This window comes from Xiphias gladius, chromosome 5 (genome assembly GCF_016859285.1).
Source record: "Xiphias gladius isolate SHS-SW01 ecotype Sanya breed wild chromosome 5, ASM1685928v1, whole genome shotgun sequence".
NCBI lineage: Eukaryota > Metazoa > Chordata > Actinopteri > Istiophoriformes > Xiphiidae > Xiphias > Xiphias gladius.
In genome coordinates this window covers 13,047,548-13,191,726 of record NC_053404.1, presented here as the reverse complement: position 1 = coordinate 13,191,726, position 144,179 = coordinate 13,047,548, and the positions used below count along the sequence as shown (strand labels likewise).

Sequence of the window (144,179 nt, the reverse complement as noted above, 5' to 3'; positions counted from 1 at the left end):
GCCATCAACAACCTCCCTACTTTTCCACTATTTCTCTTATTTCTTTGTGCAGTGATTAAACAAGAATAAGAACAATCAATATTACCCGAATGACAGCTCAATCCCACTCTGTCTGTCAAACCATCAGGACATTAGAAAGCCTTGCAATTTGTGTGAAAGTTCTCTCAGACTAAACCCTGCCGCAACCAGAGGTGGATGTGTCTCACTCCATTCCATTCTGAAATGAATGCGTAAACATTAAATTCCAAGATCCGGGAGTAGTCTGGGCAAATTTGGGATGAGGTTAGGCATCACAAGACATGACTTGTTAGGGATAAGGATAGGTTCAGATCAAGGTAAGGGGAAACACATATTGACAGGGGCACAGGCATCACTTCCCTCACAATCTGCTCCCAAGCTTTTGAATCTAAAATTAACTGAAATGAACAGGAAGCAAATTTCGGTCTCACTGCGCCACTAGAGTCTACAGTCATGCTAGCATTTCTGTGAGGCTATACTTAAACACAGTGGTAGTCTGAGAGTAATGCTAGTGTAAGCATGCTACCATGCTGATTGTAAACATTATACCTGCTTAACATTTTCAGCGTCTTAGTTCACTTTGTTAGCATGCTAACATTTGAGCACAAAACAGTACAGCTGAGTTGATGAAAATGTTATTAGTTTAGCAGGAAAATGTTATTAATTCGGCAGGCAATGATCATAATAAAAACAAATCAAAATTTTTGACTTGATCGTGGTGCTAAATGAAAAGTTGATGGGATGGTCAAAGTTATTTCAATTTGCTACATGCACTAGGCTTTGTGATGTACCTCTGATTCCAAATAATACAGCTTGGTCATTTCTGGTCTATTTGTTTACTTCAATCTAGCTAGCTAGAGAGCTCTTGATAGGTTTAATGTTTAGGTTATTTTACTGTGAGTGTACGCAGGAAAATGTTTAAGATGGGGTAGGGTGTTCAGACCAGGTCAGCGAGGGTTGAATCTTGGTTTGGAGTGGCCAGTGATCCCAGTCCCAGAACACGCATTCAGCACACGCTAATGCGCAGGTACACAAAATGGGCCAGTCCAACTATGGATGAGAACAGAAAAAGGATTCAGCATCAGCAGGAAAGAACGCCAGGGTGCAGCAGAGAAAAATAAACTCCCTTGGCATTATCATTCATGAAACTGCCATTCAAAATTATTTACCTATTAATCGAAGGTGCTGGAATGCTGTTCCAGATCGTTCCAGCCCACTTAAACCCCTGGCTACACTGTTGAAATACAACCACGTAGTGTGTGGGAGATAATAGAGCAGCCCATTGAACCAGGCTCTCCTGAAGAGCCAGAATAGCAGATCGATGTCACAGAGGATCACGGCTACTGCTTAGTCCCTGAACTGTGTGCACTGGACATGACTGCATCAGCTGCAGAAGACCTGAAGAAGCTGAAAGTAGTAAAAGGTTCTGAGAAAGGAAAAATAGGAGTTATATGTCCAGTGAGCATTTGGGTTACAGCAGTTTCCCAGCTCTGACGCTGACATCAGATTTTAAACCAGGTAAACCTAAATTTGAAATATGCCAGCTACATTTGACATTGACCAATGTCAACATAAGTTAAATGATAAAGAATCCTGTCGTCAGCCTTAATTAAAAAAAAAAGTTTATTTGCCAACTCCATGATCAATGTATGTTTCATACAGACACATTGTTGGTAAAAAACAGCTTAATGTTACAGATATAATAAAATACAGCACGAAGTAGCTTCTTAATCAGTCTATCTGAATGTTAAGTAGTATACGAGATGACACATTCGCTTAATTGTAAGTTAACATTATTTTGGTGACAGTGTTTGATTTTATTTACTATGTTAATTTATAATTGATATGATGTGTCTATTATATATTATATATATATTATATTATATTATATTATATATGATGCAGCATAAAATTAAAATCCCTTTGTCTAATTTGCTGGTTGGGGCTTTAGGCGTCCTGCAAATTCAATGAACACTGGTGATGAGCTCTTGTAGACAGTGGGTGTAGAATGTCGTTAGCGTTGGACTGAAGTGATTGTGCAACCAGTCAATTAATCCTTTGGAGACCAAGAATGTGTAGACCAAATTTAAAGGCAATATGTATGCAGTCATTGAGACATTTCACTTAAAAAACAAAAATGTAAACCTCATGGTGGTGCTACGGGGAAAGTTAGAGAATAACCAAATTCATTAGGCTAAATCATCTGGGAAACATGAATGTCTGTACAAATATGCATGGCAGTCCACCTAATACTTGTTGAGATACAGTGTTTCTGTCTGGACCAAAGTGGTGGACAAACAGACAGACCAATATTTCCATACCTTAAAATCATTACAATAAGCATATGTTAAAGAAGTCATATGGTCTCGTGGTTAGAGCTCAATGAGCTCTTCAACTTTATTTACTGTCGAGGACACATGGCGTCATGATGTACCAAGAATGAGAGAGTTGTGTGTTTAACCAAGCTTAAGGCCTGACATCAAACCCAGGTTATGGTGCACAAAAAAAGAGGCTGAAATTACATGGGGGTATGACAATACTGATAGGCTATAAAAACATGTCATGTAATGTACCCCCCTCACCCAACACACACAAACCACCCATCCCTCCCTCCGTGTCACTCTCTGGTCTTCTCAACATTAAGCCAATTCATCACCTCTTCAGAGAAGGCCATGACACAGATCCAGTCCATCAGTCACTCTCTTTAGGATGTGGTTGCTATTCAGATGATCAAGGATTTCTGTCATATTAAACATGGAGGTGAATGATGAGGCCATCTAAACAATGACACTAGAGAGCTGCTCAAAGCAAAACAGTCCTTTATTGAAATTGGAAATTTGAAAAGCCACTGTAATATCAGAAATTAAAATATGAAAACAATGATGTAGCAATAAAGCAAGATTTGGTCTTCCACTTGAAGCCAGTTGTTTGATATGTCACTTTTCTAATGACCTCTCAAGAAAGGACCATGGATTTGCATTTTTGGTCCCTGCTCCTGTAATGAAAAAAGGTAGAGCAGAGCATATTTCACTGGGCCTGTCAAACCCACTCACGCCCCTCTGCAAAGCACTCAGGAACTTCATTCCATCGCTGCCCGTTCTCACGACTGTGCTATGAAATTGACTATGACAAAATTAGCAAACCTAGACTGTTTGGACACATTCCCAATATAGTGGGTTTCTCTTTTTTTCGAAATGCAATCAAGGCCTGGAACATCAAACATAAAGTCTCCTTGAAAGTTGTTCAGTCTCTTTGTCGCGAGTACAACTATAGATTTATGTAATCGCGAGCTTGTTAGGGAGATTTCTCGGGACCGTTGACAGTGATGTGCACTAGGGTTTGGCTGAGGTGACATCTGGGAAGCACAATTCTGCTGCACCACCACGCAAAACCAATTAGAGATCTATATTCCCAGACAGGTCTGGACTTTGTTCTATGGTACAGGGATACATGTGGTTTACTGTCTTTATTAACATGACAAGCATGTCTCATACACCATCTTCAAATGACAATCAAAGGGTCATTGTGGAAAGGGGGGTAGCAATCAGGAAAATCCTCCTCTGCCGCTCAGGACTGTGTTGACAAGTTGGGACATCAAAAAGCATTTTCCAAGTGAACTGTTTTGGGGATAAAAAAAAATGTCAAAGAAGATGTAGTAAAGGCCACAGAGAATTCTTTTAACAAGCACAAAGTAACTGAAATGACACCAGTTATCGCCAGTTACGGCTGCTGTAAAGGTAGCAGAGCAAGATGGTTAATTAGAAATGGCTCAGTTTCAGTTGGACAAGCTCTGCTCAAACACACACCACTTACTCTTCAGCATGAAATGAATCTCACTGGCTAAAGTAATTAGTTCAGTCTATTAATTAATATAATCAGCCATTATCATGTTGGCCTTCATTTTAACATATTTCATGGATATAAAGAGCCTGTAACAATGCTGTTTTCAGGGAATATTCTCTGTTTGAGTGCCAATTATTTTTAATTATAGAATAAGGCTGCTGTTATTCTGTATGTATTACCGTTAACAAATCCTAAAATGAACAATATATTATTCAGTCTTACAATACTTTCAAACTTCTCTACCCTATCTGTGGCACTCAGCACTAAGCCCATTTGTTCCTACTGAAGATGTAAATCTTAAAAAACTGCTCACAAATATATTTTCAAATGTTCCTAAAACAGCTGGGAACTGTAGTTTTCAGCAAAAATTCAAACAGGACTAAATTAATTTTTTGGGAACTATTTTCAGGTGTGGATTAATAGACATTTAGTATTCTAGTGAATATTTACAGAAGACGGACGTTGGTTGTGGGATTGCCTCAAAAGCTACAGGGTCAATGTTCATTGTAATAAATGAATGTCACCCAGCGCGACAGAGTGGCTTATTTATGTCTTTTTGATAATGTTTGGATAACAGAGGAGATCAAATGCACAAAGGACTATCAGGCTTTGGTTAGACAGACAATACTTGTTAGTAGGATCAGTTCATTATTTTAGTGTTTTCCCAGGATTTGTTGATAAGAAAATAACAATAAAAAAGCCTTATCCTTTCAGGAAAAAAATAACAGTCACAAATAAAGTTTACCGAATATGTCCTACATACACTCACAAAGTTTCAGCATTGTCCTTTATAAAACTGTGTAAAAAAATAAGACAGTGGGACACATGACCCAAACGGAGATAAAAAGCAATTATTTTGCCCAATATATGATACAAATCTGCCATAACAACAGTTTGCTTTTTAATCTCAGTTTACAATGCCAACAGTGCCATGGGGTTTGCAGGAGCCTTATACATTGGCCCTCTGCTAGCTATGATGAAATAAGGATGGGGTCTGAGGAGATGAAGGTGGAGTGTGGTAAACAAGGTGGCCCTGCTCCCCAGCTGTGAAGGTGACACAGCGATGCTACACGCAGAACAAACCCTTTTGATTAATCCCAGGATATTTACTAGCTCAGATCTAATCAAGGACCGCAGGATCACAGGCTACATCATACACGGCCCAGGAATTTACACAGCAGAGTTAACCTGTCACCTGCCACTGTCCTCTTCCTTACATCTATAAACACTGTGTGTATAATGTTACACACCACACACAAACGCCCTGAAACAGCTCCAGGGGTGATTGTTTTATTTCCGCTGAAACATTATAACCTGGAGTCAGATACTCAACACATGTCGTTTGATATAAAACCTTATGGCAGAGGGGAAAAAGAGCCATTTATCTCAAGGTGGTCGTGGTAATGGCATACAAAAACGTGAGCAGTTTTCTCACTAAGTAAACTACAGCATTGTGTACAGTAGCCTGTTCTGCCAGCCTGTAGCCGTGCGATAGTTATTTCCTCAGGAGGAGATATAAACCAAAGACTAAACAAGATTACAAGCAAGAAGGGATTAAGCAAGTACAATCTCTGATAGTTTATAATGTGACTTTTATAAGCGATTCAGCACTCAGAGAAATGTTCAGAGAGCACAGCTGGGATTTTAAGAGGGGTACAGTACATGTAATCCAGTTTAAGTGAGGATTTTACTACTATTTCTACTAGAGCTGAAACAAGTAGATGAATAATCAGCTAACTGATCAACAGAAACAACAAAACAAGCAATTTAAAGTTTTATAGGAAAAACAACTAATCTATTAATCAAGAAAATGATCGGCAAATAATGAAAATTATCATTCATTGTGGCCCCAATTTCTAAATACTGAGTGAAACTGACATTTTTGTGTTTCCGTGTGAAGTTTGAAGCAGCACAGTTCAGCTCTGTTTATAGCTATGTGTAACATAGCGATGTTAGCTAAACCTTGGCTTAGCTAACATTGAAAGTGAATTGGACATTTGATACAATCTAATTACTTAGTTAATGTGAAAGTTGCTATTATATATATATAAAAACACATGAATTACAATGTATCCTTGAGTTTACTTATCCACCTATCCTTGTAGAAGTTAAAACGCTACTTTGACCAGAGCTACTACTGATCGGACCATCTAGAAATTGACCTTGGATCAGAGCTGAGACACAAAACAACTGCATGCAGACACATGAAAATGAATTTGTCGCACTAAGATTATATAGGAACAAAAAGTTTTATTATTTAAATGCCAACTGTATCTTTAGTAATGCCTGAGCAGTAGGATTTCTGTTGTGCAATTCCTTGTGGCCAACATATGGCAATAATTGTACATGTTCCATTTGTAAGAAACCTTTGTCTAAATCTGTATGAAATGGATGAAGACATAACCTTTAGTGTTACCTTTGTGCTGTCTTCTGTTGTTAGTACTTCTATAGACGAGACAGAGACAGCGGTGGAAGTGCTGTAGCCCTGCCGTGTTGATGAAGGGGTTGGAATAAAGTGTGGCCTGCACTACTGTGTCGCCTGGAAATGTCACTCCATGGGGAGCAGAGTCGCAGTTCAAACAGGTTTAAAGAAAACACAGAAAACACTGAAACATAAAGGGGAATTCACAGACAGTGTTAATTTCTTAAAAGGACAAAATATATCATGACAACAAGAATCTATTGTATCTTTATTTTACACTTCCCTAAATGTATTAAAAGGCTTTGTCCCTCGTCCATACAAATGTGATGAAGCCCTCAGTGACAGTTTGAGACAGAACAATTTTGTTTGTGTTGAATCATTAGCGATCTGGCGTGTTTAAGCAATAGATCACTTAGCGATACTGGGCCAGATCTCTGCCACATGAGCTTTGGACAAATAGTTAGTCTATTAGATGAGAGCCTTTTTGTCAGTCTCCCCGTCTCCCAGATACTTCTTCAGAGTGACGAGTCACATTAGATGCTAGGAGGAAGAGTAATTTCTGTGTCACATCCCTTTAGCCCAACCTCACTGACAATCGCTAAGCGAGGGCGTTATCACTAAAAATTAATCACATTTGCCTTTTTAATGGCATCCCTCAACCGTCTGCCAAGAATTCACATTCATCTTTCTCCTATTGTGTTGCTCCAGCTGGCCGTGACAAAGTGATTTCAAGGAGTGTATCAATACTTACATCACCCCCTGGCCCTCTCTCTTCAGTGTTGACACTACAGCACTTGGAGCTAGGCCCAACTGGCAGAAGGCCATCCACTTTATAGAAATAGGCAGACAGAGATATGCAGTGGTGGATTTAAAGCTCAAATACATAATGTATTTACACGATGTCTTTGATTTGCTTTTACTAAATAAATTGTTAGAAAATTGTACATTTACCATATTAGGATACCTGTATGGGAAACAAGCAGGTTTGTAAGTATGTACCAGTATGGTTAAGAATGCTATTGCTGGTGGTCGATGACATTTTCACTGTATACCAACAAGAAGAAAAAACAAGGGAAACAACTTTACACATATGATATACTAGTATATATTAGATACTCCGCCATGAAGATAATTGTTAGTTGCAGCCCTTGTACAGTACACTCTCAGTTCAAACTGCAGCAAAGAGGGCAAAGTGGAAAGCCGATTCAGGACTGATATTTGCAACAACTTCATGCCAAATTTAACAAAAGAAGTTTCTGTACACAGAGTTTGGAATGTCAGATTATTAATGGTTATTATTAAAATGCAAATCCAAGACATTATTTCACTTCAATTTTTTTTAAACACAATTGTACTCAGGGCACAAATGACATGATTTATCTGCTGAGGAGACCTTGAACTTTCTCACTGAAGCCTCATTCCCTCAGTAAAAACAGGCTTTTCCTACCATCAAATATTCAGACAGACTTGTAATTCCTTGTGAGTGAGTAACCCTGTAAAGTGACTGGGAAACAAAACACTTGTGGTAAAACAATGTTCTGAAGACATTCTGTCAGATTCTTCCCTATTTTACAGATTTCATCACTGAGCTGCTGTGGCGTAAATGCTTTAAAACACTTTGACATAACATGCTGCGCCCAGAGACCCTCTGCTTCTGAATAATGAATCTACAGTATGTTCTGAACAGCTGTTCTCTTGCAAGAAGTTTTTTCAAGGCTTTTGGTCACATCTCTTAAGTTCTTTTTAAGAAACCTGCATAATGTGAGATAATTCACCTGGTTCTCGTCACAACGACTGACCAATCAGTGGTGCTCAAACAAGCAACAAACCATCGTGATTGGCCAACAAGCAAAGAAAAAGTCATGACCATCCTCCATTCTTGCTGCTCACGCTCTTCATATTTAATTCAGAGGTTGTGTATTTCTTTATGATTGCAACATCTGTTTGCTCCCAGTGCCAGGTCCCTCTGTCAGCCACCCTCTGTTCAATAATTCCTGTCCTGACCCCTAAGAGCCCCTGACATCACAGCACGGCTGCTGCTCAAACTTCACTGGGACCAGACAGGGACTGGCTCACAAACTTGCATCACCTATGTAGATCACTGGTTTTGTTGCTGTTAACATGAGCCAAGCAAACTCTTTCTGTCTTCATCTGGAAAGTGATGGGGATATGGATAGGGACCGACATGTAACAGAAGAATTAATAAGACATTGTATTATCACTTTTAAATGATAACCATGCAACTCGGGCTATTTTTTTGTAAATATATACAACACGTTTGTATTCCATGTACACGGGGTGGACAAAATAATGGTAACACCTCATGGAAATGGACTTTCAATAAAATTCTTAAAACAATCACAATTACAAACTCAACTACAATCAATTCGCAAAATCTGACAGCTAAAAGAGGTCTGGCAATTTGATGTGCAAGATTTCAATAAGACAACAGATATGTCAAGTCATCTGAGGTCAATTTGTAGGGGTATTGTTTAACAAACATTTAATATGTTAAGGAGGAAATATTGACAGAATATGCAGAAATGGTATGTAACTAATATAACTTACCTTTGGAGCAGTATTTGCAGTTGTGATTTATTTACATAGGTCCTTTAAGTCTTGAAGGATAATATTTTGCTTATTGCCAACAAATCCTAAAACCTGTCTCAATACATATGACTTTCCTATCCTGTCTGTGACTTTTTGCCCCAAGCCCACTCATTCCTACTGAGTTCATTAATCCTTAAAAATGGATCACAAATAAATAGTTTCATTTTTTAAAGATTCTATACAAATAAGAAATAAGAAAATATAGAATATCACCATTATTTTTAGTATAATTTTGGCTAAACCCTATTTACATGGTAGGACAAATTTTGTTTACAAGTTTTGTAACAAATCTGTGATTATTAATATTTGTTTAATTTGAGAAAAACAATGGCTACAGGTTCCATACCAAGTGCAGAGATATGGCAGTGCAACATTTACTACATCAGACCTATGGCTTGTCAACATTTATGACTGATCAAAGCATTCTGTCTGGTTTTCTCAGTGTGATCCTCGTTGTCAGAGACACTGAAGGTGGTGGGGTCTATAAACAGATGCTACCCACTGACCTTAGAAAACATGGTGGAGGGGCCAGATGTTCGGATAACCTCACAACCTTGGGACCAGCTGATGTGGCAGTGATGGAGATGGGTACTGGCAGAAGAAACTGATCTAGTGGCATCAAAGGTTCCCGTGTTTTCCCAATTTTTCTGTGTGTTGGTCTTTACCCCTCAAACCGGGCAATCCTGGAAGGCAGGGAAAGATGGAGGGCGGATGAAGAGAAATATATAAACACAAAAGAGAAGAGAGACAGGGAGAGAGAGGGAGCACTGGTCAGTGGTGCTTACGGTTGTCACAGATGTCGAGTTCAGCACAAAACTCTGCCAGAAGCCATCACGTCAAAGCTAAGTTAGCTGAATGAACAAGAACAACTCTAGGCCCTGCCACTTAAAATCTCGCTCAAAATTCAACAGCTGTTTCTTGAACGAATGCAGATGCAAAAATAATGATAATAATGCCTACTTACAGCTTCTGCTTCGAAGTAAACAATCTTTCTTGACTACACCCTGCACAATTAATGTCTCATTAGCTCTGCAATGCTGTAGCTCTTTTGGGGATTTAATTTTATAGGCAACAATGGTTTGGCAGGCATTATCAGAGGAAAAAAAAAAATACTAGTTTGGAAAAAAGGTCTTTTTGTGCTCTAACAGTATTGTCAGAGAGCCAATTATGCAACAACTAATGCTTTTAATCTTCAAGTAATCCATATTTTCTTTTGCTTTTCAAAGCTGCAACACAACCAACCAGTGAGTTTATATAGATGTCAGAAACAAGCAAGTCATCTTCTAATATAAATCTATTCTGTTGCAGTTGCTTCAACATCATTTCTCCTCAAATCAACCTCTGCGCTTGTCTGTTCTGGCATCTGAAATTCTTAACATTTTGACTGGGTGCATCTTGGCTCCAAGCATCTTCTCTCAGCTCAGAGAATGTCTTTGTGCCAAGGCCACAGCCTGTGGCGGTTTTCCTAGTGACAGATGAGCATGTCAGCATGATTGTGTGTGTGCATGTGTGTGTGGTGAAACAAAAGGCCTTGTAAGCTGTGAACTGTGCTATTAAGGGCAAAACTGGCAGGTTATTCCGTAACAAATCCTCCAATATATTAAGAAGAAATAGTAATATGCATACAACTCTGTAAATACTAACACAATATTAAAAACAAATGGACATACGCATGTGGGAACACAAACAAACAGAAGTAGTGTAGTGACTTCTCAAACATTGCTTTTTTTTTACTGTCTTTAGTAAACTGTATTGGCCTCACACAGATGGACTGATAACGCTGACTTGTTGTACTTACCTACTGCAAAAAACCTACTGCAAAAAACATATATATAAACATTTTGACAAAGTATTTATCCCAAGACCATTCAGAAGCAAGATAAGATATCCTTATTTGTCCTAAAAAGAATTCTCAATTAACAGAGCATAAGAAAATAACGGTGAGCTTCACCAAAAGAGAACTGCGACATGTGGATCTAAATCTGTCCATCGTGTCTCCAGGCCTGTTGGCAAAGGGCAGCTCAGCTGTAGCAGGCAAATTGTGTGAACAGTGGACTACGAACATCTCTCCACAGGCCATACCAAGGTGTCTAATCCAGGAAACGCTGTGAACACACACCCTGTGGGCTCCTGCAGTGCACTGCATAGCCTATATCTCAGAACACACTGCAACAAATCTTCCAACTCAACAAGTCAGTTTGTCTATTGTTGAGCTGTAAAAATTCTTAAAATACTTAAACAATTTTCTTATAAGGTAAGATTGTTTCTTATACAAATCAGTTTGTATGAAGACTTTTAAGGCTGAATCTGAGAACAAATGTCTTGTTAACATCGATGAGTTTGCAGTAGAATGGAGAGAAACAACTTCATAAAGAAACTGCTTGAGTGCGTAAGTACCAAAGGGAAATATATTTGAGCCCTTGAGAACGAGGCATGTAGACGTGAAATTTACAGCACAGTGAATTTTAAATGGTCTCCATCCATGCGGATCTCCCCAAAAGGATATAGCATTACTCAGATGACATAAATGTCAAGAATGATTTACTTTGGTATTTAAATAAGACCTGTTAGACGTGCTGAAATTTGGCTCTATAAGTCAACAAATCTGCAAAAGTGAAAGCAAGGGCTTACTAATGATATGATATGTTCCCATTTTTTTAATTCTCAAGGTGATTTCTGGACATCCAGTAGAGAAGTGTATGCTTGTGATATTTCTGTGGAGATTTATAAAAAAAAATAAAAAAAAATCTGCTGTGATAAATTTATAAATAATTCATTTACACTTTACAACACTTACCTTAAGAAATATTGCCAGATCGCCTAGGCATGCGTCTGCTGTCCAGCACCTGTCATTTCTGCTGTGTGTCACCCACGTCACAGGGTGTCATGAAATGACAGCTCCCAATGTCTGCAAAGATGAAGCCTTGGGAGGGAAAAAAAAACAGGACAGATCGAAATATCATACTCCCAAGTATATCAAAGTGACTCCTGTCAGCATTACATCAAAGTGGAGAAACAGGAATTGTTCATTTTTACAGCTGAGAGTTGGACTGTGGGTTTTCTGGGGAAACAGGCTTAGAAGGTGAGCGCCATATATTACGCTGGGTGACTTACAGGAAAAATGATGACAATAAAAGCACCTTGTCAACCATCGGCCATTCGGATTTAAGACAGCAGAGTCAAAATAATGCTGTGACAGGAGGGTGAAGTTGAACGGAGACTTCTGAGACAAAGATGTCTGAGTGATTATCAGAGATCTAGTTTCTTTATGTCAAGGGCAACAACAAACATGTGAACCTCATCTGACACTGAGTCCACTGTCAACAGTGTTGCCTGCATGGTGCAACACTGTGGTAATACCTGTTTCATCTTACATCCTCTGAAGAAATCTAATTCATCATTTGCTTTTTGCTTGTTTTACTGCATTTAGACAAGTAAAAACTGTACATTTGATGGATTAAATTTGAATGTCTGCTGCAAATGTGCACTGCAAATTAAACAAGTATCTTTTTTTTAATAAAATAGGTTTAAACATGGACTGATGACTATTTTTGTGGTGAAGAAAAGAACTACAGTGAGCAAAAACATGATCAGAGCATAACACAAAATAACATCGACAGTTACCATGGGGCAAGCCTTTTTACCTACGTAGTCTGGATAAACAAGTGTGTGTTTTTGCTTGTACAGGCCTACAGTGCTACAAGATAGAGAGATACGACTTGTGCAGCGATGACAAATATGAGGGGCTTAAGGCTAAAAGAATCCAAGGCAACCAAAATCTGTTTTTGTTCCAGGGCCAAAGCCTGTACTGCACTGTGGGCCACTTCTGATTTCAGCACTAGGCTGGTGTAACGCAACCAGCCATGCATTAGCATTGGCCCTCCAGTTAGAGCAGGCTCTTAGGATCCTGTCACCCGAACTTATCATATACTCTCACACACATTAACACACGCCTAGACACACACACACAAACATGAAGAAGGAGCTTGTTTGCTTCAGCAAGTAGGCAAAGACCTTTATCTATCTCATGTTCTTGTTCTCTCTGAAGCACACAAATACACTAATGCTACTCATTCACACAAGAAACATACTTTGACTCTGCTCAGACCACTGAAACCTCTCCAGAATCTTCACTGTTGAAACACACACAAACACACACACGCACACACGTGCGCGTGAGCGGGCGGTAGCTGTTAACACTGGCAGCAGGGACGTCCCTCTGCACAACATAAAAGATTGAATCTCCCTGTTAAAGGAGCCAGCCCATCTCCCTTACCACTTAGAGGGGGACCCGAGCTAGCATGCAAAGTTCAACAACTGTGAAGAAGGAACTATTAAAGAGGACACACAAAGCAGTGACCTTGACTGACAAGTGCTCTTCATTCTGGCCATAAACAGCAGTGGGGCCTGATAAGTGTTCATCGGTGCGGGGAGTAATGACCTATCCGTCAGCAGCGGTTGGGCTGTGTGAGGTAGTATAAATGGAACATACATAATGTACAGCAATAATACCAGCACGCTCACAGCCTAATGTATTATCATTATTCTTGGGGACCAGGGTTTTTTCCCCCTCCCCTAACCCTGTGTAGTGTGCCTCAGCAAGGCGGGTAAATGCCTTCGGGCCACGATAATTTCATTCTAATCTTTGTTCCATATTATAATTTTCATGGACAGAAATACACCACGAGGCAATGCCACATTTCTATCAAGGGCTAAACAGAACACAGGCCATAACTGAAGGTTTTATGTGAATGTATAACCACCCATTCTTAGTGCACCAGTCAATTTATGATAAGAATGGAGAGAGCTGTAAATTAATGTTTGATGGCCCATCTCAAACAACATCATTACGTGCTGAACTAGACCCTGATAGGGCAGTTGTATCCATACTACACACTCAGAACCTGCTCAAAGAGGATATCAAGAAATTCACCATCCAAAACATTAAAATACAAAATCAAATGTTACTCCAAAATTAAATTAAGTTTGGGAGAAAAAAAATACCCAGCATGTGAAAACCTAAGACATATTATTCAAATTAAGTGTAAATTCGAACACAGAATTTACGTTAACGTACTTTAATAAATACTGTATGAATCATTGGATAGTAGCTCACTGTGGTTGAAAGTCAATATTTACATAAAGGGGGGGTGGGAGTTACATAACAGGCAGACAGTCTCCATGCAACAGTATTTGAGTCACTTCTCTCTCCGAGAAAAAATAGCCAGCTTTTTGTTCTACATTCACTGCACTGTTTTTCCTTCACTTCAAGCTAAACTAAATGAATAGTCCAGCAGTTTGGGAAATATGCTTATTTGTTTTCTTGCAGAGAGTTAAATGAGATGATCGATACCTAGCACATATCTGTATAGTAAATAGTCAGTTTGCTTAGTCACGCTATTTTTTTTTTGGGGGGGGGCTAGTGTAGTGGCCACACTAAAATATTGCAGAATGGCTGTAAAGTACTGAATACGTTTTTCTGAGCATCACAAACACCCTGAAATTATTTTGTATAATCACAATTTGATCTATACTGTCCAAAAAAATTTGGAATGTCTAGAAGAGCTGTGAAACAGAATTATTTACTCCAGTCATACGTGCTGCAAGTGAACAGGTAAGTGGGCTCAACGGCAGAACAACTCAGTGTGCCAAAAACGTGGACGTTTTAGCTGTATGAGCCAAATGAGCAACTTTCATAGGAATGAATGAAGCACCAGTGTTCAGTTTTCTTAATACATCCATGCTTTCTAATCTTTATGCTAAGCTAAGATAACCAGATGCTGGCAATAGCTTCATATTTACTGGGCAGACATGAGCGTGGAAATGAGATTGGTTTACTTACTTAAGCTGCATGGAGCTTTTTGTAATCATAAGATAAAATAAGGTAAAAGAGTGCTATGGCGCTAAAAACCGAGTTGGTGGCCCGCCGTGACTTAATGAATGTAAGTGATAGAAGAAAACATAATATTTATTCAGGAAAATGACATCTAAGTTGGATCAGTAATGCCTTCACAATACATTATCCAATTAACATCCGTATCAGCCCTGATACCGATCCAACAGACCAAAGTGTCCCTAATCTTTAGCCTAAGCTAAAAAGCATAAATCTGCTGGTCAGGGTTCAAATTCAAGTGGTAAACTGCCCAAAGAACGTTATGCAACTCCAACAGGTGGCCCAACTTTTGTTGATAACTTACAAACCCTCTGTGTGTACAAAGGCATCATTGGAACAAATAGTGTCACTACACCCTCTGCAGGAAGCAGTACGGTATATTGCTATCAGAATGGTGAGAAAAAGGCAAGTAGCAAAGGAAGACAGACTGGCTGGTCAGGGGTTCATTCTACACTAAGATAATGACCCAAAACTTTAGAGGAAAAGAACAAGACAGGGGCTACAAATGATGGAAGACCAGCACAGTCTCCAGACTTAGAACCCATGGAGCTGGTTCGGGATGAACTGGACATTAGGTGAAAGCAAAGCAACCTGCAAGTGCGACACATTTGTGGGAACTTCAGCAACAGTGTTGGGACAAACCTTCTGAACAATGTTTCATTTCCTTTGTAGAAAGAACATCACAAGTGCGTTCAGCCGCTAAACGAGTCCAAAATTTAGATTAAATTGAGGATTTAAGATTCCATGATTAATTTTTTTTTTTTTTTTTTTTTTTTTTTTAAATCTTTGTTATTTATTTGTTCTATACTTTAGTCTCAGAGTACACTATGTAAATTTCAGTAACAACTGGGAAAATAAAGGTCTTCTAAAACTTTTGAGCGGTAGTGTATTTATAAAATCAGTTTATTTGACACTTTTTAAAGATAAGAAACCATTATCAGAAACTTGCCCCACATCTTACAAACATGAACATAAAAGAGTACACCTACAAAAAATATCACATCCCAAAATACTTCCTAGTGATGGCTAATTCAGTCTGGTCCCCTATACTGGTCGTGCTGAGAATAATCATGTAACACCATTAATTAACAGGCATTTCCGAGGCCTCCCACACAAATACTGCATTGAAGACACAGCCAGTGTCCTTATCAAAAACTCATGCTCTACAAAAACAAGGATACGCTTTGCTACTATACAACCCAACATTCCTATAACACACACTGCATATTTTAGGAATGTATTCTGGGATTTTTTAAATAAAATGCAGTAAGAATACAGAAATAGCACTCCTGCATTTCATGGAGTATTGTTAACATTAATGATTATTAAAACTAAAATTAAACGTATCCCTGCTCACTGTAATGACAGTGTAGTAGTGATAAGATTATTTTAGTGATAAGAATATTTTTGTCTAACGTGAGTGTTTTGAATATTGCGTGCAATCCTGTCTCGTCTCTTCCAGGTATCCCTACAGAGCAGAGGAAAAATGAAGGATGCCTCCAGAGATTGGAGACAGTAATCTCCCCTGTGGAGGTCAAATCTAACATGGCAGGTTAGTGTCTGTGGAAATTGACAGCCTGAAGAAATACTGCTGCCAGGCCCCTACAACGCACAGTGACAGGAAACACCTCCCAGGAAAAAGGCTGGTTACCAGGCCTTATAGAGTGAATGTCAGAGGGCGCCTGTCGTCAGAGTTGCTGCCGACTTCGTACTGACAGACTCTGTCAACCTATCTCTATTATATCGAAACCATCTCAATCATGTGAACATCAAGCTCACCCAGAAAGTATACAGTTCCAACCTGTACGCATCTTCATCAGAACCAACTGCAGTAAATCCTTATTCTTTCCAAGTCAACACCATATGGTTGACCCCAAACAGACAGCCCATAAGTGGATTTCCAAGGGAAATCATAGGAAGTAGAGCTGAAAGGATTAGGCAATGAATCGATTATTCTATTGGCAGAATGTGAATCTGCAACTATTTTTATCAATGATTAATGGATTAAGTAATTCTAAAGCAAAAAAAGTGCATGTGAAAATATTTCCCATGTTTCCTTCATCTTCTATGATAGTTAACTGAATGTCTTTAGGTTTTAGAAGGTTGATGTGACAAAACAAAACATTGTAAGATGTCAACATAGTCACTGGGATCTTGTGATGGGCATATTCTTCTACTTGCTGACATTCTGTAGCCTTAACAATTGATCACCTAAGAAAATAATCTGCAGATTAGTTGATAATGAAAGTAATCATTAGATGCAGCCCTAATGATAAGGTCTGTTTATAAACAATGAAACATTGTTTTGTGAGCATTTCATTTTTATACTGAGGTTTGCATAAATTACATTCAAGATATATATGGTGTATTGTACATTATCTTTGCAGGTCAAGCAGAGCAAACATACATGTCTAAACAAAATGTTATTGTTATGCAGCATTAAAAAATGTATGAATATATACAGCAAAAAAACCCCTACACTTAGACTTTAATCAATGTTGTTTACTGTAGTTGCACAGAAAATGTAATGCAGCACAGCAGACGACTAATTGCATGAAATATGTTATCTTACAGGCTTGTGCTGTCCGCCTTTCATAAACAAAGGCTGACAGATCATGCCCTCAACCAGTGACCCTGCTGTGAGCATATGCACTAATGCAAGGTCACACTGGAGACTGGCCACATGAGGAGAAAACAGACATCCAATTTGCCTTGTAAGCTCAACACAGATACAAACTACTGATGTAGTCATTATGCCCTACAATAAAATGTCAGTATGTTAAATAGGGCCCTTTTTTCATTAGCAGCTCTAATAAATGCCACTTCGTTAAAATAGAGGATTCCCGTCTATGTCCGGGAGAGGAGCAATAATAAAGGGATATCACTGCCAGAATCTGTTGTACACTCAATGTCAAGGAGGCTTTGTTGGCTCCCACAGTGCTGAGATGTGAGTAGAACCATAGCAACCTCTGATTTTCATAATGGCAGGTGGCCATCTTTAAACCAGAGATCTACATACAGTACTAGCCATAAACCACCGTGGCTACCACATTTACCAAGATGACTGACTACATCAGCCTCAAAACATAGCATACTCCCTTCAAATACAAACAAAATTAGTTTAATAGTAAAGAATGAGATGCCAGGGCATATAAATTAAAGCAATATAAATACACTGTATGTTGCTGTATAAAATGCTACAGCTAGGGAAGACGCATTTAGGGTTCTGACTGGTCTAATTATGAGGCTGAGTGTTTATGGCAGAGCACTATGAATGGGGTGATGGAGGTTATGGAGGGGGGAAGACAGACAGACAAACAGACCTAGAGCCTGATGCCGTTACCCCTCATCCTCTGCTTGCCCTTTGTCATGCATCCTCCTCACCTCCAGAGCTGTCACTGGCTTGTCAGAACCAATCACAAGATGCCATGCTGTCTGCCAGCCATGTACCAGTTTGGACAGGATGACATCAAATTTCTCGTGCTACGTGTCAAGGACCATATGAAAACAGATGTACTCATTACTGGGTTGCCCGTGCTTTAGATATACTACGTACTCACCTTTTTACATATCAGGGGATTAAGAGACATAACAAGGTTTAATCTTTGAGTTTAATCTTAGTTTGGAGTAGGCTAGCAATAAAATATGTAAAAATTGATTTTTTTCAAACAACTAATTCCATGTAAGTAAGAAATTTCCACTAAGAAAAACAGTGAACTAAAATCCAGTCAAAGTGTGATAAAATAGTGACATGTCAAAGTCTGGTGTTATGCATATATGAGGCCCTCTGAGATCCAGCATGACAAAAGTAACTTTATTGAATGGGACAGATCGCTGCTTGTCTGACTGACTTAATCTGTTTGATTGAGCAACGGGATGCCTTCGGCTTCACAAGTCCTTCAAAGGCTACAGATTCTGCAAGTGTGAAAAAAGAGGGAGGCAAAAAGGAAAAGAGAAAAATCCCCCCCACACCCTTTCTACTGCAAAAGACACACATACATACATACACACCAGAGAAGCTTTTGGAGCGTTTATTTATTAGCTTTAAACATCTTATTCATTGCCCTGCCACCCAAGCCCTTTCAGGTCATCAGCTGCTAACAAAGACTGCATGCCTGGAAAATCTGTCGACTGTCAGTGCCATTGATTAGGAGCAGAACTCTGGGCGGGTGATGAGGCTTCATTGAAGCCGACCGTTAAAGAGTAATAAAGGGCAGACTTTCAAGAGTTTGTCCCTGACAATAACACCGCTGCTGCAATTTTCCTCTAGACTCAACAGCATGCCGCATTACAGAGCCATACATTCATTTGCTCATGCTTCACGATCTTATTATGGTGATCCAACTTTCCACTCCACCCCCTTCTTTCTCAATGCAGTCCTAACACAAAGCAGACCTCAGCCATCATTGTGCTTGATCTGAATTTTATTTAGAGCTCCATATGCTTCTCCAGCCTATTTTCAAAGCCTGGTGTTGATGCTTGGCCTCTCTTGGCCCGTTAACCATTAAAAGAGGGGCCATTCTGTCACCACACTGCCTATTGTGGGCCTTCGAGGTTAAGAGACAAAAGTGTGAGATCATGAATAAGTGCTTGGCAGTCTATTTGAGGTTTCCATCTACACAAATGAAGCACCTGAAGCAATCCAAGCATCTATTTTGAAAGAGAAAGGGGTTACATTGTTTTTTGGAGTGGCCCCATCAAATAAAAAGGGTTATGTTTCAATATTCAAGGAATTGGCACATTGATTCTCAACATCTCTGAAAGGGAAGAAACCCACCATGGAGGTGCCAAGGACATGTGGGATTAGCATATGTTTTCCTCCTACTGTCTTGCAGACAATGCAACTAAATACCTAACCAGACCTCCTGGCCACTATAGGGCCCAGAGAGACAGTTACCTACACATAATGCCACAGAGGAGGTGGATGAACCCCCAGAGATACTCAACATCTCACAGCAAGAGGCAGAATCCAGAATTATCCCTCTACTATCTCCAGGGGCCTCCTCTGAACATGCATTTCCCTTACACTTTATCCCCTCGAAGTAGCCAAAGCTGTGTCTCTCAGTCTCCTGGTCCCCCCTTAGTGACAATTTGTCCGCATCAGAGAGCCCTCATCCCTAACGAGATCTGACTCGTGACACACAGATGGGGAGGGGCTGGGCACGGGCAGTCCTAGCGCTTGGTGCTTGCCTGCCCCGGGGCTACACAAAAACGCCAAGCTCAGACTGCTGTGTGAGAGAACACAACTGCTTTCTGCTAAACTCTGCTTTACCACCATAAGCTCTACCAGCCCACAGCCCACATTGCTGGGTCATTACAAGGGGATGGGAGGCAATAAGAAAAATAAACAGAATATTGATAATTACAGTTGTATACACAAAAACAACTGAAATGTAACATACAGCTTAATAGTACAGGAATTTCAATGCTATATGATTTTCTTAAATAATATCAGCATACTGTTTGCAAAAAGTGTTACATTTAAAGCACATAAATCAAAAAAGTAATAAACTGCTTTCCATACATCCAGAACATTCCTAACTATCCATCTGCTGTTTACTGAACCAATTATTAACCAATCACAGCAAGAAATGAACTTTCTTAGCAGAGAGACATAAGAAGCCTGTGACTAAACAGCAAATCATGTGAGAAATCTTTGCATTGTGACATAAATAACAGACCCTATCAGCTCCTCGTCCATTCAGCAGTGGTGCATTACAAATCCACACACAAGAAGAGCTGGCCAAAATTTTCTTTAGAGCCTTCAGGCAACTTCTGTCATCAACTCAGTCACTGATAATGGCTGGAAGTTTGGTAGAATATCACAAGTAATGTCTCTAAAATGGCCCATCCAATGTGGATTAATGATTCTGATTGTTTCTATCTTTATGCAAAAAATGTATGCTAATGTTATTATACTGCTGACATACGGTTGGTCTAGTGTTTGGTGATATTAGTCACACACACACTGCACACCATATACGCCCCCTGACGGGTTGAGCCTGTATCCTAAAAAAATCACAGCCTCTCTGTTCCGGTCAAGTGCAGCAGCCACGCAAATGTATGCAATTAGGTCATGCTGTCCGTGTGACCCACACCCTATCAGGGCTCAGGGGCTAAAGTTGTCTGAGGAAATCACCTGATAAACACGACAACAGTTAACTAAAGTAGAGAGAACAGGAATACAAAGTGTGCGTGATAAATATTAAATTATCCTACAAAATGCTGTTCTTACCCTATGCTGGCACTTAATTTGGAAATATAAAGGCATACTGTGGCCAAGAAATTATATTTAAGTGTATAATAACCTGGAGCCCCACTTTGAACACTGGCACACAAAACATTCAACCCATTTATACCCTATAGTGTATTTATTTTTTGGTACAAACTTCATCTGACTCAATAAACCAAAATTACTACAGACTATGTGTCAAAACCATGAAAGAAAAATTAATCTACATTTTTCAACTCCTTTTACCTCCACCAGCCAATGTTTCCTCTCTCTGCACTCATTTTTTTCATGCTTCCACTCTCCTGCAGTACCTCAGCCCTGCTGGCTGTTCTAACATCTCTCTCCTGGCCCTCTGGCCCTCATCCTTGGCTCTGGCTCCTGACAACCTCACCCACTGAGCTACAGATTGGCTGGCATACAATGCCCAGATCCTCATTCACCAACACAATGCACTCACCAGCCGTACACCTTCCCTTCTCTTTAACTCTCTCCCCAAATCCCGTCTGTCCATTTCCTCATTTTTCTTTCCCTCTCATTCATTCTCTTCATTCATTTCGTTTCCTCAAGCTCACTCCAAGTATATCTCTCGCTGCTGTGACTATGCTTTTTCTGGCAACTTGGTGGTGACTGGTGGGCTGACAACAGCAAACCGTCTCCCGTCTTATTCCGGTGCAGGGCAGCATGAGCCGGGATGAACCAGAGCTCACAATGCCACTGCCGAGCGAAACAAAGGTTGTGTGCTCCATCATTCAAACCGGGGCCACTCCGACAGCTGCCTCCGCCACGCTCACCCTGACAAACGGCCAGAAAAACAGATGGTTTGTGCATTCATGACCAGTTTAGTGGAAGCCCAGGAGTCACCCCCATTCAAGGGGAGGGTTTTTGTCAGCTATTCCATAATAAAGCTTTTCAGTCTGGTAGAAAATTAGAAATGCATTTTAAAATTGTCCCTTAATTATTGAGGTCATCCCGGCTCCATGGAGGAGAGAGGAACGAGCTGAAGCTCTGGCTTTGTGACACATGACTGATCTGAAAAGATGGGCTGCCTCACTTCACTTTTTAAATCCTTCCAACACATTATCATACATTTGTCAGTTGTTTCTGAGAAGCAGATGCATTGAATTTTGGAAGCTAACCATCCTCCAAGGAAAGAAGGTTTATCATCTCAACATCTGATCAATATTGGAGTTGAAATTGTATACTTCACTGAAAATTAATCAAATTAAGATACTGTTTCAATATTCTTCATTAATACAATCATTACCAATGCAATTATGTGATTTATCACCAGCATACATTCTGCAACTGGAATGCATTTGTTTATGCATTTACGTGCTGAAGTGTGTGGTTCTGTTGTTAGGACTCTCATATCATGTCAGTCAAAGTGCCACACACATACAGGTACATCTGCACCATAATCGATAGTAGATGAGTGTATCCAACCCTCTGAATCATAACATCTACTCTCTTTTAGACCCATATGGTTAAGCCAGGGCCAAGGGAAAGGGAACACTTGTCTCTGGCTCCTCTGCTCAGGGTGTCTCTGTGCTGAGTATGCAAAGCTCTATTTCTCATTCCTGAACCCCTTTCATTTGAAGTTATAAAATATATACTTGAAACTGCAGGAGATATGCATTTCAGGCCCTAGAGAAGGTCTTTCAAATTCAGACAAAATAAATCAAAAGACAGAAATCTTAAGTATTAAGTATTTTCACAACTTTATTCTTTGTTAATGCATAAATACACAAGAAGTGATTAAACAAGATGTAAACAGGTATTGAGACTAAGTCAACCACAATAATTGTGTATGTCATGTCATTAAAAAGAGCTTAGCGGTTGCTTTGAAGCAGTGAGGCGTGAACCATACTGGGCTTCTGAGCATCATCATCAAGCTCTTGGCAACACACCCCAAAAAGTCATTTCCAATTGTAAGAGAAAGCATTCACCATGTTGCACTATATCATACACAATACTGTTCACACAAATTAGTTGGAGTGCCAGCCAAAGTGGCACTGACTAAACTTAGTTTGTTTGTTCCCCCATATTAAATTAGTTGCACATTTCCCAGTGCCCAGAGACAGGTCCAAACAATGTAGGGAGAACGGCTGAGCAGATATGAATTAAAGATAACACCAAGCCACCGCTCATCTGTCTCTGCTTGGAAACCATCTGGGCGTTCAATATTACATCCTTGTCTACACTTTACACACTGATCAGAATCAGAGTTTTTTGACAGGTTTTCATGATGCATCACACCCAGATGTGGTTGCTGACTGAACACATTTGTTGAGGTCTCACTCTTCTTCTAAGCAGTCATGCAATGGCCTTAAAAAGTTGTCTCAAAGAGAAGTCACAGCTGGAGCTGAGATAAAAGCCACTTACTTCTTACCTTAAATGTCACAGAGACATCATGTCAAGCTCTAATTTCATCAGATGTAAAGTGTGCTACAACATCTAAAAATATCTAAACCAAGATTAGAAACATTGTCTTTCCTAAAGAATCCTAAGGAATTGTCATTTATCTTTTTCAGTATATTTGTAAAATTTAATAACTAAAACATTCCTCTATTTCAAATATAGCCACAATGACATATAAGTCAACATAATTAATAAAATGATAAAATTACATAAAATTTGTATTTCTAATTTTGGCATGTAATTTTTGGTTTTTGGATAATTCATATAAAGACTGCAAGCATATCTTAACCATTATGTAAACTAACATGTTGTGATGCTATTAATAATCATGTAAGGTCAGCATCATTGCACTGGACTGGTAAAGTCCAATTAACATAATCCTTGTCATTATTAGCATAATTTCTGTGCTAGTTTGTCCGTGTTACTTACACAGTGTTACACACTGAGGATAATAGAAAACCACACATTCTTATTGACCTATGAGAGACCCACATGGTTCACAAAATATAAACAAGGATACACACGCCACCTCTGCGCCTGCTGAGACACTCACAGCCTAACAAACACACACATAAGTATGAAGCTGACTCTACCCTTACAGCTTCTGTTTTGTTTCCACTTAAGCACTGCCCTCCTCTGACTGTCCAAGGAAGTGCATACAATCTATATGCAAACACAACTAGTCCTCATTACTGCTCCAAGCCATTACATTCTCCAAAGCAAGGAGAACTTGCTCCCAAGATTAGTTAGTTGCTAACAAGATTAGTTTTATTACTTGTCAACAGTGCACAGTCGGTGGATGATAGGACCCCTCCCCATTCTGCTCCAGCCCCCTATCCAGTGCCATTTGTTGTTGGACTGCACCCCTTTGGCAGTAGATAGGAATCACTTCCTGAGAACATTATGTGGGAGGTGTTCAAAGATAGACACTGACAGAAATCTGCTGCAGTTGCCAAAAGTGCTGGCATTTCTACGGTACATGCAGTGACTGAGTTGGATGTGATTTGATCGAATAAATGTGACAAATGTGTGAATTTGGACAAAAAATAACAATCTCATTAAATAAATATGAGCTAGAGGTAGATATAAACAATTTGGAAAATAAGTCACAATGTGTTGCTATGCTACAAACAAAATTATCTTTCAACAGTAAAAATATATATTGCTGTTGCCAGCATAGCCTTTTGGTTAGATTTTTAGTGGTGTTGTAATTTTAAGCTCAACCAGCTGGTAACTAAATGATACTCAAAGTTGTTTTCTAGCCAAAAGACTATTTTTCCATCTTTTTTAAAGACTGTATAGCTAACTCTGATAAACAAGCTGCTACTGTGAGATTCAAACCACAGACACCAACAGAAAGTAATTAAACTCCCTCTAGACTTTAATCAGCATTCATGAGTGGCATCAGCTCCTACTATGATATACAGTGCACACCCTGTCAAGGTGATTTCTCACTGCTCAACAGCTCTTCCAACAACTCTCACCATGGCCGTCTCTCACACACGCACGCACGCACGCACGCACGCACGCACGCACGCACGCACGCACGCACTTGCCGTGTGATGGTCCCTCCCAAATTAATACCCACAAGTGAAACCGTGACCTGCAGAATGCAGCCCCGACCTGCTGTTCCAGAGCTTCTCATTGGATCCACCCCCCAAGTACGTGGCTCTGTCAGTCTTCCCCTCCTCTCCCACATCCCGGAGACTGAACAAGGACAAGAGCTTAGACAGGATTAATAAGATAATCACTGGCACTGTACCTTAAAGTGTATTTTTTTGTGTGAAAACATCAGTGTTGGGTTTGCTTTACTAAAAAAAAAAATAGGCTGTTCAATTAACTGATGCACATTATGGTATGACAGTAATATAGTAAGGTAACAAATAATCACCAGCTTAGAATATGAATTAATTGTAAAGTCACTGTCAACAAAGCAACACCTTAAAAAAAATCATTTCACACTTATATAATTTATGCTACATTTTGTTTCCTTAAATCATTATTGTTTTCCACTGCACCTTTGTTCTTAATAACAAAAAGCTGTCGTGGTCCGGACTGCCACCGCACCACAGAAAGTGAAGAGACTCAAGGCCAGAGAGACAATAATGGACCTTGTCTGTACAGTCACCAAATGGCTACTGCTTGGTTAGCTGTAAGCTCCATTTTGGGACCTTTGGTTCCCATATTTAATTAAAAACCCATTATCACCTCTCAGCATAGTGAGCAGCACTTCAGTTCATACTAACCAGATCTGCACTCATAATTGGTCTTAAATGGCTAAATGACATTTCGTGCGATCAGTATCCTAGTTCTTTAAAAGGACAATTTAAAGAAAGAACTGGAAGTAGTTTAGAACCTTGTTAAAAAATGATTCTGCCCATCTGCAAAGTATATACTAAAAAGTAATCAGTCTTACAACAAATTATTCTCAAACATTAGTGTGTACACGTAAAACACATGCACTTCACCAGACCTTGTGGCAGACCTTGCAGGCAAACTGTTGTTTAGGGTGATGCATTAATATTCAAAAGGTGATGCTGCCAAAGCACCTTGAGCAGATGCACACTTGCACACATCGATGGCCTGAGTGAGGAGCTGCAGAGAAAAGAGTACAAGAGAGAGGAGGGTTTACACACAAACACACGTAAACACAAGGAGATGATAAAATGAAAAGATTTAGGCAAGGAAAGAAAATGAGAGATACAGATAAAGAAGGAATAGAAGAGAAAAAACAGGAGGGAGAATGAGCTCTTCTTCACATCCCAGTGTTGTTCTCCTTCATTGTTACCTCGACGAGTGTGGCAAGGCCCCAGCTCCCCTGACAGAAACTAAGTGGCTTGCTGGCATATGGTGTAACCTCCATTTGAGTGCTAAAAGCTGGATATTGTTTTTGTGGAGCAGATGTTGGCGGGCACGGCAAAAGGCACAGCTGACTGGGCTGCACAGCTGGGAACTGTGTGTGTGACCCACATACAGGGGGAGCAGTAGTCAACTGAGAGTGACAACCTTAATGGAGACTGGAGAGACATGATATGAAGTTTGTCCCTCTCTAATCTTTACACACATAAAGTCAAAAATTAAGTCTGTTTAGCTCTCTACTTTACCTTGTATTCTACTGCTTTGTCTACTGATATGATTATTCACTAATAGCAGGAATATTATTCAAGTGGCTATATGACCATTGAACTCTCTACCAGTAGTAATTGTTATAATACTGATCTAGTGATGAGGGTATCAGATTTTAACTCTAATGCCTCAAACACAAGCCTGAAACATTAAGTGTAATTAGACTTACAGATTGTTGAGGCTTTACTTCTATGACCGTTTTAATTTGAGGAATTGTATTTGGGCTAATCATGGAAAACAACCTTATCTCTCTGTGTGCCTCTAAAAAACGCACTACCATCATGTTTTAAATTGGAATCAAATGAGCATTCATGCCTGGATTTGAGCTGATGAAAAAGAAACGAGGACACTTAAGAGTCCTGACCGATTTCCCAAACCCAGAAGTGTCCCGATGCCAAAAGTCGACAAATGAAGTTTATGCCGAGATTATAATAAAGGATGCCAAAGCCATTATCCAGTCTACTTTGACAAATGTTGTGCCTTTCTCTGAGCAGATGGGACCTAGAGTTTGGGTGGGGAAACAGGCAGAGTATCCTTCACTCAGTTGGCTAGAAGAGACCAGGATAAGCAGCAAGCAGGGACACTGTCAAGACGCCCCAGTATTGCATGTAATTTTCTCATTTCCATCAAATACATTCATTTTGCTGTCTGATGAAAAGTGAAGTGTTAATACAACAAATAATACGATTAAATTACTCTTGAAATTAATCTACATTTTCTACCATTCCAGGTGTAATCAAAGCTGTTGTTATAAATTTGATGTGTACATTAAAAAGACAATTTATAATGTTTGCAGGACATCAACTGTCCCTCTGCTCATCTGCGCCTATCAGCGCCATCCAATGGCTTCAGATTGGGCAGAGCACTTTGGCTTCAGCTACTTAATTATGAGAGTGTTAAATGCCGTATGTTGTGGGCTAGGGCAAAACAAACCAGAGGCTGCAATAAAGGGTGTTTCCCCTCGTGAAAAAGGATTAGAATGGCCCGTCACTCAGCAGGGTCATGCAGAGCAGAGGCACTACTTAAAAAGTCATTTAGAGAATTAAGGTGCCCCTAGTAGGGCCTGCGATCAGGAAAACAACATTCTAAATAAAACACCAAATAAATAGCCAGCCTAGCCTTGAGGTGACCACTGATGACCACTATTTTGTTTTGAAGTTCTGAATCTGCAAGGCTTGGCGTGTTGAATGCTGACCTCTCATGGAGGTCCCATTAATTAACAAAAGGTTTTCTTGACTGCACACTGATTAAATCCATACCTCAGATGTAAAGGTAAAATGTGGGCAGCCATTGATGTGCACTTTGCTGGTGGGAACCATCATTTCCTATAGCAGGGTTTACCCAAATTTGCTAAGGGGCCACTGCAGATGTTAGAAAAACACCAATCTACCAAAAAAGACAAAACCTCTCTCAATATTTACAATGCAGATGTCCTGATTGACTGGAAAATCATCTGTAGCAATGTGGGATGACAGGGACAGGATTTAAACAAACGTCTCTCAGAGTGATCAAAGGACTCTGCTGTAATTACCACACAATTACCCTTGACTACTGCAGTATTTAGATACTGCTACATTTATTATTGTTTTACCGGGAGCTCTCAAGACAAAAATACCTGAACAAGCTCTGCGAGTAATAGTAAAAATTCATTCAGAAATTGTTACACTTTGTGAGCTATCGCTTATTGCAGCACTCATAATGCCATCAATCCACTGTCTCTACTACCAATATTACACCCTCCCAAGCTCCACCTTTCACAATGAAGCAATCCATAATTCATATGTTAAAAGAATCAGATGAGGGAGGGTCTCATGACCTTTGAGGATGCTTTGACAACGGTAAGGTCAAGCAGTTACGCTCAAATGATACATTTCTGTATCAAACCAGGAAGCTGCATAATCTGAGCAGGTTAGAGAGTTTATATCCAGATAACTGAGCACTGCTGGTGCTCTTCACAGAGGCTGGCAAGACAGACTCGATGGCGCTGCTTTGACAGTAGTTATGAATACAGATCGGACGTCATAAATGACAGGCCTTGCTGATGGACGCTGGGGGACCTGGGGGACTGAGCAGATGATTTGACAGTGAGATATAGAGACCTGGTAATACAGAATAGGTGGAGAGCAGACAGGTGAGCACAAGCTGGTAAGTGTGTGTGTGTGTGTGTGTAGGTGTGTGTGTTAGGGAAGACAGACGTTCCTGTGATGTTATCATGAAAAATTATCATCACAAAAACTAAAAAAAAAAATGTATATACTGAATATCAGTGTATAAAATAAATCACAATGAAATTAGAACTTGTCACAGTTTCAGCTCCTCTTTACCATCCCTTATCTACCAATTTAAAAGGCAAAAATTCATATAATCTTTTACATCATATACTGAAAAATGGAAATACTTAGCGTTGGCATTCACAATCCATGATTCTATCATGTTTCAGAAGAATCTATAATTTCTTTTTCCAGTGCAACAAACGGCCACAAATGGCCACTGGGATAGGCAAAGTTATGTGGGAGTATGCCGTTTAAGCTTTTTTTGATTTCAATGTATTTTTGAACATTCTAAAGTCTTTAAAGTTAAAGTTAAAGTAATTTTTAGATTATATGTGTGTATATGTGCTGATGTTTAGATAACACAAGATTAAAAGATAATTCCCCCGGTTTAGCATTGCATTTCTATAAACACTGAAAGACTCATGTTGGACAGTTTAAAAAAGGATCAAAATCAGTGCAGCAGAACCTGAAATAACACACATTCCTCTTCCTCTCTTTGTCAAAATTTGGCGCCTAAGTTACCCAAAATCCAACTCTACCACTAACTATTTGGTCGGAGACTCAGTTCCTCAAGGACCAGATGTGTGTCTCAGTAAACTGAATTTGAATTGGTGATAACTGAACGTGGAAGTATAAAGAGTTGAATTTTCGGTTAGGATAAAACACAGTTTCAGAGCAAATTAATTCAATTTCATAATACTACATTCAGTTTCAAATATATTGAAATTCAGTTTTTACAATGCAATTAGTCATGTTAAAACAATACAAATTCAAATGGTCTGATTCAAATTCATTTTTTAATGCAATTATTCAAGATGAGCAATTCAAATTCAAATATAAACAATTCAAATTCAGTTTCTAGTGACATTTCTGCTCATTGAAAATTCTTCAAATTACAGAAGATGCTCTTAAAATGCTAGTTTGTGACTTTACATCTATGGCAAAATAGCACATAAAAAATGTATAGACACACCTTCCCTAGAATATGTGCATATAGCAAATCTTTGCAACAATCACTAGATCACTCCAAACACTACATATTTTTCTTTGTTCTAGATCAATACTTTTCCTGCTCATCATCTACTGTTCCATATTGCATCTAAATGTGATCCAGTTGCTTGAAGTTTCTCTCTAGAATCAATGTGTGTTGATGCATTGTGGCAGTATGCTGTGCTGAGAGTGATATGCTAGTTCCTGAGCTTCTGTATGAGTCAGTCCTACCCTTACATCTCTTAAGCAGGCCTCAGACCTCATGCCTCATATCAGCCTGACTTTGATGGACACATGCTCCCTCTGTGCTTGGCAGGACAGTCTTTTGAGGAAACTCAACAAAAACGGCAACAGTGATTGGGTCGACACACTGCAGTGACCCCAGATCACAACTCTCAAAAACCACAGACATGTACATGCTCAAACACACAAGCACAGACCTTGATTTCGCCAAGTGATGTTCTTTATGGTGAACTCTGGAAAAATGTGTGCACTTCAAGTCTCTTCATCTTTACAATTTTGAGAAATCTGTATCATTTATGGATAACGTCTGATGGAGCGAGTAGATAAGGAGAACAGTGAGCATTTGAAATATTTTTTTTCTGGGTTTCTTGGACAATTATGTTTTATGTTAATAGGGCTCCAGATTGTGACCATCGTGGCCCTGAAAAGCCCAGCCCAGACCCAACATCATCCGTGAAGGTAACTGCTCCACCACCTGTCTCCCCTGTCCCTTGTAAGATCAGTGGTGGAAGAAGTATTCAGACTCTTGTTTAAGTAAAAGTACCAATACAGCAATGTAAAAATACTCCATTACAAGTAAAAGTCCTGCATGAATAATCCTACTTAAGTAAAAGTATTTAAGCATTAGCAGCAAAATGTAGTTAAAATATTCTAGTATAAGTACTAGTTTGGTCATTCTGACTGATATATTATTACATATGACATCATTAGAGTTGCTAGATTTGATAAATTAGAATTGAACATTTATTGAAATGAAACCATGTGAGAAGTTTAGCGGGAAAAATCACTATTTGGTAGAGCTGTTAAGAAATCATAGACATCTAAAATGTGACCCCGACTGCACACTGCTCTTCTGAAGACATTGAAAGCCAAAAGGGTTGGAAACCACTGGGTTAATCTTTGACAATGCGTTGATTTTTAAAAGCTTGTTATGTTATCTATTGTGTAAAATCTTAATGTTAAAAGTAACTAGTAACTAAAGCTGTCAAACAAATGTAATGGAGTAGAAAGTACAATATTTTCCTCTGAAATGTAGTGGAGTAGAGGTACAAAGTAGCATACGCAAGTAAAGTACAAATACCTCAAAACTGTTCTGAAGTACGGTACTTGGGTAAAAGTACTTATTTACTAGGTAAGATGACTAATCCTGACCCAACATTTCCGGCGGAGATGGTCTCATCTGAGTCCAAGCCAGAGCCAGAGCCAGAGCCAGAACCTACAACATACAAAAAGGCCAAAATACTGTATATGCCTTTCACAAAGAATGGTTTGTACAATTTCCGTGGCTCAGATATGATAAAATGGCCAAAAAAGGTAGCGCTTAAAATATATTATTGCAGTGCCGAGAGGCACAGTGAAAAATTTTGGGTTCTCCTAAATTATGTGCTGGTGCACATAAAGTTAGGCACACTAGTGCAAACAATGTAAAGTTAGTCTGTAGCAACAACCAGCCAATTGAAAGGAGACAGCCAATGGCAAAAAACACTTAAAGTAATTTATACTTGACTTTACATCATATTAAAAAGTTATATTATAATTGCAATTACTTATAAATCAATGCAATACCTACCACAATAACTGTATGGTTATTAGGTTTAGGTGAACAGCAGAGGAACAATTTGACATCATAGGCCTGAATATTACTTGGATCAATTGTGTGTGTCCAACATAAATGCCAGCACATCACCCATAGTGCTAAAACTCTTAATACCTTTTATTCAGCATGGCGGCACACTTGACTGAAGCAAGGTCTACTCCTCCACCCACAAACAAAGGGAGTCCTGCACTACATCTGTGTCAGTCTGCTCATCCCATTATATCCACTCTGCTGCTCCCAGTCATCAGCTATGATGAGCCTTCACCTGAGTTGACAGGTGACTGTCCTGAGGCAGCGCAGCACCCAACAGGGGAGTCTTAACCTGCCAACTATCTGTCAGTCCCCCAAAACCAGCTCTGTCATGTCATCTCCTCCATGCCAATCACAGTGACACATCAAGTTTGTGTCAGGGAACAGTGTTGGAGATTACAATCTAATACAACATTGCCCTGAGCCAATGTGAAGACCAGGCAATTACTATGAGACAGAGATGATAATGTAAATGTTGGCAGACCACATGCAAATAATTACAAATAGGATATTTCCTCCTAAAGCTTTAACTTTTAGTATAACTGCTTGTGCAATACGAAGGAGGGGGTAAGGACTCAAGAGGATATACTGATGAAAAGATGACAGAGTCTAGAACAAGACCAAAAGGATGACATTAATAAAGTATCATGTAAGGTTATCCATTTATTCCCTTACTGAGAAACAGAACATGGAGATGGTTGAAATTAAAATTATATCCCATGATAATTTTAAGATGCTTTGGTTAGGGGTTCTATCAAGTAATGTGACAGTTGGTGAAACTAAGGCTTCTTACCAATAACAACAATAAACTATCTTAATAACTAACATTTAAATCAAGAAGCCCCAAAAGCTTCTATAATCAAGATTTTCAAATTACTACATATGTGTAGTGATGAATCCATAGAATTATCACCTGATTCTATTGTGTTTCAGCTCATTGTCTTGTTTTACAGACCACAACTTCACTGCGTGTGTTCACTGCTCTCATAGCCTCATTTTTGGCTGCAGCAGGCAGTTATTTTAACTGACAAGTCTCTAAAAAATCCCACCGAACAGTACCTGCTCAACAACAAACAGCAGATAAGGTTAGTGACTAGCTGTTGAAAGTAGTGGAGCATTTAGCAGCTAAAGACCGAAATATTTCCATTCAGGAATTGGAGGAAACCAAAATCACAGCTAAAAGTAGAGGGAATATTGGACTCAAATTCACATTGTGACCTGAAACTCAACTACAAGTGGATACTACTATTGCTCCATATCTACTGGATATGTAGTGTAAATAGGTAACTGTTTGCTAACATGTTTGCTGTATGAACAAGGTGATAACATGCCGGTGTTGTTTAATGATTGTTTCCACCACCCCCAAGTTGCCAAAAACAAAAAGAATCAGTTATTACAGGTTTAAAGTACTCAAAAAACGGACATTTGAACATCTTTGCTTAACTCATAACATCTGAGCACACCCCATCTGCAGATGAAGAACATGGAAGCTCCAGAAAAGAAATTACTGTTTCTAAAAGGTCCAGAATTATTTGAACATCAAATTTAAAGCAACTATTGATGAGAAGTCCTTAAACCACAGAAAAAATTCTCAGAAAAATAAAAAATGAAATTTATACATCCACAGTTCCATGACAATTGAGCGAACTCAAGAAATGATTGAAAGCTCCAGAACAGCTACTAAATGGATGTTAAAGTGACATTTTTTTATCAGCTCATTTTCCCATGTTTTGGTTGTGAATGTGTCAGGTCATGAGCAGTTTTTTAAACTACTTTCAGCAACCTATTTTTATTTAGGTTTTCTTTAACATCACAAAAATACCAAAATTCTGTCCTCTCCGTCTTAAAACTCATCAGGACACAGAGTCTGAGTTGTGTTTATACCCTCTATTGTTTAATTGTGAATGCAACTTAAGTAATACAAGTACATTTCTCTGGTGTCCTTCACGTCTGATTAGACTGAGATTAATTTTTGCATTGGTAAAGGTTGCACTGACCTAAGCCTGTCATCGCACGTTTTTGAATGTTAGGGAGGGGGGAAGCAGTCTGTGCCATATGGCTAATGATCACAATAATAAATCAATTTCAGGAACCCCGTCATGATTTATCTGAAAAATTATGAATTTTTCCAATCAGTTGTTTCCAGGTAGTTGTCATGGCATTCCAGGACCTCATTTAAAAAGTAGCAACGAGGCAAGCAGGCAAAGTTTTACCAACTGCTGGGATTTTATATGGGACTAATCATGAAGCATTGATTGATTGAAGCTCTGTTATCAGTGGGCGCTTTTCCCCCCTATATGTAAATGAGTAACCTTTAGGAGGGCTCCGAGTGGCAGCAGTGGCAGATGGGCAGTAACTGTAATGGGGTGGAGGTTGGCTTGAATAAATATCCCACGGTCTGGAATTTACCTAGTCTCTACAGTGTCCAACTAGGCTCCATAACAGTCCACAATAACAGAAATGTTAAGACTCCACAACTTAAAGTCATTGAGAGCAGAGCTGAAAAAAAAATTGATCGCTCAAGCCACAAAAAATAATCAACAATTTTTGATGAACTATTAAATGTTTAAGTGATGTTTTAATAAAAATGCCAAACATTAATTTGTCTGACCTTCTAAAATGTGAATATTTGCTGTTTTTTTAGTCTTCAATTGTAGTAAGCTAATTATATTTGGGTTTTGGTCTGTTGGTAGGACAAAACAATCTAGTTAAATTTGTCAACTAAGGGCCTGGGAAATGGTGATGGGCATTTTATAGACAAATAATAATTTTAGAAAATAATTATCTGTACATTAGTCTGGCACATAATCCATTTTAAAAAGGCAAATTGTCATTTTTACAGTTTTTGAACAAGATTGTGTTAATTAGTGGTCAGCTTTACCTACCAGCACCTCAATGGTAGGTGGACGTTGTTACTTTTAAAGAGAGCCAGGCTAGCAGTTTCCTCCTGTTTCCAGTCTTTGTGCTAAGCTAAGCGTTCCGGCTGCTGGCTACAGCTTAATATGTAACAGACTGACATGAGAGGGGTATCAAGTTTCTCATCTAAGTGTTAGCTAAAAGCATATTTCTCAAAATGTTTAACTTCTGTTTAAAACTACTCAAAGGCAACAGTGATCATTTAAGCCAATCTCCTGTGGTTTCATGTGAGGAAGTTGCCTTTGATTACAAATTTATATTTAATACATTTAGACAAAACCATAAACAAAGGATTTTGGAAGTCTGTGGATCTGAGTGTGCCATTCATTTCAATTCCAGATACTTCACAGAGAAACGCTGCACCAATGATGCCCTTTTCACTCCAGCCCAATTAAAGGGAATACACACAGACAAGGCATCAGTGGCATCTAACTGAAATCCTTCAGAGAGTGACGAGGTAGAGGAGAAGAGAGATTCAATGGGAGAGGAAAATCAACACAAACAGACAGAGAAGTTAGGGCAGAGTGTAAAGTAAGGAAAAACTGTAGAAAACAGTTTGGTCACCCTGCTCTTGATCTGGGAAAGTGAGAGCACACAGAGAAAATGAAAATAGCCCAGCACATACTCAGACCCTACTGTGAGGCAAACATGGAAATGTCCATTTTCCCCTGCAGCCTTAAATTAATGTGACAGCTAGTAGCTTCTTGCTACCGCAAAAGTGAGTGATTAGTATTATCATTTAAATTGTAATTTGGCAGTTAATTAAAGTGACCTTGGTTTCTATTGCTGCATCTGTAAAACGGGCAGCCAGAGTGCCGTTTCGTCTCTTAGCCGTCTGTGAGGCCGCTGTCACTGGGGCCCGTTACAGGATTAAGTCACCATGGTGACACAGCCAAATTAAGCAGCTGTCATCGCCTACCTGCAGCTCGGAGCTTAAAATGATCAACTCATGACCAGTTGGGAACCAGAGCCCTTTCTCCCTCTGCCTCTTCCCATTATCATTTTGTAATTTATGATTAGTTTTCATGCTTTTTTTCAGAGGGTCACTAAAAGCGAGATGTTAAGAGTGACTGCATGAAATCAGTGGTGCCCCGCATTAATGTTTGATGAAGTCTGCGGCAACATCTTTGAAACCCAGTGGAGTGTGTTTAACAATTAGTTGTTTAGTTCTGAGAGTGGAAAATTGTTCGCTGCATTTTCTGACTCACATAAAAACGTGCAAAATGAATAATTTACCAGAAATGCTAATGTTTGAGATTCCTGTGCATAGCATTTTCTAAACATTCTAATCCTGAGGGAGAAACGGGATGTGACGGGGTAAACTGAGGTAACATTCATAATCACCAGAAAGGGACTCTGCTCAGGCAACACCACGATGCTATGATAAATATTTCATACTGTGATACGGCATATAAAGTAAAAATAAACATAAACTGCATATGAGTTATACAGACAATCCTATCATCCAAAGACAAACGCTGCTAACAATGTTTGATTTGCTATAATTCTGCATGCTAAATTACTTGACTTTAAACAACCTATAGCATGTGAAAGTTTTACACTTTTACAACAATGAACAGTGGGTCGTCAAAGCTCATCAGTTTAAAAGGAAAAAACCACAAATGAAGCCTAGAAATTTACATCTTTGGTGTACTCATGCCCTCTCAATCTGCCTTGTGTACTTCACCTTATGATTTCTTACATCTCCCAAAATTTCATTTAACAACCCCATGAGAATATGTCTTGACTTGTTGCATTCAGCAGGTGTACATGTTGGTCAAGCCCCTCACTAAAAGCCATACATGTAATGTGACTCCATGGCATTTTGGGCTACAGTGCATTCAGAAAATATTTGAACACATTTGTTGTTGTGTTGTTACTGTGAAAAGATGATAACTCTGAGTTCCGAAACTTAGATTAATCCATCATATTTAATATATGGATACAAATATTAGTACATAGCCATCAAAAAACACTTTCCTATGACCAGCGAAGATACCTGTCTGCTCCCCCAGGCCATCTACACTTCTTGCTCATTCTGTAGGCTTTTGTCCTTCAGTGGAACACATTGATCAACTGGATTGAGGTCAGTAACTTTACCCAGGCAACTAATCCCACTCACCTGCCAACATGCTTTTTCAACACCCCATACAGCAGTGATGTATCATCAACTGTAGTATCAAGCTAGATTACAGCTGGGTGTGGTCACGAGTACAAAAGACCACATCAACTACAGTGTTGGGTGTGGTCAGAGGTGCAACGAATTTATACGTTATGTACTATTAGTGCGGCTATTTTTTCCTCCTGCGAAAATCTAGTGTTGACTTACTCTTTAAGTTAATTGTCCTGCATTATTCTAAAATTAGAAGACTAGCGTATAGGGCTGCAACTAACAATTATTTTCATGATCAATTAATCTGCTTTTTATTTTCTCGATTAATTATTAAATTGGTTTGTCCATAAATTGTGGGAAAATAGAAAAAAAGCCTGTTATAATTTCCCACAGCCCAAGGTGATATCCTCAAATGTCTTGTTTTTGTCCAACTAACACTCGAAACCCCAAATATATTCAGTAAACTATCACGTATGATAAAGAATAGCATTAAATCCTCACATATGGGAGGCTGGAACCACCAATTTTTTGGCATTTTTGCCAAAAAAAATGCTTAAAACAATAATTTGTTAGATTAAAACAGTTGACAAATAATTTTCCGTTCATCTACCAATTGATTAATTAACGTTGCAGCTCTAGAGGACTATTTATAAAAAGGACTACATGGCCAACACTATTGACCAAATACGGATGTCAACATCCTTAAACACTTTTAAAGCTTAAAGTTTTAGAAAGATGGACAAATATAGACATTTGATTATGACGGGCTCTGTCTATAGAATGACAACGCACTAAAAAGAACTGACTTCAGACTAATTTCACCACAAACCCTAAAAGGCAATTTGTAAATCTAACCAATGGTCACAAGCACACATTGGAGTGGGGGAGGGGGCATCACAACAAGCACTCATAATAAAAACAGACCCATATAGACTGACAGCAAATAAATTATATGTCAGCAAGGTCTGAATTTCAATTATTGTATATTTTCAATAGGCACCGATGGAAAGCCTCCCTGATTCTTTGCCTGCAAACAGACTTATTCAGTGCTAACTGTTTTTGATTAAAACATCAATAAGGCTATGGGCCCCTTTCATCTCTTGGGCCCCAAGCTGTCTGTCTCCTCACCCCCACTTACCCCCCCCCCACGAGTGGGGTCCGGCTCGTGACATGGATGGCCATTTATCTACTCCGAGGATCATGTCATGTAATAAGCCCTGTCTCCAGAGAGCATTTAGCCTGATAGGAAAAGCTGATTGGGACAAAAGGCCTCTGAATGTCATTCTGGCTCCTGCAGTGGCAGGTGACTGCCAAGGTAAACAAAGTTATTCGGGGATGAAGAGAAAGGCACAAGGAGGAGACAGAAAAAAAGACAGACAACAGAATCAAGTGAGTGTGTGTTGTGCTCCACTGTAGAATAAACAACTGCCGAGGAGCACCTTTTATCACCATCATTACCAGACGATATGCTAGTGGTAACATTAATGTGCCACACTAACGTACATACGTAGGTGCTGTGGTTCACTGTTTCAGGTTTTCTAAACATAAAAACAAACTCATAAAACAGAAGAGACTTTCCACCGTAGCACATCATGAGAGGTAGACGGATATGGCTTTCATCTGGTCACCAGAAAAAAAGACATGAACTGGTGTCATAAACAACTGAGTCTGTAGATTATAACACTTACCCAAAACAGGAACATGAGGCTGCTGTCTTGTTTGGCTTTGTTTTTTTGAGCCCGAGAGAAACAGAGAGGAGAAGGCAGGATGGTCATAGCATGTGGCAGCTGTATCCACAGATGCTCATGTAAAAACATCCTTATTCACATGTTCCAATCCACTTGTTTTTTTCCTGGTAATTTAGCCCTTCAGCACAAAAAAAAGAACAACTGCTTTGTTTTCATACTAACAAGGCAATTAGTAATCATTACACATTTCTACTCTGGTTTGCCTACAGGCAGATATTGGTAATGATCTGACCAACTGATAGCTGATCTCTAATTCGTTTGTGTGTGTTTGTGTGTGTGTGTGTTTGTGTGATCACATGTGCATCTGTATGTTTGTTTAAAATAGAGCACAACTCAGATGAAAGATTAAAACCCTGGGCTACCAGTGTGTTTTTTCTGCCAACGTTTATTCTGACCCATTTCCCCCTCTGTATAATAGTTTATAATAGATGTGCACATTCTGAGTAGGGATAAATGCAGGGCAAGTGCGGGAGGTACAGCAGTGAGGTGGATATTGGAGCAGACAGGAGGCACTGACACTAAAGAGCTGTAAATGGTTCTCCTGGCTCCTAAAGGATGGTCTGTCACGCTGTGATCACCAGTAACACCGCCAGGAGAGCGAGACCAGTGGGAGGGGAAGAGGAAGGAAGAGCGAGGCGGTCCACAAAAAAAAAAGAAAAAAAGAAGCTAACATAATGACACCTAAAATAGCATTGGGTGCAAGATCCAAGGCCGAACTCCAAAAAAAGGCAGGCCACCCTGCACTGCAATTGTGGGAATAGTGTGGACATGGCATTACGGTGCAGTCAAACCAAAATTTATGTGCTTGGTGTGGCAAAAAGCAGGAGAGGACAGGAAATACAGCAAACATAAACTACCGTTGCTAGCATGGATAACAGGTGAGAACAGCAGTCCACAAAGTTGTTAATTATAAAGCTTCAAACACTTCACAGGCATTAACCTCTGTCACTGACCTTGCAATCACTGCAGCCAGGCAGCATCTTCTCACTTCTTCTATTATTTTGCCATGCAGTTAAAAAGCAACATAATCAACATATACAACATTTCCTAACTGAGAGGTCAGTCCCACCCCCTTTCTCAAACTGGCTGGACATTTGAGACCCTTGCAAGTTCGCATGTAAAGTTCAGTCTGACTGAACTCTGCGCAAAGCGAAAGAAGCATGTCAGTTCAGGATGAGATTTAACTGGACCAAATGCATCTCGTCTCGTTCCATATGTAAATGAATGGGGGATAAGAGCTGGTCTGACTGCACCGTTAGAGCTTAGTGATAAACTGAAAATTTCTGGAAAGCAACAATAGGATTCATCAACGAGCTAACCTTTATAAATAAGCATGGGTGGAGTTGCAGGTTCACGCTACAGGTTCCATGTGAAAGTATTCTTTTAAGGTTAAACTCGATATTCATTCAGACTGTGTGTTGTACCCACTTTTACTTTAACCACTGATTTTGCAAGTAAACAACGGATGGATTTTATCTTTTATCTATCTTTTTTACATTACATTGCTGACCTTTTTACAAACTAGAAAGTACTTCTGAGTGCAAACCACTGCTACGGCCGCAAAATGTTCTCAGTTATTATCTGTTACCTAAGAAAACCTTTACAAATTTTTCAACTGTATCCAGACATGCAGACATACTTACTACAATTTGCAGACTGTTCCTATTCAACTAAAATCAGTAATTTAGAGGCAAAAGTGTTAAACTGTTTAAATATACCCTATCTTACAATGTTAGGAAAACCTTTAAAATAGTTCCTTGATTTTCATTTCTTGGTCAAACTTGAAACCAAATTTCAACATGATTGAACAAGAGAATTCTGCTAATTAACAAAAAAAACTGGACAAAAACATAATTTTTTATGTTGATTATGATGATCCATCCTCTCCTGGTAAAGCATCCACACCTGATTGCAGGTTTAGGAAAATCAAACAGTTGCCCCTTTTTATTTTGTGGGTGCAGACAGATGGACATACAGACGTTACGATCAGACCCTCCTGATCAGACTCTCCTGTGCTAGCATAATCACATTGCATTGTAGTGTGAATCCTAAAATTAATCATCTTGAGTTACTATGCTAAAAACAATTAATTGTGACACCAAAATCCACCCATTCCAAAAAGTATTTTCTAATTACCATACCATGGGTGTATAGCCTCTAGTTTCCTTCATGTTCATGGTCCCCAGCTCTCTGTGCTCTGTGGCCTCAATTCATATGCAGGTTAATCTGGCTCAAGATAGTGTGGCCCTAACTGCAGAGTGGCCCGGCAGAGTCCCCAGGGCCAGGCCCTCTGTTCAAGGTCCCCAGGGGCCACCCCCCTACCCTGCTTACCTGCTTCAGTTCATATGAGCAGCTATGGCCGCCATATGTGAAGCCTTTAGGAAAGCAGATGCTGTTTTTTCATTTGTGAAATTAAGTTTTTGGAAAGCACTCAGCATTTTGATGGCCAGAGTCAAGTCAGTCAGTGACTGTAAAGAGGAGAGGGCAGTGAGGAGGCAGCAGGCTTAGTTGTGCTGTGTTGTATGCTCATGCTGCAAGGTCTGGATAAGAGTCTGATCATCACTGTGAGGATATGCTGAGCTCACAAAGCGGCGTCATGGAATTACTTTACGCAGTAACACTTGCATAAGCCATTCAAGTACATACAGTGCAGAGATACACACACTTACTGTAGTCCTGATGTGGACCTGTCTGTAGCTGAGCAGTTCCTTTGTCAGTCATCTGCTGATGCTGATAAACAATACGGGGTGAGGATGCATGTCAGAGAAGGAAAAGCCTGAATGAGATGGCAGACTTTCTCGTCGACCATATTCTCCACCACCTCTGTCTCTCCCTGTCCCTGCAAATTGCACCCACAGCAGCCTGGGAAGCCATGACAAGCCTCACACCTGTCAGTCATACAGTCACAGAAAGGATGGAGAGGACAGCAGCATACACAGCTGCACATGTTACTGCACAACAGCCCTGAACTCACTTTTCCACTCAGCCACACACACAGCAGATACTGTAGTGCTGCTATATGGTGACACTGCTGACGTGACCCATGTGAAACAAATTATTTTTCATCCGTGTTTGTGTAACATTTACAGCAACAGAGGAGACAATATTAACAATAATCAAATAAAACTCTGGCAGTTTTATAATTTCTAATAGTTTATGAACAGTCTGAAAGCAATAATCCATAAAGAAACACCATACATTGTGTTTTGATGTGTGGAATAATAATATTACAATTAAAGTAGTGCTGACTTGAAGTTTGAAAGGTTAGATTTCACACAATTATGTGTCATGGCACTGAATGACCGCAGCCACCGACTCCCTCCTGGCGACAAATTTCATTAACAAACCTGATGTATACAGCACACGCAGCCACAGTTCAAATGGAGGACATAAATTTAAGCCTGTGGGGTACTGCGGTCACATTACAACTAATCAACCGCTGTCCTTATACCCTTCTGGAAAAATCTTCTTCTGTTCAGATGGGGGGGGGGGGGGATAAAGGAAAATATGATGCTTTATTTCTAATCAGCATAAATTACCAGCATCCATCAGGTGAGGCTCAAATTAAAATCCTCATGTGACAAAGCAATGGGGACTGTGTGAGCTCATTCATGAATCAGAATTATTTAATCACATCATATATGACCCCAAAGACAAAATTTCCACTCAGGATCAATCCAATTGCCCTTCTTCACATTTCCTTCATAAAGTCTTAAAAGGAACACTTGGTTCTGAGGTTCAGCCAGTTTCAAACCGACTATGACATTTTTTCCTCTTCAAAACAGAGAGAAATCTTAAAAAGACCAAAGAAATCAAATGAAATATACATTACATCATGTCATCCTACCCAAACATCCGATCTTGTCTTTATCACTCACATTTTTCAATTATAAAATATCAATCTAATATAACAATTATCACTTATTTGCTCTAAAAAAAAATCCTCATATTTTATCATACAAAATGCTATGCAATTCAGTAAATCCAACTATTAACTGCATACACTAACTGCATTGTACTGCAAAAGTCTGCACAGATTGTTGCAGGGGTGACAGTTAACATTTTTTGGTCCTAGCATGCAATGCTTCAAGGAGGAAATAACTGAAAAGTTACATGCCCCTGGAGCCCCTACAGAACACACCCATGGTATTATTTTATTATTCTGTAGAAAGTGTGTCTGTGACTCCCATTCTCCCTGCCGGGTAAATGTACAGTGCCATCATCAGGCTATAAGGCTGCAAAATGAAACTCTACCTAAACAGTCTGATCAAATAATTGAAATTTACTGAAAACAAAGAGATGAGTGGGTTTTGCTCTGTATAAACCACAAAATGATCTCCATCATTGCTCATCTAAATATAAAAAGTATTAACATTGGAGCTGAAACAATTAGTCAATTAATAAACTAATAAATCCACAAAAAATTATCATGCAACTATTTTGATTAAATGTTTGTTTTGCTGCTATTTTATTTAATTGCAAATTCATGTTTTTTGACTGTTGGTTTGACAAAACAAGTGATTCAAAAATGTGACCATGGGCTCTTGGGAAATGTGGTGATCATTTTCCAGGATATTCTCATGTTTTATGACCACAATGATTAATCAAGAAATCAGATCAACAGATAACAAAATAATAATAATGATAATAATTAGTAGATGCTGCTCTGGCTAATATACTGGAAATGTAAGTCCCCAGCTTATCTATTCCATTCGCATCTGTCTATGATGTCATCATCAACGATGTCCCTGCTCCGAGGTCCAGTGAATGTACTACAATATTACTTAAAATGTGGCCGGGAAGTGAGAAGCCAAGAGCGCAGCCGGTTCACTGGTAAGGATGACTGTAGGCTAACCTTCTCTACGGCACGTATGCTAATTGTTAAAACCTGACGCTTTCTCTTACCAGATTGTTCAAGGCTGCAATTGCATGTCATACAGTTGGCTTTTATCAATTTTAGTGCTATGAAGCATAAAGCGTGTGGTTTCTGGATGAAATTACTGAGAACGGGAGGTAAAGCGTTTGGCAATTGGTTGCCGGAAGCTTACCTGAGGTTGGCTAAAGGCTAATGTTTGTTAACATGAGCAGAGCTCCATCAGGCAAGGTCCATCTGAGAGTGCTCCTTCATGTTAGAAATCGGTCGGTAAAAACCAAGTTGAACAGTTCTCCACCACTGACAGGCAGACAGCCAGGATACAGTTTGTCAAATTCAGTTCAAAAACATCCTCCAACATTGCTAGGCTTTAGCATACCACGTATAGGTTAATTGACAAGCCCCGCCCACCACCAGCTACTCAAGACTATTATGGAAGAAGAAATCCATCCTTTGTGATGACCAATTAACCCAGCAGTACAGAAAATTATATTTTTGAATCTAATCTAACATCTGTGAATTTAATCTTAGTTCTTTGCAGCTCACTCCATGGCCAGATTACACTACTAGAGGGCCCCTGGGCAATAATGAGCTGCTGGACCCCTATTCTTCCTGCTCCTAGTGACTGAATAGTGTATTCATAGGCTGGAATACTACCTGGGACCAGGTTTGCTGTTTGGGGATTTTATCTAACACAATAATTTGTGAATACACACCATACAAACTCAGTACTAGCTGAAGTAATGACAGCTTTAACTCTATATTTTGACTCAGTTGCTGTTTTCATGTCAAGGTTTCATGATTGGGTGATAAAGTGCAACCCACCAAAGTATCACATCATTTGATAATTTGTTTTAGTATTGCATATTCCCAAACAAGGTCAACCAGTTTATCAAATTAAGACAAAACAAATGCACCACAGTGAACCTGGGGCCTCTGGGAATGCAGGGCTTTGACGGATCCAGTGGATGCTTGACAGGATTTGTTCTCTTTATGACTAGGACATTTTCATCAAAAAAAAAAAAAAAAAGAATTAAATTTGTTTAATGCTTGGTCTGATACTGAGCCATAAGACACTGAGTCAGCTATGGCAGTTACAGTATGTGAGAGCAATATCTGAGTCACAATGTTATGTCTTAGTAGGTCATTTTTTCCTATGATTTGTGCTTCAAACATGTTATATGTTAAGTGTTATATACTGGATCCCAAACATTAGGTACTGACATTTAACACTTAAAGACAACAGTGACATAGGCATCAAGTTCAGGTGCCTTTTTAAATACATTTATTTGAAAAATAATCCATCACGACCCTACCACAACTGCTTGATTCAATTTGTATATTTGATGAAAAAAATACACATCAATTGTATCCTTAATTTGAGTACAAATAACAAAAATAAAATAACTTAATCTGCTATATTCACAAATCCATAGACCACCATTGTGGTTGATCTAAGAAGCTCTAATGTACAGCATGTATGAATATGAAGTAGTATATGAAAATCCTAACTAATGGTTAAAAAAGTTCTTATAAGAATCAGTTCTAGTGAAGTCATCTCTGGCCTTTTAGCTAAAATATTGCCCAAATAAAACCAATTCAATGTGGGTGCATTTTTAAGTATTATTATTTTAACTTTAAGTGGGATCACCAGAGCCCTGATGTCCGTGCAGTACATTCAGACAGCCACTGGTCACAGATTTAAGACTGGAGTCACAAAGACAGCACACTATAGATATGAAACCTAAAAGCCACCTTACTGTTTTCAATTCAACTTATAATACTAATTAGTGTAATTGATCTAATTATTAGTAAAAGTGCACATATTTAACATTTGTAAAAATGTTTAAAAGTGGATGATTAAGAGTACTCCAGGACACCTCTATAAAACATGGGAGGTAAAGAGACACTACAATGGAACTTGTACAATTAATCAAATAAGTGTGGCAATTAACTAAGTGAGTGCTTAAGCGCTACAGCGGAAGAGTGGACAATTGATTTTCTCCTAAAGTACTTACAGCCTCTTATTTCATTAGAACTAAAGAGTGAAGATGGTCGAGAGGGTGAATCCAGATATAAAATGTACAATAAAAGTGCCTGCAACTGAATTAATTAATAACATAGAGGAACTATAGACATATAGGAATTTTAAATAGGATCAAAAAGTATAGGACATTTAAAATCTAAATATTTACAACTTGTGGAAAGACTTTGATTGTTTTTGCCCAGCATCAATATAAATGTGTCATCTTTTGCAAATGACAGTATCCTGGGTTGATTCTGAACTTTGCAGCAGAGAGTTCAAAGACAAGAAACACATCCAATCAGGACAGCCTTGGAATCAGCTCTCTCTGCCTAGATTAGTTTTATGGAACAGATGGTGTTTCATTTTGAACTTTTGCACTGGTGTAAAAAAAAAAATAAGCTTGGAGAGTCAGGCTGTTTTTCTCACATCACTGACAGAAGCTGTGCATCAGATGAAGGGGATGTGTGAAATGGCATTCCCAAGCATTTCTGTCTCCATGCTCAGGACATGGACACTCAGATACAGACACGGTGCGGAGGCCGGACAATGCTGCTCCATCAGATGTTAAAACAAAAAATTATCAGAGGCAAGGAATTCAGTATGAGCTTTCCAGTGAATGTAAAACTATGTTAAGGTTATGAGTTGTCTTAATGTATAATGATGCTGGGTTTTGTGTGGTTGCTTGTAAGTGTGTGTAAATGTGTAATTTAATAAGAAAAAGGGAGATGAGTTATGGGGGTCCTGTCATATCAAAAATAGAATACCAGTTGGTTATTTAATGTCTCAACCACGATCCGCTCCTATTGCCCCACATTAGCAGCATCTTGTTTTCCCCCAGTAGCATTGCTAGTCCTGGCAGCCAGCTCACCGACGCCGGCACGAGTCGAGAGGACAACTGGAGAAAGATCACAGTTCAGGCTCAGTCACACGGAAAATATGGAAATCAGGCGGTGGATGGACGGACCGCTGTGTGTTCCCCCTGTTTCAGCAAGCTGCCACAGTTTGACTGACAAACTGACTTTTTGAGGGGCCTGTGCCCATTCCAGTCAGAGTTTATTGAAGGTGATTTTGATCTCCTTCATGAGGCCACAGCAGTGGTGGTGCCATCTGTCACCTTGATTGCATGGCGGCCTCTCTAGGGGGAGCGCCATGGCTCCTGATCGTTTACAGATTGTGCTGCTTTCGCCTCCATAAGGGCCACATGCACAGGGCCAGATGGTGAGCATACACGCTTATTATGAGTCTTTATCTCTGTGCAGGAAGGAGTGGAACCATTAGGCCTCCCTCAGGATCTCTGCAGCCATGCTGTTCCTCCACAAATACAGTCCTCTTCCTCAGCTGTCACTGGCCAACGACAATACACAAACACACACGCACAGACACACACAAACACATAACACACAGGACCACTTGTCAAAAAAACAAACACAGATCTACTCAGGGCATGTGATGGTTGTGTTAATACATCTGCATACACGCACGCACACACACACACACACACACTAACACCTGTTTCTAACCCTGAATAATGGGAAAATATGGCATGTGGCAAAAATGTTAGGTGGGCATGGGCCTTTGTGAAATCCATAACAAATGGTAACACACGCTGCCATGTGATTTTGATTTGATGTGTGACATCAAGGATTACTGACATGTGCTGTCAATGTCCACATCTTTACATAACATTGTGTTCTGCAGGATCATGGCAAAGGCTGTGTGACCACATGGACCAATTGATCAACACTAATAAGTGCTTCTAAAGAGGTGTCAGTGTGTGTGCCTGGAAATTGTCATGATAAAATGATCCGAGCACTATGCTGTGCAATACAGACTGTGAGCACAAAAGTCCAGTCATGCATGAGACTGATTCAAACAGATTCAGCCTGGTATGAGACATTGGCAGGATGCTGTTGTCCCTATCCCTGACATATGTACTGCATGACCAGGAGGGTGAAGAGTATGTTCAGGATTAAAAACTGACATGCGTAACGTCACCGCACATTTTTCATGCTCCTTTAGAATCTTAAAGTTCATCCACTTTAATGCTGTTCACTGTTTGGTTAACTGTCTGATTTTATAGGGAGGCGAAATGGAATTCATAATTGTTCAGGCATTTATGGTGTAATGCCTTAATGAGCATTTACTAAGCTCTTCATGAGAGGTAATATCCCACTTGATCAGAGATTAACAAAGAGCATTTCAGTGCACGCTTTAATGCAAAAGGCTTAACTGCTTGAAGCATGGCTTCATTTCTCTCAATTACATCTAATCTAATGTTTGGATTCCCTCAGCAAAGATGCACTATTCAAGCACATAGCTGACCTAATGAGTGAAGAAACACTCTCTTGCATAAATAATGTCTCAAAATCTTCACTGTAGCATATCCACTGAAATACATTAGCATAATTCATTTGTGTGAGTACTAGAAACCCATTAATTCACTTTTTTTTGTTAAAAGAGTTGTAGAACATTCAGTATGCATTCTATTGTCCTTTGCTGTCCCTGATTTTCTGTCCTGGGGCGATACAGCAATGTGCCACACTTTTAGGACAACAGCCGGCTATCTGCGAGGGTGAACCCCCTCGTCAGTCTCCAGCACGGTGCACAAACTGACATACTGTACGCCAGCCTGTGGTCACATTTCAGCTCAGGGCAAGGCAGAAATGCTTTGTGGCCATAGACTACAGCATCACGTTGGTTAAACACTGCCAAGGCAACCTGAATAACCACTGTAAATACATCTTGATAACTAAATAATTTAGAAAAGCAAATGCGTTTAACCTAAAAATGTGCTCCTCATTCAAGAGCATTTGTCTGTAGAACCAAACTATTACACCTCAATCTATCTCAATTATGATCTGTTGCAATTACATGAATTAGCGTGATATAAACAGCTACCATTACCTGTCATAAGTCCATCAAAGAGACGGAGGGTCGGACAAGCGAAATGATCACAAGGCACCGTAATGTCACCACACTAAACATGAAAATAATTGCTCATGAAGAAGGTCAACAGGGCCTTCAGGGGGTGTACTGTACTGGGCCTGTCACAGACTGAAGGTGTCACCCAGAAAACAGCAGTTAAATTAACCTTGGTGGGGTCCAACCAAACACAGCCTGCAGCATGCCAACATAGTCCAACCGAGCCCTTTTCATTCTCTGCCTGGTCCACTGGAGCGTTGGTGAAACAATGTTGGAATGATATTACTACAATGAGGTGAGAATAATAAAAAATAACTCAGGAAATATCTTAGTTGACCCCATTGCTTTGCTTTGGAAGTCTTTCCTGCAGCCAAATGCATTTAAAGAAGGCTGTATACTATTGATATTTATTTGGTCATGCTTATGGTCTCTCTCATTTCCCTGAGACAAATGTATGGAAAAAGCATTGCTGAACTAGGTTCAGTATTAGTCAGTGTAAGCTTGCAGGCTCTGCTGCAGAGGTCAGCTTCTAAGTATGGGGAAATATTTCTAGCCTCCAGGCCCTGCTGAGGATAAAATTCTGACATAAAACATCCAATAAATGCCAGTTTCAGGTGAATGATTTCCAGTCAGTCCGGAAATGATCATATTCACATTCCTTGCAATGCATCAACTATCTGTTCTAGAGGGGATTTGGTGGCCAAACTTCCATATAATTGAAGAGGCTATGCTAGACCCCACTGGAGACATACCATCAGAGCACACCAGAGCTGAGTTACTTAGAAGAAGCTCCCTCTTGTTTGCCTTGGAATTAGCTCCCGAGAACACATACACACCCATTTCAGCACACACATACACTCACTCTCAGCCTTTTTCACCCTTCTGCATCAATCTGTTCCCAAGCTGTTCCCACATTTTGGTGAATTTCCCAGGCTTATTTCTTGGCACAAGTGGATACTGGGGCTGATTACTTTAGCGTGAACCCATCAAGTCTGCCCAGTGTCTGCAAAGCGTGAATGCTCAAAAACCGGATAACATTCTTTTCTTGCAATGAGCCTCTTAAAGAAATTAAAAATTTTGTGTGTTAAAAGATTTAAGATAAACATTAACATTAGTGAACATTTACATAAACTGCAAACATAAGCAATAGCAGTCTCTTGCCAGATTCAACAAGGCACCACAGCATCCTCATCGATCTTTAATAAGGAACAACCACCAGCAGCAAATCCAAATCTCATTAAAGAATATAAATTCAAAATCAATTCTGGCTCTCAGTCCCATGCAGATTTTCTCCCTCTTTCTGTCTCATAAATTACAGTACTGGTGCACTGTGCAAATATTACCAAGCTGTAAGACAGCTGTGCCCCATTAAAATGTGTTATGGTTGCTGATTTCCTACAGCACATGGTCATCTTGCCAAATCTACAGCCAGTAATTAGTGGAGATGAAATGTTTAATTGTGCCTTGATTTTGATAAAATTTATCTGTCATCCATCCTACAATCGGGCGTTATGCTCACAAATCAATGTCAGCAGATTCAAGCACGGAGACTTCCACTAACCTGACAGACATGTCTAGATGTCACTGCCCTGGTGTAACGGCTTACAGCCCAGGATACAGGATGGTATGTTTCCAGTGAATAGTGAAGGAGAGTAAGATGGAGGGTTTGATATCACTAGCACAGATAATACTGAGTGCATGCTACTACTGCTCAGATTACAGATTATACAGTTTTATTATATATGTGTTCATGCAAATGAGAATGCTGATATTCAGTTTACTAACTAGTGTAAGAAACAATGGCTGTGTGTGCATCTTGTCTCCCTGTGAACAGACAACAAGATGGGACCATGTGGGTGATCTTGTCAGAATCACAGGACAGCAGGAAGAAAAACTTATCTGACAGATGGATGACAGGAGTGGGAGAAGGTCAAGATGGGAGAGACATAAAGCCTTCTACACTGACTGGGAGAGAGTGTACGATTTCTCAGGGTGCTAAACCCCATAGTCCTGCCAAAGCACGGCCCAGGCAGATGAGAGGGGCTGCTTGTGGCTCTCCCGGGGGATACTGAGACTCAAGATGAGGCAGTGGAGAGGACCACTTATTAGCTCTGACAGCAAGAGGATGACTGAGGCTGAGAGCGATGGGTAATGGTGATTTACTAATTCATCAACAACTGGATTATCTGTTAAATGTTACACTGCTCATCCAAGTAAGCATTCTTATTATGCTTGAGCTTTGATTAGACTTGTGCATCCTTGTGTAAGATTCTCTGATTTGCAGTGATGCAAAAATTGTAAAATTGAAGATTCTCATCTGGTATCAAATTTATCAACTTCTGTAAATGGCTATAGTTTTTGAAATCAAATATTTTTAAATATACAGTTCGACCAACCTTGAACAGAAACAAAGCGTGGTTGTGAAATAGCACGCAGTAAGAACAGCAGCCGTTTTGCATATTTATGACTAATGTTGTCCCTGAGAGAGGCCACCCCCCTCCCTAGGGGCATTATAGGTGATTATTGTCATCTCAGTGCAGCCAGTTATTCACCAACATGCACAGCATAAAACACATCATTACAAAGGGCCGCCACAGGAAATGAGATGTGGGGCAGGGCTCCAGGAGCAGCCCTTTCTAATCACAATGGCCAACTGTCACCCTCTGCATCCGCTCGTCTGCCACAGCTTTAAGCAGGAGTGTGGAAGGATTTTACCTTAAACTTCTGAGTGGATCTGCAGTGGTAGGACATCCTGCATAACATGTGGCACCCATGATAATTATGGCAGAATTAACACTGGCGGGTTTATGGCCCTTCTGCCACGAGGAGATGGCTGCCAGATAGACACAGGCCTCGTGTTTGAGCAGCATACTTAGGTCCAGACGCCCACCCGTCTCTAACACTTCTCAGTACAACAACTGTTCTGGAGGAGAAGACCACTTTCAGCAGGGCTGCCTGTCACAAACCCTCTCATCCTCACAGCAGAGTCTAAATAACATGAGGACAGTTCTAGGAAACTGGCAAATTACAAACACAGAGTAGCCAAATGATTATGGTTAGTGCTAGACCTATAGTCTACATTTCAACTCAATATTAAAACATAAAAACAGTGAGGGTGCAGTCCTATTTAGTGTTTTGTCACAACGCCAAAGCATATCACGAGCTATGATTTTTAAAAACATGGAAATTAGAAAAAAAAATTTTTTACAAATTACATTTTAGATTAATTTTGAATTAATTTTGAATTCACTGAAGATACATCCTGAGATTTAACTTGGAAAGAAACTCAGGACTCTGTGCTCTGTGAACAGAGGGATTTCTTTTACAGATGAAAGAATACAAGATATGAGTTTCATCTATATCTGGTGACTGAAGTTGATAACCAGGCCCATCAAAGCGTTTGTTTCCTGCCATACAGAAACTCCATCTCTGAAGCGCCACTACAAGGGAGGGGACATCAGTAAAGGAGAGCCAGTCACCCTCTTGTCCTTGATTTCTTGTTTTTTTGTTCTTGGATTAAAGAAGAACGTTTGCGATTTGCATTTTAAAACATCATGATCAAAAACAATTACCCTCCTCCTGCTGTATTTTTCTCACAACAAATGAATCAGATTACAGGCCTTGGTGAGCACTGGCTTCTCATGGCCTTGTTGCACTGACAATATTTGAAGTTTCCTGCAGTAACTTCATTAGGCATATTTTGTCCAGAATTAGTGGAGCGTGCTGAAAATTGCTAATGACAGATGTTTCCTCACACTGTCACACTCCTTGTATCATTTGATTTGGAAAGCAACATATGGTGTTCTGCTCCATCAGTATGTCACAGACTGTCTGCAAACAGCTGGTCATAACTCAGTTCAGTGAAAACCATTACTTTCCAATGAAGTGCTGGACACTTTCCAAATTGAGTTTTGGCATGGCCTCAGCTGCACCCATGATGCAGTGCAGCCCAGTGTTGCAGGTACACATGGAGGAAAGGAGGAGGGGTGAAGGGAGCAGGTGAAGAGGTTTTTCGTGAGCCCTCTGTCTCTCTGCTCTCCAGCCGTGCAGATGGATCTTGGTATCTACCGGTGGATGAATACTGGTAGAGAGGGTACATTGCCATAACAAAGAGGTGACTAAAATAATGTCATATCTTCATGCTGTGGGGTAGCAACATCCTGTGCCTTCTTTTTCCTAAACAACATGTGAAGAGTGTGGTGGCAATTGGGCATAGGTGATATTTTGATTAAAAATGAGTGATTTATGTAATTGGTAAAACTCTTGCTGAACTTATTAAGTTGACTAAATAAACATATTAAAAATCCAAATAACATAATATAATGTCCTTTCAGATAGTTACTTTACATACAGTAACACTTTTTAGATGCTACAGTCACTGTAAATGGTTTGTAAATTCTTTTTGGATTAAAAAAAAGAATTTGGATAATTTGAAGGAAAGGTTTGACATTTTGGGAAATCAGCTGGTTTGATTTCTCTCTGACTGTGTGTTCATACAGACCACAAATCAAATTTTGGAGGTGGCAAATACAATAGCAAAGTCAATGGAAGGACACAAACAAAGAGGGGGAAACAGCTAGCTCGGCTACCTGCGTACAAGCACCTCTAAAGCTCACAATTAACACGTCATATTTCCATTGTTTAATCCATACAGAAACAGAAGTATAAAACAACAACCTGTGGTTTTACACGGGGCTATGTGCTGGACATTTTCTTCCCTTTTTAAAATTTCTGTTCAGGAAGGTATAGCACCCTTATGCTTCCCTCTGCCCTCTTTATGCTTAAATAAGCTCCTGGCTGAAGCTTCGTATGTAACAGGTATAAGGGTGGTATTGAGCTTCTCATCCAACTCTTGGCAAGAAATTGATTAAGTTTATTTCCTAAAATGTCCTTTTTTTTTCTCCCTTCTCACAGAACTAAGAAACCATCTTGGACCGAGCTTAATAATGTAGTTAAATATATAAAAAAAACATTGTCCAGTCAGAACTGGAACAGAATTATATCAAGTCTGTATATAATTGAAAAAGTAAAGATCCTGTGTGTTCAGCTACAAAGTTCTGGCCAGGAAGACAGTGCTGTGTGCCAGGACATCTCGCAGCTCAGCTGCTGCCTGCTTGCAGCAGAAGTGTCGATGACACCTCACTCCATCTCTAAAGATAAGGAAATAATGATGTTCTGTATTTCTGGGCCTGTCAAGTCTTGCTGTTAGTTGCTATTTGGCCCGAGTGTTAAAGATCTCAGCAGAAAAAAAGCATGCTGACAACATTTGCTAAATGAATCTAAAATCATTCCTGACTCATCTTCCTGTCTTTTAAAACTAGATTATTATTTGAAGGTCAAGAGGAAAACAGATGATGGATGATTTTGGCCATGAATACAATGTAATATCAAAAATACAAAAATGTTCACTCTTAAGAAAAAACATGAATTTATTTCTTCAGCAATGAATCATAAATGACTCATTACATTAAATGTCACTATCATCACAATCTTGGTGTTCTTAGCTAAAAAGACAGCCTACAATATAAAGCACTCCTATTTACTGTATCAATTCTGTGAACTCTGGCAATATCTGGTCCTTTTATCTCTCCACTGACTGTATAACCATGTAACTGTTTGGTAGCAAAACTGACAAAACAGAACAGAATTGGATTAATGAAGACAAATGTGTGAACCCTAGTCTCTGTGGATGGTATTTTTGCTGCAAAGGCATGTTCTCTCAATCATTGTAATAAGGCTGATCTCAGTCAGAGCTTTGACAGCTCCGAGGTGAGGCTGCCCTTGTTCTACATAGCGCTCAGCTCAGCGCAAGAGGAGACAAAATGACTTCACAAACAAACAGAGATCTGCTCTTTTCTATGGATTTAATGCTAAATGTATACAAACAGTGAAAACTGAGTTTAACTTTATCTCAGGTACAGTAAATATTAAAAACAGCTTTGAGCAGCATAACCTGGAAAAATATTTAGTAAATAAATATATCTCAGTATACTGAGAATCAAAATTCTGAGATATAAGTCATAGGTCTTGACTTTAATTTTTGACTTTTCCTCCTGAAATTAATCACTGCACTATTTCTCAAGACTATTGAGGTAGATCTAAGCAAAATAATTAATTTTCATCTTGTCCTATCTGGCTAACAGACTAATTAAAATAATCCCATTTCATGTGCTTCATTCACGTGATATGGGAATAATTTTAGCTGCATATAGATCAACTCATTTGGTCACCAGAAGTGCATGACTGAAGTTTTCTGTATACATTTGTATCTGAACCATTTTAAATAATTTTTTTAATAATCAATGAAGTAGGTGGTAACCACATTGGCAATTTGATTATCTACTGTATGTATATAGAAAACATTAAACATTAATTAATCATTTTATTATAGCAGTGCTTCTATATCAATGAATCATCTCCTCAGTGGATACCGCACTGGTTTATGCTTTTGAATTATCCCTCCTCGCACTATTTTCTGTCTTAGCACTCAACAAGAAATACATCAACAATATTTATCTAATACATGTAAGTGAATAATTTGCTGTGATAAAAACTTAAAAGAATAACGGGGGACTCTGTGCATCGTTTTCCTCGTAAGGAACACACATCATTCATATAGTTATAGGGATGAGAAGCTGCCCTAATGTACATAGCTGTATTGTCTCATTATCTCCACTCACATTGGTATCAGACCAAAAGCAGTACGGTGGATGTACACACAGAGCATCTTTAAGGAATATTGGCCCATTAGGCTGCTCAGATGTCTCCCACGAGAATAAAACCTTTTATTTCTTGTATTAATGTTGGCTTCTGTGGAGTGCAATAATGTGTTGTTGTTTAGCCATGAAGAAGTGAAAAATGAACCATCATTTGTGTTTTCATGGTTGCATAAGCATTGAGCACTCTATTCACAAAGAAAAATAAATGTCCCTGCGTTTAATGGGATGTTGTTTATTTTAACTTTAAGGAAACATGTCTAATCAAGGTATTCCTCACAATGCACAGAGATACGATTCTCTTGCTTTATAGGTGCTATATTAATGCAAAACCGACAGCAGGTAATGCTAACATAACTAATTACCTTTAATAAATGAGATATTTTACCATTTTAATATGCCGATCCTCGTCTTGTACTCCCTGACCCAAAACTGACAATTGTGTTAATTAGATCTGATGAGGTTAGTTGACACAAATTTACATTTAACCATATTAAAGTGAAAGGAAGAAGACATTGCCCTTGGAGTCATCAACTCAATCAACACTAATGACTCTAATGCTTCTTTGAATTTAATACCTATCACACACTTAATTGAGAGAAGGAAAGGTGGAAGAGCAGGACTGTATGGCCAGGATTTCTTCTGCTGTTTTCTATGTCATATTACATTCATATATTTGAGACAGCCTAAGAATAATTGTACATTTCTAGAAATCATGTCAGAGTAAATAACAGAGAAAGAGAAGAGTAAGTATATGAGATTAATCATGCACTCCTTAATTTTTCACCTTTCCTCTCTTTCCTCTGTCTATTTCTTGACCTTCCCATTGCCTCTGCTGTTGTCTCTCATGTTCTTTTAATGATCAGATTTACATGTATAGCTTCTCTCCAGTCACTCTAGTACGACCTGAGGCTCTGAGGCTCTCCTCTCATTTCACCACAAGGATGCTCTGCAAAACAAAAAGTCACATTTATCTCTGACATAGTCCTCAACGTTTAAGTGGATAATGTGGTTATTACTGTATTCTTTTCATTTCTTCCCCTCCACCGCTCCTTCCTTTCTTTCCTTTTCTCTCTTTTTTTTCTCTGGGTTTTTTTTTCTGAAACTGTTGAGCTGGTAAGTTCAATGCAGAGGCACGTATGCACTCTGGAAAGGTAATCTAAAAGCCAGTTGAGCCATGACAAATAGGGACAGCTGGCCTAATTGAATCATTTGAGCTAAGACAGCTCAACTTGGTTATCCCCTCTGCAGCCCACACTGATATTAGTGTGGGAATCATTAGCCATGAAATCATGTCTGCTCTCTCTGACTGCATCCTTTATGACATGACAGCCAGCCCAGTCTGTCTCTTTCACTCTCACGCCAAAAAGAGCCCTTCATCATAAACAGGCAGAGGTGGAGGCAACCCGGACTGAGTGGGATGTCTCTTTGTGTCTTTCAGGACACTTGCTCTCATTAAACTATTTCATCATAGTGCTTTGTGGTTACATCAAGGCATTACTGTACTGCTAACTCACAAACATAGTTTTATCCTATTTTGTTGCAGGGGACTAACAATCCTGTTATGATTTCAGTCTCATATGTATTTTTCTACAAATGTATTTTTTTTTTATTTCTGTGACTGCAGGCTCCAGAAAATGTTTCTGCTGAAGGCATTTTCCTGTCCTACTTTGGTAAAACACAGACATTTTCAATACCTTCCTGACACACTTCATATCCCTTGATGAACCACAATTACATTCATTTCTGAGGACTATTGGCGAATAATGCAATGAGGTGGGCGTGATGGGCTCCAATGAAGGATCACAGGACTCTTGGTGGAGGTAGAGAGGGGTGCCACATGTTCTGAGACCCCTCCTGCCTCGCAGCCTGTTTTCTCTGGTTCCTCTCTGCAGGACACTCCTTCATGCCATGGGCATCAACAGAGCTGAGAGGGATGGAGCGGTCAGAGAGAGAGACATATCAACTGAGGTTGATATTCGTAAAGGAGAGTAAGGCATTGAAGAATTTGTGCATTATTTCTTCTGATGAATGTAATTGCACAAGGGCTCATGTTATATTTGTTTAAAGATTCAAATATGCCAAGGAGTGGAAAAACAATTGTTTTATGGTCGCTATAGGTTTCTTATTCTTCTCTTTAGCCTTAGTGAAGTGATCTAGGACATGAAGCAGGGTGACTATGAACTCAATGGATAGTCCTTGTGCTCTGTGAAATAATGGACATCCATCCCAGAGTGAGGATGCCTGGCTTAATGGAGCTCAGACTGGGGATACTGTGCAGCGTTCAGGCCCATTTCCTTTTGACTCACATTCCACTGGGGTGGCATGACCCCAATGAGACGCCTGCTTTCCCCAGGTGGCAGTGAGCGATGCTCCTCCACAGTGTTGGTGCAGGGGAGCGAGTAGACCCTTCTTTGCCCAATGGGCTGGGCTGGAAAACAGACGCCCACACATACTTGCACATCTCTTATGCACACATACACTCAGTTGCACCCTTCACACCCTCAGGGGCCTCAGCCCACTTTCATGGAAATTTTGACATGAGCAATTATTGAGGGTTAGGGAGTGACAGGTCTATTCCAGGTTTCAACAGGCACAGAGAGGAGAAGCGGGCTGACAGTCGTCTGGAATTACCAATCGGGTTGAGGCAATGTGCTGGACTAAGTGAGCTGCATGTCTGTCTGCCTCTCTTTTTCTCCCTCGGGGCTTTTTAGATGAGCGCTGCCTCTCCCTGGATGTTTACACATTATTAAGGTTCTCCTGTCTCATCTCTGCTCTGTCCTTTAAGGAACAGGGCTCTAGTAGGTCTGAGGTGGAAGAAAAGACAGTTTCTGGTCAAGCATGAGAGAAAGAAAGCAGTGTTGCAGAGGAGGCAGCAGAATCCTACAGACAGTTAGAAAACACTTCAATTCATGTCAAGGGGAGCTGCTTGTTTACTTTTAGAAAGTTCTTTTAGACAAACTTCATTGTTTCAGACTTTCAAGCAAACCACTTTTTGTGCAATGCATTGTACAGTCAAAACTTTTAACGATTAAACTATTAATCATATTATTTGAAGCTTTTTCAAATGTGCACTCTGCAATTGTTATCAAAAAAAGTAAAGGAATCACTGATTGTTTGCATGAAAACATCATCGACAGAGCTTTGAAAATAACTTTATAAATCTGACTTCCAAAAGAAAAACGCAGGAGCAGGAAAGTCTGGTGTGTGGCAGACACGTTAGACAACACTGGTAATGAAGCATTGGCAGAAAGTGATAATTATTTTAATTAATGATAATGGTTTTAATGATTCAACATTTTGGCTAATTGATTATGATTGATTGCACATTACTAAACAAGGAAAGTGAATCAGGGAGGTAATCAGGGAGATGACAGCACAGGTCAACACTACAGCATGACGGAACATACACTACACATGCTAATCAGACCCAGAGAGACGGAGAGAGGGAGAGGCAGAGGGAGAGAGAGGGCAGATGGAGTAAAAGGAGAGAATGAGTTGTCTAGGAAGAAAAGCAAAAAGAGAAAATAAAACAAAATAGACTCAGAGATAAAAAGTGTTGCAGAATAGAAGGTGATTGTTAAGACAGAACTGGAAAAACTGGAAACGAGGGGAAGAAATATGACACAATTCATCTAGCTATTTTGTATAGTAAATCTGCAGATTTAAGATGACTTTCAGCAAATGGCATGCATTTTATTCAGAAAACTTCTTTGCAGTGAATACAAAATGATATCTTAACAGCGCAATTCAAGTTGCAGAGGATTTTGCACTACTGTAAAAATTCAGCATTAGTAAAAGATTTTTTAATATGCAAAACTCAGCTTACTTGTCAAAGATCTCTGTGTGCATAGTTACAGGCAAGTTACCATTAGCTATAGAAACAAGCAGGTTCATTGGTCCCTTTGCAGAGAAAAGACTTTGGTATGTGATTTGAGATTGACGATATAGTCAATTTCACATTTAAATCTTCATTATATGATAATACAAGGATTACACTTTTTTAATAAAATGTCTTCATTTCTGATGAATGGATGATTATGAAAAATTGAGTTGTGTTTTAAGAAGCTTACTTTCATGGAGGCTTTTATTTGTTAGGTTTGGGACATTACATCTTTGTTTGCCAAGTAATGTTATATATGAATTGTCTGACAAACATTTCACCATCAAAACAGTATTATTTGTGTCTTATAAGTACATGAAGGCAGGACACTTATATGTGTATGACACACTAAATAGCATAACCAATCAACCAATCATCCATCAATTAACATATCCCTCATTTCCATTTTTTCATCTGGGTCTAATTGTGCATCTTTGTAGGTAAATTTTACAGCTTCTTTGCAGAGACTGAGAAATGATATTTAACAAGGCTTTGGGCTGCATTCTATCAGTAACACTAGTGTCTCTTCACAGCCACTTGAAGTGTGTTTGTGTCAGGGAGGAGGCATCAGAGCTTCTGTATCCTCATCATGCAATAAAGTATCACCCTGTGACCCAGCCTGTTATTAACATTTGAGGAGGGAGTCATTCCTTCCACTCCTCCTCTCCATCTCTTTCTCTTGCTTTTCACCAGTGTGGAGATATTTGTCAGACGGATTTTTTTGCTTTTTTTTTGGCTATTGTCCAAGCCTCTAGCTGTACCCCACCCCAGGAGCTTGCGACATGCAAATCTGTCCCCTTGATTTCACTTTGGAGAGATTGTGAGTGGAGTGGTGAAGTGCCCTGCCCCTCCTCCTCTGTCCCAGTCCACCTCCGTTGCTTGCTCTTACCCTCTGGATGAGGCGCTCCTCAGAGTGGATGGACTGGGTTTGAGTTTAATTAATGAAATGTATGATAATGTGATTTCTTTAAAAGAGTGACATAGTCTAATGGTGTTGTGTGATTATGATTAATATAGTACACTGGTGGGAGAGAACATCAGCCAAGGGCTAAATGAGGACCTTCTCTCTCCAGTTCCAGTCCTTAGCACATTTCATCTCTGCTTTGGACCTCTGAAAAGCACTTGTGTCTGACTCCCAGCTTAGACAGTGACTGTGGAATTTCCTGAACAACATCTGCTTTACTTTGCCTCAGTCCTCTTTAAAGGAATAGTTTAACATTAGAAATAAACCTGTTTGCATTCTTGCCGAGGGTTAGATAGGAAGATCAATACCACTCTTACTGTATTTTGTAAAGTAAATATGAAGCTGCAGCCAGTAGCTGATTAGCTTATGAGGTGTATGGTCATATATGTAGAATTGAAACCATGTGTTGAAAATAGAGGCATGGCTCAGAGGCCGTGGGTAAAAGGTCCTCAGAAGGGGCCTTGCAGTTTGAAAATGAAGGTAATGCTTTGTAACTGAAACCATACGTGAGTGACAGTTTTTAGGAAAACAACTGCCCTATTTAAGAGTCGGTGACCAAGGGTGATTTTCAGAGTGGTTCATTGGCTTCACACCCTCTCAAAAGCAGATCTCCAGATGCTTGACTTGACGCTGTACTTCTTTGTAATAAACCTTTATATGCAATCAAGACGGTGTCAGCAGAGTCTCCTTCATCCTCTTCACATCATCAACACCATCTAATAAACTACACTTACCTTAGCATAAAGAGTAGAAACTTAGGGAAACAGCTCCCCTGGTTATGTCCAAAAGTTACAGAACCTCTAACAACAAATACTTGTAAAGCTCACTGGCTAACCTGCAATAACCGATTTTCTGGCCCACTTTGGGGCTGCAGAACTGCTGATGTTTTTAACATCCAGCAGATACAGAACAACATTAGCATTCATTTTGAGTTGTGTGTCTGGCCAATGGAAAATAGTAAGTCCAAAATTCATTCTCCTTTTAACTATGTGTTTGCTTTTGCACCAGTTCCTGAAGGAAATAGCTTGCTTTTTAGCTACTAAATGCTCCACTATGTTCACCAGCTAATCGTTAACTTTATCTGCCATTTGGTGCTTAGCATGTAACGTACAGTGACTTTTTAGAGCTGCAAAAAACGGATGAGTCAAAATGATTTTGTCACACTTGGACAAAGCCAGACTAGCTGTTTTCCCCTGTTTCCAGTATGCTAAGCTAAGATAACTGGCTGTAGACTGTAGATTTATATTTAGCGTACAAATGTGAGAATGTTATCAATCTTCTAGTCTAACTCTGTAAGAAAGCAAATGAGCCTATTTCCCAGAATGCTGAGCTATTCCTTTAAATTAGATGCATATACCGTAGCTCCTCTACCTTGTTAATTAAATTTGTCTATATTTATTCTGTTTATGAAATAACAATGACTAAATCAACCACCAAAAGCTTTTCCTCTTTTCATTGTTGCTTGTGAATTACAATGTTGACTTCATATAAACATGCAGAAGATTAATGTCTTAAACTGATCATTCATGGTCCTATATATATTCCATTTGTAATGATCCCATGGGTCAAAGGTCTTTATTTTCCCTTTCAGATGTAGACTGGTGAAGTGGCAGTCAAGCATGAATCATATTATCCTTGAAGAGATTAATGTAGCTGACTGAATGAAGAGGGTAATGATGTGGACAAAGGCCACTTATTTTCCCTTTATAATGGGGGTAACTACTTTGATTTCTATGAAGTGTTTTCTTCATTTTCCAAATATTCTGTGTTATTTTACCATACGGCAAGAAAACTATTCATTAGACCTTGTTTTTTGTTGAAGCATGTAAAATCCATGAAATTTGAGTTTTGATCTGCAGAAGGGACATTTTTGGCAATAAGTGGAAGGTTGTGAATCAAGGTAGATGCATCTCCTTCAGATTCATTGACAAAACAAAGCTTTCCATCATATCCACCTGTCTGAAGGTTGTTTGAAGGACAGATGTGAAACCATCGTCTGGAGAAACAGGAGGTTTGAGGGAAGTGCTACTCCACAACCGTTTGTCACTCTGATATCTGGTAAATGTGATAATTAATACTGTAATTTAACTAAACCCACTCTGTGAGGTCTGTAATTAAAACTGATGTACCTACTTAGCACACCAAGCATCACAGGTGGGCCCAAATTAATCTGCAAATAGAGCTAAATTGCCTGTGCTTAGCGTTTTCGTCAACGTCACTCACTTTGGGGGGAAATATCCGTAATTAATTCTGATATAACAAAGTCATAAATTTGAGGTTAAATACAGCCCTGACAACAGACGTGATGACAGCAAGAGACCTCATCTAGCTGTCCCAGATGGGATCCAAGACTCTGCTTTCTCCCAGGAACTTGGCTGAGACTTCCTCTGACAACTGTTTGCTGTTATAAAGACAAGAGGAGATACTCATCTTTTCTTGCATTCCATCTCAGTTTTTTTTCAGTTTTGAGTAAACTGAAATGAACTGGATTAAAAGCCAACTTCCAGGCTACAGAACGGAAAGTGAAATGATTAGTTCTGGATGGAAGCCAAATGAATGAATGCATTTTTGATTTTGACTTGCAATGAACTGAAGCTGCACCCATGTGATTTACAGTCTTGTATAGTCTGAGTTTTTGCTCTTCCCTAAAATTCCTTTCCTACATCCAAAAATAAGAGTTTACTACATGTTTTATATATTCAGTGTGCTCTTTCAGTAATTCGAAGTTAAATGGCCTGCTCCTGCTCATACAGTCTGGTAAATATCAACTTTTTCTTTCAGGAAAAATCTGTCAGTAGGGATTTTATTTTCAGATGTGTAACATTTAAATAATTCAGACAACTAAAGTATGTTCAATTCACATCTGAATTGATTGTTACAGTCTCGTATTCTGCACATTTAATACCCAGAAGATCATTCACTTCACAATGTGACCTGTGACATTAGCAGCCAAAGACCTTTCCTCATATAGAAAGGGATTCAAAATAATCAACAACCACAATGATGCAAAATTAGCATATGGATAATATAAATAGACGTGTTTTTAAATTAAAGAGTCTAAAAATGAAAGGTTCCTACTATGAATGCACAATTTTGTTCATTGTTCTCTCCTGGGTTTTTGTTTTGGCTTGTACACATAGCAGAAGCTGGCATGCTGCTATTGTTGAGCAAAAATAGTAGATTAAACTGAATGACAGTTAAATCAAAAAAATAATCACATATTTATGAATATTTAATATGGTCATGGCAAATAAGGAAAGTAATTAGGAGTTTCCATAAATTAGCAAATTGTTATTTTATGTTAATGAGAGATCTTCAGCTTTTTCTCATGAATAATTTATGAATCAACAAAAAGTTTAGCAAGGAAGGAATGAGAAAGTCTGAATGTGATGCACATGTGCTGAGAAAAACACACAACTTTCATTCAGTTCCTATTGTTTTGTTCAATTTGTCACTTGATATTTAGTAGACTGGAGATGGCAGGTTTTATCAGTTGAATGTACAATGCAGCCGGGTGTGGAGTTTTTTTGGAAGGAGAGGTGATACTGGCATCACAAGCAGGCGCCACAAATGCCTTTTCATGTCCACTTTATTAAAAAAAGCAGACTATAGTAGTTTTAATCTCAAAAGTAAAGAACAAGAGGTATTGTAAGGGAGAAAACATGAGAAAAGTTGGGAAATTTATGGAGAATTGGCTGTTAAATGTTGGCAAAATCTAAAGGAAATTTGAGAATGAGCATGCACTGAAGACCCTGGCACACTGGAGAGTTGGGAGGGGTCTCACTAAAGGGGTTAATATGAAGGCTGAGGAGTGGGTGGGGCAGGAAGGGCAGCGAGTCAGAAAACAAGAGCAAAACAAATCTGTGATCTGGAACCCAGAGAGCAGCCACTCAGGGGGGATTAATGAGAAGTAGGAGGCTGTGAAATTATGTGGCCTTTGAGTGGGGAGAATGGCCCTAGCAGAGCATGGCCCTGAAATGAGGTGAGACAAACTTCACCTGATCCACAATTAACGGCATCTTGCGGATGGGTGGCACGGAGTCACAGCAGGGAAGGGGAGGGGAAGATAAAAGTCACAATTCACTTTGTGGCAAATTATCACCCCTCCAAAAAGGGCAACCATCAGAAACTGAGAGTCAATGAGGAGAGGAGAGGATTTTACACACCTGTCTTTTTAAAAAGACAGCCACAGGGGATGAGAGGAAATCTTGTTAGAAAGATTTATACTTAATAAGGATAAACAGTAGCAGGGGATAAAGTCAATTAACGTTATAGAAAAACATAAATAAAGAGTAAAAGAGTGAGACACAGAGAAGGAAAATGGGGTTGAGTTGATTGCACAGGGGGTGAGGAGCAATAACAGGAGCACAAATGATTAAATGGTGTTAGGGACTAGGAACACTTGTTTGCAAGGACAATCTTTGTGTGCTTTTGTTGTCTGCCGGAAGCCTTTATCTTTGTGTAATTCTCCATCTGATGAAATGTGTTTAAAGAGATGAATTGGGATCGGAGGAGCCGTCCTGACATGATTATGAGGGATTCATCTGCAGCCATCTGCCACCGTTATGAAGGGGGGGGGCTAGCAGAGAGATAGAGAGAGAAAGGGAGAGCGATGGAGGGAGGAAGGGAGGGAGGGAAGTGCAGACCTTCTGTTCAGCAACCCTGCGACAAACCCACCATTACACAGGCCTCTGGCCTGCAGTTTAACATGCATGCTTTGCCCCTATATCTGAAGGTGAGCTTTGGGTCCAATTAAAGGCGAAAAAAGTGGGTCATAAAACTAATAAAACAACTTAATGTTTTTTTACGTGATTCAACACACATTAAAAACATTGTCTTAACAGCAGTAAGACTGCTTTGATGTTATATGCAGAGACATGATTGCCTTTCAACTCAGATTTAAATCTTTTTTTAGCATCTTTTCCAGGTACCACTGGTATTATATTCCGACTTGGAAATGGCACCTACAGACTCTATTATATTAACACACCAGTTGGAGGAGAGGGCACAGCAGATGGGTCCATTGCTCATCACAACGTCCACTTGTTCTAAAGGAAAAAGTGGGGGCCTCAGACAGCATGTCTTAAGTTGTGTAATAGGCTTATTGTGTCACAAATGAAAGTCACACATGGATTTTTTTTTCTCAGGTTGTTTGTTTTTCCCCTTTTTTGGACTGAGAGATTTGTTCACACTGTTAACATCACTGTGGATAAAAATGGACTATAAGTATAATACTCCAAGCTCCTCTCTCCTCCACTTCCTCTCCATCCATACGCATATATATCCCATCAATGCGTGTGACTAACTCAGCTTCTTCTCTCTCCCGTTGTTTTGTGCTTTCTTGTCTCTCTCCTCTTTCCTCCTGTCACTTTCTGCAGGTATTTCTGCCTCTGGAGCTTCAGTCTGGATCTGTGACTGCAGACCACCTACTGTCTCCACGATTTGGCTCAACAAGTACTGATTCAATTATTATTATTATTATTATTATTATTATTATTATTATTATCATCATTATTATTATTATATCATTTTTCTGCCCACCATGAGCCAGGTTCTGTTCAAGGTTTCTACCAGGGAAAGAAAAGGAAGTTTTTCCTTGCCACTGTCGCCAAGTGCTTGTTCATGGGGGAATGTTGGGTCTGGGTATATATAACTATAAAGAGTACGGTCTAGACCTGCTCTATATGAAAAGTGCCCTGAGATAACCTCTGTTATGGCCCTATATAAATAAGATTGAATGGAATTGAACTGAATTGAATCGAATGGAGTAAATTGTATGGCATAAATCAACATGATCGTGCAGATGAACAGGATTTAGGTAAACATATTAAAATTAATCACTTTTGTTGATATTGAACAGTATTGATAGCTGTTAACTCACTCTTTGATCTGTGACAGCAGTTGCCATGGCAATCTTTTCAGTTATAAAATCATAGTCTATGTTATTTGCCTCTAAAATGTTTAGTTGAATTTTGAATTGTCCCTCACTGACAGCTGTCTTCTTTTTATGATCACTGTGTTCCATGTGTGAAAAATCCCCCACTCCTCCTATATTTTAACAAAGCACCAATTACATTTTGCCTACTATACGACTGAACCATCACTTCATATTACAGGTCAACGTTACGGTGCTTAATTATGTGCCGGCTGCTTGGGGCTCCTAATAACCTGTCATTGAGGGGAATTTGAATGTCACACCATATTGTTGGGCCCTAATGGCAGCAGGCAGATCTACTGATGAGCCGTTTTGGGACAATTACAGCGGATATTCAAATCACAGTTCTGGGTGTGTTGTGAACTGCACCGAGCACCTGACATAGGCTGACCAACGGCATACACGCCCGCGCACGTCCACGCTCCCACGCACACACTTGTTGTATCTTGACCCTGCAATCCACCTCTCCTATAACACACAAAGAAGCTGCCGCTGAAACGGTTTAACGGTAGCCTGATCACTTTTATTATCCGCCTAATCCAGATATCCGCGATTTCATCAAGTGGGGAAGATATGCATATCATGAATTATTTTGACACTGGGACCTTTTAATTTTCGCCGGCAATATTTCATCCCACCAATCAGTGCCTGCAGTGGTTGTCGCCGGGCGGACGTGGCGGTGTGAGACGACTAGAACCCCCCCCAAATCATCCGGGGGACAATAATGAGCTATGGCCACAATTACGAGCTGCCTGTGTGTGTGCATGCATCTCATCAAGGCCCCTGTGCAAGCTGCTGCAGGAGGTGGAGCACGCAAAGAGATTCACAATGCAAGAAAAATACACCGGTTATTGAAGTTTTTATAGGAAAATAAGATTACCTTATTTTTTAATGAAAATCAACATACGATTTTTTTTCAGTTATGGTAGTGGAGAGACAAGAAGTCCTACTCGATTAGGGGTTTTGTGCTTGCATTTTACTGATACTGCTATCAGTACTTTTGCATTAATACGATTACAAAATATGATCCATTGTGATAGATTACACATCCAACGGTCATTAAAATTCACCCGGACCATGCAGCTATAACATTATATGGTGCTTACATGCATTATTGATAAATATACAACATTATAATACTGAGGGGAGCCATTCTGGCTTATGAGTATTACTACATTTGAGTATGTTTGACTTTTACTTTAAGTTCATTTTAATACAGAACTTTTACTAATAATGGAAAATATTTACATTGTGCTTTTAAATACTTCGCTACCACTTTCTAATAAGACATCCTTCCTTAAGGAATTATAAATTGTTACTAGTTTTCTTGATCATAAATAAATAATTTACTAATGCTTTAAATATAAATTATAAGACACTAAGAAGAACCAGATTGTGAAAATCCCTTTGACTAGCTGGACCACTTAACGTTGGTATGTAACAACTTATTAACACATACAACTACAAACTTGATGATTAAAGCCCTTTATTAATGACCTAGATTTATAGCTGCGGCCTTGATGGCCCATTAGAAAGTGAGACACCAATGAGAATTTATTAGTGGTTATATAACTGCATTTTTACCAAACGGAAAGAATTTTTTTTCCACAACCTGGCAACCGACAATTTGTTTACAACTGATCTATAAAGAAGTGGTGAGAGTTCTTATTAAGGATTACAAAAACCTAATTATAATTTTAAACTTCAATAAGTGTGCCATATTATAAAGTGGTAGGAAACCCATACTTCCACCATGGAGTCGAATGACAATGGGTCAATCTCGGCAACCACATCAGTTAACTTTTTTCCATAGCCACTCAGAAAGGCTGCAAATGAACTCACACAGATGCATTATATTCCTACAGCACAGGGAATCACGTCTGTCTGTGATATGTGCGCTGCGTAACTTAATACTCTGAGTCTTCAACCAGCTCCCTGTAGAGCGGGTATTACGTGAGCAAATTGGATGCTCAAACAGCCAGTCCCTGACCTTCCCTCATCTCGGATGTTGACCCCGGTATAAAGAGAGACATTACATCTCGTTACACAACAACACGGCTCCCGAGCTTCGCTCCAGATAAAGAAAAATGTCTCAATTAAATCTTCACCGGGGCCCCCTGCCGAAGAGTTATCGCTGCCCCGGTAGGGCTGATCGCTGCACTCACACATCCTCAAAAGTTATTTGACATAAATTGCCGGAGTCACATCATTTCCTGCCACACTCTGAGCGGGATTTACGGCTGATCCCATTGACTGGGAGCTGAACCTCCAATACAATTTTTCAAGAGCCCATGGGGCCGTGAGACGCGCCTATCTACGCCGCCATCGGTCCCTCTCCCCCTGCACAGATTAACCATGCAAATATACACAGGTGGGAGGGTGATACCGACAACACATTCATGCACATATATGCAACTGGGCTGATACGGCCCAGCGGGGATGATGACTGTGCACAAAACAGTCTGATTGTGTTTTATCTGATAGGGGATAAAACGGGAAAATTGAAAGGTGGCTTATCCAAAGAACCCAAGGTGGAGTGAAAGTGAAATCATCTGTCGCTTGAATTTTAAAATGAGAGGTGAGTGCCACTTTATGTTCTCTGGAGGATGTCCTATAATGTGCGAAAACTTCCGAGAAGTAATATCGTCAGGCAGCATAAGAATCCTTGAGGAAATTTATTTAAAACTGAAAATTGCTTAACATTAGTGCCCAGACATTGTAGGGAAAGGTGCACACTATATTAACCACCAAAAACAACCTTATGGCTGCATTAGTCTACAGACATAAAAGTCTGAGGAGAACAAAGCATGTTAATGGCTGCAGTGTCTTGATGATGAATCTTGCTCAGACCAACCAGATGGAAGTGCAGTTTCAGCGAGGCTGTAGATAGCATAATTAATCTCACGTCATCTAATTACAAAGAACGTGTTTTCATGGGATGTTTTGAGATCATACTCTGGACATCACACTTTCTCATCTGTCCTCTTTTTCAGGTTTACTGTCTCTCTCTAGTGGTGATGTGTGAGAAGTATGAGCTTAGAGGCCTCACAGGCCACCAACACCCATATACTGTGTATTTGGTCACTGTGAATGGTTGATATTTATCCAGGCTGCCTGTGGCATTGCAGGGGATACGCAAGAATTGAGAAGTCTAAAATGTGGACAGGCTGTGTTCTGTGTAAATCTGCTATTTATTATCTATTTTACATGGCTTGCAGACTCTTGATGTAGAATACCACAGAGCTCTGTCCTTAACTACATGGAGCTAAACGCTAAATATGTAGCTTAAAATGTAACTTTTAAGGCAATATGGATGAGAAGTCTTTGCAGTGCTCAACAATTACAATTACTTGACCACCAAGAAAACACCACTTACTGATGTAAAACTATGTGGTATGACCAAAAGCTCCAGGACAGCTACTAAATGAAACTGATGTGAGATTATTTAAAAAAAAAAAAAAAAAAAAAAAAAAAGATGGTTATGTCTATAAAAAGAGACGGGACTTGCCTGCTTGTTGTTTATGCAGCTCAACTAAACAAATTACCTTTGTTTCACTTCGATCTGTGTAGCAAATGTATACCTGAGTTACAAGTCAGATTTCAAGTACTAAAACACAAAGTGGATGATTTTCAATATTTGCTAATATTGGATTTGCTACAACTTATTTTTAATGGCTGATGTGTCCAGGATAAAATATTTGAATTTGCCTTTTGTGTTTGTTTGCAGAGCCTTCGCTTAAAAGCATCAAGGTTTTTTCAATGGATTATCGAGGAGAAATAAAAGTTTAATTAGAAAATGGCCAGAGCAAATTCAAGATTGTTTGGTCAAAGTTAACATTGTACATTATCTCTAGTCATCATACATCCAGATGATACAGCAGGGCAGTGAAGGCCTCCTCTCCAGCTTGGCACAGTGTCTCGTTGGAGGCTCAGCAGCAGCAGCATCAGCAGCAGCATCAGCAGCAGCAGTGGCTGCAGGGCCTCCAGCTGGGGCTGGCTGCTGCCTCTGCCTGCCCACCAGCACCGAGGCTGGGGGAGGTGGTGGGCAGGCTGCAGGATTGCCCTGGGGCACCTCACTCATGCACCAGTAAAGAAACTGAATTTCCTCTCGCTCTCTCTCTCTGCTAAGAATGGTTGCTGCCCTCAGCAATTTGATTTGACAAAGTGAGATCTGGAGCACTGGTGTGACCACTGCACATGCCAGGAAAATAAGACGATCAGAGTATCATGGAGTATAATACTAGGAAATCATAGGTCAACACTTATCCTATTCACTAGAACCTGACACAAAACTTAAAATCAGAATAAAAAGCACCAGACAAATTTTGATTTTAAGTTTATCATTGTTTGCATTAACAGTGTATGGGAATCTAGTTTTAAGATGTGCATTACATTATATTACATTTGATGACAGATTAATTCTGTACACGTTACATTTTTGAGGACTTAGTTTGCAGTTCTTTATCAACCTTACCAATGTGGTGAATCTAACAGTAAAGGGAAATTTACATTTTGATCAACACATAAGGACAGTTCTAAGAAAAAAAATTCAAGTATTCTTTCTTTGCAGTATGAGTGGAGATGCCAAATATTAACATGAAGTGACATGATGCAATTTAGAGATTAATTCCGTGCAAAATTGACAAATAAAGAAGAAATTTTAATACTGATGATGATCCTAACATTTACCTAATACCTTTTATTCAAAGCATTATTTTGAAGGCTGTTACTGAACTGTAGTCACAACATGTAATGAAAAAATTATTGCTCATCAATTCAGGTTATTAAGGTCATCCTGTGCCATTACATCAGTTTGAACTCAACCAACCGTGACATCTCAGCACCATCAAAACAATAAAACTCACCTGGTCAGCATTGTATATAATTGTCAATGGCACTCACACAAGTCAGTGGAGATAATAATTAAAACTGTGTGAGTCACAGGACTGTAAGGGCTAAAGAATCAGGAAAATACTCACTAAGAGTGTTAGCATTAGCTGCTACAAACTCTTCTCCTAATTTGTAACATAAAAGCCAAATTAGTACTACAAAAACAGAAAAAAAATTCCTTTACATGTAATGTCTGACATCTTAGAGAATCAGGCATCATTTCCAAAATATACATAACCACACCCTTGTTACAGTATGCCATCACTGCTCATATGACAGCATTAGTGACTCCTCTGTGAGTTTGAGTGTGAGTGTGAACCAACGTGATCTTTGCGTTAAGGACACTGCTGGCTAAACTGAAAACTGAACTCTACAGGCCAGTCCACAATACTGTAAAAATGTCAGTGGGAGTCCAAGTACACAAGCAGGCAGCTAACAAGCTTGTCTTTTGCATGCTGATATAGGGTTTTAATAAAACTACAGAGGACCATATTGCTGATGTGAAACAGGACACTGAAAGCAGAGGTAGCCTGAAGTCTGTGCAATTTACACAAGGAGCTGTCAGCCAGTTAACCGCCGTAGCAGGACTCGCATTTGATTTTTGTTGCTTTAAAAGCATCATCGGAGGAGTCCTGATTTCTGGCAGAAACAACTAAACGCAGCGAGGGGTGGTGCATTCATCAGCCAGCTAGCTAATCGGTTCCTCTTTCAGTATGCAACAAACAGTCATATGCCTGTGAGTCATTGGCTGAATGGGCTGCAGCCTCTTGCTGGTTCTAGTTTACTATTTCTACTGAAGTGACTTCCCTTAGTAAGCTAAAAGCTGTGGGAGGCCAGCTGCTGCTAGAGAAGCACAAACTTTACATCTGATGTGCTTGGAGCTCTCAAATCATTTGAATGAATGATGAATAAATAATAATTACACTGAAATGTCAAGAAGGCACACACGACAATCACAAATCTAGGCATCAGGCAAGATTGGCACAAAAGACTCATAGCATGCTGAAAAATCTGAAGAGAGAAGAAAAAAAAAATCAGCTTAATTAGGAAATTAAACAATGAAAAATATGAAATATATATATATAGTAAAAGGACATTGATTGAACATACTAGGAGGAAAGCAACCAAAATCATGCACAAAAAAAGGAACTCCCAATTTTCAACGTACGCAAAATCAGCCAAAGAACAATTAAATACGCCTGCCACATGTCAACTCTCCCATCACAGTGATACTCATTTCCAGAATGCTGTTTGGTTTCGGCTGATTTAAAGTCCTCTGGCTATGTTTTGTTTGATACAAATGCAGTTAGTATATAATTGTGCACATAAAACCAGTAGTGAGGTTTGTAGCTCATTATATACACAAGTTGAAGTTATTGCAAGTTCCACTTGGCAGTTCAGCACTTGTTGCACACGTGAGGCCAGGCTCTTTGTGCTTTGCAAGAGGGGAGTCTAGACTACCGGTGGGCTGCGAGGCAAGGCTTAGTCCGGGATAGGCTTAGAGATGCTAACGCTGCAACTGGATGGTACTCTTGGGAAAACAGGGAGCAGAGAGAAGAACCCAAGAAGTGGTCACCAGTAAAAGGAGCGGGACAGGAAGTTGGCGGCCGTGCTGAGCCAGCCCATGCCATCTGTGATAGAGCCAACACGCGTGACAGCCTTGTCCTGCTCCTGGGATGGACTCTCCTCCTCAGGCAGGTAGTCTGGGATGTCTGTGTTCTCCTCTACCAGCACTGCCGAGTCCTCCTGGAATGGCACCATCAGCTGCACAAAGACAAAGGAGAAATGTTTAAAAAAAATAAAAATAAAAATAAAAAAAAATCAGCAAAGAAAATAAACTGTGGGTTTTTTTCCCACCATGAAGCAAGCAATTTTTCCAAAACTCCAACTCATAAAGATTCCAGGATTAATGTCAAAAATAGTTGTTCGACGACAGGACCAAATAATCATCTGGATTAAGAATACATGATTTAGCCAGGTCTGACCCCTGCTGGCCACATTGTATATAACTACTAATGCAACCTTTGCTAATTACTTTCAATTATCAGAGCAACAATTATTAGAATTTTTTGCCGACTACTGGAAAGCAAACACTTTGGAATCTCATATATTGTTAAGAGTTAGCAGTTTCAAATACACCTTCACGGTACAGCCCGGTATATGCTGCAAGTGAGTAACACACTGCTTTAAAAAAGGTACAACTGGAACTGGTCATGTGTTTGGCAAAAAGCAACTAGCCTACAGGCTGAGGCAGAGATGTGACTAGTTAATCATGTCAGTGTGAATAAGTCTCAGCCACAGGCAGAAGGGCTACATACCCTGTACTGAGATACACACAACATACAGCGTGCACACTGACCTATTAGTTGACTATTCGTGAGTGAAATAAATTAGTCTCTGTATATAGCAGCAGTCACAAGTATACAATCTTACCTCTCCTCCATCTTCTGTCTTCACCACCTGCTGAGCCTTCATTACTTTGGTGGAGTTGATTGCTGTGCCCAGGGCCTGTGAGAAAAAATGTTAATGCTAAATACTTCTGTTAATCATAAATTATAATTGCACAAGCAGCATGAATGCTGTTCCCAACACAGGTTGACGATATATTGGCCAGCTTTTGGTGCTTTTGGTAGCAAGACTGATATCAAAATTATATCCTATTCAGCCAACCAACTGGATAGAGTATGATTTATTCATTTGCACATTTTTATCTTTTTTTTAGGCAAACCAGGCTATTCTTGATTAAACGTTACACTTTTTACATTCTAAAAACTTTTGCAATGACTGAAGGGAGCTATTTTCCCCACTTTAATACCATCAAACAAAACAATCAGGACCAGTTCTGATAAGGCGGTGTTTATTCCATGAATTGAAACTGGGCACATGATGAAATCAACAACTGGTATTGACCACAATTACAACTGATAATCATTTGTCATCAGAAGCTGGCAAACATATTGTGTATCCCCAACTTCCTGGGTGGTTTTCTGCATCCCGACAGACACCTACCTCAGCTTTAAGGTCAGAGCGGATCCTGATAACACATCTCTTGACAGCCATCTGGAAGGTGAAGCTGATGACCCCTCGGATCTTTAGCAAGGCCTCCTCGCACAGGCTCCTTCGAGTCTGACAACAGACAGGAACCAGGTAAAAAGTATGGACAGGTGTGCAAAACAACGAGGCCAGCATGTCATAAGTTAAGATATGACTGTGGCTTAAAGGCACAGTATCCAGTTTAAGACTGGAAATGTGGATGATGCAGAATTAGCTACAGTTAAATTAGATAAAATGTGGGCATAAAAATATACTTTAAAACATTCACTTGCTACATACGTGTTTTTGAGCCAAACAGTTTACATGACTACACTTTCCAGCTGTCACAGTGATGTGTTTTTCTGGTGTAGTGATAGCGATGCAGCCCACCACAGGCCGTCTGCTGTAATGTAATCTGGCTAGGTGCAAGCTTCCTGCAGAGCAGCATTCAGGTTTGATCTCAGCATCCTGCTGTTCAATGCCTGACATTTTCAACCTGACCCCATCCACCCTCCTATTCCGTGCCAGATAGACACCGCTAAGATCATACCCCAAAGAGAGATTTTTGCACATGCCTCATTTTGATTCCTGTGTGCTCACTGTGAACACTTACAGAGTCATCCAGTCCATCAATGTGCAACACCACAGTTTTGGCCCTCTTGTTGTTGGAGCCCAGGAAGAACTGGGCTTTACGCCGGCAGGAGGCAGCAGCTGCCTCCGCCTGTTCGGCCTCTTCTTTACCAGCTGATTGCAGAATCTCATAGATCTCAGAGGCCAGCAGTTTAGTCTCTCCAGGCGATGTACTCCTTTGGTGAGAGGGAAAAAAATGGAAGAGATCACTATAATGAAAGAAAAATTAGACATCTAATTTTGTTTAATTTGTAAAACGTGATTTACGTACAGACGTGTTCAATGCCACTCAGCTGAAATGATCTTTTGTGTTGCAATAGTGTATTTGTAAGTATAGGTGCAATGAAGTTGAAGGTGGGTATGATTGATGTCCAAGAATAGTAACTTCTAAACGGCCATATTACTGGGTCTAGATATTTCTGCTGAAAGACAGGATAGTAATAGCAATGCAAAGGCGGGCAAATCATGATGCCTATATGCCTCTATGAGAGAGAAGTGTGAATCATGCTTAATACAGAAATTAATTCATTAAGCTTCCATTTTGTAAGCTCCTGTCCTTTTTGGTCTGGAACTGGAGACTTAGAACTTAGCGGTTGCCCCAAGGGGACACAGTGACAGCAAAAAAAAAAGGGACCCACATTCACATAATATACAACAACTTTAGAAGTACTGTCAATCTTTGAGTCTGACTATCCCAAAATTCTTCCATTTACCCAAAGACAATGCTGCCATCCACCACATAACATTCAGACTCATGCTAATTAAGCCTACACTTCAGGTTTTTACAGCCCTTTTAGCAAAAAAATCCATAGCAGTGCATAATATTTCAGTGTGCAGCAGCTTTCCTTGAAGAAGCAACGTGAGGTCAGTTGCAGTTGTAATGCCAGAACTGATATTTTGTGAGGTATCCTGGGATACCCCTACAGGCTATACTGCTTTATATGTCACAAAGTCATCACTCACTCTATAGTAACCACATATGACATCAGCTGTCTGGCATGGCTGCCCTCTGGGAGCGTGGTGGACCCTGGTGCTGTACAACACATTCCTACTCTGGCTCTATGGAAGTCTGTCAGCCTTTGAGCAAGCCAAACACTCTCACGTCAATTGATTTATTTATTTAGTCGTCACTTTATACATTGAATAAGAGGTAACATCTTCTTGAGTTTCAGATCATAATAAGATGAAGGAGTACAATGGTATTCACACCTATTTCATGCAACTACACTAGACGTTCCCCGACAGCTATGCTTTCCCACTCTGTCCAGCTATGATCGACCTCTACCCAAAGTCAGACTGACTGGACTGCAAGTAGGGAGAGCTGCTACAGTCACTGCAGGGCTCCTCTTGATGCAACCCCTGACTAGCTGAAGTGACTGGCTTACTCCAGGGCAAGCAAGAGCTTCCCTGCAGGAAGAGAGGGGGGGTGGCAAAATCATACAAGCTACATCAGCCACTTGAACACAGGTCTATTCCTATCAGGTTGCTAATGATGAACAGCAATCACTTAGCAAAACTGCCAGAGGTCTGGAGCACAATACTTCCTCAAACCACACGTCCCTCCAAAACTTTATGAGTGAATGAGTGACCAGAATTTGTTTATAATGTTCTTTTGGAAAATATAGATTAAATAAAATAAAACAATAGATATTAGACTAAAACCAAACAACAAAGAAATATGCTTACAATATAGCCTGTGTGCAAATTCAGCCACATCTGTAACACAACCTGCTACATCCCCATAAAAACAAGAGCAAATATAAGCCTACACTAATAAAAATATGCAAGTGGATTCATCAAGAAATTGTGCGGAGGTTGCAGATGCATTAAAATCTATGACATGCAGAAACAGCGATTTAACTGGTTACCGCCCTATTCTAATTCAACTTTAATCATATTCATCCTGACATGACAAATGGAAGGACATTGTCCTGCCTGGAAAATTTGCAGACAGGCACACGTTGTCCGTGCAAAACAAAAGAAATCCTAGGTTAAGGTTTTATGTAAAGAAAGTGCACAGTGAGCGTGTGTATGTTTGTGTGTTTGTGTGTGTGTGTGAGAGAGATGTGGTGATGACAGGAACTTGCTTCTGCACGACATTCTGCAAACTCAGCATCATGCCCAGCTCGCCATTCATCTTCTCCCTGTTGGCTCGACATTCTGCCAGGTAGCGCACGGCCTGCAAGGACAAGGGCAACCGTTATCTAGCAGCACTAAAAGCTGACAGACCCTTTGCGATATTATAAGAGAGAGCTTTTAAAATGGGCACAGATTTGCTTTGGTAAAATATTACATAACCAATACAAATACACATGCACTGACCCTGTGTCTACACTTCAAGGGTTACAGTCAAAGAGCAACTATTACGTAGCGCCACTTAAATGTGTACTCACACTACAAGTCATATATGGAAAAATGGGTAGTGATGGTGGAGGAAGTGGGGAGAGGCTGGTATATCAAGACTCTGTTATGTTTACACTACAGTACAGACACCAATGTCTCCACTCCACAGTGTTTTTAAATATGTGGCTGTTTTAATGCCTCCACGTGTCTGCAAATCGGTGGAGGAGGAAATGGCCTTTAGATGGTCACTGGAACCTGCTCTGACACCACTGGATAGCAGGGGACATAAAGTATGACATGAGCAGAAAACAGCTAATTTACAGAACCAGTAGGGAACCCAGCTGACTTTTTAACCAAAAGAAATTCTACCTAATGAGCTGCTGTAGATATTTGAACAAGAATTTTTATATCATTAGTTTTCTGTGTATTCCAACTTTCCTTTATTTACTATTAAGGATCTTTATGTCAACATGTAGATGGATGCTACTTACCAGCAGCGCAGAGTAGACAACCTGTGGGTTGGGGTGGTCCAAAAAAAGGATGAGACCTGGCAGACAGCCTTGGTCTTCTACTATGGCTCTTCGATTCAGTGGGTCTGCAGCAAGATCTCGCAGCTGGTTCACCACAGTAAGTGCATCCACCTGCGCACTCATGGTGCCTCTTGTCTTGATGCCATGCACATCAAACCAAACTCGTCACTCTACTGAAAAGAGAAAGGTGAGGTAAATCAGGGAGCTTACTTTATTCAACTTAGAATTGCGGCTAATTATTATTTAGTTATAAATTAATCTGTAGTTTTCTCAATTAACTGTCTGGACTACAAAAGGTTAGAAAATGGGTAAAATTTCTATCACAATTTCCCCAGAGTGGGGTCTTCAAATTGCTTATTATTTCAGACCACCGATGAAACCCCCCAAATATTCCATTTGCAATAATGTGACATAGAGACAAGAAGCAAATCTTCACATCTGAGAATTTGGAACCAGTAAAAGTTACTTTTCTTCTTTTCGGAATCACATGAACATTTAATTGACTGTCAAAATTGTTAACAAATACTTCCTGTGAATCAACTAATCAGTTCAAAAAATCGTTGCAATACTAATACAAATGCGTTTGTGTGTATGGCAAAAAAATCTCAAAAGCAATCTTTACCGTTTTTTTAATAACTTGGTGCAGAATTGTACCACCATTGTAACTTGGTGCAAGTTACACCTATTCAAAATGAAGAGTCTGTTGCATGCACTAACTATTAAACTTTTACTACTATAACCGTAGATTACGTTTTACACATTTGTTGGCGTTTCTGGGGATTTCTATCAGCAATAAGATCTGAACTGTGGTGCTTCACAATCTGACTGATTAGTGATTCTACTAAAGTTGCCGATTTTACTGTTATGCGTTGATAATACTGTAGATATGACATGAGAGATCAAATAGCTTACCGTGCTTTAATGGCAAATTATAACATGATGCAGTTTAATTGTATGCTGCAAACACTTTTCATAAGACAAAATACAAACACTAATTTCTGACAGACACTTTCTACGACCCCCAACCTCACCTCAAATCACGCCCTGTTGCTACAGTGGCGTTTCAGCAGCTAAGCTAGGCTAGCTAACGTTCCTTGACAATCATAGCATACCTTTTTGTCAGTTTTTGCGAAAATCATGAGACAACCCCTGTTGACTTCAGTTACAGCAGATGCAAAAACGACGCAACTAGAAACAGCCAAGTTTCGAGACCGCCTTAATAAGAAATGTGACAAAACGAATTTTAGTAAAGCTAGGCCTTCGCCTCTTTCTCTACTATGCTCCTTTAGCTGGCAGCTGGGCACGGTGTTTGGGTTTTGTGGCACATCAATGGGTATAGCTGTTTTGTGAATGAGGACATCCCAGTTTTCCATAAGGATCCTAGCATCTTGAACTGGACACAGCCCCGCCGGGAAATGTAGGGAAATATAACGAACATCCACAAGGTTCCTAATATATGACATGACGGTGTAATTTGATTGACTGATGTAAAACCCAATCATCAGATAGTTTTCTTTTAAAGGTCAAATTTGGTTGGTGACTTTATGTGTCAATCAAAATAAATACCCAATGGTGACGTTTCATGGTCACAATCTATGAATTGTAGTCCGTATAATCCAATTGGCTCAAAATGTATTCCATGTGTCTGCCTACATTAGTTGCCTCTTGTACAAGGAATCTGACAAGGTGGAAAAGTTTAGGAAGTTGTGAGTCCGCGTCAGGCTCGGTAAGTTGGTCTCAAAGTCACACACCAGTTGATCTTCGAATATGTATTCAGCGTCAACACATGTAGGTGACCTTTACACTAGGGATAACCACAATTGTGCGGGTCTTCGACAAATCCTAATAAATTTTTCAGCGGTTGTTCGAGTTTGCTGAACTAAGTTAGCACACTATCGTTGTTAGCATCAGTTAGCCACACTGCCCGCTAAAGTTAGGAGCCGGCACGTTAGCTTGCCAGTAGCGTGTCAAATCAGCTAATATCTGTCCTAGAAGTGCGACTGACTCGGGTTTAGCGTCGCCATTTAATTTATGAACTAAATACAAACAGCTTTAAAGAGTAGCTTGAAAGCGTTCACTCTCATGTTTATGATGCAATGATAGATACAGATGGATAGCAAGATAGGGTGCTTCAAGAACTTTATTAATCTCAGTGGGGAATTGCAGTGTTACAGCAGCCAAGTCAAGCATAAAATCACAACACAAAATGGCAATAGCAACGTCAACTGTTAATGATAATATCGAGTAACATATCTGGCTGTTCTACTGCTGTTTTCACATTCTAGTGTACCGAGCATCGAGTCGGATCTGCATCCCTTGATGCGTTTTTCTACATCAAATGTCATAACTTTTATTTACCCTATTGCTAGTTTACATGCTCCGATTTTTGGAAAAATGAATCAAAGAAATTGTGGTTCCTTTAATCAATCAATCAAATAGTGGCATCGATGATCATTTTGGACAGATACCTAAAAATCTTCCAAGTTAATATCGGCCAATACCACTAAAGGCTGAAACCGAGTGTATGTCCATGTATTGTACTGGAGCATTGTTGCACAGGTATCAACCTCTTCAAGTAGCCATTGTTTGTTTTAAGTTTTGTGTTTCCATGTGTTTCCCATACTCTTGTTTTGTGTTTCTTCTAGATGACCGTTTGGTGATGATGCCCTTGCTGTTCAGGCATGTGTCCGTCTGCCCTTTTGAAGCACATCGACAGAAATGAGTAAAGACTATGCACGGATTGAAATGGACTTGGTACGTGAGAGTCCATGTTGATGTCTGTCTTAATTAGTGTCTGCTAAATGTACTATTCTCATACATTGCAAAATTTGATTTCGTGGTTTCACACAGACCATGAAACACTACCGTATTGTCCCTTTGTCTGACTCTCATCTGAGAGCCCATTGTTACAGTTTCTCAGTTGCAAGATCTGAGAAATAACCGCCATGGACAAGTGACATTTTCTGCTGTTTATGCTGGAATGCAGCTTGTGTAGACTGCATTTAGTATATTAAGAAATCAACTGTGATTGAAATTATTTTTCTCCTTTTTTATTTGAGTTATACGTCATGTGTTCCATGTTTTATTTTGCAGGCTTTTGGATCAGCCAAGCCCTACGGATCCTCGAGAAGTATTGTGAGGAGAATAGCTACTAGTCTTCCTCTTAAACCTTGCCCCAGGGTTCATTTTCAGGTGAGGGAAAGTTAACAGGATCATAATTTTTATAGTGTTGTGCCACTGAGTCTTTGATAATGTAGTATTTATATCTTATATTTTAAGGTGATAGCATATTGTCCCCCTTGTGATTTCAAATTCTTTTAAAATTTGTCACTTACGATATAACCCTGTATTCGCTTGTCTTACTGTCTGTCTCTCCTGACTGCTGGAGTCACTGACATGTGACAACAAATCACACACCCTCTTCAAACTTTTGTTTACCTCTGCTTGTCTGACTGTTTTTCATTTATGAACCATAAACAGAGTGGATGAAGTCATTAGAACAGAGATATTTTTTTATATGTTTGTTTAGGAGTTTTTTAAACTCTTAACAAATCAATCTTTTGTGATTATTACAATTCAGTGGCATTTAATTTTTAAAAACTGATTTGCTTGTCTTTTCTTCCCCTTCTCCTTCAACACTGTGCTGTTTCTTTTTTTCTCTTCTTCTCTCTCCAGCCACCATCCCTAGCTATGAGGAATGCAGTATGTCTGCTTTAGGTCAGTTTGTTCAGCAACCTTCAACAACCTTGAGCTGCTTAAAGAGCTACTGAGATACCTGAGGACCTATTTGACCCTTTTACTAACAACAGCCCCGCCTTCCCCTTCTCCTTCTGAACTACCTAATTACTTTCTTTATTATTAAACTCTGATTGTAAACAAGTCTTAGTTGTTGAAATGCTGTGTTGTAATGTGTGCCGGTGTGTGTTCTTCTCTGGCATGTTTTTCTGAGTTGTTTTTTTTTTTTTTTGTCAAAATGGTGAATATGGTTGGTCTCTATCCCTGACAGCTTTATCCGTACACTGAGGATGCTGGTGTTCTGATTGGCGCCAGGAGGCAGAACTGTCAGGTGGCCTCACTGGCTGATATCGGCTGGATTGACAGGGATGATGAAGAGGAGGATGATGATGAAGACTGCTTTGGCAGACCCAGGTTAGAGGGAAATAGAGATATGCATTGCAGTTCATGTTGAAGAATCAACTTATTTCCGTGAGTAGTGTTTTCGGAAATTACGATTCTCTTGAGATCTGTAATAATAAATGGTCTTACTGAAACAGGTCACGTATGCCATTGGGACTCGTGTTTCGAGCCCGCCAGTCTCCACCTCAAAGAAGGCCCTTAACCCGCCAGAGGTCACTGCCCAGCCTGCACCAGGGGGCTCCGGACCCCCAGGGGCCAACAATCGCCAACGATGAGGCCATTCAGAAGATCAGCGCACTAGAGACAGAACTTGCCAAACTCAGAGCTCAGATAGCACAAATCGTACTGGCTCAGGAAAAGAACACACCGCCAGGTATCTCCTAAAGCAGCTTTCCAAAATATACACTTAGCTCCCTCCCTATTGCCTGAATGCATTGAGTGATTTGTTTCCTCTTTTTGCGCCATTGTAGTAATGCAAATTTTCCCCTAGATGGCAGCAGATTTTCACGATACAGGGCTATAATACACCTCTTTCCTTTGTTTCAATTTAGCTGCTATCACAGGGGCACCTCCTCCTCCCCCTCCACCCTGTGGCACCCTGCCTCCCCCACCACCACCACCACCTCCTCCTCCTCCTCCTCCACCACCACCACCGCCCCCAAGTCTCCAGCGGGCATTTTCAGCCATTGATTTGATAAAAGAGCGCAGAGGGAAGAAGACAGACAGCCAGACAGTTTTGGATTCAAGGCCAGCAGAAATCCCCAACATGCTCGATGTCCTGAAGGACATGAGCAAGGTCAAGTTGCGATCAGTCAAAAGGTAGGCTTCAACTTTAAAAGTGGATTGAGACATATTCATACATTCAAATACATGCAAAGTGTTTTTGAAGTCATGTCCAAGATGTGTTCCCCAGCTATTTATATTAGTGTATTAAGGTGTATTGTTACAGATTTATTAAAGGTAGTAAGAACTGTGCTAAATTCTGTCAGCTGGAGTTCAATTTGTGGTTATGTTGATCTGTATCTTTTCACTTTCTTTCATGTATCTCCTTGAGCAGCTACTATAAATGGGAAGACGTGCTTGTATAGAACACAAATAATCGAATTCTAATGATTAGACTTTGTAATTGCCCTCATTGCCTGTATGCTTTCATAGTCGTCCAGTGGAAGGTGATGCCAAAGTAAAGTCCAGCGAGCCTGCAGATGCCGCAACTCTCATCGCTGAGGCCCTGAAACGCAAGTTTGCCCATCGTTATCGACACGACAGTGGACAAGAAGACAAGGACAATTTCAGACTTCCTGTTCCAGATGTGAAACCTCGTACCGAAACCCCTTTGGTGAGAGATGTTTGACTGTTTTGTTTTTATCCAAAAAAAAAAAAAAAAAAAGCCATAGACTCCACAAAATCCCCCATTAACTCATTCTTATTGATCGAGTGCAAAAGTTGTTACTAAAAACTCTCAATGCTCTGATTTTAGGTAGACTGTTTTTTTTTTTTTAATGGATCCATTTTAATTCTCACATGATGTGACATTTTAAGATTGAAATTTCGGGGTCCACTCTCACATGTTCTTTCATCATCATTGGAACCAACTGAATGTAATGACTGACTGTGACTCTTGTCAAAGTGGTCTGGTAGGGTGTCATGTACTTTATTTTGTCTTTGGTTTGTTTTCACAGTTTGGGCAGCACATGTTGAAACCAACTGGAAAGAAGAAGCTGCTCTGAACAGGAGATTCTGAACTCGAATTCCAGATGTACTTTGGACATTTTAAAGTGCCTTATCAACATTTTTAATATCTGCTGTTTCTGTGGAAGGACACGGGATTCTGCCTGAACTAGATGACCGGCTGCTCAGAGTATCAGTCATCTCATAACTGTTGCATCCAATGATCAATCTGTTCTTGCACTTTTGTAACTTCTGTTTAACAGTCTTGTTTTTTTTTTTTGTCTAACTGAATGTCTTTTGTTTTTCAGTTGAAGAGTTTAAATTCATCACAGTCCTGAGTCAAAGCTTCAGAGGCACACGAGTGCATGTTACATGCAACACTACAGAATGTTTTAATATTATTGGATTTATTGCTCAGTCTTTATTAGGTTTTCGTTAAACTTGTTGCACATAGCATAGTTGGTCAGTTTTGCATTCCCATTTCTAAGGGGTCCGTGAAAGCTGAAGAGTTATACCACAGACGTAAGGGAGCACTTTCTTACATGTGATATTTTGATGTATTGTTTATATACAGCAGGGTCCAGAAGTCTGAAACCACTTTGGACCCCACTGTATGTATGGTGATTTCTAGACTAATTTTGATTGGGATCCATATATTTATATTGTGGTTTAAACAGATGATTTTGTTTTTTAAACAGTTAATTATGTCCTAGTTTCATCTGTTACTTTTTTTTCTTTGAGTTGAGCCTGTGTAAGTTGTGTCCTAGTAACCAGTCTTGCCACAGCTTGTATGTCTTTTGCTGGTTCAAATATATGCATCCCAGTTGTAGTTGACATAATTTATCTCTTTACTGCGATCTGCTTTTAAGAGCCAAAGACATTCCAGTGATGCTCTGTGATATTCTGCCTTTAACTGCCAAATTGTGCTATTTCAGGACCCTTTTTTATTTCCCTTGATGCTTAAATAGTGAGGAAAAGATACTATAACAGTAAAGTTCATATGTTTAGGTTATAGATGATACATGTGAAGTGTTTTGTTTCTTCATCAGTACCTCTTTTGATAAGTTTTGCCTCTTATTGCAAAACACATCAACCTTTCCCAGAACTTAGATTCATAGTTCAACATCAACGCTAAAGAAAGACATCACTGTAGTTTACTCAAATATTTTTTTGCTTATTCAAATAAGAATCTTGGGTCCTAGGGTACCCACTGTAATCAGTATCACAAAGGTATAAATCATGCATTTATGCCAGTAATCATCATTTTCATACCTCAGTTTGGAAATGGGACACTTACCATAGGGACTCCTTTGAGTCATGAGGTTTTTAGGCAGTTTTCTGTGCAGTGACTGATTGCACCGTTACAAGTTCTGACCACTATATATGTCAGGGTACTTGGTGCTTCAAGTCAGCTCCTACTTTTTATAAAGGGAAGTTGGACTGGATATATGTCAGTAGAAATTGATTGATTTAAAATTTATTATTCAAAGAGTTGTCTTCCATGAAAATGATTAACTTGAATTGTCATCTTTCTAAATAAAAGTTTATGGTCTTTCCTGACTTGCTTGTTTTGTCTGGATGGTTTAGGTGTAACCTTATGAAAGTCGGCTGCCCTTATATTTGCATGACTCCTAAATAGTTAGGGCAATTTTTCCTTCGCCATTGACTTATCCTATGTGTAACTTAAAATGACTTAAGTGTGAAGCTAATTGTGAATGAAACATTAACTTACAATTTATATTATTGAGTGATCACTGTCTAGGGCACATACTTTAACCATGTGCAAGTCAAACATTTGTCAACGACATGTTTTATTATTCAAATTGTAACTGCAACAGGCATGTATCAAAAAGGTCAATACAGCAAAGCTTTTACAAAACGTGGCTCGACACTTAAGTTTTCCCAAAAATGGCTGTCCCAACAAATTGTAAACAGTTTTATCAACAGTCTTACGGCACATACAGCAAAATACATATCAGCTAAAGTAAGAAAAGCACCTGCTATTTTTCAAAATGTTTAAACACAAACAATTTGTGCCACTATACAGAATCAAAGTAGATGAACGAAACACAAAAAAAAATGGAATGTTCAAAGTCACTTGACCATTTAGTTTCCGTACAAAAAAAAAAAAAAAAAAAAAGGACACCTGGAGTTGTTCCTCACAACAAAAAGGCAAAAAGGGATTGGACAGTGCATTCAAAGACAAGCACATCATACACTTGATGGGAACAGGAGTTGGTTTGGTCACTTAGCATAGTTTGTGCATAGTTATAAGGCATCAGTCAAGCAGTCCTTCAGGTTGCCTGTGGCTGTGAGAGACAATCTGCAGAGAGGAAGGTCTCATTCAGTAGAATGAGACCCCCCCCCCCCCCAAATTAAGAGTCTGGCAAAACCCTGAGCGAGTTGAGTTGCGTTGAGTGGAGTTCCAGGTGAATAACTGACCTCCAATCTGGGAGGGAAAATACCCTAAGTTCAATCAGCACTGGAAGATTCAGATACACAAAAGGGCCCTCACAAAGGGGCTAATTTCTAGAATATCTTCGCAGGATGTCTTGGAGATGTCATGGAGATGAAGCTGCACATCAAACACCATCATTATGTGGGAGTGCAAGAACACATTTTAGCACAGGTGGAGTTACTTAGGGCATCTGGTGTGTTTGAATAAGATTCAGCTCATGGCTTCAACAGTGGGATGACAATTTAAACGAGTGGTTCCTCACATCTGTGCTTCGAAGGCAAACCTTGGAACCGACATGATACACTTCAGTTCAAGGGAAAGAAACAAACAAGGAGATTCGTAAACAGTCTTCTTAGAGGCAGCAAAAGGACTGGGGTTGTCACATTTTTTTTTTTTTTTTTTTTACATGATGAAGAACACAAATGCAACATGGTATTACTCTAAAGTCTTAGGAAGGTCCCATACTCCAGTTGTCTCAGTCAATTCAGTTCAGAACATTCTTCAAATATTCAAATGGCACTTCAAAATACCAGAAAAATGTCTTCTTTAGTTTCACCAACAAAAAAAGTGTTGTGTTTAGTCTGTAATGCCAAAACTACAGTGGACAAATAAATAAAACAAAGCAAATAACAGAGTACAGCAGTAGCCAAATGAGGTATCTATGTATTGCTCTATGCCAAAAAAAGACGAATTAAAAATTAAATAAATTAAATAAAATCAGTGGTTTATCAAGATGGGAGGCAAAAGCAACAAAACATAAACAAGGTGTTAGGATCAGGTGGGGCAGCAGCAGGGCTGCGGACCATTAGATGCCCCACCCGGCCCCCAGTGTGTGTTGAGGCCTTGAGGCCGGGGTCAGGGGTCAGGGGTCAGGAGGTTGAGGTGAAAGGGCACACGGGGAGTGTCAGGATTCTACTTTTCCCTGAGGTATTTCTTTGGAACTGGTTCCTCCTGTAGCTGTGTTGCCTTCTCTTCGGGCGGCAATTTCTTCTGTATCGGCGCCAGCTTTGCTGGGTTCCGCCTCCTCGGAGACAGAGGTTTGTTCCTGCTGTAGGCCACCCCAGCTGGCCTTGTTCAGCCCCATGTGGCCCAGCATGGTCTGAGACAGACGTGTGTCGGAGAAACGAGCCCACTCTGCAAACAGCGGCTCCGCCACATACGTCATGAAGCCTGAAGTGGGAGAAGAGGGGGCAGATGCAGATTAAGGCTAAATATTCAACACAACATGTAAGTGAATGGTGAATACAACACAACTACTTACCTATTTGTATGTTGCCAACTGTGTTCGTCTCTCTGTCACAAAGTGGGCTGACTTCAAGTTTGTGCTTCTTTTCAATATCTCCTACAGGAGCATAATGAAATGTAATACATGCAATTAATATATGAACTATATTACCAAATACAAATGGTCTACTATTATAGAATTACAGAGAATAAACACAGAATGAACAGAGAACTATAGTAATTATAATAGTTAAAAGTGTAAAATGAATAACTAAAGGTGAATGACAAACAACATAAGCAAGCAGCAGAAATGTAGATAACCTTGTTGGAAGAACTCCTCGGTCACTTTCTCACTCCACTGTTTGCTCAGCTCCCAGGGTCTGCATGGGTTACAGATGTCCGCACACTTCAGAGCCATCTGCAAAGGGTGGGAATAAAAACAAAATAAGAGCCCGCCATTTTGCAAAGGTTTTACAGATGTCGTGTCTCCATGGCAGTGAGGGTAACTGACCTGCAGGAGGAAGTGTCGGTGGCTGGCATTGCTCAAGCACAGGTTCTCCTCGTCCAGGTGCATGCGAAACCTGGACAAGTACTCATTCTGTCTGCTGATGTCTGTGGCCAGGATTAAGGAACCCAACTCCCTCTCCATGTTCAGGCTGAGGGGAAAGAAAGCACATTTTTTTGACAAAATAAACAGTTGTTTTTTTTTATAAATCACAAACTGTGACATCAGCATTTTCTCTATACAACAAAGTAGAAATGTCCTTTGAAATAACTTCAATTTCTGAAGCAACATGTATAACCTTCCATTGTGTGCTGTGTAGCACAGTGTATTGCAGAGTTTTTTTGGGGGGGGGCACTTGGCAGCAATTCAGTGTCAGCCTGACCTGTCCTCAGCAGGCAGATGGGAGAACAACCCAGTCTCTCTGAGCAGGCCCACTGCTGACTTCCAGTGGTGATTTTCCAGAACTGAGGTACTCTGAGTTCAAAAGGAGAAATTGTGCACAGAAACATACATTTTCAGTACATTAATATGTAATTTCTGGCAGGCTGAACAGTGACTGTTATGAGCTCACCCTATAGAGTGTAGCTAAATAGTGGTCAGTCTTGATGAGGAAGGGCTGGTTGACCCCAGGATGGTCCAGGTCATGAGTGGCGGCTGCTACCAGTCCCAGCAGAATGTCACAGGATGTCAGAGACTTTGCAAGCTATAACATGATTACAATGACTGATCATTAAAATGCAAATACTCCCTTACTGAAGCACTCTCAGATCTGGAAATTATACACTGACAAAATCTCTGTATGAGACCAATGTAATAAAATTCATCAGATGGATTAATGGTGGTTCAGGAAAGCCTGCACTGTGAGTCTTGTATTGCTGGAGCAAAAGGTCTTAAGCTAGAGAAGATCGAAAAGAAAGAACTAAAGCAATTTTCCTTTAAATGTAGAAAATTCAAGCAGTCCTTGTCATGGCTTACAACCAACTGAGTTAAAGGTAGTTTCTCTAGCTAAAAAGAACAAAAATATCTTGTTTGCATGTCTCACCATGGGTTCCTGCAGGTAGCAATACATGGCTTGTGTGACATCTGCAGCGTGGACAGCGTTGTGGTAGGGGTTGTCGCTATGGTAGTCCTCCTGGACCATGACCAGGAACCTCCAGAGTTTGACCATGTCCAGCTGAAAGAGCTCCATCAGCCCATACTGGTTCAGCAGGTGGAAGGTCAGGGTGATCAGGCCGTTTCCTGCACAAGACGTCAGATCAGATTGAGCACTCTGCTTTCATGTGGTCTACTTCACCTTCTTCTCATTTTAAATGGTTATTTGTTTGTGATTTTTCATTCAGTTTTCTTTGTAAAGCACTAAGCACTGTGGTCCTTTTTCTCTTGTTTTTTTGAGGTTCACAGTCAACATGTCAAGACAGGTACATGGCAGAACCTATCCTGTAGCTGTAGCACATTCTGATCTATTGAGGCTGCTGTCAGTGCAGAAAAATGTATGTCTTTAATATTCTCCCTATATGAACGTGTACAGGTGGTTCAAAACAAAGAGAGTTTAAAAAGTTGCTTTTTTAAGGCCTGTCACCAACACCAACGGAAAAACTTTCTGTTTACGTTGCTGAATTGTCAAACTTCACCATGGCTACATTGGAAAAGTTATCACACGTCTTGTGTCCTCTTCAACAAGACCCAAAACCGCATGAAGATAAGGTGTTTTTGTCTTTACAAAGTAAAATGTAGTGATTCAATGACAGAGTTAATTTTCATACAGTAAATCCTCTGTGTTGGCCATCCAACAGATGGCACCATTGGTAACACTTTGAATCTAAAGTTGAGCAGATGCTGGACTCTCCAGTCAGCGCTGCATTACTTCTGTTATCATGACTTTTTAAAATAACTTCTGAACAGTATTTTAGATCATATTTTACCTACCATTTGTCAACCTATCAAAGAGGAAAATGTCAAAATTCCAGTTCCCGACTTTTTCCAGCATGCACTACAAGAGAGGGAAAAGAGACGCAAAGAAGTAGTGATGTGAAGTCTCATCAAAGCAAGTCATGTGCATTTCTATAAGTCTCATTCTGGCATCGTTATATAAAGGTGGATGTCATACTCTGGCCTGTCCAGTGTAGTCTTCATCAAGGATGTGGAGGGGGATCTGCTGGGGGACTCCTCGTAGCAGGCGGGATGAGTGCAGGTACCTCTGGAAGCTGAGTAGTCTGTGGACCCTCCTTTCAGGAGTAGAGCTATCCGATGTGGACCCACAGCCCAGCCGTGCTGCACACACAGACATACACACACATAAATATTTTACAAAACATATAAAATTTGATGATGTAGCATGTGAGAAAGGTAACCATTTTTAGCCTAATGAGCTTGTTTATTTCACAAGCTCACAAGCTTATTAGGCTCGGAGAATCATTTGGGTCACACAAACTCAGTGGAGATCTGATACGAACACAGCGACATACAAACAGTCGCTGCTGACACAGCCGCCCACTCATAAGCCTTTCGTCTGGGATCACACAGCAGACATGCTTTGTCAGTGGTCTCTCACACACACACACACACACACACACACACACACACACACACACACACACACACACACACACACAATCCCACACAAAAGCACTGTGTGAATAAACCAGGGCTGCAATCCGGAAACACGTCAGCATTAGGTGGGATTACTTTTGGGTGCCCCCCCACCCGCCCGCCCTGGTCTTTATCATCATGTGAAATACTGTATAAAAGCAGTACACAAACATCTGTCAATCTTGCTGGAGAGGAACAAACTGTGTGGAGTTACAGCTTGATAAAAGCTGGAAAGTCAAGGTAATTGGCTGTGATTCATACTCACTGTGAAGAGTTCGGAAGTCGATGCAAAAGTATGGGTGGGAGCTTCTTCGTTCCGGTTCAAATCCAACCTGACTTCTCACTCTCACATCTCCTAGAAGAAATTAGCACTTATTTCCTCAAGAGTCATGCTACTTGAAAAGAAATGAATGTCTGAATGTGCAAGGCCAAGTACTATTTACAATTCCTTTTTGCATCTTGCTTAAGTGCCACAAGGATGGGCTTTACCACAAGACAATGGACAGAGCACCACATTAACATACAGCTGAAACCCTAACCCTTTTTAAGCAAGGCTCTGTTCCACTAGCCTTAGTCAGACTATATTTTTCATCACAGAGAGTTTCTTTCATTGATCCTTCTGCAAAGCTGAAACTGATTCTGGTTTTCTGGAAATATTCTGAGATTGATAAGAATTTACAACTCATTAATACTCTCCTCACTTTACTTAATTGGCAATTTTGCTAATGTTATTTCTATTTTATAAACTGTATGTTGCTTTTGTGTATGTTACTGTCCTGCCTGATATTTTGTGATAATTGCTTTTTTTGAAATCATTATGCAACATTTGTTTTAATAAGTACTACATAAATAAATCTTACTTACTTAGAACTGTAAAGCTTAGTAAAATTTGAGTGGCTTGTCTTTTTTAAGAAAAAACAATGGGTTATTTTGTTAGAATTCAGCAGCAATATATCCTTTGAGTTTTAGCCAGAAAATCTGTGCCCAAGCCTCATGGGACCTGTAGTAGTTGAATGCCAACGAAATCAATCTTTTATCTTTGTTAAAATGACATGTTTTTTTTTTTGTCGACATGGTAATGGATAGGCATTTGGTGTAGCTCAGAGTCTTATCAGAAAACCCTGTCATCATGATTCAGCTTTTCATAAGAATTAGGAAATAATCTATTTTATACTAAGAACTGAAAGCAAAGGGCTTCACCTCTCTGTTGACTCAGTTTGGTAAAACCCATCATTTTGGTATACTGAGAAAACTAAAACAAGCAAAAGATGTGATTTTGTAAATATTATTTCAACCCTAGTCTGGTGTATACTATCCATATGCGAGCACAGTCACACACAAACACACACTCACATCTCGGAAGAGAAAATCCAATGGACAGACAAATCGATCAAACAGCTGAGCATGAAATGCCATGTCAGGACAGTCTGCTCTACTATTAGTACTCAGAACCAATGAGAGTGATTTATAGTCCAACTATGACTGTTTTTATTAATCAGGCAGAGGAACAGGGACAGGCCAGATGGCGGCCGGCCTGCTTGTAGACTGTGTCAGGAGAAGTGAGAGCATAGTGAGGTGACAGGATGATGCTGTGACACTGACGCAGTAAAATGCTAGTGTGCCGTTCCAGGCAACACTTTATATATGGCACGACTTTATATGGCAGTATATTGATCAAGGTGCTAAACAGTGCAGTGGTATGTTTCCAGCTTGGCACTTCTGGTAGTGTCATGTGTGCATCAGAATTAAATTCAAAGCAGTCATACAGGTATGTTCCCCCAACAAGCATGTTACTTACTTGCAAATAGAATAGTTTGAATACTACACAAGCTCCTATCAAAATACCAAAAACTAAGAATTACAATTCAAGGCATAATGATGCTCAATGTATATACATGTATATATATCTGTCACATCTGCAGATGCATGTGCTTGGCTTCAGCACATGTGTGTGCTTGTGTGATTAGTGTGTTTTAAGAGTCACAGGGTCCATGTCTCCCCTGCGGTGCATTACTGCTTGCGCACTGGGGTGGATGTAGGTCATGTCATTATAACTGATGTGGTGAAAGCTCTGAGTCCTGCTATTTGAAAGCACATCAGCATTAACTTGGCGGACTGAACCCTGGCCCACGCAAACACCAGCCTGCATTAGTGTGCCTCTCCTCACACTCAATTTAATATAAAATATACAGAGACAGATGCTTTACGCTGGTGATGTATGAGACTGCTATCATACTTAGCCAAGTAAAAATGATTAAAAGTTAAAGCTCCTTCAGTCAGCTCAATAAATTGCTCTTACTGTGACTAGATATATGTGGCAGCAGTAAACTCAAGGGCATTATCAAGCTGGAGAGGAGAAAAGTATAGCAATATTATGTGAAAGCTACAGTGGACAGGATTTCAACAAAGACAATCAGTAAACGCTAAACTGCCCCTGCTGTTTAATGCTCCCTGCCTACTCACTAACCTTCACAGTAGCAATCTGAAATCTATTAACAACACTGACAGGATAACACTGTGAGCAATTCTACTTTCTTTCTTTGTTGCTGCTCTCTCCCAGCCAACAACATCAGGTCTATGAATTTGGGTGGTAAAAGTTGCATGTGAGGGCACATCTGTGTGTAGAAGACTGATTTGAGTGATACACCCAGGCTCTAATCGCACCATTACCCCCAATAACCTTATTGATTAGGAAGCCAAGGCTGATCTGGCTGTTTCCTAGATGCATCTGGCTCCATTTGCCTCACAGAGCTATGAGCCCTCCATCCTCCCATCCATTTTCTAAACTGCTTATCCTGTTTAAGGGTGCTCAGGGCAGCACTGTGCAATGGAGACACACGCATTCAGTAAGTAATCACAGACTCATTTACATAAACATAAAAAACACACTTTGCCAGTGAACCTTTTACTCTGTTTACGGTTCAAAAGAAATTCTGTGCTCTTAAATCGATCAAACTTCAAAGACCCTCTACTCTACAGATACACAAAACCTAAGACTACTGTGATTGAAGGACTACCAAAAGGCCAAGGATTGAGTGGTCTTTGGATGCACTCTAGTGGATCCCCATGTCTTTATAATCTTTACATCCCCCTCTCCATTTCTGATTCATCCATTTCCCATCTCACTACTTTTTAAGCCACTTTGTATTATTAACGGAAACGATGGAAGAGATAAACCAAAGATGTCTTGAAAGATGTTGTGTGTGTTTGTCTAGTGAATATGCATGTGTGTGTATGCAGTAAGTATGGCAAAACACTTACCTAGCATACGAATGTACAGCGCTGTCTGGTCAGAGCTGTCGTAGGAGATGGCCCCTCGTCTCTGAACAAACAAAAAGGAACATTATCAGCACCTGTCCAAGGTTTATACCAAAATAATGTTGCAAATGTATTATGGCAACAACATAATAGGTCCCAACAGTGGTTGTTATGCCCAAAATGATCAAAACCTCATACCCAACGAACACGTGTCAAATACACAAAATACAGGCAATTTTTATTATGCATTTACAGAGCTTGATAAATGTGGGGGGGGTGTAATGAGGCACTACTCTTGGTGCGTGTGTGTGTGTGTGTGTGTGTGTGTGTGTGTGTGTGTGTGTGTGTGTGTGTGTGTGCATAAACCTTTATGCTGATAAACGTGTGCCAAAGGGAGTGTTGACTTGTCAACCAAGTTTAGTGACCATCTGCGAACTGAGAACCCATTGAAAGTTGATATAATCTAGATTTGGACATTTAATTTTTATTTTTTTTCTTGACAATGTATACGGAGGAAACACGAAAAAACAACAAACTAGCTGAATGTGAGGCTAAAACGGAGTAAGCATGTCTTGTCAAACTTGGAGAGTGAACTGGAGAGGTGAGAAACTTTGTAGTTTCCAGTGTTGTGCTACTATGTTTAAGTGTTTGTTAGAGGTAAATGCTGCTCATGAAAAACTGAACAGTAGCAATTTCCTCTATACTGAGGAACTGTATATCTTTATGAACCAATTAATCTACTTTGGAAATCTCACCATTGCATTTGAGAGTTAGTAATCTCCTTCCGTACTCTACAGAAAATGTGTTTGAACCAAAGTGGTGGATCTCAAGTGTCAAGACTGAGTATTCACAAACCTAACACTACAAGACAACTACAAAAAAAAAAAAAAAAAAAAAAAAAAAAAAAAAAGGATCAAGACAGGCCAAAATGGCCATGATCCTTAATTTTTCCCCAGTGCTATGAAAATACAGCTGCCATATCATCTACATGATGGTTTGTGATCATGTATGTTCAAAGCCTGGAAGGGCAAGGATGTCCAGCCTGATACAAACTTGTCAAACATTTCCAAACACAAATTTGTGGCTCAAATTCCTAATGGTGTACCATTTTTACCACCTATAATCATTCACTCCTAAGCACAACGTAATAGATAAACTAAAGGGAACTGCTGCTCTGAGATCAGAAATTCTATTCTAATAACATTATAACTCCCTTTTTAAATACTTTTCTTGTTGACATACCAACAATAAACAAAATGGCACAAGAAAAAAAAAATCTAGGTTTCTGGAGCCAGAGTTACCAATGACCTACTGTGAAAATAAACAATGTTATATTTGGTTTGAATAAGGGTGCTTCTGTTGACCTCAGAAGAGGAACAAGTTGATAAGTTGTCTCTTTCATCTTCACTTGCATACCATTTAGTGCCTACAGTATCACTCACCAAGAGGCAGCCACAGCAGCAGAGTCATTAGCACAGTGGTAGTTGTAGCAAGTATAACAGTGGTTACTGCATATTTGCTATGTCGCCAGACAGCTGCTCTGGGGTTACACTGAGGTGTTGGCTCACCTCTCTGTGCACTCTATACATCCTGGCCCCTCTCCAGACCGATTATCCACTCTCCCTTCTGGGGCTACCCTTGTTTAGGGTTCGACAGGGAGCTTGCATGACTGGCCGGTTGGCTCACTGACTGACTTGCTGCCAGACTGATGGACTAGCTGTATAGTAGTAAACATTGTTCAAGAAAGGACTATCGTTTGGCCCGGTGATAGCCAACTTGTTGACTTGTTGGCTGACAGAATAACAAAAGGGGCTGACTGGACGGATAGCTCAGAGCCAACTATGGCCACCCCCACACCAACCAACCTGCAGGGGTCCCCTAACCACTCTTCTAAGAAAACCAAAAAGTTTTGAAGTTATACATCCACATATTCTTAAGAGGGCTGGAAAATAATTTCTATAAAGCTGAAAAAATTAAAAAAAAAAAAACTGGTGAAAAGGTGATGAAAATCTAGACAAGGTCATACTATGGCCCTACAATATAGAGACTGAACCAGAGCACAGTGATTGGGCTTATATATCTATGCATATTCTGGGACTATTTAATGACGACCGCCGACTGGTGACACTACAAGCAATCATAAATGTACATGCTTGTATAGTCATTACTGGATATCCTTAGGATTACTGTGAATCTCTTACACACACACACACACACACACACACACACACACACACACACACACACACACACACACACACACACACACACACACACACACACACACAAATCCAAAGCTAATATTTTACCGGCTAGCAAACAGCTTGACTCAGGGTGGGTAATCTGCAAAGCTGTATTTCAGTGTCAACAGGCCTCTCTGTTTACACACAGCACTGGTGGTTAGTGTGAGCATTATAGATTGTGTGTATGTATGCAAGGGCTGTGTGTGTCTGATTTAATGTGTATCTGTGTGAGTGTGCATGTGTGTAAGGGAGTTGGTATAGGCCGTAACATGCGTGGGAACTGTATAATGCTGGCTCTAGGGCTGGGAATGGAAGAGTGACCAGCCTGGCCAACACTTGCCCAAACAAACCTTTTGGCCAGAACTTGCCGCAAACACACACACACTCTTACTGGGGCAGACACCAGTTGGCACTTAAGGGGATACTGGCATGTGCTCCCTTTTAAGCTGTAAGAAGGCAGTGGCAGAGAAAACACTTTGTCAATGTCAAATTCCCACTATGAACAGAGTGGAAAGTCACATTTTACCCTTGAAGTGGCCAGCCCACAACACACACCCTTGCCATGCCTTGCAGTGCCAACACACACGAAACCATACGCCCATGGTCCTGTCATGGTCCAACTCCAACATTAACTTTACTCCCTTTGTAAGCTGTGTGTTTTCTGCATTTATGTTTCACATTGGCGGGTGATGGGAAATAAGGGAGACAGAGATGCAGGATGTCAAAGGCAGGACTTGAACTTAATGTCATACATGCGCAATCATTTTTGAAAGTTAACTTGTAAGTTTGATTACTCTGATGCGCCATCATTCTTTACACATCCTTATCAGATATTTCAATCACATGAAACATTAGGAATGTAGTCCAACAGTGGTTAATCTCCTTTTTAAAATGCCTAGTCATTTGAGCTGCCTGTCCAATCTAAAAGTTTTTCACACTGTATTTTGCATGTTAGCATCACTTAGCATCAAAACTTTGTAGATAAAATCTTTTTTTTATTTTTTATTAAAGTCACAAGCCAGTTTTGTATGTTGTGTATTTTTGTATTTTTATTGCATCTTCAGAAAAGGGGTTTGCAACATTTTAATTAAGGCTGTGAGAGACAGAGAAAACGTATGCTTGCTAAGTTGATGTCACAGTAAAATGACTGGCTCAATATGTGTATTTCATGCAAGAAAACTAGAGAGAACTTGACACTTTGTGCAACTGCCTAACAATAAATCCCTCCCACAGGCCAGCTTACTACTGGAAAGGTTTGACTGTGATGCAGCTGCAGGAGGTATTGACTTAGTGACCAAGAATAGTGACCGACTGCTAATTCCTTTGTTTGATAAAAACTGTTTTCCATCTACAGTAGATCTGGTTATTATTCAAACCATTTTAGTCTGTGGGTCAGAATTAAATTTCATAAAGTAAATGAACTGGTTATACAAAGACATGCAGACCACAGGCACCGCAGAGGTGAATCTCAATCCTCTAAATAGAAACATGGGTGGTACAATGCCCATATCACAGGTTCTTATCATGGTTGCTTACAGGTGTGTCACAGCACAGGTATCCAGCTTAATGGAAATCTACCAGTTGATCATAGGCTGACTGAAGAAAAGCACAGATAAAAACATCTAAGACATCATCAATGGGTTTTTTATGAGATATCTGAAGCTTGGATTTGGGCTTACACCTCAACACCATCTTTGTAAGAGCCATAAACAAAAACAAAAAAAAATGTCCTAACTTTAGGATGTCTAGACAGAGCCGTGCAAAAAATAGTCTGAGACATCTGTTAATCAAGGAAATACACTCAAGTAACCCTTAAAAATCTCCCGATGAATGAGTCTCAAATTGCCCACTAGGGCATACATTACTAAGAATTGAAATTGAAACAGTAATTTTTTGTAAAAAAAACATTTAATTTAAAAAGAGAAACTGTTGGATTTTTCAAATGACATTAATACAGTCTGAGTTTAGGGACTTGTGCTTTGGCTTCACTGCTGAGCCGTACTGGTTGCCAGTTTGCAGTTGACCCACAGCCTTTGGCATCATACAAGGCAGGGCTGGGATTGAAACGTCTACCTATCTGTTGGCCTAATGCATTTTTTTCCCCACTTCAGGCTCATGCAGAACTGGTTTGCAAAGGGAGAAATTTGACTCACATGGCTATCAAGGAATAAAGTCATCATCTATCCAAATTTTTTGTCAATTTCTTCGAGTCAGTGAGCAGCTTACTCAAAACTGACTACTAGTAAACACAGTATGAAATGAACCCATAAATATACTTCAAATTAAATTACCCTTGGATATTTTTTAAGAAAAAAAAAAAAAAGGATTTACAACCATAGGAAGCACCGAATTGAATTCAGGCAAAAATGTCGAAATTTCTTTCACAGGCATTGTATGTGCATTCAACTGGTTAAAAATGTCCCAAATTATTTGCAGACCACATTTTTTTTCTCTTTCATTCAATAAAACTTAATAAATTTAAATAAACTCTACTCTTATTTCTGAGGAAGATATGGAAACATACTTTAGCCAAACACCTAGAGTTGCAGTCAATTGGTGTTTGATCGCAGCAAGCCAAATTCAGTTTTGTTTGGTGTTCACTACAAGCATAACAGCCTTTTTATTGTGCTCCCTGCTATTCCACATAACCTTGTTAACATATGGCTCTGTTTCTTATCTCCTCTTAGTCTCATTAACTGGGGTCATACCATTCAGGTTTCTGAGGTAAGGAGGTCACATGATGTCAAAATTTCTGACTGTGTGTAACCCCTGGGCTTCGATGTTTGTCATTTTCTGACTCCTGCAGTTAAATAGATGCAAACAACATCACAAAAGGTTCAGAAATGTGAATTCAAGTGACCTTACTGAAATGTGGTAAAATTCTGCAAGTAAAGGTGTGTTGAATATCTGCTTTTTCTTCCCATGAATGTTTGCTCCAAGCAAACAGACTAATGTAGTGTGTATGCGCGTTTAAATCAAAAAGGCAATGGCTGAGTTGCAAGAACTCAAATTCGAAACAGCTCAGTAGCTTTTTCAAACATCCTTTGGTCATCATAGCATTGTGATTGAGCTGATATTGTAGTCTTAGGCTCTTTGAGTGGTATTCAATGGTCCAGTGCACAATGGAGCATTCTCACCCCTCCTTGTTTCAAACACAGACATAAAATCTGCCTTTATTATGTCATTTAGCTCTAAAATAGGGTTTTAGCTGAAGACAGGACTATTGTATAGCCAGTAAGTCAACTGGAGCCAAGCAAATGAGGAAGCCAGCAGTATTCCTATAAACTGACAAATCAGAAACAAAACAGTTCACGCACACCACACATACACATGTAAATTCGCAAGATAAAAGCCGCGGGACTCAGCACGATTTCATAAACTGAAAGCTTCCTTCTGAGTAATGACCTCTTGCAGTGCTGTGCTGTGTGGGATGGCACATTCCAGTAACTAAGTGCTAGGCCATAAAGCGGACAGGCTTGGGGTGAGTGAATATGAATGTGTGTTTGTGCAACAGCCGCTGCATACACAAAAGACCTAGATGGAGTCTACCTGTCGTAAGAGTGTTTTATGTGAACACTGTCCACTCTGACATACTCCAGCTGCAGTGAATGTTTGAGAGAGGGCTGCTGGTTTAAGGAGAGGCCTGGGGTTAATTGGCCCGTTGCCTTACTCGATGAATGACAGGGCAGTGTTGTCGCGAAAGTCCAAAGCAGCATGCCTGTCAAGCAGTAATATATCTGCAACCAATGTTTTTATTTTTTAACAGCAGGCAAAGTGTCATAAAATAATTTAAGCCTTCTTTACACTGAGAGCTTTAAAAGGCCTTGTTTAAATGTGCTTTTAGCAGCGCTCTATGAAACAAGTAGAGTTAAGGGGTGGGGGAAGGGGGAGACTCGCTTCATATTCTCAGAAGCATTCTACCCTGTTCAGGAATTTCATTAATTTCAAACATCATCCCCAGGCTCTAATTGCCCCCCTCCCCCTGGAAGTATTAACCTTCTGAGAAGGGCAAACAAAACCCAGTGCACCTGTGGAAAAATATTCAGGGTTTAAAAATAGCAAGGCGGGTAAATAAATTCTCCCTTCCTGTATAGGGTCATCTCTTATGTCTATAGGACTACAGTAAATATTCAGCCAGAGCAGTTGGCCCCTAACATTGTGTCTGTTAGTGTTTTGATGTGTAGCCACATTCTCACGGCCAATTGCATTCGACACTGCAGCACAAAAACAGAATGGTCATGTGATAAGAGGGGGCCCTTACAGAGAGAGACAGACAGGCAGAGAAACAAGGAGAGTGTGTATGTGTAAATGAAGACAGGATGTAAGGTTTGTTTTAGGTATATTTACTAAATAATACACATCCTTGCTTACTAACAAACAGTGCCATGCTTTCCAGCTCATTCACCCAAATTTTGTAGAAAACCTAACTTTTGGCAGTGCAAGGGTTAAAGTTTTTGTGAAAGGTTGTGAAACACCAGGCTCAGAGTCTGAACGGCTCCTTCAGCATTCTTACCACATCCTGAAATGAAGTCAATCCGATGGCAATGCGCAGAAAGAAAAAAACAAAACAACCTTATCGGTTCAGTTAAAAATCAACAAAGTATCTCCCTCAGAAAGAAGCACTGTAGTGTATTCCTTATCAGGCTCTGCACAGAAATATCCATAGTGTGGATGAAACAAGCAGCGCTATCTTGAACCCTTACGCACAGGCCTATCATCATCTCCTGTGCCTAAAGATCTAAAATGAGAAGGAGTCAATCTAGGGTTAATGGCCAACGTACTCTTGATAGTATTTCTGCCTGTGATATGATGAGGAGGACTGAGAGGACAGCAGATCAGTGTTTCCAGTCTAAGCTGCTTTTTTCCCCATTATCACCAAAAGCCATGCTACTACTCAGAATGCATCAATATTGTGCATCTGTTTATTGATTCTTGTATTTCTGCTGGATAGTTTTTCTTTTTTGAGAGAGTTGTCAATTACACGGCCTCATCAGAACAATGTGACTGTGTGTGAGTGTGTCACTGGTATCAAATCATGACAGCCACCCACATGACAGAGAAATATGACATGTGCGGTGGCTGAGATGTGTGCAGTAATGCCAACCAACCTTTATGGATAAATAAAAAGGTGTGATTTGTATTAGATGGGAAGCACATGATTCTTTGCTATGTTCTACTCCTTGTCTTGTACTCCCGGTCCTTTTATTCTGTGCCAATACTCATCTCAGTGCTGTATTTACCCTTAACTCCAGAAAAGTTAGAGGGTACTAACATGCATCGTTATGTACAAGCAAAATTCAAATCATCCTCCACCTCACTTTTAGAACTTAATCAACAAGCAGCTGACATTCATTGTAATAAAAACAATAGAGGGACTGTAATAGATAAATGAGCCCATTTATTTAATGGCGTTGCTGTTTTCAACGCCTCTTCAACAGCATATTCACACCCAATCATAAGCATTCCATGACCACAGAGTGACATATTCTTCTGAGACTCTGTCGTGTACTCAACCCTACTCTTTCATCCTCTGTTTACAAGAGGAAATGTCTCCATCTGCGAGGGAAGGGGAGGGAGGTAGAGGAGAAAGAGAAAGAAAGAGTGGAGCTTGTAAGTGAGCAGAACAAGAGAAAGAAAAGAGACTGAGACTCCAGCCATCTGTGAGTCTGGCAGCAAGCCAAACCAATGCCCACAGTGCCCAGGTCCATGCCTAACTGCCTCTTTCTGCAATGGTAGTCCAGCCCTGCTTCCACAAACAACAGGCCTGTGGAACCACACACAAAAACACAGCAGCCACCAAGGACAAATGCACCCTTATGGTCATAAATAGGGCCCGAAAAATATTTGTAGAAGTTTAATTGCTCTGTAACAAACACTGAGTGACATTGCTGTATGTCTGCATGAATGTTCACCAATTTCTGTCAATGTTCAGAAATAAAAAAAAGACAAATGACAATGTCATTGGGTCTTTACTTTGAGTTACTGAACCCCTTGCTGTCACTGTCTTATTATTGCACTAAGTGCAAGTGTTTGTAAACAGTGTGTTATTTAATGGTGTCTCCACAAAAATGACATGTGGATCATTACTGTTTCACTGGAAACTCACTTAAGACTTCAGATCCACTGCTTTTTGGAAAAGACCCTTTTTCCACAACAGAGAAGTACAAGAACAGCACATCTCACACCTACCAATTGAAAGTGAACTCTGGCCCACTTGAGAAATCAACTTGTGAGCCTGACCAAGAGACACAAGCTTTACACCTGTGTTTGTACTTAGAGGATGAGCAATCAAGCATAATGCCAAGATGGATTTTCTCCATTTTAGCATCATTAAGGCGCAGGACAGCTCCAGGACCTTGGATTAGTTATATAAATCTTCCTAACTAAACGCAAAGTGATGATGGATAATTACTTCAAGTATGGAGTGAATGGATGGATGGAAAACTGAACTGATGATCATAAAACTCATGTCCAGCCAGTTTATCCAACATTTCATGAAACCTTCTGGAAACACTAATAACCCAGTAAAAAAAAAAAAAAATAAGACCACTAAGGATGAGCAACACTGAGGGTCTTTTGATAGACAAGGTTATGGTATGCTATGGAATGCTATGCATTAGTCTTAGAAGAAGCTGCCTGTGATGGTGTGGTAGGTTCAATGCGGACACACATAGATGGTTATGTGGAGCAGTGTCCTGCAAAAAGCACTAATGGACAGCCCAGTGAAGAGGTCGCTCACACAGTCAAAGACAGTGACTTAATGCTTAGTCAAAGTATTTGAAGATGCCATGCAATGCTGTGGGAGTTTCTCTTTATGAGCAAATACCAGGATATGACCCAAAGAAATGGAAATACATTGTGCTGCTTTTGTGCAAAACTACTGAAGCAATAGTAAGGATGGTTTTTTTCCCTCCCATTCTAAAAATTGTACCACTGTGAGGAAGGAGTTGACTGACTCATGACATGATGTGCAAGTTCTCTCTGAACAGAGGTTGCAGGCACACATGTTACAGTTAGTTAAGCAAGTGCTGGCCTACTGGACAACGGCCCAATGGATGGTTCATCTTCTGAGACCCATGCTGATACATAACAGTGGCTCAATATTGGGCTAATACATTGGGAATGCATTGTACTACTGTGCCAGTTTTCCTGTGTACATGAGAGTCAAGCAAAACGTGACGCCACAAAATGTGGAGACTGTTTTTGTGGCCAACAGCTCTTTTCTGTCACCGCAGAGGAGAAATACAGGAGGTAGGCTTACCAGAGGCACAGTTTCAAGAGTTCAAGACTCTGAGATAGCAGGAAGTTCAAATATGACACAATGATTTATGTTTCTTCTGTTAATGTGTCAAGGTTTGTTAACATAAATATCAATGTGGCACGTTCCTTCTGACAAATGTGTAAAGTCCCAGGAGTATAGTGGCATACTTTAGGGATCACCCTATCAGTGCTGAAGTGTAAGCCAAGAGGGCCTTTATCTGTAGGCAACATGCACAAATGCAAATTGGTTTTAGGAGATGGCTAGTTGGTGTATCTTTTAGGTCTAAGAGATAAGAAAATGTTGCATGCATCTGTGCAAGTGAGTGTTCACTGTGTGTGTGTTAGGGCCCAGATATCCAACAACCACCTGCAAGATTCCTGTGGATTATTCATATATTTGTTTAAAAGGTGCCTGTTCAAAGGCCTGTGTGATTCCCCTGGTCAAACCCACTGTGCCTAAATGATGCAAAAATTAAGATATGTTAAAGAATTTTTAATTTCCTTACCTGTGAAAGCTGTCTTGGATCAGGAGCCCCGAAAAGGGAAGAGCTGGAGCTGAAACTAATGGCTCCCCTCCGGCTGAGGACATGCTTGGGAACCGGCCTATCTAGAGGCAAAACCGGCAGCTGGTAACATACTTCCATTGAATTGTCGGGGCTGGATCCGCATCAAAAATATTAAAATAAATAAATAAATAAATTAAAAAAAATAAAAAAAATAAAATAAAAATATATATATATATATATATATATTATATATATATATATATATATATATATATTATATAATGAAAAAGATAACAAATGCAAAGCGAAAATAGATGACCGGTGAATTAGAAAATCTCCCAAAGCCGAAGAAATCTTTCAATATTGTGGAAACGATCTGCTATTGAGCTGGAAAGTATTTCTGTTCATTATGAGTGACTCAAAACTTGTCCAGATCGCATTTACTGATGCTGCGTCTTCTCTACCTCCACCGTTTCACCTCCTTGGGTGTCATACTGTAGGAAAAATAATCCTGCTGTTGTTGCATTTGCTCCTTTCCTTCTTATTTTACTCAAATCCGGGCCCACGGACGACGAGACCTTCTTGCCATTTTCTGGGTCTTTATGAGAACGCTTCCTCATTTTCAAAGCAGAAACAAAGTCCGCTCGTTTGCGTTTCGTGGCGTTTACAGACCCGCATATCACATATCCCGAAATGATAACAAAAGCCACGACCACTTTCAAAAAATGTCATCAACATATCATGTTGTATGCAACACCGGCGGATGAAGTGAGGCAGCTTCAGGATGTTAGACTTGGTCAGCCGTGGCCGGGAGGTTTTCTCTCATTCAGACTTACACCGCTGGCGAAATATAATCAACATGTAGGGCTTTTCCGTCTTTTTCAGAAGCTGCATGATGAAAGAGCAGTTGTCTAATTCACCGTTGACCGTAAAGCAGAAAGTGTCTGGCTCAGAGAGGGGAACCCCGACGATCATCTCATTCACTGCGATTCCGGTGGGTTTAAAGGACACGTAAGTGCACGCAACGCTAAACTATCAGCCAAAAACGACAATTTCACACCCTAAACTCTCTTTATTTCCCTACAACTACCTACCTATCGTCTAAACATTAGGCTACTGTATGGTTTTTAAAGCGCACACACCACCTGCCAGAGATGGTGCTGTTGGAGCGAGCAAAAAAAAAAACGCCCTTGTCTAAGCTCGGCCAATGGCGTGGAGGCAGCTCTTGTAACTTGAATGCTGACTGGACAACGTCACTTAGGAGGTATGAAACGGCTGTTATGATTAGCTCTGAGGCCGGGGCGACCTATATGAGCAGTAGTTTGCAGACGGCGTGGACTTTCTCAAGAGTATTCCTCCACAGTGCAGGTGATTACCTTCCTCTCGTGACACATACTCCTTGGGAGCTGAGACTCACCGGGATTTTGAATTACAGCGAAATGTTGCAGCTCTGTTAGGCTAAGGCAGTTACCTACATATGGCTGCATGCGGTGACTCAAGACACATGCAGGTTGAATTGTAAAGTAGACAACGCGTTGCTGATTTTATTGCCTGTGAGGTGTATGGTCATATATGTAGAATTGAAACCATGTGTTGAAAATAGAGGCATGGCTCAGAGGCCGTGGGCCAAAGGTCCTCAGAGGGGTCCTTGCAGTTTGAAAAGAAGGTTAATGCTTTGGGATTGAAACCATATGTTAGTTTCAGTTTTTAGGAAAACAACTGCCCTATTTAAGAGTCGGTGACCAAGGCTTATTTTCAGAGTGGTTCATTGGCTTCACAGCCTCTCACAAGCAGATCTGCAGATGCTTGACGTGATGCTGTACTTCTTTGTAATAAACCTTTATATGCAATCAAGACGGTGTCAGCGGAGTCTCCTTCATCCTTTTCACATCATCAACACCGTCTAATAAACTACACCTGCATGCACTGTTTGGGTTTATCTGTCCTCACCAAAATGTCTTTGAGATACTGGCCTATTGATTTTCTTGCATGATAACATGAAGCTGACCTTATACTGCAGCTGAGTGAATCAAATAATTCTCCAGAAAAACATACAGCATTAAGGCAGCAGAACATGAACATTTTCACTGGAGGTTTTTGTGCCCTACCCATGAGCTGGGGGACAATGGATCTGCCATGGAAACAGTCAGGCCCAGTGCAAATAGAGGCATAATCCCCTCCCTCCCCAATTCCATGGATTTGAATGTGGTTCCACACACTCACACCCCCCACTAAGAGGTCCTTCAAAACACTGCAAAACTCAATAAATGTGTCCTTTGACAGTGGCAGGGCTGGAAAGAGTACTAGAATAGCCAACTCCACTAGAGGTATACTGTGATTTGTCTTCAATTCTGTTCAAGGTGAAGTGCTTGTATTTGAAATCACAAACGTAGCTGTTTTGACTGAGTAAAAGTCAACAGTAACAGTTACTCAGTTACCTATGTTCACCTAAAAGGCAAATGCAGAAATCTGACTGAAAGCATGTCACAATTTATGCCCTACCACACAAACCCTTAGCAGTTCACCAATACCTGCCAAGTGGTGAAATGAGCATCGTCAATAGATTTTTTGGAGAATTTATTTAGATGGAATAGAGGATCAGTCAAACTTATATTTAATAGCTCCCTAAATTAGCCATAACTGTAGCTTTCTCAGCAACTGCTTAATAAAAATATTGTATTTAATATTGTGAAAGTTGAATTACTGATTTTAGAATACACTTAGAGAAGTACAGTTGGTGCAAAAGCTTCTCAATGACTGTACTTCTAATTAATTACTTTCCACCCTGGATTGTGGAACAACTTGTTGCTGTGAATACACTCTAAAACTATTTCATCTGATGTTCACTGCTATTTTTCCAGAAGTGTTTGTGTAACGTGACTAACATGTCACATCTTGATTTTTAAAGGTATTTGCTCCAAACAGAGCAGAAAAGGTCAAGCATCCATGGGTGGTACTGTTTTTGCATTCACAGTTCACAAACCTATTGTTGCTAGACAACTCTGAAACTGCTTGGTCTGGTATATGACTGCGTCATTTGCACGTCACATGTGCGCACAGAACAGCGCATATTTTACACTCACTCCTCTAAGTGTACATGTGGGAAAAGGATTGGGGAGGCATTTCTGTTTATTAATTTCTTCCAGAGCCCTTTTTTTGGGCCACATTCACACATACATGCAAACTAACACACTCCATGCACAGACACACCTTTGTAGAATGAAAGGTGTGTTTAACTACTCTAGCATCCTCAGCCTCAGGACCTTTAGTAAGACAGATGAGCTGCATACATACTGATTCCCCATGAGATCACAGGTACTGTATCTGCTTGTGAGACCCCCAGTGTTCGACTCCCCATGACTCTAGTTTTGCTGAGAGCTCTCTGAAGACAGATTGCAGTTCACCATGGTGTCCCTAATTGATTTACCTGTTACCCTCTGACAACGCTGGGAGCATCGCTAGAGTTATTAGCTATTGCTTCATTGCCCATGCAGCAGTTTTATACCTATAGCGCTCTATGACATACAGATTCTATATGCGTACCTGTAAACACACACACACATGCATGCACACATTGCTGATTTCTGATGTTTTAAAATTTTATGTGATGTAACTGCACATCCTCTTTAAATGACTGCCCAGTATTTTTCTTGCCTAAGTCATGACATTTTCATCACAATTATTAAGTCCATTTGCAACTGGATGAATGAACTGAAAGAAATAACCAGCATTTTTATACTGCAGTATACCTTTGTATTAGATGCAATTTCAAACAAATAAAAATGTATTTTTGTGTGTATGTAGAGCCATCTGGTGGTGAAAAAGACCCCTTACAAGGATGGTGTGGATCAAAAATGTATTTAAAAAATAATTAGGCTAATTAAAGTATATCTGAAGTTTACTTTAAAAGAGTGGGGTTTTAGCTTGTTTTGTGATCAGAAGGTATTAACCGTGCAGTGAAACTGATATTAGGTTCATAATAGACTTATATTATCTAATATTCTGACAACTACACTATATAATGCTTGCCAAATGCAAACATGTTTCAAACCTGGCACATCTTCTAACACTTACAGTTTGATCAAAGCTTTTCTGTACTTGGATATGTGCAATGGGAAAAAGAATGTGCTGCTAGTTGTAAATAAGTGCAGTGTGTTAAACATAATGACTGGTGATAGCACCAATGTGTGACTGCTTAATTTATTATTTATATGTTACTGAAGTGATAAATCTCATTTCCATCCACATTATCCATACCTACTGAAAAGAGTATGAATCATAAGATCTAAATGCAACAGCATATCCCCAAGCACAATGTAAGCCCTATTTGGTGACGAATGCAATGATCTCAGCGTGCAATAGTGTGTCTGCTAGACATAGCCTGCCCTCTTTCTACCACAAGATAGCACCCTTCTACTGTGTTAAGGGCCAGTGGGCTTGACGATCACAGCTCCTCAGTAGTAGCTACAGTATGATGCTCCTTTAGTCGGCAGTAAAATTCAGATTGTTTATCATTTGGCATTGTTTATTTAAAAAAAAAAAATTGATTTCTAGAAAAAAAAGAAATGGTAGCAGCAATATCAGAATCTAAACTTTTAAAGACTGATGTACTGTAATAGTGAAGCTCAGAAGTTAACACTAGTGTAGTGTCCGGCAAGGGACTTTTGTCACATATCTCTCTCTCTCATTCTGCACTGGGGCTATCTAAGAAAGGCCTAACATGACCGAACAAATAAAAAACAAATAAATAAAATATAATTTGGCACTAGGGCTTGTATGGATGTGTTTGGTGAGAATAGGTAAGTTAATTTTGTTACCAAGATACAACTGCCTACCACTTGTTGTTGAGACACTTAGATCCAGATTTGAATGGACAGAATGAATCACAAAAACTGAGGAACTTACTTTCTTAAGTCAGACTGTCTCTGCATCAAAAAAAACTTGCTGATGACTTTATACTACACCTTTCCAAGTCTCTCACTTCTCTTAGGATCTTAGTCCATGAGTTAAAAAAACAATTCAGAGATTAAGCTGCACATGTACCAATTTCTTTCAAATAACTTTTAACATCCATGAGAATAAATGTCAAAAGAGTCATAATAATGCCTGCATTCTGTATTTCTTACCCTTAGTAAAACCTGCTTAATGCAGGCAGACTCTTGTGTAAACACCTAGCTGCTGGATGTTGAAATCACCCTGCTTCACTACACTTTGAGTTAAAGTGTTGAAGACGAGACAATGTGGACTGCACTTCTCATGGTGCAGAGGTAGTGATGTTTAAGCCAGGCTGAGACAAGAACTTGAATGCTGAGCACATCTCAGTTTCCCATGACCATGAGCTGCAGTGGTGCCTGTTAAAACAGATTGACGTCTCTTTTACGTCATTGTGATCAATGATGTATGATCAGTCTTGATTTTGATTATAACTACCGTTTGAAATGTGATGTCATGCGCTGCAGATCTTTGACCAGAGTAAGCTTAATTCAGTCCCTTTTGCTGCCTAGTTAACTATGACTTAACCATGACCGCTCAGTTTGGTGGTTAGACTTCTGTATTTACAGTAAATGAAAATGTGGCTGTGGTGTAAATGTGCATTCAGCTTTTTCCAACACATCATTATTTGAGTTTTTGTACAGCGTGTATAGTTTTTTTTTTGTAGTAGCTTCATGTGGTTGAACAAAAGGCTGCTTAGTTTACGCTGTCTGTCTGCTTTTTGTTCACAAATGTTAATTAAAAAAACTTTACAAATAAAGTCCAGCTAAATGCTGGTTAATAAAATGTTGGCTTATAAATTGTTGTAGGTGAAATAATGTTTTGTGTAATGAAATTCCAAAAGAACCTATGCTCTTCATGCTTTGATTTGAGAAGCTTCTGCTTCTGAAAGATATTATTTCCTAAAAGTGTCGTTGGTTAAAAGGACAGTGTTATAGGTTTAAAACTGAGGTGAGTCCTAGTAGCAGGAAATGTCATTGCCACCTTGACAACAACTTGTGAAATGTGACAAAGGAGGACTAAAGCAAAGGTGTAACAATTATGATTATAACAAGAAAAAACATCTGTATTTTCATTCAAATGTATGATTATTATTTTGTAATGCCTGGGTAGATTTTCAACATGGTCATTTACTGTACCTGGCTTCTATTTAGCAAGTGGTGACCAAGACGGATGTCAGAATTGAGGCAAGTGTAGCTGTCCAACTCAAGAGAAGATCTCCACTCTGTTCTGGATCTGCAGGGGTCCTGCTCACAACAAGCCATTGGGAAGTCTTAAAGGTAAACATGGACTTGGAATCATGTCGTAGGATGTTCTGAAGCTTCTGAAGCAGTCTAAAAATAAAAAAAGGAAAATAGATATGACGACACCTGTTTTGTCCATTAGCATAAATTCTGCAAACTTGTCTGCTTGTAAAACCTTTTCAAAGTGGAAAGAGTTTACAGTAAACCATCCATGCTACTAAGGTTTTTGTTTATTTGTGCAATAAAAGAGTGCAGCAGAATTGACCAAGGGGTTAACTAATTACTTTTACTCCTGTTGCTATAAATTGAAAAGCTATGTTTTGAACTTGTACCTTTTATTTACCTTTTAAACTTTGAGTAATTTACCTTTTTAATCAAGGCTGGTTTTGTACTTGGCTACACTTTAAATTAAAATCATTATTCAATACAAATATTGTAAAGTTATCCTGTCCATAATCATGACAGACTGGTTCAAGCATTAGTCAGTCAGGCCACGGGCTGACTTTACTTTTTTGTGAACTTTATTTTGTTCTTTTCTATAATGTGGGAATTAATTAAATAATATGGGAAATATGGGAATACCTATGTGTATTCCCATATTTTTATGGAAATACCTAAGTGTTCTCTGTTTAAATTTTTACCTTTTCATAATTACCTTCATTCATTTATTTCTCTTCATCCCAAGCAAGTCCACAATGAATTACTGCTAACTTTAAAATTACAGGTAGATTTGTACTAGCAATTACTATTTTTTTTCTTTAAGATTATACCTGTGGCAAGATGATAGTGTTTCTAGTTATTAGTTAGGGTATAACAGGATAATAGTGCTTTTTCCTTTCCTGGTCACATCCTCAGTGATGTTTTCAGATGAAGAATATCATTTCAATGGGTCATTTTAGGACAAATGTCGAAATGCAAAAATAAACAATATTATCTTTTAAATCACTAGCAGTGACTACTTACCATCTGCATGAATACAATATGACTTCCACCTAACTGAAATATTCATACAAGAGAACAGAACGCACCCTTTGCTCCGCTCCCTATTCTGGGCACATATAGACTTTTATCTTACTTACGAGCTTGTAGACCTTTATATGTGCAGCAGTTGTGTGTCCATGTGTGTAACATCTCGTGTTGAGTATTGTGTGGCTTTGGTATTACCTGCAAACCATTTTACTATGTGCTCAAAACAACTTGCACCCCCAATGGGAAAAACAGAGGAACGTGAGAGTCACATCAAGCTCTTTAAAATTGCAGCTTCGAGCCTCAAAAGCAGCACTGTCTGGCATTCATATCGGCTTTTCATCATCAACAAAACTCCACACTCCTCTCAATTTGTCAATCTTCAATCTTTATGCAGGCACTGGAATAGTATGAGTCAGACAGTAATGGCTTAAAAATAATGAATTCACTTCAATCACAAAGACATAACCCAGTACATCTTCTTAACTGGTCTAATTTGAATTCACTTTAAGGAGCCATCTAAATGGTGAGCATTTGAGCAGTCCTTGTTTTTTGTTAATGAATACTGTATCTAATCATACTAGTTCAGCCTTTTAAAAACTACTGAATAAAACTCAATGAATTGGTATGCCCACACAGCCTCACACAGTGACGACAAAAACATAATTTATAGTAGATCCCAGGGAAAAACCACACAGAAAGGAGAAATTAGCTGAAATGCACATGCCTATACTTGTCATACTGTATACTATAATGAAAAAAAGTTAAAAAAAGTCTGCTATTTTAAGTTTCCACAGATTTACAAAACACAACTCACAGAAACTTTACAGTTAAGAGCACGATATGAAGGTGGTGATTTTTTCCACTCTATTTTTATTTGTCTTTCTATATTTTCAAGACATAATTCTCAGCTTTGAGGCATTAAGTTGGCACATCAAATAAAAGAGAGAGAGACAAATTCGCAGGGGAAAGCTGGAGAATGACATTCATTCATTTTCAGTGATAACATCTGTCTACAATGTTTAAACATTACTCACTGACTCTGACGTGTCTGTGTGAAAAGCATTGTTTGCTACTGTAATGGGAATAGAGGTCCAGAAATCAAACTTTGAAATATCATCCTGACAACAACCCTGTGAACCCAAATATCACAAATTGTTTCAAGGCTTTTAACTATGCCCATTTATTGCTGTCAGATACCATCAAGAACAGAAATCTATCACAAATACAGTTTCCTGGGTCTATAGCTAGCTGAAGAGTATGTCCTGGAAAATGTTATCACCTCCTCTATGTTTTCTAGTTGGTTTTGTATGGTATTGTAAGGTATTGTATGCATGTGCATACTTGTTCATGAACCTTTGCCTCCATAGAAATGACTCTAATGCCACTGTCTATTGTCAGGAAATTATTAAATACCTTTTATTCCATGAATGGGGATTGTTTGTTCACTGTGACCTTGAAAGTGGCTGCTGCTTATGCTGTTGCTATAAGTGTTAACCCATGAGCATGTACTCTGAGGATGTGGAGGATCAGCTACATATAGATATGGGGCCAGGTGAGATTCTTCCTGAAAAAAGTCAACACAAAAGGTTTTGGATCAGTATAAATACCTACAATGACAGCAGCAATCGTTTATATGTCCTACCTTTAGTTGTTACATTTTTGAAACATCTCATGACATCTCACTGTGAACTCTCTATACTATGAGTTAATTGAATATAGCTGTATGAATTGCTAAAAATAAAGAATAAAAAAAGAAAACATTAGAAACTGCTATATATCATTTCTGATGTAGGTTTTCTAGTCACGTCAGCCAATCAATGCAGTTAAGTTATTTCTTTGCAAATTACGCAGTACTTAGTTTATTTGTAAATGTGTGAATAGAAACACTGTAATATAAACTTTTCAGCGCCGTTCTGATTACAATGCCTTTACAAATTAACGTTTGCGCAGCCATGTGAAAATACCAAATACATTTTAGAAAAAAAAAAGAAAAAAAAGAAAAAAGTGTCTCCTTCGAGCCGGATTCGAACCAGCGACCTAAGGATGGCCATGTTACACTACAGTCCTCCGCTCTACCAACTGAGCTATCGAAGGGAACCGAAAGGAAGGGAGATCTATCGTTTCGATCTATGTGTTATGTATGCGTGCATGAACAAGAGCACGCACTTTCGAATTGTTGTCGCTATAGTTCGCCGCAGCTGAAATTTTCTCGACTTGAGCGAAAGCGTTGCGGTTATGCCGTTTTATAGTACCAACATGGCATGTCGTTAATGTTACATGAAGCAAATATGAACAGAACGAGCTTCCAAGACAATCAGCACTTAATACTATTTAAAGCTGAGTGAGTGAGCAGACCTCGAAGGGGAATTAGCTCAAATGGTAGAGCGCTCGCTTAGCATGCGAGAGGTAGCGGGATCGATGCCCGCATTCTCCATACGTGCTTTTTCCTGTCGATTTTGTTTCCACAAACGACAGTATCATTACGTAGCAAATGTTATTGTCCACTCGGTTGGTTTTTCATTTAATTACCTGACTGCTTACCTTAGTAATGGAGTCACATACAGGTTAGTCACAAAGCTCAGGGGTGGTAGATCCCTTCCACCTGCAGTTAGTTAATATTGTAACATACATTTTTGGGGGTATGGTCATTGTCCGTTTGGTGCCCAAAGTTCCCGCTTCGACGTTCAGGTGATTATTTTGATAGTGACCTGAGATTGTGGTAGCTAGTACATTACCTAAAAAAATTAGCATTACCGTCAGGCTAACATTTATCAGGGTAATTGTTTAACAGACGATTATGTCTAAGCTTAGCACGTCTATTGACTTTTTAGTGTATACTTTTTATGTAGATACAGCTATTCATTGTATAAAAAATAAGATTATATTCCATGAGAGCTAAAGAACAGATGCATCATTTAAATGACTGGGGCAAAATTCAAATTTAATTGTTAGGAGCATAATGTAACTGATAATACGTTTTACTTAAGCCTTTAATCAATTATATGCAATAACTGATATGTAGATGTGATGCAAAAAAACAAAAAAAACAAAAACAAAAATTAAATACACTGTACAAGCATGCAGTCACCTTTGATAGCAGTGTAGAGGCTGGTAGGCAGCTGTTCGGTACTGGCCTGCTTGGTTTCAAATATGGGCAAGGTAAAAATGGCAACCTTTGACGTGAGAGCAATAGCTGCTAAAAACAGAACTGACACAAGCGAGATAGGAGCCCACACCCGCTAGGACAAGACCAGCAGGCCTACTTTTCAGCCTGACTGTGGGCCTACTGTAGATTGCTTTTATTAACGGACTTTTCACTAACTTCACCAGTTTTAGTAGTCTTGTCTGTTTGGATTTTGCCACTCTTTTATGCCTTGATAAAAGTTTTCGTCACAAAATGAATTCCATGGAGAACTTGGAGAAACAGCTCATTTGTCCCATATGCCTGGAATTGTTTACAAAACCTGTGGTCATCCTACCCTGCCAGCACAACCTCTGCAGAAAATGTGCCAATGATGTTTTCCAGGTAAGCAACAAAATACCACTGATCTGTTTTTAACATTAAGGGAAACTTATTTAAAAACTTGAGTAGCAATGCTGTTATAAATTAACATCTTCAGCTAACAGTCTATGTCATTTGAACCATTGATATTTTTATGAACTTCCTCTAAATCTTTGATGTATCAAAGACCAAACTAGTAACTGTTTGGATGACATATATTACAGGTGTATATTCTCACATGAAAGTGTAGCGTTTTAGTCAACATTTAAGGCTGTGTTTACAAACATTATTAATATAAAAAGTCATTTCCATCAGTAAACATTTAGAACTCTAATTTAGTTGTTATTAAGTGTTAGTCTCTGCATTAAAACACTTCTCAACCAGTGTGAACATTTTGGTGATGTGGTTACACTTTTGTAATATGGGCTGTTAATCCACTGGATTAACATTTCGTAACTGCTGAGTGAAACAATTTGTTTAATTTTTGCAAGTAATATCAATCTATCCATTAAAACCCAGTTTCATCATACTAAATTTAGGCTTTTAAATGTGACTGCTTACAGGCTTCAAACCCATACCTTCCAACAAGAAGTGGCTCAATGACGTCTGGTGGCCGCTTCCGATGCCCATCCTGCAGACATGAGGTTATTTTGGACAGGCATGGCGTTTACGGGCTACAGAGGAACCTGCTCGTTGAGAATATTATTGATATGTTCAAGCAGGAGTCAAACAGGTGAGACAGGTCAGACACACGTTTAGTCTCTCTTGATATGAGGGGGCTGTGAATAGAGGCAGTAAAAGAGAATAAGGACAAACTGGTGGTGTGATGGCAGGAAGTGTATCAGTTGCTGGTGTGGCCTTAGTGCCAATGGCTTCTGAGTCAGAGAACTGGAGTGGGTGACAGGAGGTTTCTAGTTTTAGTCATCTATCTACACAGATGATTTTCCTAATCTTAGTAGCTGACTGTATAACCAAAGGGCTTGTATGACATAAGATCCACAACACTCATATACTCAATGACATGAAATGACATATTTACCTATTTTATGGACAATTAATTGATACATTTAGTCATTCTTATGGGATAAATTTTCCTGACATGTAGGTATGAGTTATTCAGAAAAGACAGAAATGAATAAACATAACATACAAACATAACACTATACGCCTGCACCCACACCTGTATACTGCACAGTGTAATGTACAGTTCTGACAGTACATGTGCATGACAAGGAAAGAATGATGGATCATCAATAAACTACTGCGATGTGTACCTTTGACATTATCAAGTAGACATTACACATCACATCAGTATGCACTGAAATTTACAGTCTGACAGGAAAGTACAACTGTTCTCTTTACACCTCAACAGCAGCAAGCCGGCCCCGGAGAGAAAGGAAGAAACACCCATGTGTGATGTCCACGAGGAAGAAAAGATCAATATTTACTGTGTGACCCATGGTGTGCCGACATGCTCCATGTGTAAGGTTTTTGGAGCTCACAAAGATTGTGAGGTGGCACCTATTAGCAGCATTTACCAGACAAAGAAGGTGAGGGCTGAAATACTCATGAATACCATGAATACTGTCAATCATGAAAATAAAATAGACAGATAGATAGATAGATAGATAGATAGATAGATAGATAGATCTTTCATCATGAAGCGCATCATAACTTTGTCCCAGATTTAAGTCACGCTTGATCTCAGGGCTTTACTCTGCCATGTCCTTGCCCCCCAGACAGAGCTGAGTGACGGGATTGCCATGATGGTTGGTAATAACGACAGGATGCAAGGAATCGTTAGTCAGCTCGAGGAAGCCTGTCGTGCTATAGAGGTCAGTGTCCTACTGCTGCAGCGCCTGGCCACTCACTCACGCAGCAAGCCTCACACTAATACACTTGCATTCACCTGTCGAGAAGTATCAACAGACATAATTTTTACCACCACTCTCCCTGCTTTTATCTGTGAGATTTAGACAGAGAGGTAGAGAGAGGAAAATTAATGTTATGATGCCTCAGTATGTCTTACTTTCTCTTTTCCACATTTTCTTCTATATGCACTTAGCAGGTTACTCCATTCTGCCTCTGGCCCACTGACATTAAAAACTATTAGTGTAATTAATGGGGGGAGAACAGACAGATTTCCTGTGGTTCACGTGCCACAATTGGCTGTAGTAGAGAGGAAGCTGGAGTGGCTACAGTCCCCCATGTGTCGCCCTCCGTGGTTTCACTCAGAACATACATGCAGAATGAGTTTTACCGTCCTTCCTGCACATATTGCACTACCAGAATATCTATATATCTATAACAGAATATCTGTCGTTTACAGTATTTACACAACCATTCACAGAAGGCAACAACTAATTCCCCATTTTGTTCGGCTCAATCTTTGGTTTTAAATATTCTAAACTCTGTTGTATACTAGAGTTACATTTACATACATTTGTCACCCAGAATACTGTGATGAATGATTAATATGGATGGATTTTCAGTATTTATGATCTTTCACTATGTGTGTCCATGTGTCTCCCTCTGTCTCTGCATGTATAGGAAAATGGTCGGAGGCAGAAGACTCTGGTGTGTGAGAAGTTTGACCAGCTGTACTCTATCCTGGAGGAGAAGAAGAGGGAGATGAGTCAGAAGGTGACGGCCGAACAGGAAGAGAAGGTGAACTATATCCGGGGCCTTACCAGGAAGTACGGACACCATCTGGAGGAGAGTTGTAAAATCGTGGAGATGGGGATCCAGACCATGGAGGAGCCAGAGATGGCCTTATTCCTGCAGGTCAGAGTCAAATTGGGGACGCAAATGGGGTTTCAAATTTGGGTGTAAACTCTATATAAAATGGTAACAGTTATCAATATTTTATGCATAAGTTGAATGGATGTTTAGTCTTCATTTCTCTTGTCTCTTTCAGAACACAAAGCCTCTCCTCAAAAAGTGAGTACACGTTTTTATGCATCAATAATTCAACTGACAATGTGTAAGGGGAAATACAGTATGTTTCCTATATATATATATATATATATATATATATATATATATATATACATAAACATATATACACATATATACACATACATAATATACATAAACATATACATAAAGATTAAGACTGAGATACATAAAGATTAAGATATATATATATATATATTGATATATGAGTCATTTACCAAATTAAAACCACCAGTCTAATGCAGCAAGTGAGCTGTCGAAAGTAATTCTGTGAAATGTAGTAAATCCCTATCTCTAGCAGTAGCATTGCCAAATAACTTGTGGAATGTGCTAAACATCACAGATTGATGACATATAACAAGTGTTACATTGATTCTCTGAGGGTGAATTTTTCCTATAACTACACTAATTTTCTCCTTTTGCACTCAGGATTGCAGAAGCATCCAGTACAGCACACTTGGATAAAATTGAACGTAGCTATGAGAATATGGATCATTACAATATAGACTTCAAGAAAGAGGGCAAGGCCCTGCGCAGCATCGACTTCATCCAAGGTGAAAGGACAGAGATTGTCATGGCTGCAATTTATTGCTTACAGCTCAGTTTTCTGATTTGTATTTCCCCCTTTATTTCTTTTACAGATGTTGAAGATGAGGAGGATGAGGATGAGGATGGAGAGGCAGGCGCTGAGGAAGGAGAGGGGGCCCCGACTGTTTCTGGAGTCAGTATTGTTGCGGCCGCCCCCATCCAGCCTCCTGCCCCCCAGCAGATAAACTCCTCCCCCAGCGCAGCCAAGAGCTCTGCCTCGACTTAGCTGTCAGCCCCTGGCCCAGGCAACACCTAAACCGGGAGCAAGATAAGTGTTGCTCCTAGATGTTGATTTAAGATCAGCTGTGAGACTTTTTCTCCCAGATTGGAGAACAGTGAGACGGATTTAGATCTGTGCCAGAGGGAAAGTCTGAGTTCCTGATATGTAAACGAAGAGACAGAATTTTCTATTCACTTCTTTCTCTTTTATTGTGATTGTGGTAGCGTGCATCAGTGCATACTGACTGACACTGCGTACTTTTTTTTTCTTATTCAATACATGTTTTGGTTCTTCCTTTTCATTTTGGATAAACTGAATGTCAGACATATATATGAGTGAGCTGGATATTTCCAGAATTCAGATATGTTCATACATTTTTTATGTAGCTGACCTTTTCCAACTCACAGCTTAAACTACAATATCAGAGAGCAAAACAAGAGGGCCTCAGGTTTTCCTCCCTGTCGTATACTTTATGTCTGATATAACTTGATGAGGGTAGCCCGAGTAAAAAACTATCACTGTCACATTTAGGTATTTCATACATACAAAGGTCTGTATTATGTTTCATATTCTTTGTTGTGTAACACAGGTATATTTTCCAATTATGAACAATATATCACAATTTTCAATGTTATGTTGTATTATATATGTCATTAAAACTGAATTGTACAAATAACCTATAGTATTTCTCAAGTCTTGGATACCACATTAACAAATAGAACAACAGTCCTCAGTGTCATCTCACTGCCATGTGTCGCTGTACTTCAGGTTTGTCCGTGGTCTGAATTAGCAATGAAATAGATTTTGTGTAACACCCATCCTTGTCTGTGTGTGTAAAGGAAAAAGACTTATTTTTCTTTTTCTTCCTCTATTCTTCACACTATTTTTAATTCATTTCTGTCAAAGGAAGTCCCGCTAGAAAAGGGATTAGTGCCCTTTTTATAGCCGGTTTAGACAGTTATGAGATCCCTCAGTACTGTATGGCCGTGATACCATTCCTGCCAACAACCTAGTCATTTATTTCCTGCCTTGCAATGGTCTCACCTTGCTCTGACTCCACTATTGAGGTAGTCCACCATGGAGTCCCATCTAATTGTACACCATCTCTCACTGAGCTGGATCCTTTACAAATGAGCTGAATTCAGCACTAAGCCCCAAGTTGCTAAGTGGGCCAAACAGAATAGGATGACTCACATCCACAGCTCTTGTTTAGTTTACCTTGACACTGTGGGTCAAGGATCGACACAGCACGTACGCACAAAAGAAAAAAACACACACACATTGTCTTTCACACTCATCAGTGGTGCATATTTGAGCTGTCTGTGGTTGTCTCTTGCTGGTATAATGAGAATTGTCTCTCGAGGATTAAGGGTTTAGGAGAAAGGATTCTGTGTGAATGTTCTTCACCTGCATGGCTGCAGCTGCTCTTACAGCATCCTTTAATAAATTTTTACTTTTGTTTTTGTGTGTGTGTGTGTGTGTGTTGGAGAGGAGGCATGGTGTTAACCCACGACTTTTTGTATTCAGTTAGAAAAGCCTTTCTCAATCAATCAATATCTGTGTAGGCAAGTCTCAAGATGCAATGGGCATTTGTGCTCTCTCCAACCAAGTGTTCTTTTTTTCCCTTTAACCTGGAAACCTATATTACATTTCTCCAATGTAGGATTACAAATGTATGTCAAGAAACAGTAGGAAAGTGTATATTAATCAAATTAGTAATTAAAGTAAATTGGAATAGTTTGTTTTCATGAGCGTTATTATTAACTAATTTGTAAGGATGTTCACAGAGAAATGTAAGCATTGCTTTTAGTTTTTTATTAAAAAATATAAATATAAGACGTTCTCTTGCACAACAGAAAATGACTGGTTGCACATAAGTTTATTAACAAACATAAATTTCATAAATACAGTGATTCATATTCTAAAACAAAATGCCAATTTTGCCAATGCAGTGTTTCATGTCTTAAACAGAAGTATTTCATCTCGAATATAAAGAACGGTGAAATTCTACAGATTTGATTCCAACATTAAAATGGCAGGGTACAATCGGATCATTATAAGTCAAGCCCGTATATGCTCCATAGTTTGAGGTTGAAGCTATAATTAATAGAGTGATACAGCAGCACTATATTGTAAAGAGCATGTTTTGTGCTGATGGTAAAAATGCAAAAAAAAAAACAAAAAAAAAAAAGGAAAAGGAAAAGAAAGGGAAAGGTGATCTTTGGCGGAATGGAAAGAGGTCTTCATTTCCCGAAGAGCTCCATCATTCTTCTGTTATTTTGCGCTTGCTGGGCCAGCTGTTCCGCCCTGGACATCTCCATCATCTCCCGAAGAAGGTGGAAGGTCAGATCCAGGGATATCGGCGGGTCCTCGGACCTCCTTCGCCTCTCCATCGACTCGTCCCCGCGGTCTCCGAAGCCGCTAATGAGCGCCCTGATGTTCCCTACTTTCCCTTGTAAAAGACGCCGCGTCAGCTGGAGTTGCAATGCTCTGTTGTAGATGGCAGGTGATCCGACGGGATACATGGACGATGAGGGGAAAGAGTTAGAGTCTCCGTTGCCCAGTCGGATAAAATACTCCTCTCCAAGCCGCTCCAGGATGGGACCAGACTGCTGTTGCTGCTGCTGCTGCTGCTGGGGGTTTTGGGTTTGGGGAGCTGGGACGCGCAGTGCATCGCCAGGGCTCTCAATAGCCCGACATTCGCGGCGCGGTAAGAAGGCAACTAGCAGAATCAAGGTGGTACCAAGTAAATTGAGCTTCATGTCAGGATATCAATGGGAATCTGGGAAGAAAAAGAAATTCCCGGATTATTATCATGTGATATGTTTATTTTTCATTCAAACTCTACTGTGAAATGTGCTGCGTAAAGAGGAATTTACGCGCGTAAACCAGGCATTGCAAGAATGCAACGGGTTGGTAACTACGAATTAAAGTGTTACAGTTTATTTATTGTTGTAAGACATTTTGTAATTCACCTTCATCTGTATTAATAATACGAATGGGTCATGTGAAACTGCTCGGTAAGTGGAAATATTTACGCGTAAAGAGAAATTGAATTTTTCAATCATCAATTCAGTAATTTGGAAGTTAAACTCTTATCCTTACATTGGTTTCCATTACTATAAAACAAGATCCAGTTTGAAAATACAATACAATTACTAAAGACTAAAATCTACGTTGTGTTCTGTAAAAAAACAAACTCACGATGTGGATAAAATAAATGAAGCTTTTCATACCCTCAGTCTTTAGAGCAGGTCCAGTACAGCCGTGTAGGTTGCCAGGCAGTTGGCGAGATGCCGCCCTCCTTCACTTCTTTGAAGAAACAAATATACAGTTACTTAAAGAGTAGATGCTGAATGGACTTATATAGCCAGCCTCACTGTAAGTGTCGCGCTCCAAGCTGATATTGAGTCTGCGCGTTCTTGCAGGGGTGTAACGTGAATGGACGCCCCAGATAAAGTGCTTGAGTTTAGATGAGATGAGTCATATGTGAGTGTGCGCGCGTGTGCACGAGCGTCTACCTCTGTGCTTTCAGAATAGCCCTATAGGTGCCACACCTGCTGGCATTTTAATTTGAATGAGTTAGTTTAAAATAATTCTTGAATTCCGAGAGGGAAATAATCAAAAGTGAAAGACAGTATCACGTCAAGATAAGTTTGAAAAATTGTTGGGGGGTTTTCCTGCCTCTCAGTCACGGTACATTTTCAGAATTATGTGTGCAGATCAGATTTAAATGCGCCCTGCCTGACAAAAATATTCCTTATTAAATAACCAACTACAGTGACTGGTCTTTATTATCAACTTTTGCAGAGCCATATTGCAACAATGATTAATAATTGACAGAGTGAACATATTGGAAATGCATCAAATAGTTGCAGGTACAACAGTTACTTTTATGTGCAATTTGCAGGACAGACTCTGTTTCTACATATCGCACCACACTAATAAATCTAATCCCTAATAAATCCCAAAGTTGTTTTCCATCTAATCTTTGTTATTCAATGAATGTGCATCTGCAAACAGCAAAGGCTGAGAGAGGGGAATTGCCTCCCAGTGATTCATTGCTGCTCCGAATACTACGTCACTACCCATGCCACTGGGTGCCATGACCACCTCACTCCAGAGGGGCCCACCGCCAAACCACTTCCAAGATGGAGAGCTTAATCCAATATCAGACAAACCATTAGAATGTTAAACAGCTGGAATCTTAAACTTGCCCATTAGCTATAGAGCAATGCAATGGAATAACTAATGACTAATACTAATGTCTGTGGATTCACAGACATAAAACATTGAAAATTAATGATGAGCAAAAGTTGGCGCTTTTCCACTTAAGCATAATTGCCACACATTTGGTAAGTAACCCTTCACAATATGGTAAAACCCTTCCCATTAATCCTTAACAGCAAATTCATTTCACCCAGACATACAGCCCAGGGAATATCTAAATTCCAGACATACTGTATATGCAGAGGTCAAAGTGAAATAGCACATACTGTGCACTCAAGAAAAAAATAGTCAATTTGAGAGAGAGGAGTGGAGAAAAATTTTATTTTGTAAATGTAGGCATAGAGTACAAAATGGATTTTTCTGAAACATTTCTGCCATCTTGAAAATTTCACATATTATCTGTTCATATTTTAGTGAATCAGAGCATAATATGCAGTCGGTGTGAAATAAACTGTTTCTCCTATAGCCTCTCCACTTTGTCGCTTTGTCTGCTCCAGGGGAGGTGTCAGGTCCCATCATGAGAAACACATGTTGGCTGACACAAATAGAAAACACCGCTAGATGAGGGAGTGACTGCTTGTGGTCAGCTCATGTCACCTCATTTTCCAATCACTGTCCCTGAACAGATCACTGGGAGAGAAATCCTCTCCTGTGATGCCACACCGGAAAAGACTCAGGCTTAAATGATTATCTCTTTGTTTCCTCAATTAGAGCAAGTCTCTCAGATGAGTAGATTATATAAAACTTTAACCGTTCCTCAGGGAAATTGGGATGTTGCCACTTAATATGACCTTTGATGAAAATCATGTTTTTCAATGGACTGGACCTAAGTGTGTAAAGTTGAATTTCCAAAGCAGACACTGCAAACTGCTTTCTGAGGATGGAATTCACAGAACCACTGTCAGATGAACAAACTCCATGGCAGCAGATTCTTTTAGCTGATCATTTGACTTTCTAATTGTGATGTGCTATGAGGAAGAACAAGTGCTTTTTGCCAAACTGTCCCTTCCTAAATAATTAGGCCACTTTCCCCAGTTGATTGAGCCCTGTTTTTCGTAATACTTCTGCTGTTATGCTCAACTTTGACAAACTTATTTAATAAACAAGGTCACTCTGGCTGTTTAAATTAGTATGAACAGATATTCCGGTGCTGATCACTGGGACTGCAGAGCCCACGGCTCGCACTTAGATCACACCCTGACCTCAGTCCTGTAGCTCAGGTGTCCTTCTGGTTTATAGCCGATTGATACAACCTGTTATAAAAACAGTTCCCTAATAGAAGTGGCCTTGCCCTTTCCTCTTAAGAAAAAAAAAGACAGAAAATTATACAGAAATGACATTTTCTTGTTTTACAATCGACCACAAAACTATACAAAGCTTTCATTTAACCAGCCCACTAGATATGTAAGTAATTAAATGTATGAAAATGTTCAGTCACAGCAGTTTAAGACTAAACAGACTCATTAATTATGCAGGATGAAAAGTGCTTGTCAGTATCCCCTCTGGTTTACTTGATGCCAAAGTATTCTTCAGTGCAAGTCAGGTGCTTTTTAAAAGGAGCTATTCTGAATTTGTCTTGATGCAGGTTTCACCATTTCACAAGCAATTTGAAACAATTTTTTATCATTTGAAATGATAAAATATAACAATTTTCTGAAGCTCTTGAAATGATCAGCTTTTTAAAAATTAATTGTGAGACAGCTGGCTTTCCTGGGCTTCTCCTATGGTTTGCATGCAACTGAACATAGCCTGCATGAGAATGTGTGAATTAAAAGCTGCCCATAATGCAGCGAAACCCTTAAGGGCCGCTCTGTCTATACAAATATAGCTTACGTACCTGTGAAGGTGATAAATCAGAGGCTTCCCTAATGCTTGTTCACATAGTGGATGACAATCTCCTCATACAAGGGTCTTGTTTAAATTCCCTTTTCTGTTTGATAAAATTGCACTGGAAAATCCAGCCATGATTGTGAATAATTTAGAGACTAAACTTCCTCTTTAATTTTAAAAAGCTTATCTTTAATTTGGATAGTAGATACTTATCTAACTGCATGTCTATGCATAGTGCACTGAATACATTACATTTAGGGTAAGCCTGGGGTTTTTTGACAATTTTCTTGTTGACAGCAAATCCTGTGAAGACACCAAATCAACAATCTGTCAGCCCATCTTTCATTACTTTCTGACATCTCTACGCTGTCTGTGACATTCTGCCCCAAGCCCACTGGTTCTTACTGAAGTCGTAAATTTTTTAAAAAGGGCCACAACTATATAGTTTCCTTTTTATAAAAGGCTAAAAAAATTCTACAACAGCTGGGCACTGTAGTTTTCAGCAACGGACACGAATAAATGTGTGGAAAAGGACAAAAGGAACAGGACTATAAATGTTCTCAGTGATAGGCCAAATCGCTGGTCCACATGTGGATTCTTATGACTTTACAGGAATAAAACGTGTAGCCTTTGGTGTTCAAAATTTAAGATTGTTTTTTGCTGCACTTCTACTTCAGAAGGAATGGTCTTTTAACCCATCCAGCACCGATGCAGGATGTGTGGCTCACTATTTAGTCAAAATAAAATGCTCTTAGTTGTCATATACTGTAAATTGCGACTACTTTGCTAGTCTATAGATTGCACATTGATGTTATAATGTTTATGTGTAAATCTCGGGTATTGGGTACTGTTTTCCGTATCTTACCTTATTCTTTCATGTTCATAAAATGAGATATAGTATTTAAGGGTTTAGTTCTGCTTAAGGAATTGTGCCTAATGACTGTTCTGCTCCTCTGAATGATTTCATGTTATTAGGTGATATTCCAATTCAGTGATACGTGACATTCAAGAATATTGTTTTATTTAAATGCATGAAAACATCAGATTTCCACTTTTAGACTGTGTAGATTGGACTTCTTTGTAATGTGACAGAAATTGGCATCTCAAGAGAAATCTAGGGCAAAGCTATTCTACCTAAATTGTAACCCAGTTTTCTTTGCTCTTTAATAACACACTGTGACCACAAATGGCCCCTTAATCTTAACATATAGTGCTGATTCTGTGTTCATTGTGTAGTGACATTTACCCAGGTTTTGAATCATTTGTAGCCCACTAATTCTGTCAAATCTTTATGCTGTTGTAAAGTGTGATCAGTGGCAAGAGAGAAAAAATAACTTCAGGTCTGAATGACAAACATCATATGCATTGACGCTGACAGTTATCATATGGATCAATGTGACAGAAAACAGCCAGAGAAAAGAAAAATTCTCAAGTGATTTTCCTTACTTTAGTCTGAGCTTGTCTCAGAGCGCCAACAACCTTAAAAATCTCTCTTTTCCTCTCAGCGCAGCTACTCTCATTTAATATAACAATCACATTTCAAGCTGAAATGGTTTAATGGGTTTCTTCCTGTCTCTGTGGATGTCTGTCACTTTGGTCTGTCTTACACTGATCAGTATCTCACTCAGATATATTTGTACAAGGGGGTTTAAGGAAATTCATCAGACCAAGCAAAGTTGCCCATATGCAGCTTAAATTGGTAAGGCTGCTATTATATAAGTATTATTTTCTTATTTAATATTTTAATGTGTATGGCAAAGAACAACCTAGTTGTATGTTTTGTCAGTTTTGGTTGGTGAAAGAATTATTTATTGTCAAGTGGAGTGCTGATGTAAGAAAACTGTCAGTGTAGTGGAGGCAGTGCATTTTTTTCTGTCTTTCTTCAACCAAACATGTCTGTTGCAATTTTTTCAGTTCACAAGTTATGGTTCAGCAGGAGGATAGCCAAGATTGTATAATAATAGAACTGTACATCTATCACAACACAGCAGTGACTAGTTTAGTCAACACATTTCAAAAGTCATATTTGACATCACTTATGTCAGAGTTCACTTCTTGGCCTTTGTCTATAAGAGATCTGAGATGTGATGTCATCATTCTGAGTGGTGACAAGTTCATCCAGTTGACTGAAAGTTGCCAATTTCCAAGAAAGTCTTGCCCGCTCTCTATATTTGTACAAGCAGGGGACTTCGTGCCACCCCTTAAAGCCATGTGCACAAACCCCGAGTCCTGTCAGATGATCGCGCTGGGCTTTTGCCCACAGGACATATAATGGATGTCCTCCACCACATTAGACAGGATACAAGCCAGTGAAGATGCAGTGAAATCAGATGTGTTTGTGCAGGATGAGATGCATTGTTGTTTTTCAGAAGATGCATTTAAAATAGTCTAATGGGGAAAACAATACATGTAGGGTTGGGAAGTGTTATATATTTTTGATGGAGCGGCAAATACAGTCAAAAAATACCTTGATACCCTTTGAAGAGAAAGTTGACCTACCTCAAAAAAATATATAATCTTGGTCACAGTGTGGGGATATTTAAAAGAGTGCCTGTGCAATAAAAACATGCTGTACATAACTGGCATCACTATCTGAGCATGCTTTACCCTTGAGTAAATCAAATGACCCATCCTATGTTTTCTTTTTTCTGATCAGAAGGCGACTGAGGGTTTTCTACAAGTTGCAAAGTATTCCTCCTCTCTAATTGTTTGTGTAGGTGTCTGTGTTCATTCTTTAGTTTGAAGAACACACACAGTAGCACTAGACCAAAATGAAAAATAAGACAGTTACACCAAACGGCAGCTCAAGAAAAGATGTTCATCTTTTCTTCACAGAAGATTGGGCAAAACACAATTCCCTACAGTGCCTGCAACAAAACTGTGCACAAAAATTAGCTTAGCAGGAAAAAAATTAAACTAATTTTGTGATACTCCAAATACAGAAATTAACACATCATGTGGAAAGATATTGGTTTTGGCTTTTGTTACTGTGCAATGAATAATATGTTTTTAATAAATACATTGTGGTGTTGAAAGCATAAACTGTGTCAGAGAATCATTGCTGGACTGAACTTTGTTTTCTGTGGTTAATTGGATTGAGTGGCTGTAATTTAAAAGCTTCCAGTGCTTGGCATCAATCAACTGATCTGGTCAAATAAAACTAATGTAATGAATCAATCAACAGAGATACACACATTAATCTGGAGCTAATCTGTCAGAAGCCTTTCAACATCAGGTTTAACCCTCCAGAGAGAGGAAAGGGTGACTATACAGTACAGAAGTGGAGTTTATGACTAGAGATGCAGAAAACACAGTAGGAGTGAGATAGGGGTAAGATGCTGTAAGCATGGAGGGCAGGTAGTTGGACATGCAAGCTCATCTTGTCTAGTATATTCATCAGTGTCAGTGTGAGTGACTGGACGATTGAAGAGTGACAGTGTTTCTTGGGATGAGCGATATAGAGACACAGCTGTCAGGCAGAGGAGAGTTGCCAGGAGCTGCACTGTCCTTCACTGCCTTCCCCTTTATCCAGTGATGGTGGGAGGTAATCCAAACATTTAGCAAAAGCGGGGATCTGATATGACTGTCCCCGGTGGTGTTAATGTAGAAAGAAACCTCATTTGGTCTGTGGAAAGGTAGCAAGCACATAGAAAGAGGTGTGTCATTTGAGTAGTCAAGTTGATACCTCCTGTCAAACATGTTCCCTAAATTATCCCTAGAAAATGTGCCTTTTCCACATTCAGTGCCTTCTAAACGTAGTTTGAGAAAATTCTCCTTCTTAAGCTAAATTATTCATTTTAAAGCCAGTTGGGTTAGCTAAACAATATATTGTCACAAAAATTGAAAACAGGACTTTGATTATGAAAAGTTGACATTTTGGAGATGCATGGTTTTCACAGCACAATGACGATAAGTAATTTCTTATATATGATAAGTATGTATGATAAGTATGATAAGTTAAAGCTTACATCTCAGACATTACCAAGAATGTCCTAAGGGCTTCCTAACGCCTCGACTCTCCTGTCTGCCCTAACAGTAAGTGAAGTTTTTTTTTTTTTCTAAGTTTTTTTTAAGTTTTATTTTCTGTGTTCTGTACTGCTTAAGGGTAAAAAAAAAAAAAAAAAAAAAAAAATCTGTTTATATGCTCTCAATTGAAGCTGCCAGGCCCTTGTTATGATGCCAAGCATTTTGACCTTGTCAAAGACTTTGCTTCCTAGTATATTTAAGCACTGCTGCATCTGAGCCCAGAGGATACGTGTGGTCTTCACACTGCCAGCGCCTGAGCTTCTGAGGTGACTCCATCTCAGGTTGCTTACTATATACTGTAATTTCAAGCAACTCCATCATTTTCTTCCTTTATACTCTCCTAGGTTTTTCCAATGTCCCTGCTTCAGCTGCTTTGGCAGAACTTGCCATATCCTGCTGGCAAAGCACCGATGCTGCTATCAATGGCTTGTTTTTGTTTTGTTCCATTCAGGGCTATCTGTGTTAAGAGCGAGATCTCTGCAGCCCTGTTGTGTTTTTTTTTTTTTTTGTCCATGTGCTGCAACTCTCTGGGTCTATTTTCATCACTGCATATCCTACTTTTGGCCTCTCTTATCTGTATATTCAACAGTTTCAGTTTGCTTGCTCACACTGACCTCTGTATGTAGTCTTTACCACATCCTGCCACAGCTTCTAAATCTTTCCTTTGTTGTAAGGTTCATATTATACCATCTTCCTAATCTTTAGGAAAGCTTCTTCAATATCCACAAAATCGTATCTTTGCCATACAGTGTATTTTTTACCTTACAGTTCACCCTAACAATCATTACCCTAAGTACATCTGACTGCTGCAAGTCATGAGGAAGAGCAAAGACAAACACCATCATAACGGATAATGATGTCACTTTTAGATGTGTTTTCTACTGTATCGCCACTATTACAACGCACTTTTTGATCTTCACCTTCATTCTGCAATATAGCACATACAAAACAGCATCTGGCTAGGTTTTTTTTTTCTTAGATATCTAATCATAGCACAATTAAATGTGTTGCTCTCACTACACCTATTCTTGCCATATTCTTGCCAATTTTAAAATAGTGTCTTTTTAACATAGTTATCTCAATGCAAAGATGTTTTATTACCACTTAAATTAGACAGGATTTGTGTGGAAAGCAAATATTCATTGATCATAGTGAAAAGGTTACACTCAAATAGTTTTTCCAAGAACTTTCAATTTAATTACCAAATTGCTCTGTGACCAGTGTTTGCAAACTGTGTTTTGTAATTAGCGTGTTTTTTTTTTTCCTCCTCTCAATCCCTCCTGATGTGTCCAGTTCGCTGCGCTGTGCATACAACTCCGACACAGGCTATTGTCAACTCAGGTGGGCTTCCCCAAGCTCCTTGACCCCTCTCAACATGGGCGTGCATAAAATTACATTGGCCACAGTTATGTAAACATTAATTAGATGAGGATTTGGATACTGGCACACCACCAATCTCTCGTTCTTTGAGCTGGAAGCCCGCACCCTCAACTATGCACAAGTTTGTTTTTGTATACCAGTACACATGCATGTATGCATGGGTATGTGTTTCTGTCATGCTCACAACAATGTATACTTTGCACTGATAACCCCCAGCAGAAAGCAAGCATTCCGACTAAGTATATGAAGCCATCTGCCTGATTGAGTTGTGTGATATAACACTGAGCCTCGGGGTGGACATAGTTTAGTTTAACTTGAGCTGGCAATGACTTTCAAACAGGGCAGAAGGAACAGGAGCCTAACTAACCACAAGCAGGGTGTAGGTAGCCTGAAGCGATTCATACAATTACAGTCAAGATGCTGCTTTGTTGCACCCCTCCTCCCTGCCAGTAACAGCATGTAAAGAACAACAAAATGTATCCACCATCCGTTATCTGTTCTAAATCATTTGTGACAGTGAATCATCATGTTTTATTTGGGAGTACATATGGAGTTGAGGCCTTGCGGCTGTCACAAACATTACTTTCTATTGACACCGTGCAGGCGTTGAGCAAATGAAACTGAGGTGTAAATTATCCATAAATCTCAGCTCTGGAGAAAAGTCTTACAAAAAAATAAAAACCCAAAATAAACCAGAGAATTACCACAGAGCTGATTATGTTTGGTTTCACTTTGAGGTGCTTGTTTGAGGAAAGTGATTGAAAAAGCGAATGTGTGAGCACATGTGTTATTCTCATGAAAAACCTTAGGATGTTTTTAGCAACTGTATATAATGGAAATGAAAGGCCCCCTGTTTTTTTCCTCTGAGAATTTCCAACTTCTGCCATTTTGATCACAGCTCATTTCACCAACTTTCTTCACTTGCTGTGGAGTCCAAAATGATAACAGAGCAGCAGGATCTCATGTTTCAAATCCCTCACATCCTCAGAAACCCTCAGCAAATGCACAAAAAATACAAAAAACCAAAAAACCAAATAAGCACAAAAAGGAGAAAAGGACACCAACCTTGCCTGAATATTCAAGCCTTCTATAGATGCTGTCAAGGTCTGAAACTGTGTTTATTGAATAGAAAAAATTCCCTCTTTGAAGGATGAAGGGAATAGAAATCTGCTTTGCACGCAAAACTACCCATAAAGGTTCATTGATGTTCAGATCTTTTCATCTCCCAGGGCTGCAGGTTTTGTGCTCCTTACGCCAGGTTTTGGCTCTTTGTGCACAGGCAAAAAATTGGTTTCATAAAAGGCAGCCTTGCCCAACACTCAAGCTTTGTATACTGAAGGTCACAACCTACAGTTTTTTCTCAAGAATGACGACAGAGGCGCCGGTTCAATTTAGTGGTAATATTTGAGGCTGTTCATTCGAGGCACTTATCTACTATACTTTAAAGTGTCCATTTGTGACCAGAGTTTCTCTTTGCTGATTCACTTCGTCCATCGGGCACCTGCTGTCATGATTTCTAGAAGTCAGGTATTTGCATGTTGTGTTGCAAATGTACTTTAATTTTAGTCATCATTTAAAGATGACACATTTTGCAAATAGGTAATCAGCATATCAGTGCCTCACCTTTGTATTGTTGTAATTGTAATGTGGTATAAATTCAATTTTTCATGTTGTGATTCTACTTTTTGTACACCACTTGCAAAAACCTAAGATTGGTTTTTATTTCATGGACAAATTAGCCTCAGCCTCCGCAGTAAAATCATAAATATTATTCATTTATGTGAACGTACAAGCTGGCAACTTTAGGTTTCATTTACCCTGATGAATTTAGTACAGTTTAGTGCAAATGACGCTTTAACTCAAAGTTCAAATGTTATTTTAGAAACCAGGGGTTTTTGAGTATTCTAAACATGAGACGCCTTGTGAAATTCTTCTAAATTGTTTCACTTACTCAAACTCTGGGGCATTGGGGGGGGGGGGGGGGGGGTTAAATTTACATATCAAAGCAAGCATACCAATGCTTGAGGGTCCCTGCATAGATGTATGTGATCCATATTATTTATAGCTCAGGAATGTCCCCTGGGATCCTGATGTTCTTCGGCATCTGTCATGCTACAAGAGAGGACAGTTGGGTGAATGTAGCTTGCAATTAGTGACTGTTGCATCACGTCAGGCCAGAGGGTTGCATGATGCGTGACCAACATTTAATCACGGCATTGATCTGACAACTTTTTGGAGAACAAAGCAAACTGGCTGACAGGAGTCACATAGTCATCAGAGCAGGAGAAGGACTGTATACATCATCACTGATTCTGTGCTCCGACATGAATCTGATCATACAGGCATGTTTAGCATTCCTGCAACTGACACTCTGTTAGCAATAAGTGAGAGTGGCCGAGAGGATGAGCGGAGCAAGGTGACTTCTGCCCTTTTGCTAATGAGCACTCCTTCTCTGACTCATTGAAAAACATTGACTGGTCCAGGAGGAGTTGTTCCTGTTGAATTGCTTAGATGGGCATCAAGTGCATAGTCAAGTAAGGCCAGATTTGGACTAATGGATTGTCAAGTCAGTCCAGAATTTGAGATACAAATGCAAAAATGCAAAAACATCAAAAGCCACTACTGAAATAATGTAAAAAGTTTGTAAAAAATTATCTTGAGTTACAAAAGAAGCCGAAAAACAAGTTCTCCTCTAAACTTGACCTTTGTGTGACTGACTTGGAATCATCGTTTACATCCTGACTTGCATCTCCAACTCACCACTTTCCAGCTGCAGTCGCAAATAATTAAGAGTATTTGAAGTTCAATAGACAGATACAATGTCTGAATGATTCTACAAATCCTGCTTGAAACATCAGCGGTGCATGACTTGCAGCTCAGAAGTGAGACGACAACACTTCCACAGTGTCTTCAGTGAATCTCTGAAAAGGGCAATTTGTCACATGTCAGAACGCATATTTTGTTTGAAACTATTTCTTTCAGTATCATTTTTTTTTTCTTATGTTCCCCATGGTCCATTGCTATCAAATCAGTTGGAGCAAAGTTGAGTAGCACTTGGTGGATAAAAGCCCTCTCGTCTTTGACAAGTACTCATTAAATGCATTACAAAACAGTTCTATACATTAAATTATATACATCCTGCTCAGCTATTATCTGTGTACATCGTATCTGTAATACGCATGCTGTTTCCCAAAATAATTTCTGAAGACCAAATTCTACATCATTCTTGTGGTGAACAATTTCCGAGAGGAGTTAATGGTTGTCTGCATTCATTACACTCAGTATTGGTCTAATTATGCGCCAATATGCACCTAAGGACTAATTAACAAGGGATCAATAAGGGCCCTGGATACCCCTCACACTGGGGCCCGGCACTCAGCCCCCTCATTATTGGATCTGCACCGAGGTTTCAAAGAGGATTTCTCAGGCTCTACCCGAGGGGCTGGTCCACACATTAGGCTGCACAGGTTTGGCAAAAGTTGCTCTCTTTTTCTTGCGTGTGTGTGTGTTTGTTTGTGTGTGTATTGGTAGATTTGATTGTTTGTATGTAAAAAATACTGCTGGCTTTAGAAGATGATGACAAGCTACTTAAAGATACTCAAGTCATGAAGGACCAAGTGGAGATTTTACACGATTATGAGGTGAAAGACTACAAAAGATCTGTGAAAGTATAAATTTAACCATAATGCCTCTGCCTTTGTAATAAAATATATTTTATCTGGTTATTGTGCGTTGAATTTAAAGGAACAGTTCAGCATTTTAGAAAATAAGCTTATTCAATTTTTTGCCGAGAGTTAGATAAGAAGATTGGTACCACTCTCATGTCTGTACAGCAAATATGAAGCATGGCTCTGTCCAAAGGTAAAAGAAAGTTTGCTTACTAGCACCTCTAAGGCCCATTAAACACATTATAACTCTTGTTTTATTAATACAAAAATAGAATTGCAAACTCTGTGGTTTTACAGGAGATTACTCCAAGACGTTACCTCATCCAGCCAAGATATAAAACGACACATAAGCCTCTGTAAAACCATTTTGTTATTTTTACACCCCAATTTTTGCATGGATTAATCAAACAGGATATAACATGGTAATTAGTGAGCTTTACAGGTGCTGGTAGGCAGATTTTGTTACCTTTGGACAGAGCCCTGCTAGCTGTTTCCCCTTGTTTCCAGTCTTTTTGCTAAGCTAAGCTAACAAGCTGCTGGCAGTAGCTTCAAATTTACCGTACAGACATGATAGTGGTATTACTCTTCTTATCTAAGACTCGGCAAGACATCAAATAGGCGTCTCCCAAAAATGAGAACTATCCCTTTAAGCTCAGACAGGTATACAGTCTTATTACACTGCAATACTTTGAAATAAATATAATTTTTGATTGAATGGGAATGATGGAAAGGTTGTGAGCTGCAATGAGGAGCTGTGTGTAAATCTTAAATCCTGACTGATGATGCAAAAAATATAGAAAAAGTACCAGCTGTTGATGAAGGAGACAAAAAGATTTGTTAATCACCTACTAATAATTTCATCATTATTCTCACAAAGTTGGTGAACTTGGTGGAGGCTCTGGCTCAACAGAGCATAGGGTGTATCCGATGATGTCAACATGATAAACCCCCACAGTGCTGCTGAATATCAAACTGAGGGACGATCTCTGTAAGTTGCCATGACACCAGGTGCTACCCATCTCTGTCTGCTTCCAACATCCAGCATGGAGCCCCTGAAGCACACACACAATTGCAATAACACTTTCATCATGCACTAGCTTTCATGAGCTTCTACCTTACACACACAGACACGCGCGCGCGCACGCACTGTTAATGTGGTTTGAATGATATCTCAAGGACTCTCAAGTCCATGCCGTGCTGGTTCTAGGAAGCGGGCCAGGTATTGGGGTGCGCCTGAACTGTTTTAATCACGTCAGCTGGAGGGACAGAGTGTGCACTTCCTGGAAACCGCAGCTGTGTTTCCTGCTCACCTGCAAACAGCACATCCACTGTGATCTGGCTCCAGAGAACTGGGTAATACCTGCCACAGCAAGAGGTCTAAACACAGGATTACCTTTTGCCCTCTTTTGAACTTTTCGAAAATTAATACAAAAGATGCAGCAAAGTGACTGGTGATTTTGCAAGCCCTTGTTGATTCAGTTTATCTTCATGCTTGTCCTTCTTAGCATGTGAGACACCATGTGGTGCAGGCAGTAGTTTGGGAGCAGCAGGTAGCTGTGACGCATTGCACAGGGCCAAATAGTGTTTCTGTCCCAACCATAGCAGATCAATAAAAAGCTCTGACCTCAACTGTCAGCCAACTAAACTCTTTTCGCCAGGGGACACTCATTTCCCTCTCGCTGTGGAAACAGGAAGTAGTGAATGTAATCTACAAAAGTGCCTAAGCCTATCAGCTAACAGCTCAGTCATGTGGATTGTTTGTTTTGCTTGAGCAGCTTAGGGTTAACTTGGACAGACAGTCCCTTTTATTGATTTCTCTATGAAATCATGTCACGTGAAGCTGTTACCCATGATATTTACCACAGTGATGGATCTGTAGGTTTACTGTATGTTCAGGGAATATTTTTAAGCCTCCTATATGCCTCAGTAACACGTGTGAACCCTGAAATTTCTTTGCAAGCTAAGTCACCTCTTTTTTCCCTGAGTAAAGGCAAACTTCACCTCGTAGAACAAACAAAAAAAATACAGCATGTTGTTCTTTAAAGAAAGAAAACTGAAAGATATTCTACAAAATACTGGAAATTGTGTAAAAAAAAAAACTTTTCAGTGCTCCAGCCAAGTAGGTCAAAGAATTTTATGTAATAATACAACGACTATAAATACACAAGCAAAGTGTCAGCAGCTAATCATGTCTGATTTATGCCAGGATGGTGCTGATGAGATTATTTTACTCTCCTTCTATATCTGGCCCTCCAGCGCTCTCACCTCTTCTTTGATGCTAACAGGTCAACTTTTGGAAGGAGAAGGAAGTTTCAAGCCTCGGGCTAGTTTTTGCATGAATGAATGTCCTTTCTTCCACCCCTGTGATTCATGGATCAGTGTGACCACCAGTCGGTAGGTATTTAAAGATAAAGATGAAAAAAAAAAAGAGAAGCACACAGATCTTCACGTCACCGACATTTTTCTCTGTGACGAAATGCAGAAGAGATACTGTTGTAACACATGAAAAGCAGTGTGAAAAGCTTCAAATAAACTGGACAAATGCACTTTTAACTGCACATGTGCATGCAATCTATAAACAGGGCTACAACATGCAGCATGAATGGTCTTTCTAGCCCTTTGAATAATGCAAACCACTGATCCTGTTAGAGCTACGGGTTTGTCCCTGCTTAGTGAACCATTCACAAGTTCTATTCATTCATAAAAAAAAATTTAAATGTGCAAAGGTGCTTAATTTTTTCATTATATCTCAGTTATTTTATTACATGTCACAATTCACTTATGTGGTATTATGCTTACATAATTAAGTGTTATTACCTGAAGTTTAGGGTTATGTATAAAGGGGAAAAAAAACATTTTTCTCTACATATGAATTTTTTTGCATGCTCTCTCTGTGTTGAAGAGATTTTTATACTATCATACAAAGAGTAATAAACTGCTAACATATAGCACATTTTTAAATGGAACCTGAGGGGCATAAAGGAGCAAATGTGAGTATTTAAAATAGTTACATGCTTCCTAAAACACATTTTGGATGTGTGGTTTGGATGCCTTAGACAAAGGTAGTGTTTCCAAATGCAGTTTGTCTTGTAGTGTTCTAGTAGTGGTACAAAAATGCAGTTTTGCACAGTACAGACTCTGAGGCTCATCCACCTGGCTGTTTGAACTAGGATAAATAGTGAGATCCATCCAGTTAACCATATAAATTACAGTGCTGAGTTTGTGAACCAACGTTAAAAACAAAATGCAGAGATGAATGATAAAAAGGATCAAGCCTACGCAGGTTGTAATCCAGGACAGATCAAATGTAGATTGAAGAAGGTTTTCTCTCTTGCTGCAAATGGAGAGCATTTCTTAAAACAAAAATAAAAACCTATTTCGAGTTTAATTTTTTTTTTTTTTTTTAAATTTCAACAGCAATTCCCCATCATCGAGATATTTTATATTACTGCTTAAGTTACACTCTGCATTAGGAACAATGTGGACTCAGATATGACTAATGTCAGTTAAAAACCCTCCTGTTAGTCCAAATTGTTGATTTTTGAGGCACTTGGGGGGAAAAAGAGTCAAAAAATCAACTTGATACAGAGCATTGAGCTCCTTCAGCTAAAACTAAAAAAAAAATTTAAAAATCTAAACCTGTGAGGGTTTTCGCATGAAAGCAGTAATATGTTATGAACCGAACTCTTTCTAAGTCTTATCCTTTTAAGCACATTTAAAAGCTGTGGAGATGCAGACACTGAGGGTGGGAATGACTTTGCTCCATGGTCACAGCTCAAAAAAGAGCTTTATCTGGCCTGTGCTGTGTATTCTTCCATACAAGAAACACCATGGAAAAGCAATCCTATTTAGATTAATTCACCCTGGATCAAAAGTCAGCAAAAAATCCTCTACACTTGTGGAGACAGCGGATGACACAGGCAGCTGAGGCCAGCAACTAACTAGTGGACTGTCTTTAAAATGGGTGATTTTATACGATATACATCCATGTCACAGAGGACCTTATATCCTTCTCTAAATCGTGACAAGGACTTTGGGCCACATCTCCAAACAAGGCAGCACTTGTGACCTTATCTCTGTGCCTTTCAGAGTGTCAGCGTTCACATGGCAAGTGTGGTGATGAATATAATGACTGGAGCCCAAAATAATAACATCACTGTCTTTGAGCAACCGACAGCCAGTCAGTCATAATAGGAAACCCTTCCCCCTCCTCCATCTCCACCTCCAAATTAGTGGAGACAAGGACAAAAATAGTTATTATAGTCCTGGATCTATGGGAGAAACACATACAGAATACATTCTAGAGAAGGGAGGATATTAATACTTCACTCAATTTAATCTCTCTAGAAAACACTTATAGTAATCCTATTATAAAGTTTTTCACAACTCCAGAAGTTTAAAATGATGTGAAACCATTATAAGAGTCAAAGCACAGAAACTCACAGTTCTTCTCTGTGAGTTTATTGTGACAAACTTTATAATAGCAGTAGAAGTTATTATATTTCTTAACTCTTTAAACAATATATACTCAAGTAGAAAAGCTTCCAAATTGCCCCTAATTGTAGGGGAAAAAATATATGCACTGAAAATTAATATATTTTTATTTACATTCTGTTCTTCTATTTGAACTATCAAGCTTTTATTTTTCTTTTGTCTCATTTTTATTTAGCCTTTTGTTTTAAAAGCTTGTGCACTGTTGTATTTTGTAACTGATGCAGTTGTGGTATTTTGATCTATCTTAATCTTAATCTTAAATACAGGAAGAGTCTGCACACCGAAATCACTGAAAATGCCATTTATCTATTATCTATTATTAGAATGATTTTTCTTTCATGTTTAGCACAGGAGAGTAAAATGCATTCAGATTTTCGGCATACTCTCTTGTGTTTGCAAACTGTTCAAATGATAAAATGAAAGAAAGAAAGCACCATACAAACCAACTACTGAGCATGGGGGGATTTTCAACCTTTTAAAGTGTGGCTATTATAAAGGAATGTAATTCAATAAAGAAATATTAAATTTGAGATTGTATTGTAATTTGGAATCTGTTATTCGATGGGAAATGAACAAACTCCATATGCTGATGAAGATCATGTGATACAATCAAAAGCTGCAAAACAGCAACCAAATGGACCATGTGGCTGGAATGTTTTTTCAGCCAATATTAATTTTGTTTTTCATGCAAAACAAAGAATTGGAATAGGCTACCTCTGTCACAACATTGTGCTATTAGGTCAGATCTATATAAACATAAATGTATTTCTTAAAGTTCTTCCAAACTCTTAACTAATTAATTTGAAAATCGTTTTTTTTTTTTTTTTCACTAACATGTAAAAGTTCCTAAATTGCTCCTCTACTCAGAAATATGATTTGCTTATTATTACTTCACCTGGATGTTTGAGCTTCTCTTTGCAGAATGGTTTTCATATGTGCCGACAGATGACTGTTTTCACATGGGGGAAAATTTCTGTGTGCTCACCTTAAATCTGTGATTAAGACGTGTACATATGAGATGATTTTGTAACGTCACAACATTTGGAAGCCAATCATTAGTCCAGTATGCAATTTACACAACTGTGGCTCCACACATTGGCTCACACGAGACTTATCTATACTGGGTAGGATTGTTCTTTCCAAAGCAGAAGGTTTATCAAGGCTTTTCTGCCCATGCCATTCTTTGTACACTTCATCAAAAGTGATAAAGTCATCTAAATCCATAATATATAACTTCATATGGAAGAACAAACCTACATAAATCATAATTACTCTGGGATTATGTGAATGGAGGCTTAAAAGCCACGGAATTTGAATCAGTAATTGCAGCCTTTAGAGTCAAATGGTTAAACGAAAGTTTACCATATACCTAACAAAATATTTAATAAGGTTGGAAGGACTGACTTCTTGCTTAAATGGGATTTTGAGGTGTCAAGAATTCCTGTAAATCTGTCTCACTTCCACAACCACGTATTACATTTTGGAAAAATTATATTTACCCCGAATTTTTCACCACACAATTCTTAATTCTGGAATAGAAGGGTTATAACCATAGATAGAAAATTCGTTTTTTAAAGCTGATTGGTATTGGCTAACTTTTGTCCAGGATTATTGAATTCAGCTGGACACTTTTTATCCTTTGAAGATTTCACCAGAAAGTATAATATTACTATTTCAAGAAAAGGGTATAACAAAATCCGTAAAGCAATTCCCATTCCTTTATTCCAACTAACATGAAGCAGTCTGCAATTTTTCTCTGTTTGCCCCTTCTTTGCCTTCTCTAAAAGTTGGAGAGGCCAATTTGTCGGACAAAAAGTGTAAAAACAGAACAGTAAGTCAGGTTTTTAAACAAAACACTTTTGGGGACTTCAACTCATATCATCTTTTTATCTATCATGTCCAATTGCTCCTAAAGTCAACGAAATCCATTTTAAAATAGTATCAGCAATATACCCTTTCACTGATTTTCTACACAAGAAATTTAAAATTGAAGTAGATTGGTGCCTCTTTTGTTCTACAGAGGCCAACACCATCAACCACCTGTTTTTTTAAATATTCATATGCCACTTTGTTTTGGTCTGATATTAATAATTGGTTGTCATTAAAAATGGATTACATACCTTCATTTACTTACAATGATACAACTAATTTTATAGACAACTTGGATTGAAACATTTTTAGACACTGTCAATCTTGGGATCATTTTGGGTATATATGGTATACATACTTGTAAGTGGAAAGGTAGTACTCCGTCTTTCACTGTGTTCATATATAAACTTGCCAACTACTTTAAGTATATGGGACAAATGAACAGAAAGGCTAAAAAACTGTATACATCTATATCTCGGTCCTTTATTTTTTAATGTCTCTTATCTTGTTCCTTTGTGCACTCTCTTTTATTTTTTAAAAATGTTTTGTAAATCTTTTTCTCTCCTGATTTTCACTGTAATGGCAGCTCTATTTTATGCTGTTTGTATTCGGCTGTGCTGCAGCATCATTTCCTCCATTGCTGATTGAGTTCTGTTGTTCATTTATGTATATTTTCCCTTATGCTAAAGAAAAGTTAAAAAAAAAAAAATCAAAAAAAGTGAAATGGAACAATGTCGCATCCTTGTGGCTGCAAGAGGGCGACATTTCCCCCGGCGAACTATGACCCGGAAGAAATTAAGGGTGTTTTTTTTCTATTTCACACGTGGGTAGTGAACAGCACTGAGCAACATGGCTGCGTGCAATGTGGAAGAGCTGTTGGCTAAAGCTGAGCAAGAAGAGGCAGAAAAACTGAGAAGTATCTCCGTCCACAAAGAGTTGGACCTAGAGTTTGACGTCGGTAACCTTCTGGCGTGTGACAAAAACCGCATTGAGTCAAGGGACCTCAGGGAGCAGAAGAAAGAGGACTTCTTGCGGTCTTTAGCTCGTGATAACACACAGCTTCTCATCAACGAGATCTGGAAACAACCCACGCAAAGGGTCGAGGAAGCGATAGTGGCCAAATTACCGGACCCGACGACCCCGCTGCCCAGAGAGAAGCCGCCTCCGAAGCCCAAACCTCCGACGAAATGGGAGCAGTTCGCCAAACTAAAGGGCATTCAGAAGAAGAAGAAGACCAACTTAGTTTGGGATGAAACAGCGAAGGAGTGGAAGAGGCGCTGGGGCTACAAGAGGGCTAACGATAACACCAAGGAATGGCTTATTGAAGTGCCGGAGACCGCAGACCCAAATGCGGACCAGTTCGCCAAACGCGTCACAGCCAAGAAGGAGAGAGTGGCCAGAAACGAGCTCAACAGGCTGAAGAACATCGCCAGGGCGCAGAAAGTCAAAGTCCCAGGTGTGGGACTGACCCCCACAGCACAGCAGTCCAAAAACGAGCTCGCCAGAGCCGTGAGTGTGGCCAAAACCTCCACAGCATCCGTGGGGAGGTTCCAGGACCGGCTGCCCAAAGAGAAACCACCAAAGAACACAGGCAAGAAGAGGAAGTTTGAGCCCCTCATCAGTGACTTTTCTAATGAGAGGCAGAAGCAGCTGGAGCTTCTGAAAATCATGGACAGCAAGAAGCCAAAGTTGGACATCACCAAGGCTGTCAATAAACAGATGAGAGAGGAGGACAGGGAGGAGGCCACAGCTAAATACAAGAAGGGAGCAGGGAAGAAAGGAAGCAAAGGCAACATGTCAGGAAAAGGCAAAGGAAAGGGTGGGAAAGGGAAAGGGAAAGGAAAGGGAGGTAGAGCAGGAGCAGCAGCAGGAGGAGGAGGACAGAAGAAGAGATCTAAACCTGGAAAGCACTGAGGACTCTCACCTCCTGTGTCCTGCTTCATTAGGTTGTGCCTTGGGATCAAAGCGTTGGTCTTGACATTCATGATGCCATATGAAATGACTGTTTGATTCACCTGTGAATGATGGGTGTGATGTTGTGACTGTCCAGGATTTTTGTGACTCTTCCACTTTATGTAAATTAATTCTACTGTAAATTGGTCCCAATGTGTGTAATCTTAATGTAAAATACTTTAATTTGCAGCTCAAATTAAAATCAGGTGATAGTGTTTCCTTTTCTGTTTAATTGAATGTAGAATTTATAAAGTCATCCCAGGTATGAAAGATATTGATAGATATTTTGGCCACTGTTTTGATAGGTGTGTAATTGTTTCAGTTTTCAAGCAAAACATCCTCTGCCTCTAGCCAGGAGGATGGGTTTTTTTTATTTTAATGTTTGTAGCATTGTAAATTGAACATCTTTTAGTTTTAGGGTGTTAGTTGGACAAAACATGAAATGTATAGACTTCACCTTGGGCTCTGGGAAACTGTGATGGACCTTTTTTTTTCTTTGTTTTGTTGTTTTTAAAAAAATATTTTCAAACAATTCCTGGACTACTTAATTAAACGAATAATCTGTGGACTGATAAATAATGAAAATAATGGTAAGTTGACCTACACACATATATACATCTATATAACTAATATGTGTGGTAACCTTTTTCTTTTTTTGCAGTTCGGACATTTGAACTGTCAGTTCAATATAACAGAGTGAAATGTTTTTTCTAAAAATTTTCATCTTTTTTTTTTTTCTTAATGTTGATTACATTTTTTGCACTCTACATCAACACTACATTTTGGTTGTGGTAACATATTGTACATCCACAGCATACCCTAAAATCTAGTGGTTTATAGCAGCACTATGCATACTGACTGTTATGATTGTACTTATTTTTTCACTTCTAAAGACAGAAAAAACTACATACTCAAAACTACCTTAGAATTTGTTTGTCAGATGGATTTGAGGACTGAGCTAGAATCTAAAATGGTAACATACAAGTCTGCATACCTAATTTGGGATTCAGAATCTAGTATAGAATGCAAAACTGAATAGCACATTATGATAAAAGGTATTGCAATCAAGTTTATTACAACATCACAACAGTTTGTACATTCATCACTGGATTTTAATCATGGCAGAGTGTACAATAGTCTGCACAAAAATATCATGCAAATAGCATAATATATGCAACAACTCAACAAGGTATTTGAAATGCTGTAGATTAAGAAGTCCTCTTAATGTTTTTTATTCAAGACACAAAACATTTGATATTTCTATCACTTGTAAGTTTACTGTAATTGTCAAAAATGCCATAACACGGTGCTGTAATGCATAAAACAGTAATCCCCAATTCGCACCAGTGTAACAGAACTTCAATACTATACATTTTGACAGTAAATAAAATAAATGCGCTCCAGCCAGTAAAGGCAACAGATTAAATATATTATTAATAGAGCAGTGATGGTTGATGTAGCTAAACAATCTAATATTTCAACTATGTCACTTTCATCTCTGCTAATGTCCAATGTAAAACATGGGTTGCAGGATATATTTCTGTGTGCGTTTCACATATTTTCTTAATAACTGCCTTAAATTGTCTTAACAGATAAAGGCTTGACCTTTGAGCTGCTCAGTGCTCATGTATTTTCTTCTTCATAGAGGTAAATACACCAGTTTTCTAAGCAGCTTAGCTGTGGTTTTAGGTTACGTAAAGGCTTTGCTATGTCCTTGGTGTTTAGACTGGAGGCATCACATTGAATTAGCAGCAGTGAAAACAGATACAGATATCTCTCGGAGCAAGAATTTGCACCTTTAGTACAGTTGTACACATCCTAAATCCATAGAAGGCTGACTGGCATTTTTCTATCATTCTAGTCAGCATATTACTCTATAACTAATTGGTCTTTACAGGTTTATAATTTCATGTTCTGTCTGTTTTGAAAGAGAGCTGTCTTAGAGCCAGAGGGGGTGCAGTCCGAACAAGTATTTTGCAGGACTACTGAGGCCACAGGTAATGAGGTTAATTAGTTGTCTCATCCATTCACAGATCTTTCCTCTTTCAGACAGCACAGAAATGCACTTCTCCTTGCACAGTTCACCAAGCTAATCCATGGACCCCCTGAAGAGATTTCAACCTTATTTCCTCTTAACACTGTTTGTTATTAATTGGAAAATAAAATTCACATTTTTCTCTGTAGATTTGTTGCAGAAAATAAAGTTGATAAAGTCTTTATGCACATATCAAAACCTTTTAAGGTTTATTAAATACCATTTTTCATAATTGTTGCAGGTTTGCAGGAAACTTCCAGTGCTCAGATATTATCATTCTGGCTGAGTGATCTCTCAAGTTATTGATGGATGCTTTTTAATCGCTGACGCAAGCTCACAGCCAAGCTCCAACGCACCGGAGCGGGAGAGGAGAGGAGGAGGAGGTGACGGGGGGTTTCTATCACCATCTGTTGAGCAATCCGCCACCCTCTCCCAAGCCCATTCATCTTTGTCCCTGCTCACCCAGGCCACTGGAAAATGGGACACATTCAATAACCCTAAATCAATCAAGCACTGTTGATGAGGCAAAATTATGAATTCTCATCCATGTCAGGCGGGCTTTGGCAGTGGCCTCTAAACTTATCTCACATGTAACCAGATGGTCAAAGAACAATAGGCAATGGCATGAAGATGAGGTGGTCAAGCAGGATTTCTGGGACGAAGTCTGCCTTTTATTCCATTGCTTATCTAAAAATGTTGAGAATAGATCTGTGTCTGGTGATATTTAACACTGAAAATTAAGAAAAAACCCAATCAATAGTCTTACAATCATACTCTCTTCTGCCATGCAATAAGATTTTATTTGTCCCTAGTCTTGTGCTGTACATGCTTGTGTGTGCTGTACCCTAGGAAGGATGTGATGTTGCTTGTGTCAAGCTCCAGTCAGTGCTGCAGTGGATTAGTCAGCTGCATTTATTTAAAGGTTGTGCAGAGAGCGTGCAGGAGCCTTGGTCAGTGTGCAAGTGTGCAGGTCTTCAAGATGCAGCGCATCTATATGCACAGCAATGAACACTTCGAAGTCTTCACCACTGTCCTTGCTCCACAAGGTGAGTGGAATCATATCTGCAGCAAAGTGTAGCTTAGCATGCCATTATTTAAATTGTTAGTGAGAGCAAGATGGCATTATCAGTGTCAGATGATTAATAAATAATGGGGTAAA

General features: G+C 39.5%; 6 protein-coding genes, 1 long non-coding RNA gene and 2 other non-coding genes across 15 annotated transcripts; 4 read left to right on the top strand and 5 right to left on the bottom strand.

Moving 5' to 3' along the window:
* Positions 1 to 2,820: 2,820 nt before the first annotated feature.
* LOC120789581 lies at positions 2,821 to 43,728 on the bottom strand. Of its 5 annotated transcripts, none has more exons than XR_005707419.1 (7): positions 43,521 to 43,728; positions 11,691 to 11,816; positions 9,400 to 9,576; positions 7,235 to 7,327; positions 7,035 to 7,111; positions 6,278 to 6,467; positions 2,821 to 3,635 (listed from the first exon to the last, which is right to left on the bottom strand). It is a non-coding gene; the product is annotated as an uncharacterized LOC120789581 (long non-coding RNA). The 5 variants fall into 5 exon arrangements; XR_005707418.1 differs by having other exon boundaries at positions 7,248 to 7,327; XR_005707420.1 differs by having other exon boundaries at positions 7,235 to 7,247.
* Positions 43,729 to 70,114: 26,386 nt separating this feature from the next.
* Positions 70,115 to 78,607, bottom strand: armc1 (armadillo repeat containing 1). Of its 2 annotated transcripts, none has more exons than XM_040127291.1 (7): positions 78,330 to 78,607; positions 77,179 to 77,387; positions 76,432 to 76,523; positions 74,328 to 74,520; positions 73,691 to 73,807; positions 73,115 to 73,189; positions 70,115 to 72,445 (listed from the first exon to the last, which is right to left on the bottom strand). In XM_040127291.1, the coding sequence occupies exons 2-7, from the start codon at positions 77,338 to 77,340 to the stop codon at positions 72,254 to 72,256; spliced, it is 831 nt and encodes a 276-aa protein (XP_039983225.1). In that variant the 5' UTR covers positions 77,341 to 77,387; positions 78,330 to 78,607; the 3' UTR covers positions 70,115 to 72,253. The 2 variants fall into 2 exon arrangements, with proteins under 2 accessions (XP_039983225.1, XP_039983224.1); XM_040127290.1 differs by having other exon boundaries at positions 77,179 to 77,390; positions 78,330 to 78,606.
* Positions 78,608 to 78,842: 235 nt separating this feature from the next.
* On the top strand, positions 78,843 to 84,592 carry mtfr1 (mitochondrial fission regulator 1). Its single transcript, XM_040126883.1, has 8 exons — positions 78,843 to 78,943; positions 79,863 to 79,971; positions 80,311 to 80,409; positions 81,224 to 81,366; positions 81,492 to 81,727; positions 81,906 to 82,173; positions 82,510 to 82,690; positions 83,034 to 84,592. The coding sequence occupies exons 2-8, from the start codon at positions 79,936 to 79,938 to the stop codon at positions 83,079 to 83,081; spliced, it is 1,011 nt and encodes a 336-aa protein (XP_039982817.1). The 5' UTR covers positions 78,843 to 78,943; positions 79,863 to 79,935; the 3' UTR covers positions 83,082 to 84,592.
* Positions 84,593 to 85,392: 800 nt separating this feature from the next.
* Positions 85,393 to 103,248, bottom strand: pde7a (phosphodiesterase 7A). 2 transcript variants are annotated; one of them, XM_040126881.1, is made up of 12 exons: positions 103,066 to 103,248; positions 93,060 to 93,120; positions 90,064 to 90,153; positions 89,317 to 89,480; positions 89,136 to 89,199; positions 88,252 to 88,448; positions 87,781 to 87,912; positions 87,592 to 87,683; positions 87,216 to 87,360; positions 87,026 to 87,122; positions 86,742 to 86,822; positions 85,393 to 86,650 (listed from the first exon to the last, which is right to left on the bottom strand). In XM_040126881.1, exons 1-12 carry the CDS (start codon positions 103,201 to 103,203, stop codon positions 86,385 to 86,387), a joined length of 1,527 nt encoding a protein of 508 aa, XP_039982815.1. In that variant the 5' UTR covers positions 103,204 to 103,248; the 3' UTR covers positions 85,393 to 86,384. The 2 variants fall into 2 exon arrangements, with proteins under 2 accessions (XP_039982815.1, XP_039982816.1); XM_040126882.1 differs by having other exon boundaries at positions 90,064 to 90,150.
* Positions 103,249 to 112,279: 9,031 nt separating this feature from the next.
* trnay-gua lies at positions 112,280 to 112,364 on the bottom strand. Its single transcript is given in 2 exon segments — positions 112,280 to 112,315; positions 112,328 to 112,364. It is a non-coding gene; the product is annotated as a tRNA-Tyr (tRNA).
* A 267-nt stretch (positions 112,365 to 112,631) lies between these two features.
* Positions 112,632 to 112,704, top strand: trnaa-agc. The gene has a single exon. It is a non-coding gene; the product is annotated as a tRNA-Ala (tRNA).
* A 963-nt stretch (positions 112,705 to 113,667) lies between these two features.
* trim55b (tripartite motif containing 55b) lies at positions 113,668 to 118,226 on the top strand. The gene is made up of 8 exons (XM_040126290.1): positions 113,668 to 113,796; positions 114,336 to 114,505; positions 115,145 to 115,322; positions 115,512 to 115,607; positions 116,323 to 116,556; positions 116,690 to 116,712; positions 117,157 to 117,281; positions 117,369 to 118,226. The coding sequence occupies exons 1-8, from the start codon at positions 113,668 to 113,670 to the stop codon at positions 117,539 to 117,541; spliced, it is 1,128 nt and encodes a 375-aa protein (XP_039982224.1). The 3' UTR covers positions 117,542 to 118,226.
* A 1,552-nt stretch (positions 118,227 to 119,778) lies between these two features.
* On the bottom strand, positions 119,779 to 120,297 carry crhb (corticotropin releasing hormone b). Its single transcript, XM_040127222.1, has one exon. It carries the CDS (start codon positions 120,295 to 120,297, stop codon positions 119,779 to 119,781), a length of 519 nt encoding a protein of 172 aa, XP_039983156.1.
* Positions 120,298 to 139,826: 19,529 nt separating this feature from the next.
* rrs1 (ribosome biogenesis regulator 1 homolog) lies at positions 139,827 to 141,200 on the top strand. Its single transcript, XM_040126326.1, has one exon. The coding sequence runs from the start codon at positions 139,882 to 139,884 to the stop codon at positions 140,944 to 140,946; it is 1,065 nt and encodes a 354-aa protein (XP_039982260.1). The 5' UTR covers positions 139,827 to 139,881; the 3' UTR covers positions 140,947 to 141,200.
* Positions 141,201 to 144,179: the final 2,979 nt, after the last annotated feature.

Bases quoted from the DNA above. Each gene is read 5' to 3' on its own strand.
- armc1 (XM_040127291.1), bottom strand. From the start codon at position 77,340: ATGAGTGCGCAGGTGGATGCACTTACTGTGGTGAACCAGCTGCGAGAT. The intron at 76,524-77,178 runs GTAAGTAGCATC...TTGTCCTTGCAG, and splicing joins TTGTCTACTCTGCGCTGCTG to GCCGTGCGCTACCTGGCAGA. The intron at 73,808-74,327 runs GTAAGTGTTCAC...GTCTGTTGTCAG, and splicing joins TTGATGGACTGGATGACTCT to ACTCGAAGGAGCCTGTGCGA.
- mtfr1 (XM_040126883.1), top strand. From the start codon at position 79,936: ATGAGTAAAGACTATGCACGGATTGAAATGGACTTG. The intron at 81,728-81,905 runs GTATCTCCTAAA...GTTTCAATTTAG, and splicing joins GGAAAAGAACACACCGCCAG to CTGCTATCACAGGGGCACCT. The intron at 82,174-82,509 runs GTAGGCTTCAAC...ATGCTTTCATAG, and splicing joins AAGTTGCGATCAGTCAAAAG to TCGTCCAGTGGAAGGTGATG.
- pde7a (XM_040126881.1), bottom strand. From the start codon at position 103,203: ATGGAAGTATGTTACCAGCTGCCGGTTTTGCCTCTAGATAGGCCGGTT. The intron at 87,361-87,591 runs GTCAGGCTGACA...CTTTCCCCTCAG, and splicing joins CATCTGCCTGCTGAGGACAG to CCTGAACATGGAGAGGGAGT. The intron at 86,651-86,741 runs GTAAGTAGTTGT...CTCCCACTTCAG, and splicing joins AGTTGGCAACATACAAATAG to GCTTCATGACGTATGTGGCG.
- trim55b (XM_040126290.1), top strand. From the start codon at position 113,668: ATGAATTCCATGGAGAACTTGGAGAAACAGCTCATTTGTCCCATATGC. The intron at 113,797-114,335 runs GTAAGCAACAAA...GACTGCTTACAG, and splicing joins GTGCCAATGATGTTTTCCAG to GCTTCAAACCCATACCTTCC. The intron at 114,506-115,144 runs GTGAGACAGGTC...ACACCTCAACAG, and splicing joins TTCAAGCAGGAGTCAAACAG to CAGCAAGCCGGCCCCGGAGA.
- crhb (XM_040127222.1), bottom strand. From the start codon at position 120,297: ATGAAGCTCAATTTACTTGGTACCACCTTGATTCTGCTAGTTGCCTTC.
- rrs1 (XM_040126326.1), top strand. From the start codon at position 139,882: ATGGCTGCGTGCAATGTGGAAGAGCTGTTGGCTAAAGCTGAGCAAGAA.